At 43.7% G+C, this 118,866-nt stretch overlaps 2 protein-coding genes across 5 annotated transcripts; one reads left to right on the forward strand and one right to left on the reverse strand.

Moving 5' to 3' along the window:
• Positions 1 to 3,384: 3,384 nt before the first annotated feature.
• On the forward strand, positions 3,385 to 83,579 carry NIM1K (NIM1 serine/threonine protein kinase). Its single transcript, XM_055422101.2, has 4 exons — positions 3,385 to 3,479; positions 56,243 to 57,251; positions 79,428 to 79,696; positions 82,760 to 83,579. The coding sequence occupies exons 2-4, from the start codon at positions 56,960 to 56,962 to the stop codon at positions 83,507 to 83,509; spliced, it is 1,311 nt and encodes a 436-aa protein (XP_055278076.2). The 5' UTR covers positions 3,385 to 3,479; positions 56,243 to 56,959; the 3' UTR covers positions 83,510 to 83,579.
• A 9,362-nt stretch (positions 83,580 to 92,941) lies between these two features.
• HMGCS1 (3-hydroxy-3-methylglutaryl-CoA synthase 1) lies at positions 92,942 to 112,303 on the reverse strand. Of its 4 annotated transcripts, XM_088827673.1 has the most exons (12): positions 112,165 to 112,303; positions 107,165 to 107,225; positions 106,131 to 106,197; positions 101,687 to 102,144; positions 101,267 to 101,392; positions 100,589 to 100,753; positions 99,035 to 99,200; positions 98,054 to 98,224; positions 97,184 to 97,290; positions 95,966 to 96,091; positions 95,690 to 95,853; positions 92,942 to 94,751 (listed from the first exon to the last, which is right to left on the reverse strand). In XM_088827673.1, the coding sequence occupies exons 4-12, from the start codon at positions 102,132 to 102,134 to the stop codon at positions 94,662 to 94,664; spliced, it is 1,563 nt and encodes a 520-aa protein (XP_088683799.1). In that variant the 5' UTR covers positions 102,135 to 102,144; positions 106,131 to 106,197; positions 107,165 to 107,225; positions 112,165 to 112,303; the 3' UTR covers positions 92,942 to 94,661. The 4 variants fall into 4 exon arrangements, with proteins under 4 accessions (XP_088683799.1, XP_055278073.1, XP_055278074.1 ...); XM_055422098.2 differs by lacking the exon at positions 106,131 to 106,197; XM_055422099.2 differs by lacking the exons at positions 106,131 to 106,197; positions 107,165 to 107,225 and having other exon boundaries at positions 112,165 to 112,294.
• Positions 112,304 to 118,866: the final 6,563 nt, after the last annotated feature.

Consider the following 118,866-nt stretch of genomic DNA (forward strand, 5'->3'; position numbering starts at 1 on the left):
CAGCAGTGGCCACAGGACTGGAAAAGGTCAGTCTTCATTCCAATGCCAAAGAATGCTCAAACTACCGCACAATTGCACTCATCTCACACGCTAGTAAAGTCATGCTCAAAATTCTCCAAGCCAGGCTTCAGCAGTATGTAAACCGTGAACTCCCAGCTGTTCAAGCAGGTTTTAGAAAAGGCAGAGGCACCAGAGATCAAATTGCCAACATCCACTGGATCATGGAGAAAGCAAGAGAGTTCCAGAAAAACATCTATTTCTGCTTCATTGACTATGCTAAGGCCTTTGACTGTGTGGATCACAATAAACTGTGGAACATTCTGAAAGAGATGGGAATACCAGACCACCTGACCTGCCTCTTGAGAAACCTGTATGCAGGTCAGGAAGCAACAGTCAGAACTGTACATGGAACAACAGACTGGTTCCAAATAGGAAAAGGAGTACGTCAAGGCTGTGTATTGTCATCTTGCTTATTTAACTTATATTCAGAGTACATCATGAGGAACGCTGGTCTGGAAGAAGCACAAGCTGGAATCAAGATTGCTGGGAGAAATATCAATAACCTCAGATGACACCACCCTTATGGCAGAAAGTGAAGAGGAACTCAAAAGCCTCTTGATGAAAGTGAAAGAGGAGAGTGAAAAGGTTGGCTTGAAGCTCAACATTCAGAAAACAAAGATCATGGCATCTGGTCCCATCACTTCATGGGAAATAGATGGGAAAACAGTGGAAACAGTGTCAGACTTTATTTTTGGGGGGCTCCAAAATCACTGCAGATGCTGATTGCAGCCAGGAAATTAAAAGACGCTTACTCCTTGGAAGGAAAGTTATGACCAACCTAGATAGCATATTAAAAAGCAGAGACATTACTTTGCCAACCAAGGTCCATCTAGTCAAGGCTATGGTTTTTCCAGTGGTCATGTATGGATGTGAGAGTTGGACTGTGAAGAAAGCTGATCGCCGAAGAATTGATGCTTTTGAACTGTGGTGCTGGAGAAGACTCTTGAGAGTCCCTTGTACTGCAAGGAGATCCAACCAGTCCATTCTAAAGGAGATCAATCCTGGGTGTTCATTGGAAGGACTGATGCTAAAGCTGAAACTCCAATACTTCGGCCACCTCATGCGACGAGTTGACTCACTGGAAAAGACTCCGATGCTGGGAGGGATTGGGGGTGGGAGGAGAAGGGGACGACAGAGAATGAGATGGCTGGATGGCATCACCGACTCAATGGACATGAGTTTGAGTGAGCTCCGGGAGTTGGTGATGGACAGGGAGGCCTGGCGTGCTGTGATTCATGGGGTCTCAAAGAGTCGGACACGACTGAGTGACTGAACTGAACTGAGTGGACTTTAAAAGTGGTTTTTGAAGCTGAGTTTTAAGTTTTCCTTTTCTACAGTAGCCTAAAGTTTTCAGTAACCTCTTAATTCTCTAGAATCCAGGATTGGCTTTGCCAAGTCAATGGGATGACCTATGTCAGAGTTTGTGTCACCTGGGAAGTTGAGGCTCTTGGTTTCTAGGCTCTTTCTTTAGGAATTCTTGTTCTGTGTATTGTCATGTTGTAGAATTCAAGGAGTCTTTTGTATTTAAAATATGCAATGATTTATCCTTTATTTCATTGTAAGACTGATTGCACGTACTATTTTAAGATTCAGTTCAGTTCAGTCTCTCAGTTGTGTCCGACTCTTCTCAACCCCATGAATCACAGCACGCCAGGCCTCCTTGTCCATCACCAACTCCCGGAGTTCACTCAAACTTATGTCCATTGAGTCGGTGATGCCATCCAGCCATCTCATTCTCTGTCGTCCCCTTCTCCTCCCGCCCCCAATCCCTCCCAGCATCAGAGTCTTTTCCAGTGAGTCAACTCGTCTCATGAGGTGGCCAAAGTATTGCAGTTTCAGTTTTAGCATCAGTCCTTCCAATGAACACCCAGGATTGATTAGTCCTTTTAAAAAAAAAGTCCTTTTGTCTTTGAGAAGAAGGCCTCCCTTTAAAGACACACTTTTCTCACAGAGAACCTTTATAACCACTCTTATAAAACAAGAAAACACTTTTTCCAGGTTCTGTTGGTTTTGCTGCCAATCCCAATGGTCAGTCTGTGGAGCTGTCCAAGGTTTTATTTCTTGCCCTTCCTGTTCTGGCCCCTTAAATCATACAAAGAGGCAGCACAGGCTACTGAGGAAGAGCACCAGACTTGAGTCAGACCCTCAGGTTGGAGTCCCAGCATCAATACTGGACAGCTGTGTGACCTTGAGGAAATCAAGTAAATTTCTGGGCCTCAGTTTCCTCATCTGTCAAAACAGGGGTGGTAATCAGAGCACCTAACTGTAAAGGTTATTGTGAGGATTTAATCAGTCACTCTGTGAAACTATAACAGTTGCTGGCAAGTAGCAAAATAAAGAATCTTTGGATTTCCTAATTTCTACCATAAAAGGGCTTTAAACTCAGTTTATTTTTCCCCTTAGCTCTTTCGCTTTTGTAAATACACCCTAGCAATTATGGAGGATCCAGCCACATGAGGAGGTGGAAAGATTGTTCACAGAGCTGTGACTTAGGGCCCCCAGTCACGGCTTTGCCATTAACCAGCCCTGTGGCCCTTGTTAACTGACTTCTCCGACTTCAATTTCTTCCTCTGTAAAATGAAGGACGTGAACTTCAATAAGTCATCTCTATTCTTTAGCATTCGGTGAATCGCATTCTTTCCTTGTTTGTAGACTGGAAAAACATTTGGCACCTACCATGAACCGGAGAGTCATAGCCGGGGAGTACACAGGACATTGGGGATCCACTGTCCAAGGGGCACCCAAGGAACCAGGCCTAATGTATTCGAGGAATCCGGGCTGAGGGTGGCGTTAGCACTTCTTTCTGCAAAGCTTAAATGCTCCGAGACTCACCTGAAGGAGCTGTCACGGTGGTTTGCTAGAAAACCCCGTTCTGTTAGGAAGATTACTGGGTCTCCCAAGGACACGGAAACCCTTTTTATCAAGAGGCTGGAGCGACTCAGCACGCAGCGGGAGTTGACGGGAGCCGTGTCGCCTCTTGCCATCCATGCTCCAGGAGCGCTCCTCTCTGCGGCAGGGCCAACCCCCTGCTCCAGTATGTACGATGGGTGTCCCCGCGCCGCGCGCCGCCCCCGCCAACACCTTTCAGCCCCTCCCTCCCGGCTGCCATAGAAACCGGCCTACAAGGTCCAGGCCCGCGTCCCGGTACCCCTCCTGCCTCCCGTTTTCCCCCTCCCCCGGGCCAGCCCCCCGCTCCGGATTGGTCCTTCGGGAAACGCTGCGGGGCGCCTGAGTCCCGGCTGCAGAGCCCGGGCCGGGCCGGTGGGCGGGGTCTGCCACGGCCGCCCCTGACAGCTCCCGAGCCTTTGGCCCGGCCACTGCGCTCTGACACCCACGCAGCGCCCGCGCCCGAGCCCACCACCCGGAGAGCCCGGCCGGGCGCCGCGCAGCCGAGCCCGCGAGCGGAGCTCGCCACCAAGGTAAGCGAGGCCCGCGGGGCTCGCAGCCGGCACCCCACCCGGCCGCCCCTTCCTCCGCCAGGCTGCCGACTTGGGTGTTGAGCAGGGACGCCTCTCCTCCCCGGAACCCCAGGGCAAAGAGAGACCCAACTCCCGGCGGGGGTGGGCGAATTGGGGTCAGAAGAGGATTAGCGCTCTTTAGGGGCGCCCCCTCCGAGGCCCATCGCGCCTGGGAGGCGAGCGCGTTGGAGGCGGAGGCCGGGGTGCGCCGGCGAGAGCAGCCTGCCCGTGCGTGGGGGCGTGAGCCCGGGGTGTGCGCGCCTGTGTCCCCGGCTCCCGGCTGGGTGCGGACGCCCAGGTCTGTGCGCGCACCCCCAGCCTCACCCCGCGCACCCCAGCTGCGCGCCACCAGCGCCCCCGGGCGCGAGCCCGGAGCCGCAGAGTTTGAATTGAGTGCCGGGGACCTGCGTGACCCCGGAGGGCGGTGGGCAGTGAAGGGCACTGACAGCTAACGGCGGTGGTCCAGAGGAGTGGACCCTCCATCACACTCACGCTACGACGCGCCCCTAAAGAAAGACGCTCCTTTGGAAAGACTGTACAAGTAAAGAAGAGCCTGTCTCTTCTTCCCTGAGGTCCCTTCAGGAATATTAGAAGCCCTAGGATTCGGCGACCCGACTCGGAAAGGATCGCAACAGGGTTTTTAAAATACTGTTTCCGATCAGCTCTGTGTGCCTGACCCAGTATCTGAGCAGATGGAGAGGTCAAGGCACCCGATAAAGGTGCTCTTAGCCCCAGTAAGGGCAGCGGAGATTCAGCCATCTGCACTTTTTCCTTCCGTTTCTCTCCCTCCTCCTCCGTCCCTTGCCGGCTCTTCTCCCCACCCCCTCCCGGTTTTCCGTCCTCCCGACTTTATTAGACAAGAGGGCTCTCTGTTAGACCCACCCTCCCCCACCCTCTTCCTCACCCCATTTCAAACCCAGAGCGAAGGAACCACATTTTAAGCTCTCACCCGTGCAATTCAGACAAGTTTGGAAGTTAAACAAATCGCCTTTGCACTCGAGGCCGCGGGAATCCAGAAGGGAAACAAACAAAACCAGACCGAAGGATCGATTCCAAGGTTAAAATCAAAAGATTGCAAAGGGGACTTTTAAACGAGTATTTGTTTATGGCAATATGATTTTTTAAAATGTTTGTAAAATATGTATCACTCAAGCTTGCATCATCAGTATTCAATGTGATTCACAGAAGAGCTTCAAAAGATGGTTTCTGTTAGTGTTGCAAAAGCACTTCTAATTTTGGTTGCCCTGGTAACTGGAGAAGTCGCCCGGCACTGTTGAGAGACTGCCTGGATGGAACCGGGAACCGTTCTTGAGGAGACCTCCCCAAGCCCCCTCATGTTACCATGGTAATAATAATTGAGCCCAGAAGATACTTGTTTCTTTAGGGTACTGAAGGCCCGAGGCATGTTGTTGTTGTTTAATTTTACCTTTGCAGAGTTTGCAGTTTGTGAGACAGATCTTCCCTCGCAGACAACTGATGGTAAACACTGCCCTCAGCCAATTGGTCCTGCTGGCCCAGCACTCTTCCCACAGTTCAGCTGCCCTAAGGAAGGGAGACGAGAACAGTGTTTGATGTGAAAGGAATCCTGGCCTGTGACCAGATTTCTCTGCCCATTTAGCATTAAATTTGGACTTCTAATTAGCTTTCTAATTAGGAGGTGGAGGAATTCGAGAGGAAAGCCCGAAAAGAGGCTAATAGGGAAAAAGTCCAACTCTCCACGGACTGGTGCTTTGTATGCTGTTGAATTTGCCTAGTAAAGTCCTCATAGGTTTATTTTTGGCTTGACCACTGTTAAGTGGTAAGCCTGGAAAAACCTTCAGAGAGGTCTCCTTCTGTGCTAGGGGAAAACGTGGATTGATATTTAGTTTGAGGTGTGTGCTCTTTTCTAATAACAACTGCATTTAGAATAAAGGCAGTTTTGTGTGAAACCTAAATTTCCCAGTAATAACTACAGATAGACCATAGAGCCCTTTATGCTGTTGGTTTGGCCTTAGATATTCAGTTAAAGAGGTTTAATTTGGGCAGAGTAATGGTCCCATTCAAATACTTTTATTAGTACATGTTGATGTCTTTAAAGGACCCTAATTCTTTACACATTCACAAGAACTAAGCATTGAAACCTATACATTTAATTTACATATTGATAGCATATGATTGGAAAAGTTGAAAGCCAGTCCTTAGACTTAAACAATTTTTTTAAAAAAAGAACATGGTGCTTCCCTGGTGGTCCAGTGGCTAAGACTCTGTAAAGTAGGGATCTGAGGTTTGATCCCTGGTCAGGGAACTAGATCCCACATATCCCAACTAAGAGCCCATGCAGCCAAATAAATATTAAAATTTTTTTTAATTAAAAAAAGAACTTGTTTTAATAGGTTAATGTTTTCAGCCAAATATCTAATTCCATTTTTAGAAACTTAAAAATTAAAATATAATGTGAAAATCCAACTGCATTCTTTGAATCTCATGATATATTACTCTAAGGACTAAAGACTGTTAATTCATTTGCTGATTTTCTTTCAGTTGTTGAAATGACAACTAAAATTAGTTTATAAAATGAGTCTCATTCTATGTTTTCACTTTCCATGGTCATTCTAGAAAAAGTTCTCTATAATTGAAGTTATAAATTTCAAGAAAAGAAGAAAATAGTCAAAGTTCTTATGATGACAGTGTCTATAATTTGAATTAGGCAGATCACAGTTCTTAAATTACTTTTTCTCAAGAACTTCAAAGATAGCTCAACCATTGTCATATAGCATCCTGAGGAATATTAACCAGTTTTATGGATAGGCAAGTTGTGTTCAAAAGACTCAAGTCATTTCAGGTAACTACTTGGAAAATTAAGAAATGAAAACTAAAACCACCTGGCATGTCTAGGAATATGAGTATCAGGTAGAACTCAGAGAAAATCTAGGTGAGAAGAGAGACAAGGTACAGTGGCAGGAATAATTTGGGATTAAGAGAAAAATAAAACAGTAGGGGAAAAAGAGTCTTAAATGAGAAGAAAACTCACAGATTAAAGGGAAGGAAGTAAAAAGAAAAATAGTGTAATGGGAGCTATACAGAAAAACAAAAAACACAAGTTGGGGAACAGGAAGCTAAAACAAACTCTATTTTTCACCTTTCATGGAGAACAGAGAACCTGATGCTTTTCAAGAAAGCTCTTGCTGTCCTATTTAGCCAAATTCTCCAATTTAGAGGCTCTCTGGGAGGACTGAGAGTGGACCAAAACTCACTTCCAGTGGTATGGCCTTCCCATCTGCTGGCCAGACCTGCTTCTTCTCAACCCTTCAGCCTCCAAGAAAGCTTTCTACTCTGCGATGGCTGGATCATTTAGTTGGGTGGTTCTTAACTTTAAGTTGCAAGCTTCACTTTTAAAAACTGCTCAAGTTGTTATCAGCTGAGTGCATTCATCTATAATTTTATGTATTATAGCATGTTAAAAGATTCTAACAAAAAACAGTCCCTCTCTTGGGTTATGATTGCTCTGCTCTTTCTTAGCTGTTTGATCATCCTTCCCTAGTTGGAAATAATTCTCTTATGTGGCTGGTCCTTGAGTTATCAATTTTAGACAGAATCTGTACACTTTCTTTTATTACAAGGGAGGATATAGCTCTCTTACTCCTCCCCTCCAACTTCCTCTTCCTCCATTTTTGCAACACAGTTGGTGGGAAAAAATCAGCCAGAGCACCATTAGTATAAGCCTTTATTTGCAAACGCCAGGCAGGGGAATGCTCCAGAGAGGGAAGAAAGACTGTACGTTTCCTAGGACTCTAGCCAGAGCAGCCAAAGTTCAGTTAATTTCAGAAATAGGGAATTTGGGATCGACATGTACACACTGCTATATTTGAAATGGATAACCAACAAGGACCTACTGTATAGCGCAGGGAACTCTACTCAGTGTTATGTGGCAGCCTGGGTGGGAGGTGAGTTTAGGGGAGAATGAATACATGTGTGTGTATGGCTGAGTCCCTTTGCTCTTCACCTGAAACTATCACTGTTAACTGGCTGTACTCCAATATAAAATTAAAAAGTTAAAAAAAAAAAAGGAAATAGTTGGTCAAGGATAGAAAATGGAGGAATTGCTCTTTCAAATTGGTAGCCATTATTTGAGTAAAATGGATTTTCTACAGCGGAGTGGGAAGGAAGAGTCAGGGCCTAATATCTTGTGCTAGGATGGTGAGAAGGGAGGGTGCAGGAGGAAAGAACTTGCACACGTCTCCGTGCAAAGCTCTGCCCTATTAGGGCTTCTCACAAGTGACATCACAATGTTAATTACATCAACATTGCATCTGCATGACAATGACTGTGCAATTATTTTTCACTGCAGCCGAGTTGTGGACTGTGGATGTATTTCTTTTTCTGTGCAACTATTTTGGGGAAAATAAATAGTCTTTCGTTTGTTTGCTTTTTAGAACCTATCACCATTTATTCTAGTGGCTCTTTAAAATGCCTCTCCTTGGTTTTTTTTCACACAATGAAATGCATCTGCCAATCTTCTTCCTTCTGGGCCCCACCCCAGCCCTCTGAATGGACCCCCCAGTTCTCCAGTCTGAACCAGTTTTCTGATGGCCGGGACATATAGGGGCCTTCCGAGATTTCTCTTCACCCTGCTTCTGTGTTGATAACCTGTTCTCCCTGTTCTCTTGTCTTCTTTCTTGGTTTATGCTTTTCATTTTATAAAGCATCTGTTTTGCTATAAATAGCTTCTTAAAGGGGAGTATAGGAAGTAAATTTGGGGGACTTTGCATGTCTAGAAAAGTCCGTTTCACTCTTACACTTAATTGATGATTTGCCTGCGTTTAGGATTCTCGGCTGGAAATTCATTCTTGCAAATTTCCAAAGGCATTGATTTATCCTTTTCCAGCTTCCAGTGTTTCTGAAAGTTCAGTGACATTATGGTGCTAGATTCTTGGCATGAGTTCTATTTTTTCTATCTGGAACCTTGTGGGGTTCTCTCATTTTTTAAATGAAATTTCCCTGAGTATAGATTCACTTTCTCTGGGTTATGTTCATCTACCTGGTGGAGCCAGAAAACACGTCCTGCACTTTCAGGGAAGTAATGATGTAGACGTACTTGGAAAATTACTCCATTTTATTGGGTTTTTTCCCTTGTCATGTGTTGATTATTGTTAATTGTATCAATCCAGGGTTTTTAGCTTTGAATAAATTGGTTGCTGTCCTTTGGAATCATGCATGCTGCCAGACCAGTTTCTCTGTTCTCACCACTTTTTGTCTTTCAGAAACTGATCTCTAGTGTCAATCACATAGGATCATATCCTTAACTTTACTAATAATTTTGGTGCTTTTTGGGCATTTGCTTTATGTACATATTGGTTTAAAGATGTTAATCTAAGCACAAAGATGGAAAATTTGTTATAGGATGTGAAGGCCAAGTCTAAAATGCTGGTACAGCTTTCAAACCTTTCATGTCAATTATTGTTAATTTGCAGAGTAGGTATCTCTCTGGAATGTAGACTTGCACACCCTCACATTTTATAGTGGAGGAAACCAATCCAGAGATGTTTAGCGTGGAGTCATTTCTCCTGACTCATTGCTAAACCCTTATTCTTTCACCCTGTCTCCTCTCGCTCCCTGGTTACTTTGGCTTATGTTTCTTTTTCTTTTCATTTCTTAATCTTTTTTAAAAAATAATAATTAATTTACTTTTGGCTGTGCTGGGTCTTTGTTGCTGCGTGGGCTTTTCTCTAGTTGCGGCAAGTGGGGGCTCGTTTTCCTCGTTTCTCTAGTTGCAGCTGTCTAGTTGCTGTGTGTGGGCTTCTCATTGTGGTGGCTTGGCTTGTTGAGCATGGGCTCTAGGTGTGCGGGCTTTAGTAGTTGCGGCACGTGGGCTCAATAGTTGCAGCTCCCCAGCTCTAGAGCACAGGCTCGATAGTTGTGGCAGTCAGGCTTAATTGCTCCACAGCGTGTGGGGTCATCCCAGACCAGGGATTGAACCTGCACTGGCAGGAGGGTTCTTTACTGCTGAGCCACCAGGGAGGCCCTTCATTTCTTAATCTTATTTCCTTAGTTTTAAAGAAACATAATTCCTTACTATCCGTTCAGTTCAGTCGCTCAGTCGTGTCCGACTCTTTGCGACCCCATGAATCACAGCACGCCAAGCCTCCCTGTCCATCACAAACTCATATCGAGTCAGTGATGCCATCCAGCCATCTCATTCTGTCGTCCCCGTCTCCTCCCACCCACAATCCCTCCCAGCATCAGACTCTTTTCCAGTGAGTCAACTGTTTGCATGAGCTGGCCAAAGTATTAGAGTTTCAGCTTTAGCATCAGTCCCTCCAATGAACACCCAGGGCTGATTTCCTTCAGGATGGACTGGTTGGATCTCCTTGCAGTCCAAGGGACTCTCAAGAGTCCTCTCCAACACCACAGTTCAAAAGTATCAATTCTTCAGCGATTAGCTTTCTTCACAGTCCAACTCTCACATCCATACATGACCACGGGAAAAACCATAGCCTTGACTAGACGGACCTTTGTTGGCAAAGTAATGTCTCTGCTTTTTAATATGCTGTCTAGGTTGGTCATAACTTTCCTTCCAAGGAGTAAGACATTATAAAATATGTATTCGAAAGTAGTACATGTTACAGAAGCAGCAAGTAACAGTGGTTAAGTCTAATTCTGGAACCAGCCTACTGGGTTTGAATCCTGTCTCTGTGACTTACTGTGTGACCTTGGGCACATTGTTTGACCAATTTGTGCCTCAGTTTGGGGGCCCATAGTAATGTACCGACCTCCTCACATAGTTGTGAGAATTAAATAGTTGATTCATGTGAAGTCCTTAGAGTGGTGCCTGGCATACAGTGAATGTCAATGTCGCTAGTATTATTGTCAAAAGTACAGAAATAAATGTTAAAAGAAATAATCTATTATTATGTCTCTACTACCATCGATAATTCCAACTAGAGAGATGACGGTGGTTAACATTTCAGAAGGTTGCTTTTTGGTAGTTAAAAAAAAAAAAGGAATGTTGTACATGCAATTTTATTGTTTATTTTTCCACTTGATAGTTTGAGCTTTTTCCCCATATCATTGATTATTTGGTATTCTTCTGGGTGATATTGATATATTGGCTTCCTGTATTCATCATAACACAGAGCCTTACAAATTAGGTTCTTCATAAGAACCACCTGACTGGGAAGCCAGTTCTTCTTTCTGGACCCCTTCGGGTTTAGAACAGGTATACAGAGGGGTCCTCCCATCATGAATTTGAGAAGACCATGTTACAGTGATGACAGGTCTTCTCTTTCTGTACACAATGAAAGTATTCTGGAGATGGCACCTGAAATGTGTGCATTAGAACAGTGATGGGGGTGCTCATATGAAAAGATTATGGAGGAGGAGGGGGAAGAATGGGGGAGAACCAGATGGCCTTGGTGGTGGGGTGGCACTCAGTGGGGCCATCACCCGTGGACGTGTGGGTCTCCCCACCCACACAGCAAGACCACATGGAATGTGGATCTGATATTTTGAATTTTCCTTGGAACCTCAGCAATTCTGTGAGGCTGGGAAGCCAATGAAAAGGCTTCTGTGTGCAGACACATCCTGAAAGCTGGAGCTGCTTTGATCTCCTGGGAGAGCTGACGTGACTTGGCCTCTCCCCAGGACATGATAGTCACCAGCCTGCTGCACTCACACAGGACCTGTGTGGCCAGAAACAGCCAATCTAGCAATGTCTCCAGAATTTTGGAATTGAGCCTTGAGCAGCCCAGTGAAGACCCATGCCTCTTGAGAGCACTCCTTCTAACACTGAGATGAATGGATGTTAGTGGGTTTGTGTTCTGTCACGTCACATGTACTAGATAGAGAGTTACTGTCTTCCCAGGAGGAGGCAGAGAGGTTCTTCAGAGGATTGTGGGCTGGATATCCGACTTTGGATGGCGAGATGTAGAAGGTGATACAGAAGGTGAGGAGGGAAGCTTCTGTCTTGCCTAAACTCAAGCTTCCTTAAGAGTCACCCTCTCTGTATAGGACATCATATGCATGTGAGAACCAGTCTGTGTGCTTTGGTGACTACTCTTTGCCAAGAAAAGTAAAGAAGATTTACCAAAACCACAAAAAGAGTGACATGGTTAATATCTGTAGGAAATGGGATGCAACGAGTTTTAAAGGTTAGTATATCGCAGTGCAAAGACTCTTGGCGTAAAGCTGTTTGTCTCATTGCTGAAATGTTCAGCGAGAGTTGAAAATTAGTGACTTTTTGTTCAATGCTAGATTGTTTGGTTGGAAGTGGCCCATCAGAACAGAGACTAAAATTCACATACAGACTATTACTCCCATTCTTGGGTAGCAAGATATGTTTTGATCATATTTAACTATGGAAAAAAATTTAAAACCTTTTAAACTTTTCTGAACTTCTAGTTCAGATAAATACGTCATGGACACAGTCAAACAGCACTAGTTCTTGTAGCAGACAATGAGGTACAGATTTTCCCACCCTTTACATTGCCTCAAGTTCAAGTACATTTACAAACAATAAAACATACTCACTTTCTACTTCCCTGACCTACACTTCCTTATTTTAGCACTTGCTGAATCACAGGGGCAGATTCTTTCAGGCCAAATCTTCTTCAGGTTTTCCCTGAACATGGCCCATACCGCCTGTGCTCTCTGGGTCCCATCCTTTCTGTACAAATGTCTAGCCCAGTGCTTTGAACGTTGTATTTAGTTATCTACTTATGTATTCACCTTGCCCCCCTAGCTGATGATTTAACCACATCCATGTGACTCTTGGGGAGGGACCTCATACCATTGGTTTAAAGTAGGCAGACCCTTAAAAACAGTCTGCTGAACTGGACACTTCAATTCAATAACAGGATTGTTATTGGAGGAATATTCCCCAGTGGAGTAAGAGTGTAGCAACCTCACATTGCTTAGGTGAGAGCAAGAAAAGGGCTTCCCAGGTGGTTCTAGTGGTGAAGAATCTGCCTGCCAGTGCAGGAAACATGGGTTGGGTCCCCAGGTTGGGAAGGAAACAGTAACCCACTCCGGTATTCTTGCCTGGGAAGTCCCCATGGACAGAGGAGCCTGGCGGGCTGCAGTCCATGGGATCAAAAAGAGTCAGACAGGACTGAGCACGAGTGAGAGAGCAAGGAAGAGGGGGCGAATGATCTCTTGTTCAACCTCATCCTTTCCTGCAGCATCTGTTCTGGGAGGGCACCCTGTGACACACACAGCTCCTGCTCCCAAGACCAGGGGAAGCCGGAGCACCTGTGCACCTGTGGTATGCACAGTTGAAGCACAGGGTCTGAGGTCAGAAAAGCCTGGACTCTGATGCTTATTGCCTGGATGACTTTAGAAAAGTGACCACGTTCTTTTGAAGTTCCTGGAAAATGAGGAAAATTGCAGGCACCTTTCAGGGCTGCTGTGAGGATGGAAGAAAGTATACACAAGACTGCTTCTGACTTAGGATTTTTCAACTTTATGATGGTGTGAAAGTGACACACGTTCAGTAGAAACCAGACCTCCAGTTTTGAATTTTAATCTTTTCACAGGCCAGCGATACTCTCTCATGATGCCAGGCAGGGGCAGCCAGCTGCAGCTCCCAGTCAGGCACACAATCACAAGGGCAAACCACTGAAATCCTTACAGCCAATCTCTGCACAGACCACCTTCTGTTTTTCACTTTCGGTACAGTGGTCAATCAGTTGCCTAGGATATTCAACACTTTATTATAAAAAAGGCTTCGTATTAAATGATCTTGCTGACTGTAGGTTCCCAGGTGGTGCTAGCAGTAAGGAACCTGCCTGCCAATGCAGGAGATGTAAGAGATGCCAGTTTGATCCCTGGGTCGGGAAGATCCCCTGGAGGAGGGCATAGCAACCCACTCCAGTATTCTTGCCTGGAGAATCCCATGGATAATGGAGCCTGGCAGGCTACAATCCGTAGGGTTGCAGAGTTGGACACGACTAAAGCATCTGAGCAGGTATGCACAAACAGGTTAATGTAAGTGATTAGAACATGTTTAAGGTAGGTGAGGCTAAGCTATTATTTCAGCTAAAAGAAGTTTATTTTTCTTGCAGAAGAGCAGTTCTAGATGGATGTATGTGTCTATTCAGGCTGTCATAACAAAATGCCATAGACTTGGGGACTTAAGTGCCAGAAATGAATTTTCTCACGGTTCTGGAGCCTGAAGTCTGAGATCAAGGTGGCAAGCTGGTTAGGTTCTGCTGAAAATGCCCTTCTTGGCTTCTTGCTGTCACATGGGAGGGAGGGAGAGAAAAAGGCTCTTATTAGTATTGGACACTAAACCCATCATGAGGGCCCCACCCTTATGACCTCATCTAAACCTAATTGTGGGCTTCCCAGGTGGCTCAGTGGTAAAGAATCTGCCTGCAGTGCAGGAGATGTGGGTTTGATCCCTGGGTGGGGAAGATCCCTGGAGAAGGGAAAGGCAGCCCACTCCAGTATTCTTGCTTGAAGAATCCCGTAGATGGAGAACCTCGGTGGGCTACGGTCCATGGGGCTACAAAAGAGTTGGACACAACTTAGAGACTAAACAACAACAGATGGTTGGATGGTATCACCGACTCAAGGGATACGAGTTTGAGCAAACTCCCAGAGACGGTGAAGGACAGGGAACCTGGCGTGCTGCAGTCCATGGGGTCACAGAGTCAGACACAACTTAGCACCTGAAAAACAGCAACTCCAGGGGATCTTCCCAGCCCAGGGATCAAACCCGCATCCCTTGCATCTCCTGTACTGGCAGGTGGATTCTTTACCGCTGAGCCAGCAGGGAAGCCCTCATCACTGACTGACAGGGCAACCATATGTCCCAGCTGGTCATGGAAAGCCCTGATTTACACCTGTTCCCCAGAGTGATTGTTACTATCACCCCCTTCAGCTCTCCAAGTGTCTTGATTTGAATGACAAATTCTGTGTCTCCCTATTTATTGAGCACTTGTTATTTATTATAGACGCTCATTAAACAGTAGTTATTAATAAGGGGGATAGACTACAACTATAGATAAATTACACGCCAAGATTTCACATGATGTTCTAACTGCAGTTCACTGGTCTTATCGTTTTGACAGTCTGTGGCTGGCTGTTCTTCAGCTCCACGCCTCCATGTTTGCTATGACTTCCTTTTTTAAAGGCATCCCTTAGGTTTTGCAACCATACTTGACTATCACTTTGAATTTTGAAAGGAAAGACTTAGAGTCGAGATAATTTGCATGTTCAAACATCCTGACTAATTTTTGTTTATGTTTTCCCTTGGGAAATATTATGTTACCAAGTAGATTACTATATTAGTATCCCAATATCCGGAGAAGGCAATGGCAAGCCACTCCAGTACTATTGCCTAGAAAATCCCATGGATGGAGGAGCCTGGTAGGCTGCAGTCCGTGGGGTCGCTAAGGGTCGGACACGACTGAGCGACTTCACTTTCACTTTTCACTTTCCACTGTCACACATTGGAGAAGGAAATGGCAACCCACTCCAGTGTTCTTGCCTGGAGAATCCCAGGGACGGGGGAGCCTGGTGGGCTTCCGTCTATGGGGTCACACAGAGTCGGACACGACTGAAGTGACTTAGCAGCAGCAGCAGCAGCAGCATCCCAATATCACACTGCTACTTTAAGGAGTAACCATGTCATAGATTTTGATAGTTAAGTTGCCTATTGAAGTGGTAATGCTGGACTGATGTCTTCAAGGTACCAAGGACTCCTATTCCTGACCCATTCCATGCTCCCATCCCTGACCACCCTTAATGTGGTTTGGAATTATTTTTAGGAATTTTTCTTCCCTGGAAGTTATCATCTCTACCTTCTCTGCTAACCTCTCTTCCCCATTCATGAAAACTCATTTATTTTTATGAAATCTTTCTCAGGTAAGATTTTTGTTTCCTCAGCTTTTAACTTATCAGAAGATAGTATCATCTGCTGAGTACTTCCTAATTGAGCAAACTGATAGAAATACTGAGAAAGATTTCCTCCCCGTTTCATGCCCAGGACAACTCATTGCCTTTTTGGAAAGTTACATAAAACTCTGCACTTCTGTGGCTGTTCTGAATGACTCATATGTAACAGTTTTGCAGATACCTCTTTTAGAAGGTACAAAAGATGTTTGCTCACCTGAAATTTGGAGATAAGAGCAAGTGTACCAATCTACAGCATGAAAATGAAACAAGTGTGTTTGTATGTATGTGTTACTGAATACGATTCAATACACCGTTTTAAACATACTCATACAGAAAACCAAAAAATTGAACTTTGCTAAATTTATAGATTCATTTGGGGATGAGTTTACATGTTTTTGATAGTGAGTATTTGCTTATTAATGTGGTATTTTTTCCCATTTGTTAGGTATTTTGTAATATTCTCCAATAAATTTCCATAATTTTCTTAATTTATGTCCTTTGTTCGGAGAAGGCAATGACAAGCCACTCCAGTACTCTTGCCTAGAAAATCCCATGGACAGAGAAGCCTGGTGGGCTACAGTCCATGGGGTCGCTACTAGTCGGACATGACTGAGCAGACTTCACTTTCACTTTTCACTTTCATGAAATTGGGGAAGGAAATGACAACCCACTCCAGTGTTCTTGCCTGGAGAATCCCAGGGACGGGGGAGCCTGGTGGGTTGCCATCTATGGGGTCGCACAGAGTCGGACATGACTGAAGTGACTTAGCAGTAGCAGCAGCAGCAACCTCCTTTGTTAGATTGATTCTTAGGTATCTCACAAATTTTACTGCTACTCATACGAATGGAACATGTTTTATTATACTTCCTTATTATTACAAGATTATTATTGGTGAATTCAAATGTTATTGAATTTCCAGCAATATTGTCTCCTACAACGCTGTTAAACTTACTTATTAGTTTTAATAGCTTATGAATAGAGTCTCTAGTATTTTCAGTGTTTAAAATCTTTGTATAGAGAACAGACTTGTGGACACAGTGGGGGAAGGAGAGGGCGGGACAAGTTGAGAGAGTAGCGTGGAAACAGTTACATCACCATCTGTCACGCAGATAGCCAGTGGAAATTCACTGTAATATGCAGGGAACTCAGACTGATACTCTGTGACAGCCTAGAAGGGTGGGATGGGGTAGGAAGTGGGAGGGAGGTTCAAGAGGGAGGAGACATATGTATACCTACGGCTGATTCAAGTTGATGTATGTCAGAAACCAACACGATATTGTAAGGCAGTTATCCTCCAATTAAACATAAATAAAAGTTTTAAAAAAGAACAGCAAGAGAGAAGGTCTAATAAAAGGTCTTAAAAGGTCTAAAAAGAAAAGCCTTTGCAAATCAAAAGTTTTGTTTATTTTCAGTATTTAGTTCTTGTCTTCTTTCATTGGCTAGATGCTTCAATAAATATTGAATAGAAGCAGTGTTAGCAGGCAGTTTTGTCTTCTTTCTGATTTTGTAGGGAATGCTTCTAATATTTCTTCATTTAAAAAGATGTTTGCTATAGGGTTTTGGTAGATAGCCTTAACTTGGTTGAGCAAGTTCCCCTCTGTACCTAGTTTGCTAACAATTTTATTGATCATGAGTGTACATTTTTGTAGAAAGCTTTTTCTGCACCTGCTGAGATTTTTTTTTCTCATTTAATTGATTCATGTGTTAAATATACACATCTTCTATAATTAAGCCATGCTCACATTCTTGGGGGAAGTTTTAGTCAATCATATTTTTATAAATACACTGCCAGATTTGATTTAGTACTATGAGTTTTACAGTTTTGATATTTACGTTTGGGAGTGAAACTGGCTTGTAATTTTGCTTTTTTGTTCAGTCTGCTAAACTTACAACCGATATTCTATTCCAAGATGGCCTGAGCTGTGATCTAACTTAAAGTATAGCTTGTTTCTTCTCTGGTGTATACATATACAGCAAATATTGCTATGTGTTCTTATTTATTTATAGCTTTCTTTGAGGCACTCGGACTTGTTCAGCAATAATAATAATCATTATAAATTATTATTTGCTTTTTTTCTTGGTAGGTTGTCATCCAATAGCATAAGGCTATCTAGAGTTTCATCAAGTCAGTTTAGATCCTTATGTCGTTGGGAACAAAGGATATTTTCATTTGTGTTTGTACTGTCACTGATATTCATCAGGGCCAATGGTTCATTAAAAAGGAAAGCACTTTGAAGACTCTTCCTTAGGGAGGGAAGCTCAAGAGGGAGGATATACATATATATAATTATGACTGATTTGCGTTGATACAAGGCAGAGACCACCACAACATTGTAAAGCAATCACCCTCCAATAAAAAAGAAAGACTCTTCCTTTCCGATTCTCCTGCCTGACTTGCTGCTGTCTCTGACCCAGACCCAAGCTTGGACCTCAGGGCAGGGGCCTGTTCCTCTGTAGTGACCCTGCATGGGGGCAGCCAATGGAATCAGGAGGGCCTGGGGCCCAGGCTGGCCCTGACACTCACTTGCTCTCTGAGTTTGGACAAATTGCACAACCTGTGTGTGTGTGTGCTCAGTCGCTCAGTCATGTGCAACTCTTTTCGACCCCTTGGACTAGACTGCAGACTGCCAGGCTCCTCTGTCAGTAGAATTTTCCAGGCAAGAATACTGTAGTGGATTGCTATTTCCTCTTCCAGGGGATCTTCCCGACCCAGGGATCGAACCTGCTTCTCCTGTGTCTCCTGCATCAGCATGTGGTTTCTTTACTACTGAGCCACCTGGGAAGTTCCACTCAACCTCTGTAAACCTTAATTATTTCATCAATGCAATGAGAATTTTAGTATCTGTCTTACAGTGTTAGTCATAATGACTAATCAATAATATAAGCAACACGGTGTTGGTATATAGTAAATGCTTAATAAAAGTAGCTTTTAGTATACCTTCTCTGTTGTATTGAATAAAATGCTAGTAAGACTGTGAAGAAAGCTGATCGCCGAAGAATCGATGCTTTTGAACTGTGGTGTTGGAGAAGACTCTTGAGAGTCCCTTATACTGCAAGGAGATCCAACCAGTCCATTCTAAAGGAGATCAATCCTGGATGTTCATTGGAGGGACTGATGCTATAGCTGAAACTGCAATACTTTGGCCACCTCATGCGACGAGTTGACTCACTGGAAAAGACTCTGATGCTGGGAAAGGTTGGGGGCGGGAGGAGAAGGGGACGACGGAGAATGAGATGGCTGGATGGCATCACCGACTCTGTGGACATGAGTTTGAGTGTACTCCGGGAGTTGGTGGTGGACAGGGAGGCCTGGCGTGCTGTAGTTCATGGGGTCGCGGAGAGTCGGACACGACTGAGCGACTGAACTGAACTGAACTGAAGACTGTTCTAACACCAACTAAAAGTATGACTGCTTCCAAATGACCTTCCAAAAGTACCATTAGTTTATTGTTTATAGGTTTATATTAAATACATCACCTTTTATATATATTATGTTTTAAGTCTTTATTTTTAAAACAAATATTTATTTGGTGCCTACCACATCCTAGGACTGGATGCTGGGGAATATTGAGGATACAAGGTAAACAAGCAGCAAAGGTCAGTCTAGAAAGGCCAAACATAATTAGAATATGAGTTGATAAGGGATCAGATATGAGATATTAAGATAGAATATCAGGATGAGATCTGAAAAATCAAGAAATGAATTTCAGGGACTTCCCTGGTGGTCCAGTGGTTAAGAATCCACCTTCCAATGCAGGGGACCCAGATTCAATCGCTGGTTGGGGAGCTAAGATCCCATGTGCCAATGGACAACTAAGCCCGTATGCCACGACTACTGAGCCAGTGCTTGCTCTTGAGTAACTAAGAACCAGCACATGGTGGGACACATGTACACCCATGGCTGATTCAAGTCGATGTATGGCAGAAACCACCACGATATTGTAAAGTAGTTAGCCTCCAATTAAAATAAATTAATTAATTAAAAAAAAAGAACCAACACAGCCAAATAAGTCAATATTAGAATAATTATTTGGGCCTCCCTGGTGGTTCAGTTGGTAAAGGATCTGTCTGCAATGCAGGAGACCACCTACAATATAGTTGACCTGGGTTTGATCCCTGGGTGGGGAAGATCCTCTTGAGAAGGAAAATATGTAATAATACTAAATGAATATTTTTTTATAAATAAATGAATTTCAGAGGGCAGAACAGCTACTTCTGTCTGGTCTAACACCGAGAAGGTGGGATTTCATCAGGGTCCTGAAGACAGTGAGACAACGAGCAAGTGTGCTCCAGTCAGGGCAGCTGGGTTTGTCAGGCTTCCTGGGCATGAAAGGATGTTTTCCCATAGGAAAGGTAAAGATGTAGGAATAAAGTGCGTGATAGATTCAGATTTCAGAACTCCCTTCCGGGCTGCATGATTAACTGTGAGTCTTCGGGCTTAGGGCGAGGGAGGAGGACTGCCTTGGAATGCTGGGAAAACACTGACCCTCCAGTGTCCCAGCAGTGGGATTTAATTCACTGCTAATTAGTGTTGGTGTTGGCTTCCCCAGGGAAGAGTAAACACAGAGAAGGCAAGGAATAGGGAGAAGGGCAGAAGCAAGTGCATGGGTGTGTGTGTTTGCAGAACCATTTTGGAGGAACTGAGGAATGCAGAGGAGGTCTTGAAAATAGAGCAGGGATTAGTCCTCATGCTTTAAAAGACAACACAATCTGCTGGAGGCTACTAACGTGTCACAGTCTTAAAATAAAAATGAAGGGAGATGGAGTCTTCTTGTTCCGTGATACTTTGTAACCTCAGTAGCCTTCCAAAGGGAAGCCATAATCAGGTTGTTTTTATTGTCTGTGGGCAGGAGCAAGCCTTGGTCTGTAAACATTGGATGCTTCCAACTCAAATAGCCTTCTTAGGAATGTCTACCTACATTCGAGGTGTGCTTCACTGGGAACCTTAGAACACTGTACAGAAGCAATGGGGCATCTCGTCAAACCCACAAGGTTTCAGAAATTTTCCAGCCAGAGGTGCTCGGGTTAGGGGCACTTGTAACAAACCTGCTCTTGTTTTAGGAGACAGCCTTGAGAGAGTTTTGGTTTTTTTGTTTGGTTGTCTTTTTGAATTTTTACCATATTTTTCTTCACGATACAACAGTTGTTTGTGGTGAGGTTTTTGTTTTTTAGCCAGAGAGGGATGTCTATGAGATAAATATCTATTTTTGTATCTTCCAGGACCTTTAAAAGTATTTGTATGAGTCAAGTCAATTCAGCTAGCATTTATGGACACCTCCTGGGTACTGGGTGCCCAGAACTTTGAAATTGATAAGAATGATGACCTACTCCATAGAAACCCAGATTCTGGTTGGGAGGACAAATTTGTACCCAAGGTAACTCAAACATCAGGATTTGAAGATGTTGAGAATGTTGGAGTTCATGGGGAAAACCAGAGAAGGAGCTAAGTTCTTGCTTGGAGTATCAGAAGGAGAAGAGAAGGAAAAGAATGGGAAGAAAATGGAATTTAATCTAGATTTGAATGTGTAGAATTTCAGGTATTAGGTGACTGAAATAAGAAAAGCAGTGATATTAATCTCTTGTAAAACGAGAATTTAAAATAATTTTCTACTTATCAACAAAAGAAACCTGTTTTAATTCATTGACTCATGTTTACTCCACAAACATGCATTGAGTACCTATGCTGTCCCAGCCCCTCTTTAGAGACATAGATGAGATAGACCATCTCTGCTCTCAGCTCCTTCATAGTCTGAAGGTGGGCAGAGATGTGTGCACAGTGATGCCACAGATATACACGGAGGAATGCATGAGATACTCTGAGAGCACTGTGGGTATAAGGGATCCCAGGATGGGCTTCCCTGGGTGTACAGTGGTTAAGACTCCATGCTCCCGATACAGAGGGCCTGGATTCAATCCCTGGTCAGGGAACTAGATCCCACACGTTGTAACTAAGAGTTCACATGATACAACTAAGACCCATGCAGCCAAATAAGTACATTATTTTTAAAAAGAAACTCAAGGAAGACTTCAAGGAAGGAGAGTGTTTTGCAGGTTTGATGGTGAGTGGGTCATGGAAACAGTCCATGTAGAGGGCTTGTCATGTGCAAAGGCAGAGGAGCACAAAGCAGCCTGGGATGTTTATGGGATCTTGGGTATTTTGGTATGTCTCAGGCTGCGGGCTTCCCAGGGGGCTCAGATGGTAAAGAATCTGCCTGCACTGCAGGAGACCCAGGTTCAATCCCTGAGTTGGGAAGATCCCCTGGAGGAGGAAATGGCAACCCACTCTAGTATTCTTGTCTGGAAAATCCCATGGATGGAGGAGCCTGGCAGGCTATGGTCCATGGGGTCATAAAGAGTCAGACATGACTGAGCGACTAACACACACAAGGGAGGAAAAGTTTAGCTGGATCTGGGAATTAAATGATAAAAGCAGATTAACAGGAAAAAAGATACACGTTTATTTACTATATATTTTATGTGACATGGGAGCCTTGATAAGGAAATGAAGACCGGAAGAAACAGATCTAAGTGTTTTACGCTGGATTTGATAACAAGTGGACAGTCATGGAGGAATGTGATAGGCTGAGGAGTTGAGTTGAGTGTAGTCAACTTAGCAAGACCTGTTTGTTAGGATTCTTCTTTAAGTCCCTTTGTCTTCAGAGATAAGGCTGCTCCTTTCCCTCCAGATATAGGGAGGTCTGTCTCACCTGAGGGTTGTCTAACATGTTTCAGGGAAGAAAGCTAGAGTGACCCTCCTTCTGAAAATACTAGGGTGCCATATTTTGGGGTAGCTTGTCCTGAACCCCATCAGGGTATATGGAGGGGGACAAATGGGAGGGAGCCTGGGAGAAGAGAAATGAGGCTGGAAATAAAATCAAGACCCAGACTTTGCAGAGTTTTCTGTACCATGCAATGGAGATTGAATTTTGTCCTATAGTCATTTTAATAAAGGACTTTAAGTGGAAAAGTAATGTCTGCATTTTAGAAAGATCCTGCAAGTGGTTTGTTGCAGAATAAAGTTGAACTGGGCAAGACAGGAAGTAGAAAAGCCTGCTAGAAGACTGTTTCGGCCAAGTAGCTACTAGGGGGATTAAGACCTGTAAAGGCTATCACCCTCATCATCTACATGCAATTCAAAATTTAAGCAGAGACTCAGCAGTGAAGAGTCTGCCTGCAGTGCAGGAGACCCAAGTTCAATCCCTGGATCAGGAAGATCCCCTGGAGAAGGGCATGGCAACCCATTCCAGTATTCTAGCCTGGAGAATTCCATGGAAAGAGGAGCCGGGCGTGCTACAGTCCATGGGGTCACGAAGAGTTGGATATGACTGAGTGACTAACAGTTTCAATTTCAACCGTAAAATAAGAAAACCCAAGTTCCGATTTTTCTTATGACGATTGTTTAGCTGCATTGAAAAAGTTATATCAAATATAAAAATATCTTAAGACTTCTATTGCATCTTCAGTGCCCTAGTCTGCTGATGCCCTAAAGCATGTGCATCTCTATGAATTGTGAGATCCAGCTCTGCCCTGTAGAAGTGGTGGTCAGGATGATAGATAAAAGGATTGGGGTGGTTTAAAGTGGGAGGATGAACTGGATTGTGTGAGTGGGTTCAGGGAAGAGAGAAGCCAGGGATGGCGCTGAGATTTCTTTTATACACAGACACACTCACATATGTAATTTTATTTATTATTTGATATTTTTGGCTGTGCTGGGTCTTTGTTGCTGCACAGGCTCTTTTCTAACTTCTGTACACAGGCTGCTTATTGCAGTGACTTCTCTTGTGGAGTACGGGCTTTAGGTGCGTGATCTTCAGTATTTGCAGCACTGGCTCAGTAGTTGCCGCTTCTAGTATCCAGAGCACAGGCTCAGTAGTTGTGACACACGGGCTTAGTCCATGGCAAGTGGGATCTTCCCGAATTAGGGATGGAACCTGTGTCTTCTGCACTGGCAGGTAGATTCTGGATTCTTTACCACTGAGCCACCAGGGAAGCCCGGTGCTGAGATGTCTGACCTGGTTGGCAGAGTGGTGACCATGGATATCTACCATTCATCACTCCTGACATTTGGCAGAGGACCCTCCCAGCAGGCACACCTCCAGCATCTGTTCCCTCTGCAGAGTTCCTCCATCCTTTGCGCTTAGTCCAGACTCCCATGGGTATTTTACAGTGCCCTCTTCTGAGGGCCCCCAATAAATTCTTCACAAACTTTAAAACCCTCAGGGTCAGATTTAGCCTCTGACATAACCACTGTCTCAGCACAGCTCTGTCATGAGGCTCCTAACTCAACCTTGGCTCAGACAGGAGGGCTCAGCAGGGACCGCATTTCTTTCTCCCATCTCTTGTCCTCTCCTTGTAGGTGGCTCCTCTGAGCAAAGGTAACCCTGTTTGCTTGTTCACTCCGGGACTGTGGCCCAGTGACCAAAGGAGAAGATGTAGCCTGATGGAGACATAGTCACGCATAATGAATCCACCACCGGCCCCCAATTTGTCAGGAAACAAGGTCCCAGACAGCAGCTAAATATATCTCTGGGATTGTTCTTGAATATTCCGAAATATCAAGAACTCAATTGGGAAGATTATTCCCCCCATGATCCTGGGCCTTACTGTTCATTGCTCTGTTTTCTTAGGGATTCCCTAAGCCATAACTTCTAGAGAAACAAACAAAAACAAGCGCACACCAGCACATATTCTCCATGAGAGCTTGAACTCCCTCTCCAGGCCCAGTGTCCAGATGCTGGCCCCGTAGTGCCGTGTGTTGTTCTCCATCACCAATATTGGAGCACCCTGTTCTGCCTGGGGGGTGTATTCTACAGTCAGTTGGTAATTATGTCACCATTTCAACCATGCCAGGTGGGTGGGCTAATTTACTGTATCAGAGATGAGTTACTTTAATATACACAGTCATCAGAGAGAGGCCACATTCCCCCTGACATCAGTGGAGATGAACGTATATTTTTAGTCCTTAAGAAAATCACTATCACAATCAATCATAAATAGTCCAAATAGCAACAACCACAGAAGTAAGCAGGATGAAATGTGGAAGAGCTTCTTTATTCTCCGAATCTACCCCTATTGCATTGCCCTCCTCCCTGGCAACAGTTGGGTACTGCACATCCAGAGCTTTTCCTGGACTTTGTAGATATCTTTCCATATATGTGCATAGATTACACATATAAGGAAATGAATAGTGACTCTTATCATGAAGCTCCCAAAGATGTGCCCATTTCCTGAGCCTCACGGCTATTCCCCAGTACACCCCTTATCTTTACAATGATAAATAATTCATAAAACTCCAACTAGAAGGTCGTACAGGGCAGGGAGGAGGGGGAGTGTGGGCTGAGAATCACAGCAGAAAACTTCCTGGTGCATAATGCAGAATCTTTCCATGTTCAGTCTGTGATCTTTTCACAGTTTTATACATTTGAATAATACCTGGGTCTCTAGAGCTCACGCTCTACTCATGGGCTGCCCTGTGAGATGAGAGCTCTTTGTTATATACTTTCACTCATCTCCTTGGGGAACTTTTTTTCAGCTAGAAATACCAGGTCAATTAGCTGAAGCACGGTGGAATGGAATGTAATTCTCAGAACTGACTCTGAAAGCCTCCTGCTCCCTGGTGGGCACCACTTAAACTGCCTCCCAACACTGAGTAATCACTCCTTCTTCGGTCAGCCCCAGATTGGTCCTGCTCTGGGAAAGGCAGCATCTCTAATTACATTTGTCTTTCTCCTCCTCAATCGCCATGGTCCTCTGTGCAGACACTGCTGCCCAGCAGTTCCTGGAGCAGCAAAGGCACAGCCAGATATGATAAGGCCCTTCCTCTCCGTTTAGAGAGCAGTGAGTTTTGCTTTTCTAAGCCAAGTATCCTGCGTGGCCTTTGACTTCTTGACTCATGTTCTTTAATGGGTTTGCCTTATTATTTACTACCTTACTCCCTTCACATGGAAGGCCAGTTTGGTTTTAATGTATTTTCTCTTCATATAAAATCCAGAATGACTGCTTGTACCTATATGATTGATGAATTTCTTGCCTTTCTCCTGCAAGACCGGAGGCTGGGGTTTGATCCCTGGGTCGGGAAGATCCCCTGGAGAAGGGCATGGCAACCCACTCTAGTCTTCTTGCCTAGAGAATCCCCATGGACAGAGGAGCCTGGTGGGCTACAGTCCATGGGGTCGCAAAGAGCAGGGCACAACTGAGTGACTAACACTTTAGAGGATTTTCTGTTTCTCATCAAGATAAATATTTATTTTATTTTAAAAAAGCAACTTAATCTTTGATCCTGGTATACCTATGGGTATCAACCTATAAGGACATGTAAAGAAATACCTTTTGTTACCATGTTCTTTCCCGAGGGCATATAAAAATGTGGAGATGTGGTATTTTGTATGGACTAAATTGCTCTTTACTGAAAACCTCAGGAATGGTTTTCTGTGAAGTGAGTTGAGGGAATGTCCTTTATGGAAACCGGGTAAGGAGTTTGTCCCTGAGTTTGCTCCTGGCTGGTCCAAGGCCAGCTTCCTGTGAAATTTGAATTGTTCATGACAACTGAAGAAGGGAAAGCTGCAGCAGCTGAGATGTCAGATACAGTGGCCATGGAGATAAAAGGGCTGCTTTTTTCTCTCTGGGCTGCAAAATTTTAGTTTAAATGTGAATGATGTCTTAAGATCAATGCATTTAATACCATTCAGTAGTGCAATAAAGAACGGTGTCACAGATTGGGTAGAAAGGTAAGGAAGTGTTCACTTAATGAATGAAGGCTTTTTGGAAGAGGTGAGCCAAAGGAAAAGTTTGAGTTTGCCAACAAGTTCGTTTGGGGTTTTCTGCAAGGTGTTACAGAAAAACCTCTACGAACTTGTTGACCAACCCAATATTTTGGGAACCAGGGATACATCATGTAACCTCTCTGGGCCTTTGTCTCCTAAGCCCTAAAGTGAAGGGTTGGGAGGGGGTCTTATGTTTCTAAAGAAATGGAATATGAATATATTCCAGGATCGAGTAATTCTTCGTTCCAGCCATTTTGGACAGTGTGGGTAAAGGACCGTAGGCAAGACCTAAATAAAAGTGTGAGAGGGGAGATAGCTATTAAGACTGTGAGCTGGAATGGAAGATATGGGCAAGATGTGAGTGGCAAAAAGAGATCATGGATGGTTTGGAATAAGAAGATTGTATTTAATATAAATATATGGTCAAGGTAGGGAAAAGATTTGAAGGCAGCTGGCTGGGTAGTTTGCGTTAAATGAAAATTTTGTAGTGTAAGATTTTAATTCCCTTAATTGTTTCAAATATAGTTTGACAGCTTTGTCAAGATGTAATTCAAATAGTATACAGTTCACTCATTTGAAGTATATGATTTAAGGACTTTTAGTATATTCACAGAGATATGTATATTTGCATCACCACAGTCACCACAATCAACTTTATTTTCATTACTCTAAAAAGAAATGCTGCTCTGCGTAGCCACATTCCCCACAAACCCTAACCAATCATTAATCTCCTTTCTGTTTCTATAGACTTGCCTATTCTCTCATCATTTCATGCAAATGTATGAAGTTTCCAATTCCTCCACATCCTCTCTAATACTTGTTATCACCTACTTTTTTTTATTCTACCATCCTCTAATGGCTGAGGATGTTGAGCATCTTTATATGTGCTTCCTGGCTTCCTGTACATCTTCTTTGGAGAAATGTCTATTTAGATCCATTTTTAATTGGGTTATATTACTTTTTATTCAGCTATTTTTTGATTTACCTTTTATTTTTTAGTTATTTTATATTTATTTCTAGATACAAATCCCTTATCAAAAACGTGACTTGCAAAACAGTCTTTCTTATCCTGTCGGTTGTCTTTTCACTTTCTCAATGGTGTCCTTTGAAGCATAAAAGTTTTTAATTGATGATATCCAGTCTATCTGCCTTTTCTTTGTTTCTCATTTTTTTTGTGTCACATCTAAGAAATTGTTGCCTACTCCAAGATTGTGAAGATTCATGCCTATGTTTTCTTTTAGGAGCTTCGTAGTTTTAGCTCTTACATTTGGATCTTTGATGTAGGTTGAGTTAACTTTGGTTTATGGTGTGAGGTAGGGGCCTAACGTCATTCTTCTGCATGTGGATAGCCCTTTAATTATTTTTTGACTATATATTTCTACTTATTTTCCAAGTCATTGCTATAGGGCTTAAAATACACATTTTAATTTATCATAGCCTAGTTTATTTATTTATTTATGACTGCACAGTGAGGCTTGTAGGATCTCAGTTCCCCTCAGTTCAGTTCAGTTCAGTCGCTCAGTCGTTTCCGACTCTCCGCGACCCCATGAATCACAGCACGCCAGGCCTCCCTGTCCATCACCAACTCCCGGAGTACACTCAAACTCATGTCCACAGAGTCGGTGATGCCATCCAGCCATCTCATTCTCCGTCGTCCCCTTCTCCTCCCGCCCCCAACCTTTCCCAGCATCAGAGTCTTTTCCAGTGAGTCAACTCGTCTCATGAGGTGGCCAAAGTATTGGAGTTTCAGCTTTAGCATCAGTCCCTCCAATGAACATCCAGGATTGATCTCCTTTAGAATGGACTGGTTGGATCTCCTTGCAGTATAAGGGACTCTCAAGAGTCTTCTCCAACACCACAGTTCAAAAGCATCGATTCTTCGGCGATCAGCTTTCTTCACAGTCCAACTCTCACATCCATACATGACCACGGGAAAAACCATTGCCTTGACTAGACGGACCTTGGTCGGCAAAGTAATGTCTCTGCTTTTTAATATACTATCAAGGTTGGTCATAACTTTCCTTCCAAGGAGCAAGCGTCTTTTAATTTCATGGCTGCAATCAGCATCTGCAGTGATTTTGGAGCCCAAAAAAACAAAGTCTGACACTGTTTCCACTGTTTTTCCATCTATTTCCCATGAAGTGATGGGACCAGATGCCATGATCTTTGTTTTCTGAATGTTGAGCTTCAAGCCAACCTTTTCACTCTCCTCTTTCACTTTCATCAAGAGGCTTTTGAGTTCCTCTTCACTTTCTGCCATAAGGGTAGTGTCATCTGCATATCTGAGGTTATTGATATTTCTCCCAGCAATCTTGATTCCAGCTTGTGCTTCTTCCAGCCCAGCGTTCCTCATGATGTACTCTGCATATAAGTTAAATAAGCAAGGTGACAATATACAACCTTGACGCACTCCTTTTCCTATTTGGAACCAGTCTGTTGTTCCATGACCGGTTCTAACTGTTGCTTCCTGACCTGCATACAGGTTTCTCAAGAGGCAGGTCAGGTGGTCTGGGATTCCCATCTCTCAGAATGTTCCACAGTTTATTGTGATCCACACAGTCAAAGGCTTTGGCATAGTCAATGAAGCAGAAATAGATGTTTTTCTGAAACTCTCTTGCTTTCTCCATGATCCAGCGGATGTTGGCAATTTGATCTCTGGTGCCTCTGCCTTTTCTAAAACCTGCTTGAACATCTGGGAGTTCACGGTTTACATACTGCTGAAGCCTGGCTTGGAGAATTTTGAGCATGACTTTACTAGCGTGTGAGATGAGTGCAATTGTGCGGTAGTTTGAGCATTCTTTGGCATTGCCTTTCTTTGGGATTGGAATGAAGACTGACCTCTTCCAGTTCTGTGGCCACTGCTGAGTTTTCCAAATCTGCTGGCATATTGAGTGCAGCACTTTCACAGCATCATCTTTCAAGACTTGAAATAGCTCAACTGGAATTCCATCACCACCACTAGCTTTGTTCGTAGTGATGCTTTCTAAGGCCCACTTGACTTCACATTCCAAGATGTCTGGCTCTAGGTCAGTGATCACATTATCGTGACTATCTTGGTCGTGAAGATCTTTTTTGTACAGTTCTTCTGTGTATTCCTGCCACCTCTTCTTAATATCTTCTGCTTCTGTTAGGTCCATACCATTTCTGTCCTTTATCGAGCCCATCTTTGCATGAAAAGTTCCCTTGGAATCTCTAATTTTCTTGAAGAGGTCTCTTGTTTTTCCTATTCTGTTGTTTTCCTCTATTTCTTTGCATTGATCACTGAGGAAGGCTTTCTTATCTCTCCTTGCTATTCTTTGGAACTCTGCATTCAGATGCTTATATCTTTCCTTTTCTCCTTTGCTTTTCGCCTCTCTTCTTTTTACAGCTATTTGTAAGGCCTCCTCAGACAGCCATTTCGCTCTTTTGCATTTCTTTTCCATGGGGATGGTCTTGGTCCCTGTCTCCTGTACAATGTCACGAACCTCCGTCCAGAGTTCATCAGGAACTCTATCAATCAGATCTAGTCCCTTAAATCTATTTCTCACTTCCACTGCATAATCATAAGGGATTTGATTGAGGTCATATCTGAATGGTCTAGTGGTTTTCCCTACTTTCTTCAATTTAAGTCTGAACTTCGCAATAAGGAGTTCATGATCTGAGCCACAGTCAGCTCCTGGTCTTGTTTTCGCTAACTGTATACAGCTTCTCCATCTTTGGTTGCAAAGAATATAATCAATCTGATTTCGGTGTTGACCATCTGGTGATGTCCATGTGTAGAGTCTTCTCTTGTGTTGTTGGAAGAGGGTGTTTGCTATCACCAGTGCATTCTCTTGACAAAACTCTATTAGCCTTTGCCCTGCTTCATTCCGTGCTCCAAGGCCAAATTTGCCAGTTACTCCAGGTGTTTCTTGACTTCCTACTTTTGCATTCCAGTCCCCTATAATGAAAAGGACATCTTTTTTGGGTGTTAGTTCTAAAAGGTCTTGTAGGTCTTCATAGAACCGATTAACTTCGGCTTCTTCAGCATTACTGGTTGGGGCATAGGCCTGGATTACTGTAATATTGAATGGTTTGCCTTGGAAACGAACAGAAATCATCCTGTCATTTTTAAGATTGCATCCAAGTACTGCATTTCGGACTCTTTTGTTTACCATGATGGCTACTCCATTTCTTCTAAGGGATTCCTGCCCACAGTAGTAGATATAATGGTCATCCGAGTTAAATTCACCCATTCCAGTCCATTTTAGGGTTAGGGGATTGAACCCAGGCCATGAGAGTGAAAGCACTGAATCCTAACCAATAGACCACTGGGGAACTCCCAGAACCTAGTTTAAATTTACACAAACTCAATTTTAGTGAAACCAAAAAATTTTATTCCTTTATAGCTCCATTCCCACCTCCCCTTTGCTGTACTATTATCATTATAATTATGGTATCTATGTTAAAAATAAAACAACATATTGTTATAATTATTAGTTTATATAATTTAATGTCTTTTAGAGAAGCTGAGAAAAGAAAGGAAAACAAGTGTAAATAGAGTTGGGGGTTATTACAAATCCCTCCAATGAAGAAATGCTCTCTTCTTGGCTTCACTATCTTAACCCCTGCACCTGGAACAGTGTTTGTCACATAGTAGGTGCTCATTAAATATATAAGTGAATGAATAATGATCTCCATACAGATAATAAATGAACTCCTAGAGAAAGAGAGTCCCAATAAGATGTAGCAATGAATAACAAAGACATTTAGAGAGCAAGGGTGTGTGAGTTGTGTTTTTTGGGGGAGAGGTAATAATCATACTGAGAAGAAAGAAGAGAATATCTTTCTCGTTCAATTTCATATGTAACTGAGGCTTAACAGTGTTGGCACATAGCAGATGCTCAATAAATGTTGAATGAATGAGTGAAGCATCCTATGGCTGGTGCACATCTTGGAGAATGAGGCAAGAGAACATCAGTCTTGTAAGTCCTTGTGTTCCCCAAATGGATACAATCTCTCTCTCAGTGCCTGTGGGTCTAAACTGGCGCTTCTTCTGAGCTGGCCTCGCCTTGTGTCCCAATTCCCCACTGGACCACCTGCTCCCTTAGTGGGTCCTAAGCAGGATGCCCAATTATTGAAGGATGAGACATGCAAGCCTGTTGGTTAGGTCTGAGCAGAGGGGAGACAAAATCCATTTATCATCAACCAACTTGGTAGAGTGAGGGGTGGGCAGTGAGAAGGGGAAGAAGAAAGCTATTGGTGATAGATGGAAGCAACAGAGAGAAAACCGTGATCCACATCTGGTACTCACTCATTCACCCACAACATTTTGTTGAAAGCTTGCTTTGTACCAGGTTAGAGATGCATAGAACAAAGTGTCAGCTTTCCCTGTGCCAAATATTAAATACTAGACATAAAAAACTACTGTATTATAAGAGCATTTTGGAAATAACTATGTAGTCCACTGTAGTGGTTAAGATGAGTCCTGAGAATGGAATTTCCCTGCCTAGGCTTGAATCCTGGATGGATAGAGTCGCCTGACCTCCCTTTTCTGTAAAATTGAGATGCATGGAAGGATTAAATGGTTAATACACATAAAGCTGCTAGAATAGTGCCTACCACATAATATGTAATATATAAGAGCTAGCTCTTATTACTGATATAATAACTGATATTAAACAAAGACTAGAATAGTTAGTTGAGATTATCAGTAAATTTCAACACAATTTTAGACTTCTCATTTTCATACTACCTAGCTACCTAGGCATCTTCTTGTGTGTGTGTGTTAGTTGTTAAGTCGTGTCCAAATTTTTGTGACCCCATGGACTGTAGTCCACCAGGCTCCTCTGTCCATGGGATTCTTCAGGCAAGAATACTGGAGTGGGTGGCCATGCCCTTATCCAGGGGATCTTCTCAACTCAGGGATCAAACCCAGGTCTTCTGCATTGCAGGCAGATTATTTATTGTCTGAGCCACCAGTAAAGCCAGGCATCTTCTTAGTAGCAGTCAATCATGTAAATATGGATTTATCATTTTACAGCTTGAGTCCTTATGAAGCAACGCTCTTCTTAACATTCGCTTATTTCGATTTGTTAAGCAATTAGTATGACAAAGAGCTGTTTTCTCCCTTTGAAAAACCAAGAGTAATCTTTACTCTTAAGATTACCAGAACAGAGAGGAGCCCCCTGGACAGCTAATTCAGAGGGCAAGAAAGCAGTTGTTTTTCTTTCAAATTAGGTTGCTTTTAATGAATTCCTGCCAGAGATTTCAAAGCTGTGTCAAATCAATGAACTCAGGAATCAGAGGCTCCACAGGTGATGTTCCTAATGTAAATGTATGAGCCATTCGCAACACTAATTAATGACTCTTGCTAGCTGGTTTTCGGAGAAGGCAATGGCAAGCCACTCCAGTACTATTGCCTAGAAAATCCCATGGATGGAGGAGCCTGGTAGGCTGCAGTCCGTGGGGTCGCTAAGGGTCGGACACGACTGAGCGACTTCACTTTCACTTTTCACTTTCCACTTTCACACATTGGAGAGGGAAATGGCAACCCACTCCAGTGTTCTTGCCTGGAGAATCCCAGGGACGGGGGAGCCTGGTGGGCTTCCGTCTATGGGGTCACACAGAGTCGGACACGACTGAAGTGACTTAGCAGCAGCAGCAGCAGCTAGCTGGTTTTATCTTGGAAGACAGCAGCACCATGAAAGTTTCTTTTTTTAAGGCTTAAAAAAATTCTTTAGGAAGATACAGTAGAAAGGTTGGATATTTATTTCCATTACTGAATGCAAGAACCCTCCCCTTCCCCTACTCCAACACTCCCCATCAGTGTTCTATAACCCACTTGTATTCCTTGGACCTTTAAAGTACCATTCACTTTACAATCAAGATTTGTCTTACTGTAGAACAGCACACAGAACACACTTCAAACCCCAAACATTGGTACCCAGTGTGCTTATCTGAGCTGCAGATAGCCTATTTTAAGCCATGCATGCTCCATGAGTATCTAGGTCATTGGATCCTTAGTAAACGTATCATGTGGAAAGGGGATTTTTGACACATAACAGGTGTTTAATAAATGTTTGTTAAATGAATGATGGTGGTGATGGTGAGCTGAAAATAAATTTATTATAAATGGGAATCTCATCTAGATTTTTACCCTGAACGATCCCAGACAAGTCATTTAACCAGATCATTCTCTGCCTCAGTTTACATGTCTTTAAAAGAAAGTATTGATTAGAATATAATTAGTGGTTTTAGGAGCAGAATAGAACTATGTTCATTCAAAATTGATTACACTGAAGACTTCTACTGCTCAATTCACCTGATTACAGCAAGGAGCAGGGAAGCAATCTAAACATCAGGTTATACACTTGGCAGTAGCCTTACACTGGTCGTTAGGACAGTGAGCACTCACTCTTATTTGGCCTGGAAGGGATCTCTCCTTCCAGGAATGGATGCTAATAAGTAGAAGTAGTGCAGTGAATACGCAACTACATCAGAAGTCTCCAACTTTTTGGTACCAGGGACTGTGGAAGACAATTTCTCCATGGGTGGGGGTGGGGGGTGAGGGATGCTTCGCGCGAATGGGAGCCACAGATGCAGCTTCACTCGCTCACCTGCCACTCCCCTCCTGATGTGTGGACTGGTTTCTAACAGGCCATGGACCAGTACAAGTCTGTGGCTCAGGTACTGAGGACCCCTGAGCTACATGATTATCTATCCTCACTGAGTATTCAAACTAAGAGATAGAAATCACATATACAAGTAAAATAATCACGATATATATCATCCAAACAAGGACACTTTAGTGAATAAAGAGCTGATAATTAATCGCATTGGGAAACACTTGGACATCTTAAGCAAACCAGAATGTACAGTCAGCCTGGGTCTACGCCATCCACAGAAGCAGTCTCAAGTGTTCAGGATCAATTTTGCCCTTTTTTACCTAACTGGAAATTTTCCCTTCCCGACTCTACCCTTTGCCTGTGATAGAACTCTCAAGATCTCAGATCGAATACTCTTAATATTTAAGGTAGATCTCCTGTGCGTGTGTGCTCAGTCGCTCAGTCATGTCCAACTCTGAGACTCTATGGACTATAGCCTGCCAGGTTCCTCTGTACATGGGATTTACCAGGCAAGAATACTGGGGTGGGTTGCCATTTCCTCTTCCGGGGGATCTTTCTGACCCAGGGATTGAACCAATGCCTCCTGCATCTTCCTGAATTGGCAAGTGGATTCTTTATCACCAAACCACCTGGGAAACTCCAGATCTCTTGTAGCTTCACCTTTATTGGCTAGTTGCAGCATCTGTGTTTCTCGTTATCAAATCATTAGCATTACCGAGGCAACTAAGAGTGAGGCATATGCCTTTTGCTCCACTTGGTGAAATTCTTCCTGTGTTTTTAGCTAATTTCCTGAAGTGAGTGTTCTACTGTTACTCAAGCCTCATTTTGTCTGATTTTCTACAGGTCTTGGTGACCTGCTCACATTTTCCTGAATTTACTCACAACCCATTGCATTACTACTAGTGAATCATGATCACTTTCCTTCCTCCAGTATGGTAGATATCCCCTCTAACTAGCACTGCCCACTCAATAGTCATAGGATATTGACACCTCAGCTGTCTGTGCAAAGTGAAAGTGTTAGTCGCTGAGTCATGTCCGACTCTTTGAGACCACATGGACTGTAGCCTACCAGGCTCCTCTGTCAATGGGATTCTCCAGGCAAGAATGCTGGAGTGGGTTGCCATTCTCTTCTCCAGAGAATCTTCCCAACCCAAGGATTGAAACTGGGTCTCCTGCACTGCAGGCAGATTCTTTACCATCTGAACCACCAGGGAAACCCCGGACTGCTAGAATATCCATGTATTTTGGTGGAAAAGAGTCAGGTGTTTTGTATATTAGCTCAACAAATATTTAATTGAGCTCTTACTGTGTGCCAGATACTGTTTAGAGTCTGGATATATAATCTAGCCTCTGATTTGTCTGTTGGTTTTCTCTCTCTCTTTTTTTTTAATGCTTTTTAAAAGTGTGTTTTCTTCTAAAGACCTAAGCAATTTTTTAAAAATTATTTATTTATTTATGGCTAAGCAGGTCTTTGTTTCTGCTCTAGGGTTTTCTCTAGTTGCAGCCAGTGGAGGCTACTTTCTAGTTGCCATGTGCGGGCTTCTCATTTCAGTGGCTTCTTTTGTTGTGGAGCACAGGCTCTAGGGTAGGTGGGCCTCGGTACTTGGGGCACATGGATTAGTTGTGGGACACAGGCTTAGTTGCCCCATGGCATGTGGGATCGTCTCAGATCAGGGGTCAGACCTGTACCCTTTGTTACGGGCAGGTGGATTTTCAACCACTGCACTTTGAGGGAAACCCCTATTGGTTTTCTTCATGGTATCTTTTGATATCAAGAAATGTTAAATGCCAATGAAGTTAAACTTAATTTTTTTTCCCCTTTTAAGGTTTATGCTTTTTGTATCCCATTCAAAAATCTTGTCCTACTTCAGTTCAGTTCAGTTCAGTCACTCAGTCATATCTGACTCTTTGTGACCCCATGGACTGCAGCATCCCACACTTTCCTGTCCATCATCAACTCCTGGAGCTTGCTCAAACTCATGTCCATCAAGTCAGTGATGCCATCCAACCATCTCATCCTCTATCGTCCCCTTCTCCTCCTGCTTTCACTCTTTCCCAGCATCAAGGTCTTTTCCAATGAGTCAATTCTTCGAATCAGGTGGCCAAAGTATTGGAGCTTCAACTTTAGCATCCATCTCTCCAATGAATATTCAGGAGTGATTTCCTTTAGGATTGATTGGTTTGATCTCCTTGTAGTTCAAGGGACTCTCAAGAGTCTTCTCCAACACCACAGTTCAAAAACATCAATTCTTTGGCACTCAACTTTCTTTATGGTCCAACTCTCAAATCCATACATGACTACTGGAAAAACCCTAGCTTTGACTAGGCGGACCTTTGTTGGCAAAGTAATGTCTCTGCTTTTTAATATGCTGTCTGTGGGACATAGCTTTTCTTCCAAGGAGCAAGTGTCTTTTAATTTCATGGCTGCAGTCACCATCTGCTGTGATTTTGAAGCCCAAGAAAATAAAGTCTGTCACTATTTCCATTGTTTCCCCATCTGTTTGTCATGAAGTGATGATGGATGCCATGATTTTAATTTTTTGAATGTTGAGTTTTGAAGGTTGAGAGAAAAGGCCAGTTTTTCACTCTCTTCTTTCACCTTCATCAAGAGACTCTTTAGTTCTTCACTTTCTACCATAAGGGTGGTATCATCTGCATATCTGAGGTTATTGATATTTCTCCTGGAAATCTTGATTTCAGCTTGTGCTTCATCCAGCCCAGCATTTCTCATGATGTACTCTGCATAGAAGTTAAATAAGCAGGGTGACAATATACAGCCTTGATGTACTCCTTTCTCAGTTTGGAATCAGCCCATTGTTCCATGTCTGGTTCTAACTGTTGCTTCTTGACCAGCATACAGATTTCTCAGGAAGCAGATAAGGTGGTCTGTCATTCCCATCTCTTTAAGAATTTTCCAGGTCCTGGAGATATTCTCCTATGTATACTTCTAGAAGCTTTATGGTGCTAGGTTTTATGTTTAAGTCAATGATCTATCTCAGATTAATTTTTATGTATGGTGTTCAGTTCAGTTCAGTTCAGTTCAGTCGCTCAGTCGTGTCCGACTCTCCGCGACCCCATGAATCACAGCACGCCAGGCCTCCCTGTCCATCACCAACTCCCGGAGTACACTCAAACTCATGTCCACAGAGTCGGTGATGCCATCCAGCCATCTCATTCTCCGTCGTCCCCTTCTCCTCCCGCCCCCAACCTTTCCCAGCATCAGAATCTTTTCCAGTGAGTCAACTCGTCGCATGAGGTGGCCAAAGTATTGCAGTTTCAGCTTTAGCATCAGTCCCTCCAATGAACATCCAGGATTGATCTCCTTTAGAATGGACTGGTTGGATCTCCTTGCAGTATAAGGGACTCTCAAGAGTCTTCTCCAACACCACAGTTCAAAAGCATCGATTCTACGGCGATCAGCTTTCTTCACAGTCCAACTCTCACATCCATACATGACCACGGGAAAAACCATTGCCTTGACTAGACGGACCTTGGTTGGCAAAGTAATGTCTCTGCTTTTTAATATACTATCAAGGTTGGTCATAACTTTCCTTCCAAGGAGCAAGCGTCTTTTAATTTCATGGCTGCAATCAGCATCTGCAGTGATTTTGGAGCCCAAAAAAACAAAGTCTGACACTGTTTCCACTGTTTTTCCATCTATTTCCCAAGAAGTGATGGGACCAGATGCCATGATCTTTGTTTTCTGAATGTTGAGCTTCAAGCCAACCTTTTCATTCTCCTCTTTCACTTTCATCAAGAGGCCTTTGAGTTCCTCTTCACTTTCTGCCATAAGGGTGGTGTCATCTGCATATCTGAGGTTATTGATATTTCTCCCGGCAATCTTGATTCCAGCTTGTGCTTCTTCCAGCCCAGCGTTCCTCATGATGTACTCTGCATATAAGTTAAATAAGCAAGGTGACAATATACAACCTTGACGTACACCTTTTCTTATTTGGAACCAGTCGGTTGTTCCATGTCCAGTTCTGACTGTTGCTTCCTGACCTGCATACAGGTTTCTCAAGAGGCAGGTCAGGTGGTCTGGGATTCCCATCTCTTTCAGAATGTTCCACAGTTTATTGTGATCCACACAGTCAAAGGCTTTGGCATAGTCAATGAAGCAGAAATAGATGTTTTTCTGGAACTCTCTTGCTTTCTCCATGATCCAGCGGATGTTGGCAATTTGATCTCTGGTGCCTCTGCCTTTTCTAAAACCTGCTTGAACATCTGGGAGTTCACGGTTTACATACTGCTGAAGCCTGGCTTGGAGAATTTTGAGCATGACTTTACTAGCGTGTGAGATGAGTGCAATTGTGCGGTAGTTTGAACATTCTTTGGCATTGCCTTTCTTTGGGATTGGAATGAAGACTGACCTCTTCCAGTCCTGTGGCCACTGCTGAGTTTTCCAAATTTGCTGGCATATTGAGTGCAGCACTTTCACAGCATCATCTTTCAAGTGTAGGATAAGGTTAAGGTTCAACTTTTATTTACACAGACATCCAGTATATCCAGCACCATTTGTTAAAAAAAGACTTTTCTTTCCCCACTGAATTGGCTTGATGCCCTGGTGGAAAATCAATAATTGACCATATGTGTGGGTCAGTTCCTGGACTCTTTTTGATCTTTTGGTCTATCCTTCCACACTGTCCCAATTACTGTAGCTCTTATAGAAATAGTCCAAATAAGAGAGTATGATCACCACCCTGAAGGAGCTTACAATCTGATTTATGAGAGAGACAGACAACATAGAAGTCATAACTGTACAAAGAGATGGAGAAATTCACCATGCTAGCTACAGATGTTGGAAGTACAAAAAGAGAACTGTGCCTGGTTTAAGTGGGTGGGTGCACAGGCATCCTGAAGCAATCCTGAAGGAGGCTGGTGCCCTCAAGGAAGAGAGAGGAAGCCAGTGTGGCAGGGGTGGCATGAGTGAGGTGGAGATTGGAAGAGATGACATCAAAGGGGAACCGGACTGTACTGGGAAGAGCCTTGAAGGTCATTTTAAGGGCCTCGGCTTTTACTCCGAATGAGAACAGAAGGCATCCTAGGGTTCTGAATAGAGAAGTGATGCGATCTGACATCTTTCAGAAGGATCCTCCTGGATGCTCTGTTTGAAAGAGACCATGTCTGAGCTGGTTTCAGAGCTTCTGACTTACCTGGCCTGTGGGCGCCAAATAAAACAGAAGCTCTGAGACAACCTAAAGAGACTAACTATAATTTTTTAAAAAATCTGATGGTGGGACTTCCCTGGTGATCCAGTGGTTAATAATCCACCTGCCAATGTGGGGGACATGGGTTCAAACCATAGTCTGGGAAGATTCCGCATACCGAGTGGCAACAAAGCCCACTCGGTCACAACTGTTGAGCCAGCACTCTAGAACCTGTGAACTACAACTACTGAGCCCATGTGCCGCAACTACCAAAGCCTACTCACCTAGAGCCTGCGAACCGCAACTAGAGTAGCCCTTGCTGTCCTCAACTAGAGAAAGCCTGTGGGCAACAATGAAGACCCAGTGCAGCCAAAAATAAATAAATAAAAAAGCTGAAGGTGTCTTGGACTCAGTGATAATAATAAGACGACTTGGGTGTGAATAATATTGGGCTTCCCTGGTGGCTCAGAGGTTAAAGCGTCTGCCTCCAATGCGGGAGACCCGGGTTCGATCCCTGGGTCGGGAAGATCCCCTGGAGAAGGAAACGGTAACCCACTCCAGTATTCTTGCCTGGAGAATCCCATGGACGGAGAAGCCTGGTAGGCTACAGTCCACGGGGTCGAATAGAGTCGGACACGACTGAGCGACGGAATGGAACAGAACGAAATATTGGGGTGAGGACTTCCTAGGTGGCACTAGTGGTAAAGAACCTGCCTGCCAAGGCAGGAGACATAAGAGACACAGGTTCGATCCCCAGATTGAAAAGATTCCCTGGAGGACGGCACAGCAACCCACTCTAGTATTCTTGCCTGGAGAATCCCATGGACAGAGGAGCCTGGCAGGCTACAGTCCATAGGGTTGCAAAGAGTTAGACATGACTGAGCACAGCACATAGTTGCTGCTGCTGCTAAGTCGCTTCAGCCGTGTCCGACTCTGCGACCCCAGAGACTGCAGCCCGCCAGGCTCCCCCGTCTCTGGGATTCTCCAGGCAAGAACACTGGGGTGGGTTGCCATTTCCTTCTCCAATGCATGGAAGTGAAAGGTGAAAGTGAAGTTGCTCAGTCGTGTCTAACTCTTAGTGACCCCATGAACTGCAGCCTCCCAGGCTCCTCCGTCCGTGGCGTTTTCCAGGCAAGAGTACTGGAGTGGGGTGCCATTGCCTTCTCCAACAGCACATAGGAGACACCTGAGAAGCGATAGCCAGTAGTAGGTGTTCTATGGGGGGAATAATGACAAAATTGTGAGTCAGACACTCTTGATTCCACCCCACTCCCATGTCAACACCTACTCCTTCGGCGGCTTTTGCCCTTTCTTCTTTCCTGGGTTGTCTTCTAATTAATGCTTCTATAAGAAAACTTCAAATCTGGCTTTCTAAATTGTTTATGAGCGGAAAAGGGACTCCTATTTCAGCATGTCCATGCATGCTTCTGGATTTTTTTTATCATCTCACTCATGTGAAGACTACAAAGGTCCAGAAGGGGGCGATGTGACACTTGGACTTCAGGAGGGCCTTTTTCCCCCCGTAAATACTTTGGAGTTCATCCTCCATTGTTAAAATCAACAGTATCAGGTCAGGGCTGGAATGATCTATCGCTGTCATGGGGTCCAATATTCTCACTTGCCAGTAAAGACGCTAAAGCTCAGAGAGGGGAAGGGACTTGCTTAACGCCCCACAGACTTTAGTGGGAGTTGAGACTTGAACCTCATTCTGACCTGAGTCAGCGCTAATTCCACAACCCCATCTGGTCCTTTGATTTCGGAGAATCACTGTCAGAAGCCAAGTTTCTCAAACTTGTATCATGTAAAAATTACTTTTAAAGGAATAAAACAACTCCTTGGACTTAAATTATTTAGATAACTATAAGTAAAAATTCTACTTTAAAGACACCAAAAAATGTATGAATATGAAACTCCATTTATATTCTTTTTCCTTGTAGTTTATAAACAGCTATAAAGCAAAACAAAGTTTACCAAGTTAAATGTAAACAGAAATTCAATGAAATTTAGATTAACAATGTTACCTGAAAATTATGGATGAAATTCTTTTGACGAAGTTGGTTTGTTCCTCATAAATTAAGTAAATATGGTACTTTTAAAAACAACGATGCACTTTTTCATATCACCTTATTTTCTTTCATATGACCAGTCCTCAGTAAGTATTTGTGACTTTGTATACATGATGCTTTTGAACTGTGATGCTGGAGAAGCCTCTTGAGAGTCCCTTGTACTGCAAGGAGATCCAACCAGTCCATTCTAAAGGAGATCAATCCTGGGTGTTCATTGGAAGGACTGATGCTAAAGCTGAAACGCCAATACTTTGGCCACCTCATGCGACGAGTTGACTCACTGGAAAAGAGTCTGATGCTGGGAAGGATTGGGGGCGGGAGGAGACGGGGACGACAGAGGATGAGATGGCTGGATGGCATCACCGACTCGATGGACATGAGTTTGAGTGAACTCCGGGAGTTGGTGATGGACAGGGAGGCCTGGCGTGCTGTGATTCATGGGGTCGCAAAGAGTCGGACACGACTGAGGGACTGAACTGAACTGAACTGATACATGATTTGAACTCTTTTGAGATACCAGAAAACCAAAATCTGAAGTCTCTGCAGTTGCTATTTCTATCAATGACCCATATATTTTCTATTTATCTATCTATCTATATATATATATATAAACTTCTAATTTGGGAATTAATTATATATTTTATAAAAGATTCAAACAATACAGAAATACATGAAGAAATCAAACAAGTTCATTCTGTAAACATCATAAAAGTTGTATAACATTAGGTGAGACTGATAGTTGAATAGTAATGTGTCCATATTAAAAAAAAATTTTTTTTGGCCATGAGATGCAGCATAAATAATAAAATAGAAATATTTAGTCCCCTCACCAGGAATGGAGCCCATGCTCCCTGCACTGGAAGCACAGAATCCTAACCACTGGACTACCAGGGAAGTCCCTAGATAAAACTTTAATGTGGTAGAATAGTGGTTTTCAAATCTGGCTACGCAACACAATCACTTGGGAAACTGAAAAACAGATAAAAAAGCATGCCTTCCTCCAAGACCAATTAAATCAGAGTCTTTGGGACAGAGCCTGGGCTTCTGCATTTTTTAAAAGCTCTGAGGTGATTTTGATGCAGTCAAGGCTGAAAGCCACTGTAAGAGAAGAAAGAAAGAACAGGTAGAATGGGGATAACCAGATTCCTCCACCACACTCCTTTTCACTGCCCCCAGTTCTGTACCACCCACTTCCCTGCCCCTTCCCAGTTGTCATCCACTAGTTCCAAATGTATTCTTCCAGACCTTTTTTCCATGAATACCCAGATCTACATATATATGTGGTTTGTCCCAGCACCAAATAGTGACTCCTGAATTTGTGTATAGTTGGGTCTTGGGTTAGTAATATTACTGGAAGAGGTGTGTTTGCATGGCCCTTTACATTCATTTAAGAAAATAAGAATAATCTATATCAAAAAATGGGAGAATCTGATGGAGAATTTAGGTGGTAGGAGAGCTAAAGTCTACACAAGTTGCCTCTCGGTTCTGTCCCTATGAGCATCATAAACTGAGTCATCTTTTGCCAGTGGTTTGAAATGTCATCTCTAGCACACGTTAAGTTTGCATATCTATGAAGATTTTTTAAAATTCTCTATTCTATTAGTGCAAATCCCTATTGCATGCTGAGATTTGTTCACTTTTTTATATTTAGTAACTTCTCTCTTGTCCCCTGCCACCAACACCCCTTGCTCGCTTACCTCCACTGCTGGGTAAATATTTAAGAATGCTGAGATGTGTTGCTTATTATACTGTGTAAAGGGATCACTTATGAGAGATGTGAGGATCTTAATAAAGATTTCAAATCCACCTGAAATTTTTATGATGATGAAAGTAAAAGCTTTGTTCTCCTGTATGACTGTAGCCTTCCAGCCCCTCCTGCCATGTTAGACTTTCTGGAGTTCAGCTCAAACAGAAAAAAACGTTTTCTCTAACATCCCCTAGGGCCATCCCTCATAGTTTATTCTTGCTTCTTAGTGAACACACTACATTAGAGTTGAAGAAAGTTATAAGGCAGGAAAAGAGCAGTTTCTGCTTTGACTTGCAAGTATTTTTAATCCCCTAAAAATAAGCCATGAGCAGCAAATAGGCAAGAATGTTCCTGTACTGCATTTCCTAAATTAGTTATTTCTGAGGAGATGTAGAATACATTTTGTTTTTTCAGCTCAGGGCCACCTGCTTGTGATTCAACCGATGATTTCATTCTGTATCTTAATGCCTTTCCTTATTTGTTTGGAGGCAGGCATGCTCTCTCAGAAAAGCTGGGAAGACCTGTGTTTTGGAAATGAATTATAACTGAGGTTTATATCTTTATGGGGAAGGGCTTGAGTTTCTGCCATGTCGCTACTGGAACAGTAGCGAATAATGTCCCCATTCTCTGGCTCATGTGTTTAAAATCCCTGGTTTCACATGTGGTAAGGGTAACTTAAATATGCAGTCTTCACTCCCTTTGAGTAAACTGTCAAGACATCAAGGACAACTTCCTTAATTTCAGATAGCCTTGGTTTCATTGTTTTAATCGGTGGAAAGGAAGTGACAGTACCTCACCTCACAGGGTTGTCATGTCATTCACCCATTCACGCAGTCATCACTGCACTGTTGCATGTTGTAAAATACTGTAAATATTATATTTTTTGACCTAGTAGATTTTAATGATTTTTAAAACTGCATTATATAAAAATTTAATACAGATACAAAAATGATGTATTTTTTGTATAGATACAAAATGGATTTGTATCTATACAAAATGTACAGGTACAAAATAAGTTTAAATGCAGATACGAAAATTTTTTTTTGTACAGATACAGAAATGGTATATTCCTAAGGTTAAAAGATACTTAATCACTAAGAAACTACGTCATCCTACACCTCACAGAGGTGGGCTGCTCCCACCCAGTTAGCTACATTTGTGGATTAAACTAGCTAATCTATTTTCTCTTTCATTTTATAGTGAATAGGTTTCATAATCTTCCTCTTGGGACCCAAATTCTTACAGCTGTCTTCAGTTCAGTTCAGTTGCTCAGTCGTGTCCGACTCTTTGTGACCCCATGAATCACAGCACGCCAGGCCTCCCTGTCCATCACCAACTCCAGAGTTCACTCAAACTCATGTCCATCGAGTTGGTGATGCCATCCAGCCATCTCATTTTCCATCATCCCCTTCTCCTCCTGCCCCCAATCCCTCCCAGCATCAGAGTCTTTTCCAGTGAGTCAACTCTTCGCATGAGGTGGCCAAAGTATTGGAGTTTCAGCTTCAACATCAGTCCTTCCAATGAACACCCAGGACTGAACTCCTTTAGGATGGACTGGTTGGCTCTCCTTGCAGTCCAAGGGACTCTTGAGAGTCTTCTCCAACACCACAGTTCAAAAGCATCAATTCTTCGGCGCTCACCTTTCTTCACAGTCCAACTCTCACATCCATACATGACCACTGGAAAAACCATAGCCTTGACTAGACAGACCTTTGTTGGCAAAGTAATGTCTCTGCTTTTTAATATGCTATAGTTAATTGAGGATTTTAGAACTTTGTCTAACTCTGAAATCAGAGTTGTAAGAAAATGCCAATGAGATAAAGGTATTCTGTAAGAATGAATTCCACGGTCAAATAAACTCAGAGAACACTGAAGTAAACGAACAAACAAAAACATTTTATTTGTGTATGTGTTTTAAATACCGCAAGATAGTGAGGTACTAACGCGGAAATCTAAGAAGGGTGAACATGCACCATTCCCAGGTATATTTGACTATGGACCTATTGACTGCCCTTGCCTTTTTCTCTGATGATGTTTCTATAAAACCTAGAGCAGAATTGGTAAATTAGCAACCTGACAGTCAAATCTGGCTGGAGGGTTCTGTTTCAGTGTTTTTAAAATATTTGAACCACCATTTAAAGATTGAGAGAGTTGAGTAAAAATTTATTGACTTCCAGTTGCCTTTAAAGGATTAAAAGGCTTAGGAAAAGCAAGCTTGCCTTCCAGCATGGCTGCCCATGTTGTTGCTGGGCCTGGCTGCCTTATCATGCTGGGGTTGGGGGCTGCACTATGCCCGCTGAACACCTGCAGAGCCCTCCTGGGCATTGAAATCTGTGACTGTGATGGTCAAGAGCACCTCAACAGTGGCAGAGCTTAGTGTGGAAAAAGTCAATTGATGTAAGCCCATCAGTCCAGGTGGATGGCCATGGTCATGAGTGTAAGGGCAATGGGGAAACCCAGCCTGGAGGCTGGGAAAGTAGCCTGTGAATGTGTCAAGGAGCCACGTTGCTGTTCATCTCTAGGGCAGAGTCAATATGTTCACTTTCCATTCGCTTTACAGTTTCCCAACTGCCGGCATCCCTCCCATGGGGATCTTGAGGGGTGTGTTGGGGAATACAAAGCTGGGGCCAAAAGCTAATAAGGTGCAAATAATTTTTAAATGTTAAAATAGATTTTCAAATGGAGCGTGTTAATGATCTCCCCTGAGGGTCCACCGCATCTCAGGAGGATTACAGGAGCTTTGGCTGTCCTCCCATCCTGTCACCACATGGAGAGAAAACCCAGCTTTTTTTTCTAAGCAAACCCATGCCTGGCCTTGCCAACCAAGGAAGAGGTTGTCTGTGAGCCTTGCCCAGAAGTTTTATAATTTAAACTCAGACAAAGAGAACAAAGACGAAATGGTTTTCTTTGATATTATTTTCACAGTGGGTTGCAAGTCAAGAAAATAAATGACCGAGTAAGCTCCATTTTCTTTAATCTTATTTAATGCATTGCTATGCAGCCACAGCAAGCTAATAATTAAGAACCATTCTGCCTCCTCCAGAAGCTTTGATCTACAGTGACGCGACTCTTGTATTTTTGGCTGGTTGGGTTTCTAAGCTCTCATTAATGTCCATAAAAACTGGTCAAAATCAAAAGGGCAGCGAGTAAAACAACAACAAACCCTGCTAGCATCTAAGAAAAGGGAGGATTTTGTCTGCAATTATGTATGTCATAATTTCCATTATTTGCTCATTTTCAACTTGATATAGCATGATATTTTAGGACACTACTAGAAAGCAGTCCAAATATAAACTATTTATAGTAATCTCACAACCTCTAATCAGGATTTCTGCTTCCAGATATCTAAGAGAAGTCTTCAGGAAAAAAAATCCTTCAAAATAAAAATGAATATTCATCACCAAATAGGATGTATCTTTCTAGTCAGATATTTTTTTCTATTTTTATACTCTGTTGGAATTTGTGAGAATCTGGAGTTTTTCCCCATTCATCACTGATTTTGAAATTTCTGAGATTTGTAGGCAATTCAAGTACAGTAGAAACAGTGTGTCTTTATTGGGAACCCAATATTGTGAGTCTGGGAATTCTGGTAATTAGATGTTGGACTTCGTGAATGGATGGTCCTCTGTTTTTCGGTCTCTTTAAACAGCTCTTCAATTTAATTCCTTAATTTCAGTTTCCCAGAGCTCTCTTTCTTGTTCTTTGAGGGTTTTTGTTTTGTTTTGGTTTTAGCATTTTGTTCTGGTTTTATGGATGCAGTATTTTATCTTCTGTTCTGTGTTGCTTTCTGTTTTCTTCAAGTTCCTTTCAGTCGCTCCTATTTGGGTTGGGTTTGCTTTCTTTCTTTCTTTTGGGAGCCTTTCCTCAGGTGTCTGGTGCCTCTTGACTGGACATTCATTCTAAGCAGAAGGAACTCAGATCTGATTGGAAGTTCCTTGCCTGCAAGTGAAACTGGCACCTGGCGGACTGCATGGTTGGTGGTCAGGCGGGTTGGAGAACTTCCAAGGATGGGTTTCAGGAGGTCTTTTCTCTTTAACCAAAAGAGAAATCCCCTGCCTGGCTGCTTTTGTACCTGTTTCCCTTTATTCCGGAAACTCAGAGCATAGGGCTGCAGAGAGAAGAGGGGAACGAGAGATTCCATATCTGAGTCTGAGCTGAGGGACGGTGCTGTGCCTTGTGTTCCTGAGCTGCTCTGTGTGAGCAGAGAGAGCAGCCCTGCTCTGAGGAGAGAGGGGTGGGCTCCCACTGCTCTGCGTTCAGACAACCCCTGTGGTTTTGGTCTTTTTCAGTCCTCCAGACCCTGAGGTAGTTGGTCTCTTACAGTTTGAAGTCTCTCGAGTGTTCAGAAAGGTGCATCTCATTGGTGTGTCCTGATATGGAATTCCAACCAGTTCATCGTAAAAAAATCTGCTGCTGCTGCTAAGTTGCTTTGGTAGTGTCCAACTCTGTGCGACCCTATAGATGGCAGCCCACCAGGCTCCCCTGTCCCTGGGATTCTCCAGGCAAGAACACTGGAGTGGGTTGCCATTTCCTTCTCCAATGCATGAAAGTGAAGAGTGAAATTGAAGTCGCTCAGTCGTGTCAGACTCTTAGCAACCCCATGGACTACAGCCTACCAGGCTTCTCCGTCCATGGGATTTTCCAGCAAGGGTACTGGAGTGGGGTGCCATTGCCTTCTCTGAAAGAAATCTAGTCCTGAATATTCATTGGAAGGACTGATGCTGAAGCTGAAACTCCAATTCTTTGGCCACCTGATGTGAAGAACTGACTCATTGGGAAAGACCCTAATGCTGGGAAAGATTGAAGGCAGGAGGAGAGGGGGACGACAGGATGAGATGGTTGGATGGCATCACCGACTCATTGGACATGAGTTTGAGTAAGCTCTGGGAGTTGGTGATGGACAGGGAGGCCTGGCGTGCTGCAGTCCATGGGGTTGCAAGAGTTGGACACGATTGAGTGACTGAACTAAACTGATGTGGAATTTTAGGTTGCAGTTTTCTCTACCTTCTTTGCAGTCATTAACAACTCTTCAGTTTACTTTCCATCTCCCCAAAACATGTGGATACCTTGCAACTGCTATTACTTCTCTTACACTGTTTATCCTTATGGGTTTATGCCTTTTCCCCTTCCTATTCCTATTGTGGAGTTTCAGGAGGAACTAGAGATAAATGACGGCCTTCCCTGGTAGCTCAGATGGTAGAAAAGTCTGTACAATACAGGAAGCCCAGGTTTGATCCCTGGGTCAGGAAGATCCCCTGGAAAATGGAATGCGACCCACTTCAGTATTCTTGCCTGGAGAATTCCATGGAGAGAGGAGCCTGGTGGGTTACACTTCATGAGGTCACAAAGAGTCAGACACAACTGAGCAACTAGGTGCTCAAAGATAAATAAAAGTGTAAAATTCTGTATTTAACTGGACAAGTTCAAGTTCAGTCGCTCAGTCATGTCGGATTCTTTGCAACCCCATGGACCTCAGCACGCCACACTTTCCTTGTCCATCATCAGTTCCCGGAGCTTGCTCAAACTCATGTCCATCGAGTCGGTGTTGCCATCCAACCATCTCATCCTGTCTTCCCCTTCTCCTTCTGCTTTCAATCTTTCCCAGCGTTAGGGTCTTTTCCAATGAGTCAGTTCTTCGAATCAGGTGACCAAAGTATTGGAGCTTCAGCATCAGTCCTTCCAATAAATATTCAGGACTGATTTCCTTTAGGATTGACAGATTTGATCTCCTTGCAGTCTCAAGAATCTTTTCCAACACCACAGTTCAAAAGCATCAATTCTTCAGTGCTCAACTTTCTTTATAGTAAAACTCACATTCATACATGACTACTGGAAAAACCCTAGCTTTGACTAGATGGATCTTTGTGGGCAAAGTAATGTCTCTGCTTTTTAATATGCTGTCTAGGTTGGACATAGCTTTTCTTCCAAGGAGCAAGAGTCTTTTAATTTCATGGCTGCAATCACCGTCTGCAGTGATTTTTGAAGCCCAAGAAAATAAAGTCTGTCACTGTTTCCATTATTTCCCCATCTATTTGCCATGAAGTGATGGGACCGGATGCCATGATCTTTGTTTTTTGAATGTTGAGTTTCAAGCCAACTTTTTCACTCTCCTCTTTCACTTTCATCAAGAAGCTCTTTAGTTCTTCGCTTTCTGCCATAAGGGTAGTGTCATCTGCATATCTGAGGTTATTGATATTTCTCCCGGCAATCTTCATTCCAGCTTGTGCTTCTTCCAGCCCAACATTTTGCATGATGTACTCTGCATATAAGTTAAATAAGCAGGGCGATAATATACAGCCTTGATGTAGTCCTTTTTCAATTTGGAACCAGTCTGTTGTTCCATGTCCAGTTCTAACTGTTGCTTCCTGATCTGCATACATATTTTTCAGGAGGCAAGTCAGGTGGTCTGGTGTTCCCATCTCTTTAAGAATTTTCCACAGTTTATTGTGATCCACACAGTCAAAGGCTTTAGTGTGGTCAATGAAACAGAAATAGATGTTTTCTTGGAATTCTCTTGCTTTTTCTATGATCTAGCAGTTGTTGGCAACTTGATCTCTAGTTCCTCTGCCTTTTCTAAATCCATCTTGAACATCTGGGAGTTCTCAGTTCACGTACTGTTGAAGCCTCACTTGGAGAATTTTGAGCATTACTTTGCTAGCCTGTGAAATGAGTCCAATTGTGTGGTAGTTTGAACATTATTTGGCATTGCCTTTTCTTTGGAAATGGAATTAAAACTGATCTTTTCCAGTCCTGTTTTCCAGCCACTGCTGAGTTTTCCAAATTTGCTGGCATATTGAGTGCAGCACTTTCATAGCATCATCTTTTAGGATTTGAAATAGCTCAACTGGAATTCTGTCACCTCCACTAGCTTTGTTTGTAGTGATGCTTCCTAAGGCCCACCTGCCTTCCCATTCCAGGATGTCTGGCTCTAGCTGAGTGATCACACACACCATTGTGGTTATCTGGATCATTCAGATCTTTTTTGCGTAATTCTTCTGTGTATTCTTGCTCTCTTTTCTTAATATCTTCTGCTTCTGTTAGGTCCATACCATTTCTGTCCTTTATTGAGCCCATCTTGCATGAAATGTTCCCTTGGTATCTCTAATTTTCTTGAAGAGATCTCTAGTCTTTCCCATTCTATTATTTTCCCGTATTTCTTTGCATTGATCACTGAGAAAGGCTTTCTTCTCTCTCCTTGCTATTCTTTGGAACTGTGCTTTCAGATGGGTATATCTTTCCTTTTCTCCTTTGCCTTTAGCTTCTCTTCTTTTCTAAGCTATTTTTAAGGCCTCCTCAGACAACCTTTTTGCCTTTTTGCATTTCTTTTTCTTGGGGATGGTCTCGATCACTGCCTCCTCTACAATGTCACGAACCTCCATCCATAGTTCTTCAGGCACTCTGTCTATCAGATCTAATCCTTTGAATCTATTTGTCACTTCCCCTATATAATCATAAGGATTTGATTTAGGTCATACCTGAATGGTCTAGTGGTTTTCCCTACTTTCTTCAATTTAAGTCTGAATTTTGCAATAAAGAGTTCGTGATCTGAGCCACAGTCAGCCCCTGGTCTTGTTTCTGCTGTGTAGAGCTTCTCCATCTTTGGCTGCAAAGAATATAATCAATCTGATTTCGGTTTTGGCCATCTGGGTGATGTCCATGTGTAGAGCTGTCGCCTCTTGTGTTGTTGGAAGAAGCTGTTTGCTATGACTAGTGCGTTCTCTTGGCAAAACTCTGTTAGCCTTTGTCTTGCTTCATTTTGTACTCCAAGGCCAAACCTGCCTGTTACTCCAGGTATTTCTTGACTTCCTACTTTTGCATTCCAGTCCCCTATGATGAAAAGGACATCTGTTTTTTTGGTGTTAGTCCTCGAAGGTCTTGAAGGTCATCATTCAGCTTCTTTGGCATTAGTGGTTGGGGCATAGACTTGGATTACTGTGATATTGAATGTTTTGCCTTGGAAATGAACAGAGATCATTCTGTCATTTTTGAAATTGCACCCAAATACTGTAATTCAGACTCTTTTGTTGACAATGAGAGCTACTCCTCATTTAATGGGAAGCTCCTTATTTTCTTTTGATTTTAAAAGCAACCCATTAGTATTAGAGAATCAAGTGTGCCAGTGCAGGAGATATAAGAAAAGCAGGTTTGATCCCTGGGTCAGGAAGATCCCCTGGAGGAGGGCATGGCAAGCCACTCCAGTATTCTTGCCTAGGGAATCCCATGGACAGAGGAGCCTGGTGGGCTACAGCCCATAGGGTCACAAAGAGTCAGACACAACTGAAGAGACTTAGCATGCATGCACAGATGGCAGTTTCCCTATATAACCAAAAGTAAAGCAAAATTGTTGTACACCAGTTGTGTAAGATGGCAACACATTTCATATTTTTATTTCTTTTTTAAAAAAATTATTTTAACTGGAGGCTAATTACTTTACAATATTGTAGTGGTTTTGCCAAACATTGACATGAATCAGCCATGGGTGTACATGTGTTCCCCAACCTGAACCCCCCTCCCACTTCCCTCCCTATCCCATCCCTCTGGGTCATCCCAGTGCACAAGCCCCAAGCACCCTGTCTCATGCATTGAACCTGGACTGGGGATCTATTTCACATATGATAATATACATTTTTCGATGCTATTCTCTCAAATCATCCTACCCTCGCCTTCTCCCACAGAGTCCAAAGTCTGTTCTTTACATCTGTGTCTCTTTTGCTGTCTTGGATAGGGTCATTGTTACCATCTTTCTAAATTTCATGTATATGTGTTAATATACTGTATTGGTGTTTTTCTTTCTGACTTACTTCGCTCTGTATAATAGGCTCCAGTTTCATCCACGTCACTAGAACTGATTCAAATGCATTCTTTTTAATAGCTGAGTGATATTTCATTGTGTATATGTACCACAGCTTTCTTATCCATTAGTCTGCTAATGGACATCTAGGTTGCTTCCATGTCCTGGCTACTGTAAACAGTGCTGCGATGAACATTGGGGTACATGTGTCTCTTTCAATTTTGGTTTCCTCAGTGTGTTTGCCCAGCAGTGGGATTGCTGGGTCATATGGCAGTTCTATTTCCAGATTTTTAAGGAATCTCCACACTGTTCTCCATAGTAGCTGTAGTAGTTTGCATTCCCACCAACAGTGTAAGAAGGTTCCCTTTTCTCTGCACCTTCTCCAGCATTTATTGTTTATAGACTTTTTGATGGCAGCCATTCTGACCGGCGTGAGATGGTACCTCACTGTGGTTTTGACTTGCATTTCTCTGATGAGTGATGTTGAGCATCTTTTCATGTGTTTGTTAGCCATCTGTATGTCTTCTTTGGAGAAATGTCTGTTTAGTTTTTTGGCCTATTTTTTGATTGGGTCGCTTATTTTTCTGGAACCGAGCTGCAGGAGTTGCTTATATATTTTTGAGATTAATTCTTTGTCAGTTGCTTCATTTGCTATTATTTTCTCCCATTCTGAAGGCTGTCTTTTCACCTTGCTTATAGTTTCCTTCATTGTGCAAAAGCTTTTAATTTTAATTAGATCCCATTTGTTTATTTTTGCTTTTATTTCCAGTACTCTGGGGGGTGAGTCATAGAGGATCCTGCTATGATTTACATCAGAGAGTGTTTTGCCTATGTTTTCCTCTAGGAGTTTTATAGTTTCTAGTCTTACATTTAAATCTTTATTCCATTTTGAGTTTATTTTTGTGTATGGTGTTAGAAAGAGTTTCATTCTTTTACAAGTGGTTGACTAAAGATTTTCAATTTCTCAACAGTCCTGTAGCAATTCTCAGTTGTATGGGGGAATTCAAATTAAGCTTTTCCCTACAAAAGAAGGCAGGACCAGGAATCCTATTACCCACTAAAAGGTAGCTCAGGTCTTGAAAATGTGAAGCAAAATAAGCTTTCTGGATAACTCAGGTAAATGTTGCAAAAGTGTTGTGTGTGTGCTAAGTCACTTCACTTATGTCTGACTCTTTGCAACCCTCTGGTCTGTAACCAGCCAGGCTCCTCTGTCCATGGGATTCTCCAGGCAAGAATACTGGAGTGGGTTGCCATGCTCTCCGCCAGGGGATCTTCCTGATGTAGGAATTGAACCTGTGTCTCTTAAATCTCCTACACTGGCAGGTGGGTTATTTACCACTAGCATCACCTGGGAAGCCCCATTCAGTTCAGTTCAGTCGCTCAGTCATGTCCGACTCTTTGCGACCCCATGAATCACAGCACATCAGGCCTCCCTGTCCATCACCAACTCCCAGAGTTCACCCAAACTCATGTGCATCGAGTTGGTGATGCCATCCAGCCATCTCATCCTCTGTTGTCCCCTTCTCCTCCTGCCCCCAATCCCTCCCAGCATCAGGGTCTTTTCCAATGAGTCAACTCTTCGCATGAGGTGGCCAGAGTATTGGAGTTTCAATCTCAGCATCAGTCCTTCCAATGAACACACAGGACTGATCTCTTTTAGGATGGACTGGTTGGATCTCCTTGCAGTCCACAGGACTCTCAAGAGTCTTCTCCAATACCACAGTTCAAAAGCATCAATTCTTTGGTGTTCAGTTTTCTTCACAGTCCAACTCTCACATCCATACATGACCACTGGAAAAACCATAGCCTTGAGTAGAAGGACCTTTGTTGGCAAAGTAATATCTCTGCTTTTTAATATGCTTTCTATTTTGGCCATAACTTATCTTCCATTTAATTTTCCTTCCTTTTAATTCCATTATCTGTCTATAAATAAAAATATTTACCTGTACTAGATAGATCATACCTGAATATAGGGATTGATGACTGGGTAAGTTAATTCATTCCTTCTTCAAATGTGTATCATACAAATGCCAAGCACTGGACTGAACCCTGGGAGCTGGAAGAATAAGGTGTATGTTCCTGCCTCCAGGTGCTTATCCAGTTGGGGTACAAGTAGGTCGGCAACAGTGACAGCACAGTGGTGAAGTGCTCGGAGAGAGGCAGGCCTGGCGTCCTGAAGAAGGCCCAGGAAGGGCATAGAGCCAACCTGCAGGAACACCAGGTGATCAAGCACTGCATGCTGTAGGAAGGCCGTACTCTCTTTGTGAAGGCGAAACTAAAGTTTCTTCCAGAATTATTGGGTTGATCAAAGAGTTCGTTTGGGTTGACCAAATGTTCATTCCATAACATCTTATGGAAAAGCCAGAATGAACCTTTTGGCCAACCCAATATGCTGGGAGGGATTGGGGGCAGGAGGAGAAGCGGACGGCAGAGGATGAGATGGCTGGATGGCATCACCGACTTGATGGACATGAGTTTGAGTGAACTCCAGGAGTTGGTGATGGACAGGGAGGCCTGGCGTGCTGTGATTCATGGGGTCGCAAAGAGTCGGCCACGACTGAGCGACTGAACTGAATTGAATACAATTGTTACCCCATTTCTCGTTTGTGTGGTCTCGCTCTGCCAGGAATCTGAGGAGATCATCATGGAACGTCTTAATCTGAAGTACAGGGATGTTCTCAGAGGGTCTGTGAACCCTGAAAGCTGGATGCAGACTTTGTGTGGGTGCTTCTTCCTGGAGGTAGGGTCACAGACTTTGTTACAATCTCCAAGGAGTGTGAAACTTCAGAAGGCTTAAGAACAAGTGACTTAGATTTTCCTCAAGCTTATCAAGGCTCTTTTTATCTTAAAAAAATATCTTTTAAAAAACTCTAATCAGTCTCTTGGGCCTTCCCAGGTAGCAATAGTGGTAAAGAACCCTCCTGCCAACGCAGAACACATAAGAGATTCGGGTTCAATCCCTGAATGGAAAGATCCCCTGGAGGAGGGCATGGCACCCCACTCCAGTATTCTTGCCTGGAGAATCCCACGGACAGATGAGCTGGGTGGGCTACAGTCCACGGGGTCGCAAAGAGTCAGACATGGCTGAAGTGACTTTGCATACACGCAACCAGACTCTAGCCCAGAGATGTGTGTGGTTAGTGATGCCTGGCCCTTTTAGCCTTTGTCCAGCCTCTCCTCCCCCGTGTAGGAACAGGCACAGCGCTGGCAGCAGCCTTCTCTTTCTTGTCCTTGTTTCTGTCTATTCAGCAACCCCATACTTAAACACAATAGCAGTGTAAGCCATTCTGTACCTAATTGTAATAACTCGGTATCATCAAACAGAATTGGGAATTCCCATTTCCAAGGCAGTTTCTCATGTTTTCCCTCAGGTTTTGGTTCAGAATGCTTAAGTCCAAGAATCAAGTTCAACACACATTTAGTGAACACTTTCTTTGTATAGGACATCATGCTCCATGCTGAGAGAGACAGAAGAGGAGCAGGATACACGGGGGAATTAACCCCATTCCCACCTTCGGGGAAAGGAGACCTGTTGGAAACTGTACAAAGTGCTGTGGGGATCCAGAGAGGAAGCGATTTTTTCTTGCTGGAGGCTACATAGAAGAAAGCGTGAAGATACCCCAGTTGGCCAATATTGCTCATCATGGAGGATGCCATGGACAATTGCCCTCCAGTGACCTTACCCTGTTTCTGAACTTTTAATATAAGCTGCTGGGCCTGGAGACTCACAGCTGAGAGAAATACCTAGAAAATTAGCTTCAGATAAAAATTAACCTGCGTTATAGAATACCTGTCTTCCAGGATGGTCCAGTGGTAAAGAACCTGCCTGCCAATACAGGAGGCAGAGATTCAGGTCCCATCCCTGGGCCGGGAAGATCCCCTGGAGCAGGAAACAGCAACGTACTCCAGTATTCTTGCCTAGAGAATCCCGTGGACAGAGGAGCCTGGTGGGACACAGTCCATGGGATTGCAAAGAGTCAGACACAACTGAGCGACTAAGCACGCCCATGCATGCACAAAGAATCCTACAGAAAGAAAGAGCAGGAGCAGCCTCTATAGGAAAAGTCCTGTGAGAACATACAGGATAAAGGAAATATTTGTTGTTATTCAGTTGTTAAGTTGTGTCCGACTCTTTGCGACCCCATGGACTGCAGCACGCCAGGCTTCCCTGTCCTTCACTGTCTCCTGGAGTTTCCTCAAACTCATGTCCATTGAGTTGGTGATGCCATCCAACTATCGCATCCTCTGTTGCCTGTTTCTCCTCCTGCCCTCAAACTTTCCCAGCATCAGGCTCTTTTCCAGTGAGTTGTCTCTTTGCATCAGGAAATATACTGTTATTTGAATCAATGTAAGAACTTTTGAAAACTAATATTAATAGGAAACCTTTATCATCATGACTATTGTATACTTTTAAAAGTCTCGCTTTAAAGCAAGTCAAGGCAACCTGCTTGTTTCCCTAAACATCAATAAAAAGAAAAATTGTTTTGCTAGAAACAAAAATAGAGATGTCATTTTGCTAGAAATATTACAGCCTGTGAGGGATTTTCTGAAATGTTGACAGGTGTGTTTGTGTGCATGTACATTTTCGTCTGACTAAATCGTATGTGATCAAGCATTTACTATGCTATGAGTCAGAACCGAATGTGTAAATGCTTTTCTATTGTTGCTTCCCCAGCAGTTCTGCATTCATTATCAATGCTGTCCAGTGTGTTAACACAGGCTAATGTATTTTCTTATTCTCTATTCTTAGGATGAATCAGCACCCACCAAATTTTTGAGACTGCTCACGGCTTAGAGGCAAGCTCGTCTAAATTAAGGCCGGCTAAGGTGGCATTGCAGGGATTTAATCCTCCTCTAGCTGCCCGTGTGACCGGAAGGCTGATTTGCAAGTTTCTTCTTTCCTGGGGTCTGGATTGTCAGGTCTCCAGGGACTTGCGACTTGACAGCAAAAGTGAAAAATGAAGAAGATCAGAGATAAGCACCAGCAGCGGGGACCTGGGGGCCTCCTGGGGGCTTTTACACACCAGGGCAGAAGATTTTCTGATCATCAAAGGAAATAGCAAACTGGAGCCTTTGTTTCGGGACAGAGCCACCTACCACAGAGCATCAGCACGGCCAGCCAGAAAGTTCTTGGAGCCTGATCAAGGCTAGGGTACCTGGATGTGTGCCTGATGGTCCAGTTAGAGCGGGGAAGTTCACTGTGAAGGAGGGTGTGAAATGTCTCGAGTGAGGAGGGCAGCTTTGGGCTTGGCTGGGTAGGCAGTGCTGGGTTGGTCTCTGCCTTCAGCTGACTGAAGTCCAGAAGGGGGTTTGCGCATCCAGGAGTCTTTGCCCAGCTCTCAAGGATACAGGGCTCTTACAGCCTTTAAGTCCCATCTCCCATCCCCCTTGGGCCCCTTCCGCTCTTCCCCATCCTGCCCCTGCTCGGTGCCTCTGCTGAGATGGAGAGGTGAGCCTGCTGTGGACGATGACTGCTGTGTATGTGAATGGAGGCGGCCTGGTGAACCCCCACTGTGCCAGGTGGGGTCGGCAGGAGAGCGAGGAGAGTGGCTGTCAGACGGAGTGCACCAAGGAGGACGAGGAGGGAGAGCCTCGCCAGCTGACGCCCTTTGAGAAGCTGACCCAGGACATGTCCCAGGATGAGAAGGTGGTGAGGGAGATCACTCTGGGCAAGCGGATCGGTTTCTATCGCATCCGAGGGGAGATCGGAAGTGGGAACTTCTCTCAAGTCAAGCTGGGGATTCACTCCCTAACCAAAGGTAGGAACTGACCTCTGCAGATGATGTCCAGGGTGTGGGGACCTGGTTTGGGGGGCGGGTTAGGAGTCTGGGGCCAGGGAAGCCAGTGAGGCAACATCACTGAGTCCCTGCTAAGGGCAAGCATTAGGGCAGCTGCTGTCTGTCATTATTGCAGTTCATTTTCACAGTGATGATGTGAGCTCAGTGTTTTTATTTTCACTTTGTAGATAAGGAAACTAAGATTCAAAGAAGTCCACTGTGGCTTTAGCAGTTTCATCTTTAGTTCAGTTCGATTCAGTTCAGTCACAGTCGTGTCCGACTCTTTGCGACCCCATGAATCACAGCACGCCAGGCCTCCCTGTCCATCACCAACTCCCGGAGTTCACTCAAACTCATGTCCATCGAGTCGGTGATGCCATCCAGCCATCTCATTCTGTGTCGTCCCCTTCTCCTCCCGCCCCCAATCCTTCCCAGCATCAGACTCTTTTCCAGTGAGTCAGCTCGTCACATGAGGTGGCCAAAGTATTGGAGTTTCAGCTTTAGCATCAGTCCTTTCAATGAACACCCAGGATTAATCTCCTTTAGAATGGACTGGTTTCATCTTAGGTGATTTTGACTCCAAAAACTCTTCTGCTATACCGTGCAGGTGAACTCAAACACTGAGGGGGTTCTTTCCAGTTATGCCTTGGAGAAGTCGAGTAGAGTGTGGCTTGGTTCCAAGGCCACTCATGTTCCAAGTCCTTATTTGTAACCTCTGTCTATATTTGTGTGTCAATACCAATGGCACAGGGACCCTCCCGGGTGATCAGTGGATAGCGGGATCCAGCCTCTCCTCCTTACCTGAGGCTGCTGCACCTGTGAGGTTTGGGGAAAAGGGACTTGAACTCAGGATCTTCTCTGCTTCGTCTGCCCTGCACCAATTCTCACTGTTGTTAGCTCCTTGCTTTCTACCACAGACCCACACTTGCTTGATTGCTGGCCCCTCTGAACTCTAAACCAGCAGTGCCCACTGCCCTGGCCTCAGGAGCTGTGAGAAGAACCCATGTGGGCACTTCTCCAAGTTACCTGGAATTTAGCTAAGCTTGGAGAGTGACATAATGGAGTTACAAGACAGAAAAAGAACACCTGCAATTCAGTATCATCTATCGACTTTCTAAAGCCCATGGGCTCTGCTCTCTCCCTGCATGTCCCATACTGACATTTATTCTCCTTGGACTCAGGCTGCCACCACGTCTTCAAGGGTGTTCTTTCTTATGTTAGGATTTTCTTTTCTCTTCTTCCCTAACCTCCAATCCCATTCCACCCTCATCCCTGTTGGATCCCTATAGAGAAAGCATCACACACACACCCTTCCCCCCAACAATCCCCCCCACACCCAAGTCACTGCAGCTTTAGCTCCCCTTGCTCTGAGCCCGAGTGTCTGAGTTCATGCCTTCACCTCTTGCATACTCATCTTACCTACCTGGGTGCATGACAGCACTGCTGTGAGCCTTGGGTTCCTCACTGACAGAATGCAGCCAGGATTATTGATTATATGAAAGTAAATTTAGCGTGTGTGTGTGTGTGTGTTAGTTAGTCATGTCTGACTCTTTGCAACCCCATGGACTATAGCCGTCCAGGCTCCTCTGTCCATGGAATTCTCTAGGCAAGAATACTGGAAGGGGTTGCCATTTCCTTCTCCAGGGCATCTGATCTTCCCGACCCAGGGATCAAACTTGGGTCTCCCACATTCAGGCAGATTCTTTACCATCTGAACCACCAGGGAAACCTATAGGATTTAAATCTAAATTAGGACAGATGTTGCTTTTCAATGGTCTAGAGCAAGAGTGAGGGGCAAAAGGTAAAACACATAGGGAGAGATGAGAGATTGGAGATTGAGACAGCAGTTGGAAGACTTGATCAGGAAGGGGAGACAAGAAATTAGATAAAGGTAAACCAGGAGAGGAGTTCAGAAAGGAGAGAGTACCCAAAGTGGCAGAGAGGGCACAGGGGCTGATGTCTGAGCAAAGCCTACTGGATGTGGCCAACTTGGAACTCTTTCCTGAATGTGGGTTCAGATATTCGATTCTAGTGGAGAGGAAGCAAGAGAGAGTGGAAAGAACGTGGGCTTCAGAAACAGACAAATCTGAAAACATGGACTTCAGAGCATGGGCTTCAAATCCTTGTTCATTCACTTGCTAGGTATCTGACTTTGTGCATATTATACTCATTCTTTTGGTCCTCAGTTGCCTTAACTGCAAAACAGAGATAATTATTCTTAGAATTGTAGGGAAAATTAGGAATAACATAAACTACATGGTACATAGGAGCCACTCAATAAGTGGTAGCTATCACTGTGCACGTCTATTTTTTACTTAAACTTATTTCAGATGGAAATTTGATATTAAGGTCTTGAAAACCTGGGAATAGAAGATAGTGGTAAAAGTAATACAAGGGCAAACAAATTTCAAAGTTGTATTTATTTTTCCAGCTTTTTTGAGATGTAATTGATGTACAAAATAGTTTAAGACTACAACGTTCTGATTTTATATATGTATATCCTGCAAACTGATCACCTGGATAAGGTTATTTAACACATTCTTCCCCTCACATACTTACAATTGTGTGTATGTGTGTATAGTGAGAACTTTCAAAATCTATTCTCTTAACAACTTTCCAAAAATTTTAATGGGGGGATTCTCTGGCAATCCATTTGTTAAGACTCCACACTTCCACTGCAGGGGGCACAAGTTCAATCCGTGCTGAGGGAACTGAGATCCCACAAGTCACCCAGGGCAGCCCAATTTTTTTAAATTTTAACAATATTTTATTTAATACCTTATGTCCAAACTATTGTCATTTCAACATGTATCCAATATAAGAAATTACTGATGTGATACCTTACATTAAAAAATTTTTTTAAAGGAAATTTAACAAGTGACTGAAAGTGATTTAAAACATGCCAAAAACCCATCTGAGTTTCTCTTTACCTTACTTAGGAGAGTTAAGGGAGAACTCTTAACTGATACTCTTAACTCTTAAATGATATGCAAATAATATTTTAATACTATGGTTCGGTGCTATTTAAGGTTGTTTCCTTGCACTAAATCACTGCATGCCCCACGAGTGTTCAAGGTTCTGCTTTGGGAAACACTGACCTCATCTCGTTCTCCTGCATTTTACAAGTGGGAGTAACAGAGGTTCAGGAGTGGCTGTCCTAAGGTCACGGGCAGAGGCAGGGTTAGAACTCAGCTTCCTTTCTGCTGCACCCAAGCTGCCTCGGGATTTTGGTGCAGTGATGGAGTGACTCGTGTGCAGGGGAACTTTGTGGCCCCACAGCAGGGTGGTGGAGCCAGGTTTCAGGGATGGAGGTTACCCTCTCCACCTCCCCTTTCTCTGGGGCCACATGGTTTCTCCTTCTACTTTATACTTCTTTCTGCAGAGTGGTCTTCTTGCACAAAAGAAGCACATCACCAACCATGACTGTTGCCCATATCTATGTAATCTCTCAGCTTTATTGCCCATCTCCATGTGACCAGTCTCATCCTATTGGAGGTCAGATTTTAAAAAGAGAGAATGTAAGTACTCACTGGCCAGCCGGTGATGGGCCGCCGCTGAGTCAAGAGCCTGCCTGTGTCAAGTCAGTGGCAGCCCCTTGGGTCACATGGCCCACCTCACTGTCAGAAAAGCCCAAGGTCCAAAGTAGCATCTCTGAGAAGGGAGAGTGGAGAGCACAGCGAAATGATGACACACATCACAGAGACTGTGAACAGCTAAGCAGGGAACTGCCACTAGCCAGTGGCAGCAGAGCATCTAATTCTGTAGACAGCGTTATGTGAGTAGGACAGGAGAAAGAGGACCAACAATTGGCATTTACATAGTGACTGTCTTCTCGCATGCCAAGGGCTACTTGCCTGTTGTGTTACAGAATTAACTTGACTCTAGCCCCTTGGGTTTCAGAGAGCATGACTTTTCCTGCTTGCGTGGACGATGCCTCCGTGGCCTCACTGTCATGCTCTCCTCACTCTTAACCCTCCACAGAGGAACCTTGTTATCAAAGGTCCAGTGTCACCCTCTGCTTATGGAATGCTATGGGGGCAAAGGAGGGAAAGACGGCTAAAAGCACAGGCAGAGGGAAAATCAGTGCAACAAGTTCAACGTATAAACAAAAGGCAGAAATTGTAATGGCAGGTCCCTGCACATGCTGTACGGATGCAACAGGAAAATGACTCCTGGACTTCACCTCCTGACTTACGGACTTGTCCCCTCATGGCCTCATCCTGGTCCCATGCTCATTTCTCCTCTGGTTCTCCCGGAAGTGAGCCCAGGAAAGAACAGGAAGGTGAGAACAAAAGGAACTGAGAGCGTGAAGAAGGGGGACCCAGATGCAAATTGATGTGAGGATGAAGAAAGAGCCGGGCAGTTCAGGTACTGCTGCTGCTAAGTCGCTTCAGTCGTGTCTGACTCTGTGTGACCCCATAGACGGCAGCCCACCAGGCTCCCCTGTCCCTGGGATTCTCCAGGCAAGAACACTGGAGTGGGTTGCCATTTCCTTCTCCAATGCATGAAAGTGAAAAGTGAAAGTGAAGTCTCTCAGTCGTTTCCGACTCATAGCGACCCCATGGACTGCAGCCTACCAGGCCCCTCCATCCATGGATTGTCCAGGCAGGAGTACTGGAGTGGGGTGCCATTGCTTTCTCCAAGTTCATGTGTTAGGAAGCAAGAACTCAGGGAAGATGACAGAATACTGTGGGACTTCCCTGGTGGTCCAGTGGCTAAAACATCCCACTCCCAATGCAGGGGGCTCGGGTTCTATCCCTGGTCAGGAAACTAAGGTCCTAAATGTTGAAACTAAGAGTTCACATGATGTAACTAAAGATTCTGCAAGATTGAGGGCAGGAGGAGAAGGGGGTGACAGAGGATGAAATGGTTGGATGGCATCATCAACTCAATGGATGTGAGTTTGAGCAAATTCCAGGAGATAATGAAGGACAGGGAAGCCTGGATTTCTGCAGTCCATGAGTTGGCAACAAGTAGGACATGACTGAGTGACTGAACAACAATGCTGCAGTTAAGACCTGGTGCGGAGCCAAATAAATAATGTTTTTTTTTAAAGGACTGTGACTTGTGACAAGAGGGAGGACATTAGCCTACCTGGAGGGGACTGGGATAGAAAGACAGAAGGACAGTCCTCTTAAATCTTCACCTCTACAATGGGGGAAGATTTATCAGGGAGTGGTTTAACCTTGTTGGGAATTCCAAATACCCTCTCCCGTTACCAAGCCGTGTCAGATGACGTCGTCTGAAGAGTGATTTGTTTAAATGTGGTTCCCATACAAAGCCAGCTAGCCCAGAATTGTCATCAGGTTTTCTAGGAAACATGGGCAATCTGAATAAGATCATGGAGGAGATTCCCAGGGAAATGGAAGTTTTCAGTGCCAGGGGTAGCTCCCAGGACAGTAGTTTATAAAAAGACGCCCGCTGCTCATGATCCCTAGGGAGAAGGCTCCATACAGGCCCCCCGCTGGCGGGAGTTTATTTTTATAGCTAATGGTTCAGATTCCCTTGGGCCTTGCAAGCAGATAGTGCAGGCTGAAACCACCATGAGTTCCATTTTAGCTGATGAGAAATTTCTCAGAAGAGATGAAACACTCAGCTTCTGAATATTTTATGTCCCATCTGTTGCCTCAAACAAAAGCAAAAGCGGCCACAGTGCCTGGCCCTTCCTCTGATGCTGCCCTTCCTGACCCCTTCTTCCCTGTCTTCTGTGTCACTCTAGTCTCATGTTTCTAGAACCCTTTCTCCTTCTCTCTCGATTTATTTATTCATCGGTTCATTCATTCTTTTTTTAAAAAAAGTATAATTAACTCTCCTGTGCCTTGCAGAGGTGAACAAGATACAGTTCTTGCTTGACAGGAACTCTCAGTAAGTAATGGAGATAGACAGGAAACATTTGATAAGTGCTGTCACAGGGTAAGGGACAAAGGGTGTGCTCGACTGTTCCTGAGATCAGAAAGGGTCAGTTGACCAGGAAAGGCTTGTGTTATGTCTTGAGGTTTGCGGGGAAATGATACAAGGGGAAGGGGGATGGCAGGCAGAGAGAGATGTAAAGTGAATGGAGTGAGCCAGGGTGAGGAGTGTTTGGAGATTTAAAAGTAATTCAGTGAGGGGGACTTCCCTGGTGGTCCCATGGCTAAGATTTTGCATTCTCAATGCAGGAGCCCAGGTTCAATCCTTAGTCAGGGAACTAGATCCCATCCGCTGCAACTAAAGACCCTGCTTACTGACAAAAATCAAAGATTGCGGGTGCCACAACTGAGACCCAACACAGCCAAATAAATGAATGAAAAGTGAAAGTGTTAGTTGCTCAGTCATGTTTGACTGTGACCTCATGGACTGTAGTCCACCAGGCTCCTCTGTCCATGGAATTCCCCAGGCAAGAATACTGGAATGGGTTGCCATTCCCTTCTCCAGGGGCTCTTCCTGACCCAGGGATCGAATCCGAATCTCTTGTATCTTCTGCACTGGCAGGTGGATTCTCTTATCACTGTGCCCCCTGGGAAGCCTCAAAAGTGATTAATTATTAATTATTTTAGTGAGGAAAGTGAACTGAAGTTGAGGCCTGCCAAGAGTCAGGGATGTCAGAATAAAATATTAGTCTAATGGTCCAGATGAATGACGATGTCCATCTCAACTAAGGAAGTGACAGTGAGGATGGAGAGAAGAGGATGCATTTGAAGACTATTTCAGAATATTGGAAAACCTGTGGTCGATCGCATGGGGGAGAAGCGGGAGGGGACAGGGAGGGGAAGAATTAAAAATGTCTCCCAGGTTTCCAGCTTCAGTGACTTATACTGAATAGCAACTACTGGAGAAGAAATGGATTTGAGAGTGCAGATTTAGAAGCCCTGACTTGGAGATACACAGAGGTCATGAAGTAGAGGGGCTAAATGACCATCTTGGAGTCCAAGAGAAAGTATGAATGAATAACAAAGGTTTGGAGCCTAACAAATCCAGACAGAGCGAAGGTCTTGTGTGTCCTGGTCACAGGCTCCTTGGTGTCAGACACTGTGTCTTATAGATCCTCAGACTTCCCCACATGCACTATAAGTAATAAACATTCAAACAATACTTGGCGAATTAAGTCAGTATAACAAAGTCCTCTGAAAATCCAGTAGTAATGAGAAGAGATGTGGGAGGGAGCCATGCCTGGCAGTTCTCTGGTAATCTCCCAGCAGAACATAGCTGGAAGACTCACACAGGCTCTAGTAAAGCTTAACCAATAAGGCCTGCTGGTGTTTACTTTTTTATTGTATTTTTAAATATTTATTTTTATATATTCGGCTGCATCAAGTCTTAGCTGCTGCACTCAGAATCTTTAGTTGCAGCACGTGGGATCTAGTTCTCCAACAAGCTTGAACCCTGGCCCCCTGCAGTGGCAGCACAGGATCTTAGCCACTGGACCACCAAGGAAGTCCCCCCACCTATTTTCAAAGGCAATCTCTCCTCTTGGGTACATTCATTAAAACAGCGATTTAAAATGATGTTTGCTGGATGCAACTAGAGATTATTGTACTAACTGAAGTACATCAGAAAAAAGAAAGACAAATAATGTATGATATCACTTTTATGTGGAATCTAAAATATGATGCAAATGAACCTATCTACAAAGCAGAAACAGACTCACAGACATAGAGAATAGACTTGTGGTTACCAAAGGGGTGGGGTAGGGGAGGAATGGACTGGGAGTTTGGGATTACACATAGAGTGGATAAACAAGGTTCTACTGTATACCACAGGGGACTACATTCAGTGTTCTATGATAAACCATAATGGAAAAGAATATTAAAAATAATGAAAATATGTGTATAAGTCATTCTGCTGTACAACAAAAATTAACACAATATGGTAAATCAACTTTGCTTCAACTAAAAAATAAATTAAAGGGACTTCTCTGGTGGTCCAGTGGTTAAGACTCTGCCTGCCAATGCAGGCGATGTCCCTTGCAGCAACTAAACCCCAGCACCACAACTACTGAGCCCGTGCACTCTAGAACTCTCGAGCTGGGACATGAGAAGTCACCATAATAAGAAGCTCACACACCAAATCAAAGACCAGCCCCCCACTCCCCACAACTAGAGAAAGCCGTAGTGCAGCAACCAAGATCCAGTGCAGCCAAATAAATAAATAAATAAAGTAAAAATAGATAAAATTATTTTTTCTTGCTTTAAAAATAGTTAGTGGCTTTGGTAAATCTATCCTAAAAGTCCAGAATTATTATAACAAAAGAAAGTTCTATATTTATAATGCAAAAGACTAAAAATAATTTATATGATCCAATGACACAGGCATGCTCAAGGACATTAAAGCATATATACTGGATGGAAGTCACACAGCTATTAAAAAATCACGATTATGGGGAGTCTGTAGTAACATGGAGGATGCTTGGGACACGATAGTAAACGAAAAAGCAAAATTGAGTTTATACGTCAATGGGGATACTTGTGAGCATTAAATGAGATCATTTATTCAACAAATATTTGTTGATTACCTCCCATGTAACAGGCACTTTTCTAGGGACTGGAAATACAGCAGTGAACAAAATAGACAACGGTCTGTCCTGTGGAGCTTATGCTTCAGTGGAGAGAGACAGACGGATGTAAGCCAGGAAAATATTCATTATGTTATGTAGTGATAAGAGATAAGAAGGAAGATAGAGTGGAGGGAAGGAGGTGGAGCCTTGGGGACTGCAGTTTTAGACAAGATGCCCAGGGACAGCCTTCCTGAGGAGGTGATCACTGAATGGAAGAGAATGAGGAAACTGGCCACGGGGTCCATGGGGGAATGTGGTCAGGCAGAGGGGTCAGTCACAGAAGAGCATCAAGGTGGGAGAGTGCCTGTAATACTCCAGAAATGGCCAAGGCGGGTGACAGCAGAGAGCAATGGAGGGCTAATGTGCAATACTGCATTGTCAGGACTTTGGCTTTTCCTACAAGGGAAATGCCAACCCACTCCAGGACTCTTGCCTGGAAAATTCCATGGATGGAGGAGCCTGGTAGGCTACAGTCCATGGGATTTCTAAGAGTCAGACACGACTGAGTAACTTCACTGACAAGGGAAACCAGAGCCCTTGAAGGGAGCAGAGAAATGATGCGACCTGGCTTATGCCTAATAGGATCACCCTGGCTGCTCTGTTGAAAATAGGCTGCAAGGGGTCAGAGGCAGAAAAGGAGAGATCAGCTGGGAGCCTATTGGAATAATCCAGGCAGGAGAGAATGGTGGCTTGGGCCAGGAAGCGGGCAGTGAGGGGCTGAGAAGGGGCTGGCTTCTGGCTATATTTAGAAGTAGAGATAATAGGATTTGCTGTCAGATTGAAAGTGGAGTGTAAAAGAGCCAAGTACTCAAGGTTTTTGACTGCAAGCATAGTTTCCACGTACCAAAACTGGGAAGACTGTAGGAGGAATGGGTTTGGGGTGGAAGCGATCAGTGTTGAATGTCCACGTTGGACGTGCCTGTTACACAAGCACAGCAGAGGCTGTTGGTGCCTCACCTATGCCTCTTTGGGTCTTACCATCTCAGTGCATGCAAGCTGGACCTTCGTCTCCCATGTCTTTGCCTCTGGGCTTGCTCTAGCTGCTGGAGCTGCTTTTCCTGCATGCAAGGGAGGCCAAAAATACAGGGGAATTAACATCTGTCAAGAGTATCCAACAACCGGTTACTGGCAGTAGTTGATGTACCCCCGCTCTCTCACTCTTCTCACGCTGCTGCTGCTGCTGAGTCACTTCAGTCGTGTCCCACTCTGTGCGACCCCATAGACGGAAGCCCACCAGGCTCCCCCGTCCCTGGGATTCTCCAGGCAAGAACACTGGAGTGGGTTGCCATTTCCTTCTCCAATGTGTGAAAGTGAAAAGTGAAAGTGAAGTTGCTCAGTCATGTCTGACCCTCAGTAAGACTCAAATGATAACTCGCGGCAGGAGTTTTGGAGGATGGAGGAAACAACAACAACAACAAAATCCACTGAAAAATGAAGCAGTCAGGTCCATAAACCTCGTGGATCAGTTTATTAAAGGGTAACTTACTCACAAGGTGGCATCAGGATTGGACAGACAATGATCTGAAAGCATTTGTAGGGTGTACTCTGTACTGCCAACCAGCCACTGGGACAATTTTAGAGCTAACCTAGGATATGGGGGTATGTGAAGAGGAACTAAAAAGCCTCTTGAGGAAAGTGAAAGAGGAGAGTGAAAAGGTTGGCCTGAAGCTCAACATTCAGAAAACAAAGATCATGGCATCTGGTCCCATCACTTCATGGGAAATAGATGGGAAAACAGTGGAAACAGTGTCAGACTTTATTATTTTTTTTTTTTTCTGGCTCCAAAATCACTGCAGATGCTGATTGCAGCCATGAAATTAAAAGACGCTTACTCCTTGGAAGGAAAGTTATGACTAACCTAGATAATATATTAAAAGGCAGAGACATTACTTTGCCAACAAAGGTCCGTCTAGTCAAGGCTATGGTTTTTTCAGTGGTCATGTATGGATGTGAGAGTTGGACTGTGAAGAAAGCTGATCGCCGAAGAATTGATGCTTTTGAACTGTGGTGCTGGAGAAGACACTTGAGAGTCCCTTGGACTGCAAGGAGATCCAACCAGTCCATTCTAAAGGAGATCAATCCTGGGTGTTCATTGGAAGGACTGATGCTAAAGCTGAAACTCCAATACTTTGGCCACCTCATGTGACGAGTTGACTCACTGGAAAAGACTGATGCTGGGAAGGATTGGGGGCGGGAGGAGAAGGGGACAACAGAGAATGAGATGGCTGGATGGCATCACTGACTCGATGGACATGAGTTTGAGTGAACTCCGGGAGTTGGTGATGGACAGGGAGGCCTGGCGTGCTGTGATTCATGGGGTTGCAAAGAGTCGGACACGACTGAGTGACTGAATTGAACTGAACTGATGTGCTTAAAACAGGAAGTGTATTCCTAAGTCAGGATGATTGAATGGGTAACAAGTCTTGTGGGTACCGGGAATATGTCAGCAAAAGTCTTCATCATTATTTGGGAACTAACAGAGCGTAGAGGCCACCTGGACTTAACAATCCTTAAACAATATCTATGGGGTAAAAAAATCTGCCTGCCAATGCCTGCCAATGCAGGAGACCTGGGTTTGATCCGTGTGTTGGGAAGATCCCCTAGAAAAGGAAATGGCAACCCACTCTATTATTCTTGCCTGGAAAATCCCATTGACAGAGTAGCCTGGCAGGCTACAGTCCATGGGACACAAAGAGTCAAACACAACTTAGCGACTAAACAACAATATTAACTACAAAGCTCTTGACAACAGAAAAGTGATTTACTGCATGGTGCCGTCCTGGATAGGGTCAGTGGAAGGGCAGGAGGAATTATACAGGTCCAGGATGGTGTCAGTTATGCTGAGTCACACAGAATTAACTGGTGACTTGCTTAGTAACACACCCTTCATTGGCTGCCTTTCCTGTCCTCTCTCACTTCCTCGTTCTTCGACCACTGTTTGCGGGTACAGTTGTACCATTCCTCATCAACTGTTTGCAGTTGAATTATTACCTCGTGATCTGCTTTGGAACCCAAACTGAGACAGCCACATGGAGAGAGATCTTGTGGGCAGGTGTATATATGAACCTGGGATCGCCAAGGAAATGATTGTGGAGATGGCCAAGGACTAAGCCTTCAGGTGTCCAACACTTAGAGGCTGGGCAGATGAAAAGAACACAGCAAAAGAGCTTTAGAAGAAGTGGCAAGAGGTAGGAGGAAAACCAAGAGTGTGTGTTTTCTCAGAAACTAAGTGCAAAGATGTTTCTAGGAGGAAGGATGAAGCCTGAGAACTGGCCATTGTTTTTAGCAACTTGGAGGTCATCGGTGACCCTGAGAAGAGCATTTTTTAGTAGTATTATCTCTTAGGTTCAAGATATAACGAGGGTGGGACTTCCCTGGTGGTTGAGAATCTGCCTTGTCATACAGTGACACGAGTTTGGTCCTGGTTGGGGAACTAAGATCCCACGTGCTGAGGGGCACCTAGGGCAGTGCATGCCCTGTGCTACCAACTAGAGAAGCACATGCCCTGCAAAGAAGAGCCCAACTCCCGCAACTAAGATTTATTTGGCAACTCAGCCTGATAAATAGATAAATTAAAAAATATAGATAGTGGGAGAACCAGGGACAGTGACATAGAACCAACTCTTTACGGGAGCTTTTCTACACAGAGAATGAGAAAAAGAGGTCTAATGCTGAGGGCGGAAATGAGGTCAAGAGAGGTTTTTCTGTGACTTCTCAAAAACGTTTAAAGATGTTCAATGTACGTAAATACAGAAACGAAGTTTTTAAATCTGAAATACTCAGTTAAATGAATTTTCCAAGCTAAAAAAGACCTATATAACCACCACCAAGTTCAAGAGAAAACGTCCCCAGTGCTTCAGAGGTGCCCCATCGCCACTTCTATTTACTACATCCCCATATATAACTGGGCTTTCCTGGTGGTTCAGTGATAAAGAATCCACCTGCTAGTGCAGGAGGCCTGGGTTCGATCCCTGGGTCGGGAAGATCCCCTGGGGAAGGAAATGGCAACCTACTCCAGTATGCCTCCCTGGGAAAGCCTATGGACAGAGGAACCTGGTGGGCTATAGTCCATGGGGTCTCAAAAGAGTAGGACACGACTTAGTGACTAAACCACAAGTGTAACCACTATCCTGACTTTTAACGTCACAGTACCCGTAACACTTTATGTAAATGACCTCATACCGTGTGTCTTCTTTTTTGTCTTATTTCATGTGCTCAATATTAAATTTGTGAAAATCCAGGGACTTCCCTGGTGGTCCAGTGGTTAGAATCCAGCACCCTCACTGCCAGGGCCCCTAGTTCAATCCATGGCGCAAATCACACAGCACAGCCAAAAAAAAAAAAAATTGGGGAAAACCATTTGTATTATTTTGTGTAGTTTAGATGCTTCATTCTTATGCTATACAGCAGCTCATTGTACGAATATATTATAATTTATGCAATCTACTGTTGAACATGAGGATAGTTTCCAATTTGGGGTTACTATGAATAACGTTACTATGAATATTTTAGTACAGTCTTTTGCTAGCATGTATGTATTTTTGTTGGGAAGGTTTTTCATTTTTTTTTAGATGGGTAAATAGCATGAATGTATGCAGATGGAAAAGATTAAGTAGAAAGGTTAAAATTGATGATGCAGGAGAGAAGGAAGAAATTTTGGCTGTCTATTCTTGAGTAGATGGAATCTATTCAACACACAGAGGCGACTTAGCCAGGCCTTTGATGGGAGCAGGGACCATTTATCCAGAGGAACAAAAAGGAAGACAGAGTTTATGAGCACAGATTCAGGTAGGTTGGAAGATTTGAGGAAATTCTCTTCTATTGCTTTCTTTACTCAATAAAATAGAAAGCAAAGTCATTCAGCTATGAGCAAGGAGAGAAAGTATTAAAGAACTGATGGGAGAAAAGAAGCCATGAAAGTATCATCTAAAAGTGTAGGAATGTTATTGGACCAGACAAATAAAGTGTTTGCCAGGAGCATTAAAGACACACCCAAGGTTATAAATCATGAATTCAAGGTGAGATAAGTCATCCTCGTCCCTGTAGGGCACAGGCAGAGAGTGGTGAGAGGCTGGGTGTAGCCAGGTGTGTTTTAGCTGAGCGAACAGGATGAGAGAGAGAGCAGGGATGCTGAGAGGGCACACAAACCCACGGCAACAACCATAAAGATGCTTCTCCAACACATACCATCATCCTCCCAGGTTCTCAACCCAGAAACCTTGACCTCTTCTTCAACCCTAAACCTGAGCTGAACCCCCAGTCCTACTGGCTCCACCTTCTAAATATCTCACCCTTTCCTAGTTGATTAAGCTGTTGTAATCTGTCTCCCTCATCCGTGTTTATCCACACTGCAGCCAGAAGTGATCTTTTAGAAAATGCAAGCCTAGTCATGTAAGCTAGCTTTCTGCCTGAAACTTTCTAGTGGTTTCTTTTGGTTACCAGAGGGGAAGGGTGGGAGGCAGAGGGGACAGTTAGGGAGTCTGGGATTGACACTGCTATATTTAAAATGGGTAAGTAACAAGGCCTTACTGTGTAGCACAGAGAACTCTGCTCAATATTATGTAACAACCTAAATGGGAAAAGAATTTGAAAAAGAATGAATATATGTATAACTGAAATCACTTTGCTGTTCAGCTGAAACTAACACAACATTGTTGTTGTTTATCAACTATGTGCTGTGCTGTGCTTAGTCGCTCAGTTATGTCTGAATTTTTGCAACCCCATGGACTGTAGCCTGCCAGGCTCCTCTGTCCATGATGATTCTCCAGGCAAGAGTACTGGAGTGGGTTGCCATGCCCTTCTCCAGGGGATCTTCCCAACCCAGGGATCGAACCCAGGTCTCCCCGGATTCTTTACCGTCTGATCAACTATACTCCAATATAAAATAAAATAAAGAAGAAAAGGAACTTTCCCGTGGTTTCTCAATGTCCTTAATCTGAGGTCCAGAATATGACTCGGGGACTTTGGTCCTGACTGACTCTCTGGCTTCATCCTGGCTTATCTTTTCCTTCATTCCCCATGTGCCAGCTCCACTCTCTTCTTTCAGTTCCTCAAAGGCAGTGGTCTCCAAAGTAGTGTTCATGTACCCCTGGAGGTGCCTAAGTGGGGGTGCCAACTGGGATGAGGGAGGAAAATATTAAAGTCTTTTTCATATTTGTAATTGCATGGTTTTTAATATCTATGATTACATATACTAACAGTGTGTATATTTATAGTTACAGTTCAGTTACAGTTTAGTCACTCAGTCATGTCCAATTCTTTGCTACCCCATGGACTGCAGCACGCCAGGCCTCCCTGTCCATCACCAACTCCCGGAGTTTACCCAAACTCATGTCCATTCAGTCAGTGATGCCATCCAACCATCTCATCCTCTGTCATGCCCTTCTCCTCTGACAACACGTGGTCCACTGGAGAAGGGAATGGCAAACCTCTTCAGTATTTTTGCCTTGAGAACCCCATGAACAGTATGAAAAGGCAGAAAGATATTAATAGTGCATGCATCTAATTTGTAAATATACATATATTAGAGTGGTGCTTAAAAATGTTTTATTAGTAAGGGAAGCTGATCAAAAAAGTGTATAGACCAGTCCCCTAAGGTGTCAAGGGCTTTCCTGTCTCAAGGTCTTTTTTCCTATACATCCCTGCTGCTGCTGCTGCTGCTAAGTCGCTCCAGTCGTGTCCGACTCTGTGACCCCATAGACGGCAGCCCACCAGGCTCCCCCGTCCCTAGGATTCTCCAGACAAGAACACTGGAGTGGGTTGCCATTTCCTTCTCCAATGTGTGAAAGTGAAAAGTGAAAGTGAAGTCGCTCAGTCGTGTCCGACTCTGTGCGGCCCCAAGGACTGCAGCCTACCAGGCTCCTCCATCCATGGGATTTTCCAGGCAAGAGTACTGGAGTGGGGTGCCATTGCCTTCTCCATACATCCCTATGCACCCCTATATATATATCCACCTCCGTGTATATATCTCCTTATTGCTTCTTCCCTACTTGCCTCTAGTTAACACTTAGACTCCAGGGAAAGTGTTAAAAAAGTCTTCCCTGTCTGCATGACTCGGGGTCCATCCCCTTGTTTGTCACTCTACTGCATCCTGCTCTCTCGCCCTCCAAGCCTGCTGTGCTGGGCATCTCCCATCTGCTTCCCCAGGTCCGTTTTCCACCCTTTGTTTTCCTCTCTGTCCCAGACTATACAGTCCTCTAGGTTCCAGCTGGGTTTGGTTTGTAGGGAGATCTGGCAGGGGATCAATGGAAGGAAAGCGAGAGTCTGAGCTCTGGCCCCCAGCCTGACTGTGAGGTTGACTCGGGCCAGCCGAACTCTGGAAGAATGGTGTCGGCTCCTCTCAAGGCAGCTGTCTCTACCCAGCACTCTCTAGGTTCTAGTGTCCTTTCCTTCCCCTCATCTCCTTGGTCCTAAAGACAGATTTTCAGTTGATCCACTCTAGGACTGAAAATTCTGAAGTAGTTGTTGACACTTAATGATTAGAATGATTGCATTGCAATTCCCATGTCTCTTGAGAAACATTAGATGTGACAACACTGAGTCTACATTCCCAACAGTAACAACTGTCTGAAGTTGAGTAGCAGCTGCCTCTTTGCTCTGAGGCATGTATTCCTCCGGATGCCACAGTCCCCACTACTCCCTGTTGCCTTACAGTAAGCTTGCCACCTTATTTCCACCCTAGCCTCTAGAGACATTTGAGTTTGCAAGTCCTGGTTTAAAGAATGTGCCAGTCTTTTCACTAAATTTGGAGAAAGGGGAGGTTTACCTTTCAAATTTCTCTGCTTCTTTCTTTCTCCTCTCTGCCACTACCCAGGGAGTCCTCTCTCTGCCATTGCTATCATCACCTCCAAAAACACTGCCCTGCTCTTAGGCATCCTTTGCTCCTATCCATTCCCCACACTGCAGCCTGAGTACCCGTTCTAAAATGGAACTCAGGGACTTCCCTGATGGTCTAATGATTAAGAATCCACCTTGCAGTTCAGGGGACATGGGTTTGATTCCTGGTCAGGGAACTAAGATCCCACACGCCTCGGAGCAGCTAAGCCCTCACACCACAACTAGAGAGTCTGCACATTCTAGAGCTTGCGCTCCACAACAAGAGAAGCCTTCAAGCTGCAACTGGAGAAATCCCACTCACCGTAAGGAAGGCCCAGAGGAGCCAAAAAAATTTTTAAAAGAATAAAATGGAAATCAGATTATGACAATCCCTTAAAACCTTAAAATGTCTTCCCATATTTTAAGAATAAATGTTAAGAACAAAATGTTTTATTTTTCTCTAAAAATAAAGGCAATGTAAAAAAAATTTGAAGTTCAATTAACTTAAAATATTATAATGGGCTTCCCTGATAAAAGAAATTATATTACCTTCAGGTATACAACATAGTGATCCAATATTTTTGTACAATACAAAGTGATGACCATAAGCCATCTGTTACCATATAGAGTTATTATAATATTATTGACTATATTCCCTAACCAAAAGACTCTGATGCTGGGAGGGATTGGGGGTGGGAGGAGAAGGGGACGACAGAGAATGAGATGGCTGGATGGCACCACCAACTCAATGGACATGAGTTTGAGTGAAATCCGGGAGCTGGTGATGGACAGGGAGGCCTGGCGTGCTGTGATTCATGGGGTCGCAAAGAGTCGGACACGACTGAGTGACTGAACTGACCTGATATATTACATCCCTGTGACTTTTATTTTATAACTGGAAGTTTGTACCTCTTAATCTATCCTTGTCAACTGAAAATGAAAAGCACAGCCTAAATGTTGAGAATTATCTTTTATTCAGCAGACAAAACTGAGGACTTAAGCGGGGAACACAGTCTTTCAGATATCTCAGACAGATTGCTCTGAAGAGGTAGAGGAGGAGCCAGAATATATAGGAGTTCTTGCAACAAAGACCAGGTGGTCAGAAGTTCAAAAGATTACTGTTAAAGAAAACCAGATATCCCAAGTTAAGGAATTCAGCGCTTTTCTATGTCTGGGAAGATTCAAGAGTCTGGACTTATTGAAACCATTCCTCGGATATGCACCTCAGCTAATGGAGCCAGTATCCCATGCTTTCTCATCCTGAGTCTCCTCGGGTGCAGGGGGTGGGGTTGCGGATGGGGGTGACTGCAGGGCTGACTGCTTGAGGGCTGGCATCCCATTTCCAACCTCAGTTCCCTCAGGGCTGTAATGTGAAGGCTTGATGGCTGCAACATTCTTTGTTTACTGATAGGTCAGGCAAGATTTTTTTTTCACATATAACCTATTTCTTCATTTCCTTCCTCCAAAGCTACATTTCTTTCTTTCTTTTTAAAAACTATTTCTTTATTTGGCTGCATCAGGTTTTAGTTGCAACATGTGGGATCTTCCGTTGAAGTGCACAGGCTTCTCTCTAGCAGTCGTAACAGGGCGTGGGGCGGGCTGGCTTAGTTGCCCTGAGGCACGTGGGGGCCTTAGTTCCCCACCGGGTACTCGAATTTCCCCTGCATTGGGAGGCAGATTCTTAACCCCTGGACCACCAGGGAAGACCCAAGGCTACACTTCTTGAAATAACTTCTAAGGCTCTGGGTCATGTGACATCTTCCTACTGCTCTGGGCTGGTTAGTGACTCCTTTCCCTCCACCCCACCCCTTCAGTTCTCAACGTCCAAGATGGTGGGATCCTCAAGCACAAACAGGACGTCTTGCTGAGACCTGGCACACTGTCCGCTTCCCACGGCCAGGTATTGGGCCTCCTTCCTCACCTCCTGGGCTCAGGGCGTGTCACTTCTTCATGGGGAGCTCCCTGTTCTCCCATCTGCACCCTTTCCTAACAGGTGCCACAGTGTAACGAGGTTTTTCTCAAAGTCCCTCTGTCTCACACGTCCATCTTCTTCACCATCTGGAACACAATAGGTACCACCTGAACATTTGTTGAAGGGGTGGACTTGGAGACCTATAGTTCTTCATGGAACTGCATCTCTGCCACTTAGTGGCAATCCAGAACACCAGGACTTTTTACACGTTTCCTGTGATTATGCATTGACGTTAGAGGAGGCATGGCTAGAATCTGATTTAACACAAAGTGGAGGAAGCAGGGTGGGACTAGAGTGAGCCAGCAGAGGTGTAGAATTTCAGGAAGAGCTTCCCCTCACAGCTCCTTGCTTGCCTCACTTGGACCCCGGCCCTGGGAGGGCAGCCTCTCCTCACAACCACTCACGTATACAATTGAAAAACCAAAACCAGGGTGGTGTTAGGAGAAGGCAATGACACCCCACTCCAGTACTCTTGCCTGGAAAATCCCATGGACGGAGGAGCCTGGTAGGCTACAGTCCATGGGATGGCGAGAGTCAGACAGGACTGAGCGACTTCACTTTCACTTTTCACTTCCATGCATTGGAGAAGGAAATGGCAACCCACTCCAGTGTTCTTGTCTGGAGAATCCCAGGGATGGGGGAGCCTGGTGGGCTGCCGTCTATGGGGTCGCACAGAGTCGGACACGACTGACGCGATTTAGCAGCAGCAGCAGCAGGATGGTGTTAAAGGGCAGTTTGAGACAGCCGCCTGACCTGCTCCAGTGCGAGGAGCCAGCTTGCAGCTCCCGGGCGGGAGGGGGCGGCAGAGAAGGACCCCCACCTGAACTGAAGCCGGGCCGGCGCTGGGAGGATCGGGCGGAGAGGCGGCCTCTCCTACCGGCAAGCTGCCAGACTGAAGGACGGAATTCACTACTCTAGCCCTTAAAAAGAACAGCTCGCGCCCTACCTCCAGGTGATCTTCCCGACCCAGGGATCACACCCAGGTCTCCTGCATTGTGGGGATGGCTTTACAATTTCAAGTGTACTAAAAAAAACCATGGAATTGCACACTATGGGTGGATTGTGTGCTGTGCGAATTATAAAAAAATAAAATAAGAGCTCGCCTAACGGGCTACGCAAAACCAGTTTCTGTTTCAGGTGAACAGCTGCCCGGATTCTTAATCACAAAGACTGAAGAGTAGGAAAGCCACGATGAGGGAGGGGACCCCTAACCCTCCATCTCCCCCAACCCCGGGGGCTGGCCGTGGCGGTCGGTCCCTCTGCCTGGAGGATGGCCTGCGGAGGGAGGGCGAGGGAGCCCCCAGGGTTCCGCTCAGTAGAGCCTCCCCTAAGATATTGCGATATTGCGTACACCCTGAGCCAGCGTGGGCACATCAGGCACCAGGAAGTCCTGCTGCTGTCTTCTGGGAGACCTATGACCTACTTTAACAAAACCACTGACACTCTTACTTTAAGCTGCTGCTGCTGCTGCGTCACTTCAGTCGTGTCCGACTCTGTGTGACCCCATAGACAGAAGCCCACAAGGGTCCCCCATCCCTGGGATTTTCCAGGCAAGAACACTGGAGTGGGTTGCCATTTCCTTCTCCAATGTGTGAAAGTGAAAAGTGAAAGTGAAGTCGCTCAGTCGTGTCCGACCCTTAGCGACCCCACAGACTGCAGCCTACCAGGCTCCTCCATCCATGGGATTTTCTAGGCAATAGTACTGGAGTGGCTTGCCATTGCCTTCTCCGCTAGCGGCTTCTATTTTCACTCCTGTAAGATAGAAGTTCAGCTGGTAAAGAATCCTCCTGCAGAGCAGGAGACCGCGGTTTGATTCCTGGGTTGGGAAGATCCCCTGGAGAAGGGATAAGCTACCCACTCCAGTATTCTTGGGCTTCCCTAGTGGCTCAGAGTCCACCTGCAATGCAGGAGACCTGGGTTCGTTACCTGGGTTGGGACGATCCCCTGGAGAAGGAAATGGCAACCCACTCCAGTACTCTTGCCTGGAGAATCCCACGGACAGAGGAGCCTGGCGGGCTACAGTCCACGGGGTCACAAAGAGTCAGACATAACTGAGCGACCGAGCACAACCACTGTGCCAAAGTTCTTCAAAGCAGCTGTTTTTCAAGTAGGTCAAACAGGAGCCTTGCCATCCTGTGTTCTCTGAAGTTTTCTTGCCTGGAAAATTCTTATCAAAGTCTGGTCCAGTCTGAGCAAAAAAAATGAAGTGTCAGTTTTTAGTAGAGATTCATTCATTTTCAAACATTAACCGTTTTTAATACGTAATTCATTGATGTTAATTGTATAATTAATTGTAGGAAAATTAAAAAAGGAAAACCATCCATGATCATCCTCTTAATAATATAACTATTCTAAGCATTTTGATGTATTATCTTGCCAGACTTTTTTTCCTATGCAAATACATATTTGTGTTTTTCCTTAAGTTCTTTGCTTTTAATGTTTATTTATTTATTGGTTGTGCTGAGTCTTTGTTGCTTCATGCAGGTTTTCTTTAGCCACACTGCATGGGCATCTCATTGCAGTGGCTTCCCTTGTTGCGGAGCACAGGCTCTAGAGTACGGGGTTCAGTAGTTTGGCTCATGGGTCTGGTTGTCCTGCAGCATGTGGGATCTTCCAGGACCAGGGATCCTACCCACGTACCCTGCATTGGCAGGCGGACTCTTAGCCACTGAACCACCAGGGAAGTCCCCTCACATGTTCTATATTGAATATCTTTCCATATCCATCAATAAAGATCAACATCATTATTTTAATCACTGCACATACCATTTTGATAGCTCTGTACCATTGTGGAGATAGGTGAACCACACTTTAACTATATCTCTTGCTGCTAGACTCCTAAGCTGTTCTCTGGATCACTGAAGTCTTCTTACACAAGCAATCTTGTATATGCATCAGATTATTTAAGATTAACTGCCAAAATGGAAAAAGTCTGGGTAAAGTGTTCGACCATTTTTAAGGCTCTCAAGATGTAAAACCAAACTACAATCCAGAACCATCTTACCAACTAGTCCTCCCACCAGTGGTACCTTGCAGTGCCGATCTCCTCATGGCTCTCTAACACTTCACCCACACTGAGCACTGATGTCTTCCATGCTGGTACACGGTGTGCCAGGCACTGACAAAGTCAAATCAGAATACAGCCCAGGCAGGGAAGCGGGTAGGAGGAAAAAACGAGTAAGGAGTCATAATTTTCAGGGCAGGGTGCTGAGATTATCGTACAGAGAATACACAGAAATCAGATGTCATCATCCAGGGACAGGTGTCATAGAAGGCTTCCTGGAAGAGGTTGTTTCTGAGGCTGGCCTTGAAGAATCGTCTGTCATTAACCGAATAAAGATAGGGAAGGAGTGATGAGCCAGATAGAGAAATAGTCCTGGTAGATGCAGGTAGAGAAGAGATCCCAGGTGTGAATGTACAAGAAGACCTTTCCGGTGAACTGCAAAACATTCTGTGACAGACTGAAGGGTACATGGGGAGGTGGGGACCACGGACAGGAATGATGGACAGTGAGGCTGAAGGGGTGGCTTGGACCTGATCAAGAGAGTCTCTGTTGGCTCTGTAGAAGTGCTTTATCCAGAAAACTGGATAAACCTCACCAAACGGAAACCTCCTTGGGGGGCAGAAGTTGGCATTAAAACCTATACATGGCAGAGTCACACTGATCTCAGGGACCAGCACTGATGTTGAACTCGAAAATTGCTAGGAGCTCTCTGAGCTAGAAACAGCCACTTAACCTCTGTGTCTATTAAAATAAAAATAAAGGGACTACGTTTCTTCCAGTTCTAAGCAGCTATGAACTCAGGCACATCCTTTTACTTTTTTTCCCTTTTTCCAGAAAAGGTGGCCATTAAGATCCTGGATAAGACCAAGTTGGACCAGAAAACCCAAAGGCTGCTATCCCGTGAAATCTCCAGCATGGAAAAACTGCACCATCCCAACATCATCCGCCTTTATGAGGTCGTGGAGACTCTATCCAAGCTCCACCTGGTGATGGAGTATGCAGGGGGAGGGGAGCTCTTTGGGAAGATCAGCACAGAAGGGAAGTTCTCAGAACCAGAAAGCAAGCTCATCTTTTCCCAGATTGTGTCTGCCGTGAAGCACATGGTGAGCGGGGTGAGGAGGGAGGATCTAGCTCCCATTCCCCTCAGGATGGAAGCACGGGGCTTTAGTTTACCTTTGTCTAACCCATCAGTCTCCAAATTTCTTGGCACCGGGGACCAGTTTTGTGAAAGATAAGTTTTCCATGGACCAGGGGGCAGGGGTTGGTTTCAGGATGATTCTCATAAGGAGCTTGCAACCTAGATCCCTCCCATGCACCGATCACAGTAGGGTTTGAACTCTTTTGAGTATCTAATGCCCTTGGCAGAGCTCAGGCAGTAACGCGAGTGATGGGGAGCAGCTGTAAACACGGGCGAAGCTTCACTCACTTCCTGCTGTGCAGCCTGGTTCCTAACAGGCCAAGAGCCAATCCTGGGGGTCGGGGCCTGCTGATCTAAGCATCCCTGAGGGCTTCAGTCCTTTATAAGGGCATATAGCAGTCCCTTCTGTGAGAGTCAGATGTTTGGGTGGGATTGTGCTCCTGACCTCCAAAGTGACACCCAGGAGTCTCAGTTACACGGCAGCCTCCTGGCTTCTGCGGAAGTTGGCAGGAGTCACTCTGAGCAGCCAGATGACCGACACCCATTCCCTGGCCACACCCATTCCTCCAAGCCCATCTTCTGGTACTCAGAGAGCTGGCTTCTCGCTGCTTCTTGGCCTTGCCTTCCTTCTGTGTTTAGGATGCCCTCTCACCTCTTATCACACCTCACATTCCCGATCTCATCCACACTTCGTGGCCCAGCTCAGCTTGCCTCTCTCTCTGAAGCTGTCTTCAGTCTGGGCTCAGCCCGCACTGATCTTCATGCCTTTGGTGAACTCTTCTAGCTCTTCTGCCTCTGTGCTCAGCACACGAACACTTGCTTGTGTCTTTCTGATTTTAGTTCTCTGATTATTTCTTTAGATAAATCTGGACTCCTTAAGCACACTCCCCAGACCCTCCATGAACTGATTCTCCTGTGTCCTCTCTATCACAGCCACATTACTGGGCACACAGGAGGAATCGGACTCACAGTCCTGACCGCCACTTGTACCTCTCTGTTAGTGCAGAAGTTTGGGCTGCCCTCTTTGCCTAGCTCTCAGTGTAACTGGCAGGAAGAGACACTTTTCTGGGATCTGTGTTAGCTAAGAAGCCGTATCTAGTTTGCTCCTCTGCTTGGATGTCGGGAGATAAGAACTGGGATCAGTGAACTCCTGGCCAAATTACTAGAAGGTTATTAGTGACCTAGGGACCCCAAGGTCACATTTGGGAGGGAGAGGGGGAAGAAAAAGAAGTGAGCAAGGGAGAACCTAAGCCTGATAGTGGTGGCTGTTTCAGACCTGTGGTACCACCGATTGTCACCTAAGTGACTCTGTGCTGGGGTGGACTTTCCCCAGGCCGAGAACTAAGCCAGATCTATACCATGCATAATGCTGAAGCTGAAGCTCCAATACTTTGGCCACCTGATGCGAACAGCCAACTCACTGGAAAAGACCCTAATGCTGGGAAAGTCTGAGGGCAGGAGAAGGGGACGACGGGGGATGAAATGGTTGGATGGCATCACCGACTCAATGGACATGAGTTTGAACAAACTCTGGGAGATGGTGAAGGACAGGGAAGCCTGGCGTGCTGCAGTCCATGGGGTCACAAAGAGTTGGATAACTGAGTGACTGAACAACAAATCCCAAGCAGTGGAGCAGATGGTCAGAGTCTTCCACATTCTACTCAGAAGAGAGATGTGGCAGGAGAGCAGAGAGGATCCAGCAGTCGAGAATGCAGACTGAGTCCTCTGAGGCTCTACACCATGACTTTCTCCAGCTCTTGGGTCTCCAAGAGACATGATGACAGGCATAGATCTGGATTTTATTGGGTTTGCTTGCTGTATGCCAGGACCATGCTGAACACTGCAGATACAGCATCACGTTCAGTTCTCACAAGAGCTTTGGGTGTGTGTTAGTCGCTCAGTCTTATATGACTCTTTGCCACCTCATGGGGTGTAACCCACCAGGTTCCTCAGTCCATGGGATTTTCCAGACAAGAATACCAGAGTGGGTTGCCATTTCCTTCTCCAGGGGACCTTCCCGACCCAGGGATTGAACCTGGGTCTCCTGCACTGCTGGCAGACTCTACCATTCGAGCTACCAGGGAAGCCCATACAAGAGCCTTAGGAGGTGGTTCTCAGTGTTCTGTTTTACACAGAAGGAAGCTGACACTCACATACACAACTGGTATAGTTGAACCTAGAACTGATAAAAATGCCAGGCTCCGAAGCTTGGATTCTTACCCTAGAAGGTCCATCTGGAAAAGTAGCATTAAACCATTTCCCAAGTGCCCTTGGCATTAAACTGGTCAAGAGTCTTCAAGGTTGTCTGGATTCAGAATGCAAGGGTGGGATGGGATCTGCTGCCAGAAAGTTGTCCACTATAAATTGCTCCCTTCTTTTGAATTGTATGAAGTTAGAGGAGCCCATCCAAAGGAGTAGGGGTAGGACTCTTTTTCTTCTTGAGGTTGGCCCTAGTCAAGAGACTGCTCAGCCAGGAAAACCCACATATGGTCTCAGAAGTGAAGGATTACTGTTTCAGTGTGTTTCACAAGATCTAGGTCTTTCTCTTTCTCTCTCTTTAGTCACTAAGTCTTGTCTGACTCTTGCAACCCCATGGACTGTAGCCTGCTAGACTCCTCTGTCCATGGGACTCTTCAGGCAAGAATACTGAAGTGGGTTGCCATTTCCTTCTCTGGGGGATCTTCCTGACCCAGGAATTGAACCTGGGTCTCCTGCATCACAGGCAGATTCTTTACCAACTGAGCTATGAGGGAAACACATCTAGGGCTTACTTTTGGCACTAATTCCTAAGTCCACGTGTGTGGGACAGACTCCAGCCTTGACTCCACAGAACAGAACCTTTGGTCTGCTTGGAGGGTACAGGTGTTACATTTGGCTAAAGGTTATACCGGGGCAACTTAAGTTGATCTCCATTGAATTTCTGTTGTTACGCCAACATCACCTCACTGTTTCAGAGCAACTACTGCATCTTTAATGTTGGTTTTTACGTTGAGAATGATGACTTTCCCTCCTCTGTCTTTTTCCACAGCATGAAAACCAAATTATTCACAGAGATCTGAAAGCAGAAAATGTGTTCTATACCAATAATACTTGTGTGAAGGTGGGAGACTTTGGATTCAGTACAGTCAGTAAAAAAGGTGAAATGTTGAACACTTTCTGTGGGTCTCCACCCTACGCGGCGCCTGAACTTTTTCGAGATGAGCACTATGTTGGCGTTTATGTGGACATCTGGGCCTTGGGGGTGCTTCTCTACTTCATGGTGACTGGTACCATGCCATTTCGGGCAGAGACCGTGGCCAAACTGAAGAAGAGCATCCTGGAAGGCACCTACAGCGTGCCTCCGCACGTTTCCGAGCCCTGCCTCCGCCTCATCCGGGGAGTCCTCCAGCCAGTACCCACGGAGAGGTACGGAATCGACTCAATCATGAACAACGAGTGGATGCAAGGGGTGCCATACCCCACCCCTTTGGAGCCTTTCCAGCTAGATCCCAAACATTTGTCAGAGACCAGCAGCCTCAAAGAAGAAGAAAATGAGGTCAAAAGCACTTTAGAACACTTGGGCATTACAGAAGAGCACATTCGCAATAACCAAGGGAGGGATGCCCGAAGCTCCATCACGGGGGTCTATCGAATTATTCTGCATAGAGTCCAAAAGAAAAAGGCTTTGGAAAGTGTTCCAATAATGATACTACCAGACCCTAAAGACAAGGACCTAAAGAAAGGATCCCGTGTCTATAGAGGCATAAGACACACATCCAAATTTTGTTCAATTTTATAAATTGCATTAGATTGCTGGTAATTAACTAAGATCGTTGTTGCTGCTTTTAAATTTTTTTCACCAACTTGAATGGAGACTTTTTGTAATTTTTAAATAAATTTAAATTTAAGATATGCAGTTCCCTCTGCCCCTCCCAAATGTCTGTTAGGTCAGATTCTAGCTTGGTTTGCAGTCTTGTCTTGTTCTCAAACTCTAGCCTTCATTCAGTTAATCAAGGAATATTTACACAGTGCCAACCATGTGCTATACATGATTTAAGGTGCTGCAAAATAGGATGGCCAAGCAGTCCAGGGTACTGTGTTCAGACTGCACTCTCCCCTAGAGGCGTTGGTTTGAATCCTACTACTGAAAGAATTTCCCAGCTAGCTCAATGGTAAAGAATCTGTCAATGCAGGAAACACGAGAGACATGGGCTCAATCCCTGGGTTGGGAAGATCCTCTGGAGGAGGAAATGGGCAACCCATTTCAGTATTCTTGCCCGGAGGATCCCCACAGACAGAGGAGCCTGGCGGGCTGCAGTCCATGGGACCACAAAGAGTCAGACAGGACTGAGCGACACATTGCGTTACATTACCATATACCAGGCATTGTTTGCTGCTGCTGCTAAGTCACTTCAGTCGTGTCCAACTCTGTGTGACCCCATAGACGGCAGCCCACCAGGCTCCCCCGTCCCTGGGATTCTCCAGGCAAGAACACTGGAGTGGGTTGCCATTTCCTTCTCCAAAGCATGAACGTGAAAAGTGAAAGTGAAGTCGCTCAGTTGTGTCCGACTCTTCACAACCCAATGGACTGCAGCCTACCAGGCTCCTCCGTCCATGGGATTTTCCAGGCAAGAGTACTGGAGTGGGGTGCCGTTGCCTTCTCCAGGCATTGTTTAAGAGCCTGCAAAATCAAAAATAGGCCAAGTCCTCCCTCTCCTGTGTGGGATAGTCTTGTGCTGAACAAAGGTACTAACAACAGGGACAACATTTTCTCAAATATCAGATAGTAATAGATGCTACGCAGATAATTCAAATACAGTAATCTGATATTAGAGGCTTGCCACTTTGTATGTTGGGGAAGGCCTGTTTGAGTAGCTGATGATCTGAGATCTGAATGAGAGCAGGAGCAACTCTTGGAAAGCCAGCCGTGAGCATTCCAAGCAATGAAGGGTTTGAGACGGGGTTCCTTCCGAACAGAGCCTAGGACAGAGGCTCCATGTAGAGTGATTGATTTGGGAAGTGATCCTAGAGAGCAGGAGAGAGGGTAGAGGCAAGAAGCAGGGAGGATCATTACAGGGTGGCCCATGCTCCAGGTGACTGTCACCCAGTCCTGTAGGATGCTCTGAGGAGCCTTATGAAACACACCTGAGGAGTCTGCCCAGGGTACTCAAAGGGAAAGTGTCTATCCTGCAGCTCCTGGGGCCCCACGATGCCACTTGCACCTCCAGATTGTGATGAGTGAGGGCCACGGAGGTTCCCCATGCTTCTCATGCCTTAGAGCCAGGGCAACCCCAGGGTAGGAAGTAAGAGGTACACACAGTTGGCCCTGGGACAAGACGCAGTCAGGTAGGGCCTGCGTGAAGCCACCCAGCTTACCCCAGTGGTTGCTGCATCAGTGGCTGGAGAAGGAAGTGTAGCTGAAAGGATCTGAAACCTGTGATCAGACACAGCCCACACCCAGCCCTCCTCATATTCTTCCTCCATTAAGTCTGATCCACTGCTGTCAGTCTCCTTCATGGGGTGAGAGCTGGAAGAACTTAATGCAGTAGGATTTGTCAAATAAGTCCCAGGGGTGATTCTCAAGTTCCAGGTCACCAGAATCACCCAGAAGGCATGTTAAAACCGACTATGAGGCCCTGTCCCCAGTTTGGAGTCAGAAGTGAAAGTGTCAGTTGCTCAGTGAGTTCAGTCGTTCAGTCGTGTCCGACTCTTTGTGACCCCATGGGCTGCAGCACGCCAGGCCTCCCTGTCCATCACCAGCTCCCGGAGCTTGCTCAAACTCATGTCCATCAAGTCGGTGATGCCATCCAACCATCTCATCCTCTGTCTTCCCCTTCTCCTCCTGCCTTCAATCTTCCCAGCATCACAGTCTTTTCCAATGAGTCAGTTCTTCTCATCAGGTGGCCAAAGTATTGGAGCTTCAGCTTTAGCACCCATCTCTCCAATGAATATTCAGGACTGATTTCCTTTAGGATTGACTGATTTGATCTCCTATAGTTCAAGGAACTCTCAAGAGTCTTCTCCAACACCACAGAAATACAAATTCTTCGAGGGTCCTTGACTGTCATCGTGAGTGAGTGAGTGAAAGTCGCTCAGTCATTTCTGACTCTTTGCGACCCCTATACAGTCCATGCAATTCTCCAGGCCAGAATACTGGAGTGGGTAGCCTTTCCCTTCTCCAGGGGACCTTCCGAACCCAGGGATTGAACCCAGGTCTCCAACATTACAGGTGGATTTTTTACCAGCTGAGTCACAAGGGAAACCCAAGAATACTGGAGTGGGTAGCCTATCCCTTCTCCAGGGGATCTTTCTGAGCCAGGAATCTAACCAGGGTCTCCTGCATTGCAGGCAGATTCTTTACTAACTGAGCTATCAGAGACTGTCATGGTAAGAAAAATCAATTCTGCTTCCACCCATTGGTGCCCAGACTTGTATATTTTAACAGCAAGGAACATATATTTATGAGCCAGTGTTAAAGCATGTATACTGAATCCTGGGGTCAGCATCCCAGCCCTGCAGGATGTCGTCCTATGGCCGGTGTCTTAATTGAGCTGCTCCAACGCTTTGTCTCTGCTGGCTGCTTCTGCTGCTGAGTTACTTAGTAAAAGTACATCCCGTGGTCATGTGCCAGTTGCCCCCATTGCTTTTACCAAAGATGTGGTATTTGAGGCAATGGTATGTAATATACATGACAATGGATCAGGAATTGTCTAGGACCTCACATGATGGTCTTGGGGGATTCACTGAAGACAGGAAAGGTGAACCTATATCCTGTGTAGATGTCAGCTCTGTGAGGGTAAATTGCTGCTTTCTGTCTGAATGTATGATTCTGTGGATCTGATAATGCTCAGCTCGTGAGGAGATCTGCTTGGTCCCTTGGTGACCCGCAATCAGGTGCTCAGACTCTCCTGGGGCCCAGAAACGCTGAGAGCGTGAGGAGTTCTCTGTTGCAGAAAGCGTGGCCTCACTCCCGGATCCTGCAGGGCTGTGCTATAACCTTCTGCAGGGGTGGCCAGAGAACACACCGTGTTCTTAAGCATCACTTAGTCAGAGTAGCAATGCAGTTTGTACTGAAGTCCGAAACTACTGTAGGTCTTTTTTCTGTGGCATCCACTTGAAACCAGCAGCCCTGATAAATGGGTTGGAGAAATATACCAGGTGCAACATGTGTTTCCAAAACCCAGAGAGGCCTACTAAACCCCATGTCTCTATCTCAGTGATGAAGGGTACAGGTGCAACATACAGAGACGTGCCTCATCACTGGTCCTCTACACACTTCCTCAGTGTGGCCTGGGCCCTGAGTTTTCATAGAACTTATCACCCACACAAGTCTTAGTACCGCCTCTGGAGGACTCGCTACTTTCTGATGCCACATCCACCGAGAAGAGTGCTGCAGAGCGTCAAGATGATTAAGGTCCTTTTAGACTATCTTGTGACACAGAGCAGATTTCACGTTGCCTGGCAGGGCAATAGAATAAGTGAGAATTTCTGTCTATCCCAGAAAAGTGTGAACTGCTTTTTATTTTAATTTTAAAATTATTTTTTAATTGAAGGCTAATTGCTTTACAGAATTGTGTTGGTTTCTTCCAAATATCAACATAAATCAGACTTAGGAATACACATGTCCCTTCCTCTTGAACTTCCTTCCCACCTTCCTCCCCATCCCACCCCTCTAGGTTGTTACAGAGCTCCGGTTTGAGTTCCCTGAGTCATACAGCAAATTCCCATTTTCTATCTATTTTACACATGGTAAAGTAAGTTTCCATGTTACTGTCTCCATATGTCCTAACCTCTCCTTCTCCCCAATCTCTGCCCGTGGTGTCCATAAGTCTGTTCTGTATGTCTGTGAACTGCTTTCAATCCTCCCTTTTGATGTAAAATGAGAATGAAAATTTCCCCCCAAATAGCTGCATATCAATGCTAGAGTCTTTGTGTAAAATTCACATCCAAATGGCAGTGAAAGCTGAGACTAACAGTGGTCCACTGTCATCCTTCATTAGCCATCTGCTCTCTTTAGGAGCCTGATGAGTAAATTAAAGTAAGTTAACGAGGTTATGATAGAACCCATTACCTTTGGGTCCTTTATTCTCGGATGGTGACACTGATGGGTGCATTTCCTCATGTGGTTACTTACGAGTTATTAACATGGCTGGGGAGATGACATACTTTCAGAGGTCTCCATGTGATGCCTCCTCTCAAAATGGTTCTTACTTCACAGGTCAGGGGTCTAAATGTGTTTATCCCAAATAGGTACTTGGAGATGAAGGAAAGGACTCCAAGATGAGACCCCCAGTGTGAGATAGACTTTGGCCAGAACTCCAGCCACCACCTGGTTTCCACAGGTCTGCATCCCCTCTGTCTACACATAGGGCTGTAATGGTACTTGGGGTTCTCTGGTGTCCCCCTCAGTTCACACTTTTTATCCAACAAGCCTTGAACATTCCGGGTGCGCACATCATATGCACTTGTAGCAGGGCCTTTCTTCACGGAATCTTGGCTCTCCCTCACTGTGCACTGGATCTGTAAATTAACTCAGATCTGGAATCATAATTTTCTCATTGTGACAGGCTACACCAGCCTGCTGCTCACAGCTTGCCTCTTTTCTTTCCTTTTGGTTATACAAGTCAAGTAACACTCTACAAACTGTCACTCAGAACTCTGATCTGTTAGCCATTGTCCCAAAGCGCTGCAAACCCAGCACCCTGACTCCCACTCTAGCCTCACTGCCCATTTTCCTATGTCCACCTCGCCTCTGACATTTAAGTAATGATACATGGCCTCTGCCACTCTTGAATCCCATGCATGTCCTGTTTCACGACGGCACTTCCTACTGTCATCCCTGTCTGCAGGGTCTGATCGTCACTGAGCTTCTGGGAACTGGGGCAGTCTTTGTTGCCTGCGTGAAGGCAGTGTCCTGGGAACTTAGGTGGTTCTTCAGACTCACATAATGAATCCATTCTAACAGTCACACCTCGTGGAACTTTCTGAGCCTTTCCTTAATCATATAGCACAGCAGTTCCACCATCTCCACCTTGCTGGTATGCCAGACTCACACTTAAACCTCAGCAACCATCTCAGCAGTGGTATCAGGACCAGCTTCAGTTGTCCTTCACCTCACGGGGACAGGCTCCCATGATAGTAAACTCTCCGTCATCCTGCCTCAACCTCCATCCCCGGCTCGCTACCCTCAGGATCCATTCACACACATTCCCCTCTGGTTCCTCACAGCAGCGTATTAGCCAGGTTCTGTAATCCCCTCAGTGTCTGGGTACTTTCTCCCTGACAGAGGTTGTATTTCTCTGCTCAGACTATGGTGAGATGGGACCAGTTCCTTGTTTGGAGAATAAGGGTGTTGGAAGAACATCTTGAGGAGGTCAAGCATCCGCGGGTGTCGGTCTCACCAGAGGTCTTGACAGGCTTTTCAGGAAAGGAAGTACAAACTGCTCCTACCAGCTCCACACTCGCGGGATCCTGGTGTTCAGCATTTGCAGGCTCATCTACCCTGTCTTGTCCTACTCTTGCTATTGAGGCTGCGACTTTGATAAGGAATGCAAGACTGAGTATTTTATTTCCTTTGCAGCTCAGCCTGCCTTACAACAGACCTTGTGCCTGTTTTATGTAGTTTTCTCTCTGCTGCAGGAGCTCTCCTTAACTCTCACTTCAAAGGCCCGTGGGCTTTCAGTATACCTTGAGCTGATTGTTGTCGTTGAGTCTCTCAGTCATGTCTGACTCCTTGTGACCCCACGGACTGCAGCACGCCAGTCTTTCCTGTCCTTTACAATCTCCTGGAGCTTGCTCAAACTCGAGTCCATGGAGTCAATGATGCCATCCAACCATCTCATCCTGTCCCCGCTTTCCTCCTGCCCTCAACCTTGAGCTGACAGTAGACTTAAACCTGTCACTGCTCCCCCCACCCCCCACAGGTTTCCAAAACAGTTAACAAAAGCTAGCCAAATCCAGAGGCTTTATCATTGCCCCGCTCCATCAGGTGCCACGTGATCCAGTATTTCATCTTCCATCTTAACACCTACAGACCAGTCTCAGTGGTAATCGTGCTGCTCCTGCAAGCCAGGGTTGTCAGCACCCTGCTTACCAACAGCACGTTCGCATTCTATTGACAGTCCAGTGAGACAGAAGTCCATCGTGTGTCTCTTTGGGCTAAGATCCAGGTGGCACCAAGCCTGGTTCCTCATCAGGGGAGCACCCACTGTCTTGCTTTTACCTGCTCCTAGAGGTGGCCCATATGCCTTGGCTCGTGATCTCCTTTCCCCATCTTCAAAGTTAGCAATGGGCCATCTCTTTGGTCATCCTTTTATAGTCACATCTCACTCTGACTACAGCCCAGAAAGGTTCTCTGCTTTTAAGGGACGCTGTGATTATGTTGGGCCTATCGGGACAATCTAGGATATCTCCCCATTACAAGGTCCTCAACCTTGATCACTTCTGGTTTTGCCATGTAAGGTCACATATTCACAGGTACCCAGAGGCAGAGACCTTTGGCTGGGGGGCGGGAACCATTTTGCCTACTGCAAATAGCAGTGGGGTTTTTGCCATGACTGTTGGTAAACCAGCTCCAACCATCTATCCCAAGAGTCAGGCTGTTCTGGGTACCAACTGTATTAGCCTGGCTTCTCCGAAAGAACAGAGCCTGAGATAGAGGCTTCCATGTAAGTCATTTATTTGGGAAATGTTCCTACAATGCAGGAATGAAATATAAAGGAGGCAAGCCAATAAAAGGATGTATTGCCAAATTGGCTGAAGTGTTGCTCAGTCATGTCTGACTCTTTGCGACCCCATGGACTATACAGTCCATGGAATTCTCCAGGCCAGAATACTGGAGTGGGTAGCCTTTCCCTCCTCCAGGGGGTCTTTCCGACCCAGGATTGAACCAGGGTCTCCTGCATTGCAGACAGATTCTTTACCAACTGAGCTGTCAGGCAACTGGCATTTCAGCAGAGGAACTACCAGTCTGGAAGGCTTCCCTGCCCAGGTGAGGGAAAGGAGGAAGCATTTATTGACCAGCAAGTAAGGGTCCACTGTTGTCAAGAGTGGCCCTGTGGGAACTTAATTTCTCTATACTTCTGGGTCATGAAATTATGAGTTCCAATGACCTCTGTGTGGACATCGTATCACAGTGAGACCAAAATGAGGGGTGTGCAGCAGGAATCCCAAGAGAGGTACTATTATATCCTCTGAGATCCCAATCAGAGACCGCATGGACAGAGCTGTCACAAATGTGACTGCTGTAGAAGGCAGGTCAAAGGAGGCCTGAAGTGGGGCCCACAGATCGAAGGCTCTAAGGCTGCACTAAGTGCAGTGAAAGTGTTAGTCGCTCAGTCATGTCCAACTCTTTGCAACCCCTTGGACTGTAGCCTGCCAGGCTCCTCTGTCCATGGAATTCTCCAGGCAAGAATACTGAAGTGCGTAGCCCTTCCCATCTCCAGAGGATCTTCCTGACCCAGGGATCGAACCTGGGTCTCCTGCATTGCAGTTATATTCTTTACCATCTGAGCCATCAGGGACACCCAGGGTGAAATAAACTTGGCATATCTGAGGAGCAGAGAAGGCAGGGGCAATGAAAACATAGGAGGCCTTAGTGGTACTGAGTAGGCAGGGACCAGATGCCTCAGGACTCGGCAAGTTTGAATAAAGAAATCTGATATGTAGGGTGAGAAGTGCTTACTACTCAGGCAGTCCAGGCAGCCTTCAGGGAGGAAGCAGATCTTGAGTGGAGATCCCCAAAGGTCAAGAAGGCTTTGCTAAGATGAAGTGGAGGTGCTAGTTTAATAGCATGCAGAAACAGCTGGAGGCAAAAGGAAGCTTTAGTTTAAAACTTTCATTATTTTTTACTCTAGATGCCTGCACAGTAATGAAATAAGACAAAAAAAAAGGTGAATTCTTTGCTTTGCACTTCTAAACACTTAAAATGAAAAGTACATCTTTTGTTATAAGCTAGACCCCTGATAATATATAAACTTCCTGAAGCTTGGTATTCATAATCTTCAGCACCATAGTATTGACTTTGTACTAGTTTGAGGGGGAAAAAAGTTAAAAATCACAGGTCAATTATTTCTTTCTCCCACTAACTAGGAAAAAAATAGGAACTTCTAATTTAATTACGAGTGGTTGCTAGAAATTTTAAAGAAAGTGTTAGCTTTTATATGCAAATTACATAGCTCTAAATTATTTAAAGATCCTGTTACATTCCTTGGTCTCTCCACTTCTACTTTAGTGTGTCAGGACATTTCAAACAGCAAATGACATGAAGGGTTTCAACCAGGTCCCAGGAGGATCAGAAGTAGCTGTCTGCATCTGTTTGAGTTCTGTCTAGCATTCATCTTCAATGTACTCATCAGTGTTCATGAAATAAACAAAATCCAGAAGGTTAAAAAAAAAAAAAAAGGTTAATTGCAAAAACTCCAAAAAGGAGAAGGGGAAGGATAGAATTCTCAAAGTCATATTAATAGGATCTTAGACTTTGCAGAATTAGGATCTAGAATTCCTAGAACTGCAGGATTAGAGAACACAGACCTTATCTTCTAAATCACCCAGAGAAATTGGGAGACTGGCCCAGAAAATAAAATCATTACTAAGTATTGAATCTAGACATGACAGCATGATAAAATAACTGATCAGTACTAGAAAATATTCTGATTTAATTCCCGGTTCACAAAATCCTAAAAATTGATAGCGATTGAGGTTATCTCATCCAATATTACTGCCAATGTAACAATTCTCTCTATAAAACATCTGGGAGAACACCAGCAATCTGACACACTCAGGCTGGAGGCTCTGGTTGGTAGTAGGCAGTTCTATATTGGCTATAAAATCTGCTTTTAATGTTTAATTGCCAACCCTTAATCTTAAATTGCTGTTAGGAAAACATAGTAACTCTCTTCACAACTGTTTATGGCAAAATTTATACATGTTAATTTGGGAGTTAATTTCTTTGTTTGAAGTATAAGAATAATAAACTATCAGTATATGTTCCTCCATACTAGAAAAATAGCTCCTTGAAGGCAAAATCATGTATCTTGTAAATCTTTATTTCTGACTTAAGTGATGTAAGTAGAGTACCCTGCTTATCTCGGGTTTCCAAATTTTGGTGAAAGAGTTAGTGAATCAGTGAACTGAAATGATATGGATGCCTGCATTTAAAAATAGCCTATTAGCTGCTTTCTTGCCTAAACTGTTAGTTCAGGAGGGAAAAAAAAAAGAATATTCAAGTATCTAAAATATTTCTCTAAAACTTTATTCAAAGTTATCCACCTCACTGTTAATAAGGTGTACAATTAATGTTCTGTGCCAGTATTACTAGGCCTGCCCATTGCCGGCAATGGACTTTGAGAAAACCCATTTCCTGACACCCCAAAAGTTAAATTACTCTTTTCAAAACATACCGAACTCCCGATACTTGCAAAAAGTATTACATGCACCCATTTCCCCACCAATCTTTAAATCTGAACTTACATTATTAATCTACATCAGTGTATGTTAAAATGAAGTCATTTCAACAAGTCATGACTGTACAAATTAAAACACCACTAGTTAATATTAAGAGTATTTTACAAACACTACACTACATATTACCTTGCAATCTGAACCATTACATTTCATATTTGTGTAAGTTTATTTTAGATAACTGAAACTTCACAGAATTCAACGGCAAATAAAGTTTAAAAAATTTAGGTCTGTACATTAGCTCCAACTATCTCTATTTTACAGTCTGTAAGGCTCATGTCATAGTTCAGCACCAGAAAGATCGAAGAAACTGTGAACCAGTCTTCTTATTCAGTCCATGTGATAGCTTGTTACTGCTGTTATTTTTAAGGTGAAAGTCTGAGAAAACGCTTTATATATCCTACTTCCAGACCTTGAGAAGTGGAATACTTTTTGGGTGGTCATACTATGTAAAAAACTTTGAGTTTTATCTTTTAATTTTCACTGAACAAATACAAAAACAAAAAAGGAAAGGAATACTTACAACATGAATTTAGGCTGTCAGTCTTTAAGTTGAATTTATAATACTGAACCATCAGAAATAACTTCACAATTCCCTGTCCCTATCCTTCCTTGTTGTTTTAAATTTTTGAAAAGCAGCCAGAAAAATGTTTTATTTATTCCTCAAAATAAGGTACACGGGAAGGATCACAGCCACAAGCTTTCTCATACACAGCTCCAATAACATCTCAAGGCCCTTCCGCAAAATACACTTTGAACTGAGTCAGGAGCAGACCTAGGGAGCCGATCCATACATAGCCCCCAAAGGTACCATGTTTTCTACAGCAGAGTCTGCTCAGTGCTGGCATCCCTCTGTTCACAGAGGTCATGACAGTAACTCATCACTGCCGGCCTGGATTTAAAGCAAGTTTCCAGAACCAGTGTCACCATTCCCAACTCTTCTCTCTTTCTCTCTCTCTCGGATTCACAAATTCTAGAAAAAGAGTGTGTCTGCCTTGTCATTTTCAAACCAGGTTTGTGCATATTACATTAAAACCACATATTCCCTAAACTAAAAGCTTTTTTTTCAAAAACCACAGGAACCTTCAGTAATCTTGTTTGTTCAAAGTATAAAATTCTTACATGTTTAAAAAAATTAAAATCAGAGACTAGTACCACTGCTTTCCTTGCCAGAAGTACACGATTTCAGGCTACATTTAAAAACTAAGCTTCATGCATACACATGGCCAGAGAGGTATGAAGTCTTACAGAGCCCTTAACACCCATCATCTGAGTACAGTAAGCATTGGCTAGACCACAACAGGAAGCATGTTAGCAAATTGAGCAGAGACTTTCTCAAGGACACCATAGTTTTCCAGGCTCCATGTCAGTCACGTAAAAATTTAAACAACATGTAATCTTTTAAAATTGACCCCAGATGTCCCGTTCCCCCAACCGTTCCCATACACTCCCCCAATCCCCCCTGAAGTCCTCCACCTCACAGAAGTATCTTAATGCTCCCCATTACTGATGACAGCTGCTTCAGGTTCTGCTGCTGTTGCAGGGAGTCTTGGCACTTTCTTAGCAGGGCTTGGAATATGCTAAAAACAAAATAAACAAAAACTCCTCTTAGAGTTTTTTTCCGCAGGAAGAATCATGTTGCTAACCAAAGTTCTAATAGGAAAAGGGCAGCTCTGGAGAGAAAAAAATATATAAATATATATTCTGTAGAACTTTTCATGGAGGGAGCAAAAATGTCCATTCTTTACCTTATGGTGAATGTATCATATGATTACCCCTGCAGCAGGGGAGAGGAAGACCACGGAGATCTATCTACCATACCCAGTATTTCCCTTGTTATATCTTGACTTTGATTTCAAACACTCATGGCTTGATTTGCTTCCTCAAAGAGCAAGACTACGCATTCAGCATATTTGTGCTGAATGGATAAAATAAATAACTTCCAGTTTTTAAAGTCCTCAGTTTGAAGCCTGGCTCTGATCTTGGTTAAGTCATTTAACTTCTTTCAGCTTCATCTCTAAAATGGGCACAGTAGCATTTACCTCAAGGCGGTTTTTATAAGGGTTTATGTAGAAAACCTAAAAAGTGACTAGCATGTAATAGGAATTCCAGTCATAACAATTACTATTCCTTCTTGATACCTGGAGATAGATTAGACAATGGCCTGAGAGAAGGGATGTGAGGGGCTAACAGCCAGCCCCTGCTTCATCTCTCATCAAGATACAAACCACAAGTGAGCCTTCTCAGTTTTGCTTTAAGCTTTGGTATTGCTAAAAAAAAAACCTAGTACTTACTGTGCACTGAAAAATACTAATAACTGCAAATGCAGCACTGCATACAGCTGGAAAATGACACAGCTGGAACCCACTCCCAGAGCCCTGATTCTGAATCACCCTGCTTTATTGACATTCCTTTAAGTGGATAAATCTCAGTGAGGTCACCTGAGTCAGGAGATCTGGGAATGGAGATTTTCTTATCCAATCAAAGCCCAAGATCAAACACAATAAGCTTTACTCACCTCGGCTGTAGTGCTTGAGTTCACAAGGCCTACTCCCTCATCCAAAGTGTCGTCGTTTAGAGAGGGGCGCCGAGCGTAAGTTCTTCTGTGTTTTTCGTCTACTCGAACTAGGTACCATGTTCCTTCGAAGAGGGAATCTATGGAACTCTGGGGAATGTAGTTGGCTAAAGGAAAGGCAGAGGATATGAAAAATGAATTATAACGTATAACTCATCTGGTAATAAAACAGCCCTCCAGTAGGCTTCTGGGTGTATATTAACAATTTAATGTTTTTACCCAAATGATGAGTGTCCTCTCGGAGCTTCATGTTTTCAGCAAAAATATCTGGTGCCACACAAGTTCTTGAGTCAAGCCTTGACTTAAGATCACATATGCTTGCTACTATTTTATCAAGAGCAGACCCTAAAATAGCAAATAATTGCAACATTAAAACACAAAAAATAGCATACATATCCCAAAGTCTGAACAAAACACTGCCAAAAGGAAAAAACAACTTTTCATTTCTTTCAGAACTACAGGCTATTGTTTAGTTAAAAGATAAGATGTTATTTATTTGAGGTAGCTTCCTATGAGCCTTGACTAGACACTTGTTCAGCCTTGGCCAGTTGACAACTGAGGAAATAGGTGGGATGTGAAACTATAAATAACTTGTCTAAAGTCAACCAACAGTTTCAGAATAACGCCGAGTCTTCCATCCATTTTTCTCTGTATTTTTGCTCCTTCCTGCTCAGGGAGGACACAAAAGTCTCCTTAGATACAGCTAAGACCACATCTTATAAACATCAGACAATAAACTACCGAGCCTACAAGAAATGGCCTGGTATTATTCATTCCTATGATCACGCTCAGTCATTAGTGTGAAGACTGAAAAGCTGCCTGCCTTAAATAAGGACACTTCCTTTTCTCTACCCATGCTTTAAAAAAGCCATAAAAGGGACTTCCTGGGTGGTCCAGTGGTTAAGAAACTGCCTTGCATGCAGAGGAAGTGTTTGATCCCTAGTTGGACAACTAAGATGCCACACGCCTCAGAGCAACTAGGCGGGCCTGCTGCAACTACAAAGCCCAGGCACTTGAGAGCCCATGCACAACCTCTGAGCCTGAGCACCACAGCTGGAGAGTCTAAGCACTGCAACTGAGACCCCAGGAGGCCCAATAATCAATAAATATTTTTTAAAAATGAGATATAGATAAAAATAAAAGTACTTGCCAAAGAAGGAAAAGTCAAACACTATACCATTAAAAAAAAAAAAATGTTTAAGCTCATTATACAGTTTTTTTCCTGACTTGGAAAGAAGGTAAGATATTCTGACTCAGACATAATCCTGCCATTTACCCAGTTAAAGCAGAATTTTGGGGCAGAGTGTTGAAAGAATAAAGATTAAAATGTCATAAAGATCTATGGAAGAGAGTTAAGCATTCACGTGAGAAGCCTGCTGAGTCAGCCTTACCACAGTAGGTTCTCAATACATTGTCATTAAAAGGCTCAGCATTTACCTGGTGTGGCATCTTGTGTAACTTTGATGGAGTACAGAGTGGCAGCCAAACCAGAACCGTAAGAAAACACACCGATCCTCTTTCCTGCCAGCTGCTGAGGTGAGTACCTATGTAGGAGGGAAAAAAGCTTTTAAAGTTTAACTCATCCTACTACAGTGGGTAGAAAATCACAGCTGGAACAGACTTCATCCTAAGCCTAGGGATCTGACCTAAAGTTTTACTGTTTACAGTTAGCAGATTGAAAACAAGAGTTCTCATCTCTCTAGGAATGATGGAGTTGAGAAAAGTTATGCCCTAAAATAAACTACTTTGTCAACTGGGGATTTATGGTTCAATTATAGGTCAAGAATAAGAAGACCATGAGAACAGCAGCGGGGAAAGCTAGTGTGAAATTTAGTACTATGGGATAAATAACTATAGCCCATATCTCCTTCAAGTCAACAGTGAATAGGCTGCTGCTGCTGCTGCTGCTGCTAAGTCACTTCAGTCGTGTCCGACTCTGTGTGACCCCATAGACGGAAGCCCACAAGGCTCTCCCGTCCCTGAGATTCTCCAGGCAAGAACACTGGAGTGGGTTGCCATTTCCTTCTCCAATGTGTGAAAGTGAAAAGTGAAAGTGAAGTCGCTCAGTCGCATCCGACCCTTAGCGACCCCATGGACTTCAGCCCACCAGGCTCCTCCATCCATGGGATTTTCTAGGCAAGAGTACTGGAGTGGCTTGCCATTGCCTTCTCCGAGTGAATAGGCTAGAGAACCTAAAAGTAAATGACCCTTCTGTGACCTGCCATCAACATGCCTGATGCCAGGTCTGGTCTCAGAAATGTTACACCCCCAAACAAGGGGACTGAAGCAATGGAAATCTATACTTACTGTGCAAGAACAGAAGCCAGGGAGCCATACACCGAAGATGTGTACATATTTCCATTTTGATTTGACACAAGCAAAGATGCCTTTGTTTTCTGATTGAAAAGTTCTGAACTAGCTTTCATAAATGCCTTCTCCACGTCTCTGTCAAAGTAGGTATCTTCTAATTTAACATCCCTGAAAATTTTAGAAAAAAGATAATCTTATAGTGTCCAAAGACTATATTTTTATTATATTACTTACTGGACCTAACTACTATTCTAATAGAAGTATATGACGCTGATTTCCCACTTATTAAAAATCAAGTAGCAGTATGCTAATTGCTAGGTAAAATACAACAGTTGTACAAATACGGTCCTTTTTCTGAAAAGTGTTTTTTTTTTTAGTAATCAAGACAACATAATTCTGATGGGTTAATAACCCACTACAGCTCCATCATCACCAAACAGAATATACTCCTATTTCAAGTCCATAATATTGTCTATTTAGTTAGAAGAGTCACATTTATAGGAGCCAAGTCTTAAACAGTTAAAAAAAATTTATCAGACAGAGAAGGGACACAGGAGAAACAGCAAGAGTTTAACAGGCATAGCTTGCCAGGAGGCCCAAAAACTGGGGAAAATGGAAGGAGTATGAGAGCGGATATCAAGAGTGGCCAAGGGCAGAACGGATGTGGCAGAGGAGAGGCAGGGTGAAGAGTGAAGACGCTGCTGTATAAATACAGGCACTTGAGGGGCTATATTATCAAGGTGACAACAGGAACAGATCTAAAAGGAGGAAAGAAGAAAATCTGAGTAGAAAAAACTAAAGAATTAATATAAGTAAGCGACCACCTCTCTGGGACTCGGTTTCTTCACTGATTAAATAGGTTAGACAAGATGACTTCTTTTGACTCTAAAATTTTCATGTCTGTATAAACAGTGGTTTAACTGATATAAAAAAAAAATACTCTCACATAGAAGGGAGAAAAATCATAATTCCTCTTACCCAAAGGCTTCTAGGCCACTGTAGATACTATTTTTATCTCTGTTCTGGTCATTAAGGAAGTCATTCAGCAACATCCGAGCTAGAGATTTCTGAACCAGTTTACAATAGGGTGAGTGGAATATCATGAAACCAAAATCATTCAAGGTGAAATCTCTATCATTTCCCTCTGAAAGAGAAATCCAAAGAAATTATGAAATCCATTTAAGCCACTAACTTTTGAAGTCTGATCTTAGAACAGGGCTGGGATGCCTTTTTATATCTTTAAGTAGCAATAAAAAATATATACTATATAATGAAATACCTCTATGGTTTAAAATGTGTGTCAAAAAGACATCCAGAAATAGAACAATATACACTATTATTGGTTTTCAAACTAAACTGTCACAATCCATTAGTGGGCTGTGTAATCAGTTTAGTGGATCAAGGCCAGTATTTTTTTTAAATCTTAATAAATTAAGAGGTTGTCTTTTTATTTGAATGAAAAAAGGTAGAAAAGAGTAAACTGTATAACTTGCAGCATGAGCAAAAAAATTTGATGACATTCGTTTCCATTTAACTGCACATAACAATGCAAAGTCTATTTCTTACTGCAGATTCTAATAAATGTTAGAAAATCACGGTACTGTTAAATACTGGTAAACAGTATATATTATATACTTCAAGAATGCTTCTTATCTCAAGCCACTATGTTTCCTAATATCTGTTATTGAATCTTATTTTTAACCCTCTCTCACAAACCCTATAAAGCAAAGTTGGACTATGGAAAAAGCATACTTTATATAATATTGTGTGCTTTCATGGTTTTAATTCAAATACTGTCCTTCTCAGTATCTCAAGCACTTTCTCAGGGTTAAAGATAGAGATTGATGATGACACTAAAACAGCAAGTATGAATTCACAGAAGTGAAGTGAAAGTCACCCAGTTGTGTCCAACTCTTGACGACCCCATGGACTATACATACAGTCTGTACAGTATACATATACTGTACAGTCCATGGAGTTCTCCAGGCCAGAATACTGGAGTGGGTAGCCTTTCCCTTCTCCAAGGGATCTTCCCAACCCAGGGATAGAACCCAGGTCTCCTGCTTTGCAGGCGGATTCTTTACCAGCTGAGCCACAAGGGAAGCCCATGAATTCACAGGTCAAGTACAAAAAGACTATGTGGGGAGGTGGGGGTCACTTCGGTAATTTATTTTCATTAGTTTTCTCCGGATCACAGTTGCAAACTAAAATTTGTTTGCAACTGTCTACCTCTCTCAGAATATGTACCAAATTCGAGTTACTTTCTTTTACCTTACTTTTGATATTCTTACTGGGTTAAGTCATCCTAAGTATTTTTACAGAAATAAACTTCATTTGCAAAGTTTACCTGTTCTCTTAAATTATACATTACCAGAAACTGTGGGAAATCTATGCTATTTGGTGGGTGAGGAAGCAATGGTTAAAGAAAACACTAATGAAGGATGCCCATGAAGCAGTTTCCCACTAAAGACAGTGAGTACATTACACTGCCCTCGACAGAGAGCAAAACCAAGGAAAACTGATAAAGCCCACCTTTCTGCCACCGGGCACGGATCTTCTTGCGGTAGACAGAATAGCAGCGGTCTAATGCACTGAGGTAGCACTGTATGGACAGTTTTCCATCTACTATAGGATATTCAGAAAGCATATCAGGCTTGTAAAAGTCATAGGCATGTTGCATATGTGTCCCACGAAGTCCTATTAGAACAAAAAATGAAGAGGTTCATGTAACTCTGCTTCCTGATGTATGTTAGTAAGCAAATTGCATTATCTGGGAACTTTTCTTAAATCTAGTCAACTCATCACTTGCAGAATAGAAATCACAAGGTGAAACGAGTATGTAACTGAAGTGAAACATAACAATATCCATGGACAGGCCTAAGCCTCTTGATATACAACATTTTATGCAAGTTTCATACACCTAACTGGGAGATCACAATTGCTCTGAATTGAAAACAAATTACTATATGACTATGGGAAAGCTACTTCTCCCAGTTGTTAGCAACCCTACTAAAACCCATTTTATGCCTCTGTAAAAGGGGGATGACATCACTTATGTCATAGGATTGCTATGAGGACTAAATATGATAATACACATAAAGCTCTTAGCAGGTAGTGCCTGCATTTAATGAATACCAAGTACAAGCTTCTAATTTTTAAATTTCTCAGCATATTTTGCAAATAAAAAAAAAAAACTTCCCTAACACTCACCTCGTTCAAAAATTAAAGGTGCATTAGGCCCAATTAGCATAGCAACGGCTCCAACTCCACCTGTAGGTCTGGCATTTCCTGTGGCATATACAGCAATATCCCCTGCAACTACCAGGGCATACCGTCCTGAAAAATATTATTTGTTAGCATACGAGAAGGTGATTGACACCCTAACTGTCATACATACAAACTGAATGTATTGTATTTTCCCATCTTTGGTAAAGAAAAAAAAATATTCTGACTAAATTTTGATAGATAATTTTATCCTACATGATAAAGAGAACTTGTAAATCAAATAAGTTGAAAGTCATAGCTATCTTTCTGAACACAGTCAAACAGCATAACTGGTAAAAGTCTGCAAATGGTATGTGGGCCTATTCATCCTAAAGGAGAGTTTCTCTGGAAATATATGTAACATACCATCCCAAGAGCTGGACTCAATCCAGTTAACAGCATTGAAGACAGCAGCTGTGCCTCCATAGCATGCATTAGTTGTGTCTATTCCTTCTATATCCGTATTCCCAGACTCCTCAAAGAGCTGCATCAAATTCGTCTTCACTGACTTTGATTTGTCAATGATTGTCTCCGTTCCAACTTCTAGCCGCCCAATGCAGTCATAAGAAAGGCTATTTCTCTCCATAAGATTCTGGACCACAGTCATGCACAGAGAGTTGATATCTTCTCTATCTGTGCAGAAGCCCATCTTGGCCTGGCCCAAGCCAATAGTATACTTTCCAGCATCTACACCGTCGTATTTTTCCAACTCTGCTTGATCAACATATTGAGAAGGAAAATAGATCTCAAGGGCAACAATTCCCACATCTTTGGGCCAGCAGGCTTCTGCATTCAAAGGAAGTGACCCAGGCATGGTGAAAGAACTTTAGAAAGAAAAATAGAAAAAAACAAAACAAAACATTGTTTTAGATTATGGGTTGTAGACTGTCAAGTTCAAACTTGAGAAATCAACATTGATGTTAATTTCTAAATTTAGTATATTCTTAGGACAGTCAATTTTAATATGTGGAGGTAGCAATGATAGTATTAGCAGAGTTACTGACTCCACTATTATTTAAAGTTATCATCTTTTAGAAAGACTTACAGGTTATTCAAAACTAGGTATCTTTAGATTTAAAATATGATTATTAGAGGTAAAGAAAACTGAAATAAGACTCATCTGTGTTGTAAAGAACTATAAGATAAAATGAGAATTTAGTAACATGGCCCACAGATCAGAACTCAAGTATCTGGTCTATTCCTGGCCACTCAAAAAGTTTAAATCATTCATTCATTTCCATATATGGATTATTCATAGCCATTGACTTTATGGGGCTTTACATACTAACAGTTTTAGTTAAACTAAGATACTAAACTAAACCTGTTACATACTAACAGCTTTAATTAGATCAAACAGTATTGCATTCTTTATTGATCTAAACAATCCCAATTTGTAGAAGAGCCACACTGTCAAGTCTGCCATGGTACTCTATTCAAGGGCCCTGTTATTAAAATCTCAGCCTTCCAAAGTAACCCCCAGCCCCACCCCACCATCTAGAACCCAAATGATTACTATATAAAGCAAAGACAAGTTTCTGGACCCATAACAGATCATTTAGCTTCTATATCAGGCAAAAGAAAACAACTGATCCAAATCTGAAAACTGGTACCATAATCCACATATTATTTGTGTGGCATCTTAGACAACACCTCTTAAAATAATCCCTTTTTTTTTTTTTTAAAAAAAGGGCCTTTAAAAGTTGCACTGTTGCCACACCAACTTTCAGTAGTGTTTAGATTTATTTACCAACAGTGAAAAGAAAATATGCTAGCCACTCAAGAGTGTTGCTATGACCTATGGGCAAGTCACATAACCTATCAGAACCTCAATTTCTTTAGAGGTTATTTCAATCAGATAAAGAGAAATTACTCGAGATGTTTCTAACAAGGAGGAGGATTTTAATATAGAGAAATGGTTACCACTCCATTGGCCCAGCTATAGGAGCAAAAGGGAGGAAGATGGTTACTATTCAGACCCCATGAGCGCACACTCCTACTGAGGCTGCACCTTGGCTGCTGAGTGAGAGCCAAAGCCCCACACTCTCACTGCTGCTGCCGCCACTGACAAAAGGCAGATCCTGTATTTATGTCATTTTTCTTCTGCCAGTCTGCCAACACAGGTGGAGCACTGGCGATAATGAAATCACAGGCTACTGCCATAGTGAGTTGTTAATTATTGAAATCTTGAGAAAATATCTCAAGCAGAGAAGCTGTCCTTAAATCACGAGATCTACCCTTAGCCTGTAGGTTATCAAGATATGAGTGTATTAAAACCTGAAAAATAAGCACCTGGAAATATAGTCACAAAATCTTAGGTTAAAGGCCTTAAGGGACACCAGTTGACTCCTCCTTCTAAATATAAGAATCCTATTTATATTTTTTTCATCCATCCAAACAATGACAACATGTTAAATGCCAAACATTCGGGAAAAGTTTAATAGGAAGTAGCCCTTGCCCTTTCTAATATTCACTGCCTTGTGGGCTAGTAAGCTACAAATATAACAATAAGCAAGTGAAACAACAGAGACAGTCCAGTCTCATTCTGCTAGGACAGCGACCTAACCCACTGGGGAAGGGACGAGAAGAAAGGCTTCTTGGCCGAGTCTTAGGAATGAGCTGGAATAATCAGTAAAGCTCTGCAGAAGCAGATGGTAGTAGTTTTCACAGGATGGACAAGATAAGCAAAGGCACACCACTGGGAACCATGGAAAGTAATACTAATTTACTGAAGTGAAATGTGAGCCCAATGAGTAGATCAGGCAAGCGGTGGGTCAGGAGAGCTAGCCAAGGGTTGAGTCACAAAGGTTCTGGCATGTGATGTTAGTGAGCTTCAGCATAATCATGAAGGCAGTAAGAAGCCATCAATAGAGTTTTAAACAATATGGCTATATTAGTGTTCAGATCAGTCTTTTTCCAATTCTGGAATCAATTTAGTGAGTGTCAAATAGCATCTTTTAAAAACAAAATAGAAAAGAACAAAATATCAGATTGCATGCCACATGGTAAATGCCAAGAATTTTTCATGAAAATTTTGTTTTAATTATTCACACGTATCCTGGGTTGCAATACAACATGGATTCCTTACCGAGGGTCACAGCCAGAAAAGTGTGAGTCCCCATTTTACACAGTCACTGGTGCTATGTGGAGAATGGATCTGAGTTAGGAAGTTGATATGGAAGCCCAATGAGATATAGGTCATAAAACAGAGCAATAACTACATGAAGAGGAAAGGAGCAGCTTCAGAACATTTTGGAAGCAAAAAACTGGCAGAAATTGTGACTGACTAGATGGTAGGAAAAGGATGAAATATTTAGGGTAGATAACGCCCAGATTTCTAGCCTCCACTGTTGTATTTCTTGACAGAATCACTCACTGTCAAATACACTAAAGTGAGCAGAGAAGCACCTCTCCATTTTGGCTCATCTTTTCCCTCTTACAGGCAAACCCATCGATTTTATGATAATCTAGACTCGGCCACAGTGAGGTTGAAACGAAGACCTAAAGGGACTATCTGATGTGTCACAAGGCATATTCCAAGTTTATAATAAAATATGTTTAAGTCGTCTGCATAGTCCACAGAAAAGAACACTAAAACTAGTGTTAAAAACAAAAAGCAGTTCATATACTTATAAAAAGAACCCCTCCTATATGCTACCCTTTAAATCACCAAAACAGAGGCGGTAGGATTAACCACTTTTCCAGCCTTTCCCACAAAGTTACCCTTCACATTCTTTTCAGCTCTTCAAACTGCTCTAAACATGATGAGGATAGTATAATTTTCCCTGACTGGTCCAATAGCTTTCAGTGCTGTTGGAAATAAAGTGGAAAAATACATATAATCTTCTGAAGATATGAACCAGTATACACCATAAAGCAAAGCTCTAATTCCAGAATTAATCTATGTTTATCATAATCAAACCAGCTCTGATTAGTTCTTATTATATGGTACTTACTAAATAAGGTATAACTCTATTATTAAGCCTCCTAGAGTTAAACAAGTGACTTGTTTCACTTCGGGGAAAAAAAGATGTAGCTAAACTAAATTAACCCATACCCATCAAAGTGAATCATGAAGTAAATCACGACTCCGACTTTGGTGTGGAAAATTTTTTACATTGTCTACTTCAGTCAACATTGCTCATTCTCTGAGGATTTTTGATAGCCAAAGTATTTTCGTTATATCCTTGGTAAAAGTTAGTAAAGTGAAAGTCGCTCAGTTGTCTAACTCTTTGCAACCCCATGGACTATACAGTCCATGGAATTCTCCAGGCCAGAATACTGGAGTGGGTAGCCTTTCCCTTCTCCATGGGATCTTCCCAACACAGGGATCAAACCCAGGTCTCCCACATTGCAGGCGGATTCTTTACCAGCTAAGCCACAAGGGAAGCCTTGGTAAAACACCATCTAATTTGAAAATATTTACCTTTTGGTTGAAATTGAGGGAGAGTGAGAAAAGTGGAAAAAGAGAGGAATATTAATTCAGAAAGTAATTGGCTTCAGGGAATTTAAAACAACAAAAAGACTGATATAGTTTCTGGTCTAAAATCTTTACTTTATTCTATTAAATGTATCTCTTATGTCGTCTTCTCAAATGTCCTCTGATATAGGCCAGACATAAACTAGAGAAAGAAAAAAAGGCCAGCTAAAGATCTGAGATTTTTAATAAAAAGACGTAAATTTTCATTTAAAATTTCTTCTTTATAAAGGAGGAGAAAGACACACTTTTACCACAGAACTCTGTGAACCTTCCAAAGCTATCTTCCAACAAAGACCAAGAGAAGACTCAATCTGTCCTAAAGCGAAAGCTCACCCTCTCTGGTGGACAGGAGGAGCTCCAGGTGAACAATTTCTGTGAACAATTTCTGAATGCTTCCTGCCTAGGACGACATAAGATGGACCAATATGATCAGCTGAGAATCTTTTAAGTTTGTGAATGACAGACAGATGGGAAAAGAAAAAGGAGAAAATTTAAAAAAAGGCAAAAAAGCAGGGAAATCAGCTAAGGATGCTGATAAGGGCAGACCAAGGTCCTCGGGGCTCATCAGGGAGGACTTCGGCATCAGTTCCCAGCCTCCTAACTGAGCTTTCTGCCTCCATCCTTCGCCTGTCCTAGGATTACCCTTCTAAAATGCACATCTGACCTTTGATAAGATGCTATTTAAAACTATTCCAAGCCTCTTCCTTGCAATGCACAAGGAGCTTCAGGAAAGCAAGTGTTACCTTGTTCATCTTTGTGTCCCTAGTCTCCAGCCCAATGCTTGGCATAGGCTAGAAGCTGGATGTTGAATAAATGAAACCCTACTAGCCTTCTAATCTAAAATTAGTAACAACCATAAGAAATCATAAAGCTGAAGCATAAAAAAGCAGAATCATAAGAGGAGCTCCAAGGTTACAGAAGAAAGCAATAGCTGCAAATAATTAGATTATTGGCTCAAACACATTTATAAATACTGTCCAGTCTTACATAATTGTAAACGTCCATCTGTAGCCCAGATGGGTATCTTTTGAGGCTGTAATTCAACATGCACCACTGGGACACGTGCATACCCGTGATGTTTCTGATTAAGCAGTTTATAGGATTATATTTTATTACCTACATTTTTTTCCTCTTATAAGTGAACATTAATTTTGAAAATTAGTTTCTAGGTTTTAAACATCAGTCTAATAAACACAAAATTAGTCTTCTGAAGCGTTATGGCATTAATATTTAAAAGATAAAATTCTATAATGGGTTTTAAGAATGTGTAGTGCACACAATGGTTATTTGTCCGAGCATAAAAATTAAAACTCCCCCTTCCATTAAAGAGGAAAATTCTCCTTTAGCAGCATGACAGGATGCCATACCTGTGTGAGGGATAAAGAACTGCAGTCTCCAGGTCTGTCACTCTGTTTCCTCCTTCAGGCACTAGGAATTTCAAATAAGAACCTCTTTTAAAGTCATATATCAAATAATGACTCCAATTCAAAGTAAGTTAAAATAAACATTTCCTGATCCAATTACATTATATAGAACAGAATTTGACTTTGCTTAAGGAAAAAAAAAAAAAGGTACTTAAAGATTATAAAACTTTTTTCTCCTTATTTTATTAGCTCTTACAGTGGTAGTTTCAGTCCTGGTAATAAGTTGATACATGTAGTTCATATGACTGATTCAGGCTTTAAACCAAGTATGATGCTGGAAGAGCTGTAATCTTCTTTACTAAAGTAGGGTTTTCAAGAATTGGGGGAGAGGAATATAAGTTGTACTAGGCTAACAAATCTCTGGAGTAAAGAGACTTACACATTCAAGAGCTTGCTCTGCACTTAGGAGCTTGGGACTTTAATGATAAGCCTGTGCCTTTCTGAGCTTCAATTTCCTCATCTGTAAAATGGAGCTAATACCTGCCCTCTCGGTTCATTGTAAAGGATGCTTGAGAAGATAAAATATGTAAAAAATATAAAGCACCAATACACTATTATCTTCTTAGTATTTTTCAAACAAAAACAAATCTTTCTAGCAAGAGTTAATTACCTTCATTTATTTAATCTTATGCTCCTGGTTTTCAACATGGTCACTTTCACCTACCCCAACCTTTTAGAAAGTGATTTTCCTCTTAGAGCTTGGGTTAAAAAGGTAGATATTTGATATCAAGACCAAGGATCATTAAGCTTTATCATTATTTAAATAACGTGGAAACAAAATGAAGGTGACCTTGGAGCATTTCTTTCTGTCCGTTTACTTTGAAGGGTTGTTACTTGGAACAGTTCCTGTTGGATGCAAACACAATTACCTTTGGTCTCTATTTAATTGTTGGCAAATACAGCATCTGCCCTTGCCTGATTAACTAGAGAGCATCTAACTCTCAGATGTTATTCAGTAAAGCTTTACTGCTTTCACATAATTAGATCATTTAAGAGCTTATAGACTTCATTAATCTCCCCCCACCTTAAATAGATTCTGAGTTTTATCAGAAAAGATAAGACTACTGTATTCCAAAACACTGATGACAGAATAATATATACAATGAGAAAAGAACTAATTTTGTGTTCTTGATTACTTCAAATTATGCTTTTGTAATCTGCAAATAAGGCATTTCATGGGGAGACCAGTCGGGAGGGGCATGATTCCCTCTTCTCTGAAAAATGTTGAAACTATTTAAATAACTTAAAATTTCTTCTTGAAACCACGTATGTATATGCATTTGACACGATTTTAATCAAGGGAATTTCTCCTGAACTGCCAATATTCCTTCTTTCAAGTTTGATTATTTACATCAGGGAGGGAGCTTAGGCAGGAAGGCGTAGAGTGAGCAGCAGGGAGAAGGGAGGGAGTGAACTCGGTGTACAGGAGCAAGCGAGGAAAGACACAGTAGAGAAAAGATCTGCTGCCAAGCTACTCGAGCTCTCAGGGGAGAGAGGCCTGGAGTCCCAGGAAATGGAGGCCACAAAGGCCGCTTTGGGAGAGAATCAATCCGAAAAGGACCTCCCCCCAACCCTGCAGCTTTCCATTCTCTTCTGCAGCTGCTAGGAGGCTTCTCTACGTGGACAAAAACAGCAATGCCAAAGGCTCAAGCAGGTCATCAGCTTATCTCTAACAGGTCTTTTCAGAGCAAGTGATAGAGGCAAGCGGTATGGCTCAGGAGGCAGTTAATATAGGCATTTTGAGTTTGGCAGAGATTAAACCTGAAGATGGAGAAGGAACTGGCAACCCACTCCAGTATTCTTGCCTGGGGAATCCTATGGACAGAAGGCCTGGAGGGCTGCATTCTATGCGTTCACAAAAAGTTGGACACAACTTGAGTGACTAACACACACACACACCCCTGAAGAATGATGAGACTGCCTAGGGCCAACCAACTTTCTCCTGGGGTTTATTCAGTGTTCTGAATTCCTCCTCTGGCTCCCTTGTTAGCACAGATTCAAAGAGGTGGTCAGAGAAGTTCACCCAGTACATATTCTGGTACACAATAAACCACATGCAGTTACCTGCTGATCCTTTTCACCATTACAGGAAAGAAATCCAGGAATCCTTCTTAATTGAGAATGAGCTGGCAACCTTTCCTCCTTAGGAGGGCCAGCAAGCAAAACTACTGTTAGGAAAGCCTTGCTCACATCTGTACAACTCTGGTCTAGTTCCCTAAGAAAAAAATACAGTCACCCTGCCTCCCCCCAGAGGTACTGGTCTGCTTATCAGATACTCTACTCATATTTCAAGGTCCTGTTCTAGGCTCCCTCTTCCAGGAAGGTTTCCTCGAGCTTTCTAATTAGGCCCTGCATTCACAATGACACTGAAGCCTTCATAGTCTACTGTCAGTGGAAAGCTAGTTTCTAGCAGTCTTCTTAAGCATACGGGTTACTTAGACTCCTGTTGGGAGAAGGGCTATATTTTGATTCTTTTAAAAATCCCTTTGAGACGCAGCAGTAAAGGGCACACAATTGCATTTTTTGATTGGCTGAATTTGGAGTTATAATAATTAGAGGAAAAATCTTTTAGATTCAAGTAGTTACAGCAGCAGCCCTCATTAGTGAATTCTTTTTCACTATCCCTTTAAGATGAGCTGCAGCCCCAAATAGTGTCCAGAAGCTTAAAAAAAAAAAAAAAAGGCCTTTTTTCTGCTGCTCTCCAAAGCAAATGGTAGGTTTCAATTATTCCCTGAAAAATGTAAGGAATTCATATGGAATCAGAAGAGAATACTTGTTGGCCTTATGTCATTCCCAAATGCACACCCCTCCAGGTCCATGCCTTCCAAAGATGAAGCCTGTAAGCTATGAAAGACTAGCTTCTTTACTGCTCTCACTACACTCGGTTAACAGGCAGCAGGCGGGCACTACCACAAGCCAAGCATTAGGATGGCTAGATTACTAAGGACTGAGTCCTATGGCCTTCCCATTAGATTGGGTAATACCACTGTCTTGAGAAACAAAATATCACATCCTATGATGCTTGGTTTTTTAATCAGTTCAGTTCTGTTGAGTCGCTCAGTCGTAACCCAACATAAAATTATGACTATTTTCTTTTCCAAATGAAACTAAATAGAGATTCTGATATATAGCCCATTAAACTCCTCCATCCACAGCCCCAGTGCATCTCCCCACATTCAGTTCTACTGGATTGCTATTTTAAATAATGCTAGGGTCCCCAGGAAACACATATTACACCAATATCAGGGTTTTGCATTTCCCGTGAGAAAAGCTATCTAAAACGTCAATTAAAAAAAAATAAATCTCAAAATCAATCCCTCAGTTAAGAGAAACAAGATGTAAAAGCACTCTGGAGAAATTTTTTTTTTTAAAAATGAAAAAAAACAAAGGCCCAGGATTAGTTCAACAAATGACATGGACCTCTATGGCCCCAAACATAATATCCGTAAAACTCGCCCCATCTGAAACACCTTCTGAGAACTGGGGTTATTTACTAAACTAGAATTGAACTGAACTACACTGGAACTGATTTACGTGCACATTTACAAACTTAGGAGAGAGACCTGCAAAGTTTAGACACACAGAGAATCAAGTCTTTCTCCTTTCCCATAAGATATGCTATCCTTGCCCTCATCATCCACACAAAAAACTAACTCAGATTTTAAAAATAAAAAACAACAAACTGGATATCTCAAGCTGCAAAGAACCATTTGGCCCAGATACAGGGTAAGGAGTTTCAGTTAGCCTTCTAACAGAAATCTGTGCAAAGAAGTCCAAACTCCACCTCAGAAGGAAAAATCTGCTTACAAGCCCTTCCTTGTGTCTTAATCTCATTTATCTTGCCATTGTTTTTCATAACTCATCCCTGAAATAGAGCAAATGTTCGTCAGCAGCGGCTAGAACATCTCAGGTGCAGCGGGTTGGCAAAAGCATCAGTCTGAGGGAAGAGTTGATGCCCTAAACAGGGGCCGCCGGGCAAGTGTAACCAACAGGAACAGCCTCACATTACCTGTTGTCCAAAACTCTCCTCCAGGGTGGGTCAGCATAATCCCTTCTCTACCACTGGTCAAGGCAGTTCATATGTTTTTCAAAGACTTCATATATCGAGTTTTGAAAAGTCCTTGGTTCAACCCAAAGCCTACTGTGTGTGAAGACCTACGCGTGCCTGCCCATTACATCATCATAACAAGTCTGGCTGGTTCTGAAGCTATTAATATTAGCAGGAGGGAGATACGGACTTTCAGAACACGGAGGAGACATAAATACAGGCTTAAAAAATATGGAGGCAGGAAGGTGGGAGGCAAGAACCTGTGATATTGGAAGCAAGCACAGACCGAAGCAGTCAACAGTCTGAAGTACTCAGCCGGGTTAAACCACGGTTGTGATGCTTTCTCGCACCTGAGCTAGGGAAGATGAGCAACGCTGCCCACCTCCCTTCCTCCCAGTCACTCTCTTTAAGTGGCAAGACGACACACCCCCTGCCAACCTACAAGGCTCCAAGTGTGATCCTCTGCATCCTTCGGCGTCCAGCCTGAAGCCAAGGCTCCGGGAACACCCTAACAGGCCAGCTCCTTTCTCGTCCCCCTCATGTACCCACCCCCACCCCCTCAAGGTGGTCACAGCCACTCCCCTGGCACCTCCAGCTACTGCCTATGGCATCAGAAGCCTAGCCCTCAATACCCTCTCTCCTTCTCCCCTCTGCGACTCGCCTGCCCGCAATAATGCCCCCATCTTCCAGGACCCACCGCGGTCGGCCCCAGGTCCCCGGCAGGGGAAGCCCCGCACGGCCCCCGCTCCCGACGCCCTATCCTTCAGGTCCAGGTCCAAACCGGGACGGAGCCGGGGCTCCTTCGGGCCTAGTCAAGGACACCAATCCGCCGTGCCCTCACTCTGCCCGCGAGGCCTCAGTAGCCCGGGCAGCTTCCTCCACTCGGGACACTCACCCAAATATGACAGGGCGGTGGCCGTAGAAAGTGAACGACCAACGAAGTGGTAGTGCGAGCCGCCCCCCCTCCGCCACTAGCTTTATAGCCGCGGACCCACCAGACTCCGGCAAGGCCGGGAGTCCGTGAGAGGCGGGACAGTGGCCCCAGCAGCCAATCGTGGCCGGCAGAGGAGCGCCGGAGCGCCCGCCCCCTAGCCCGGCTTCAACCAATCCTAAGGAAACTAGAGTCGGCACTAGCTGGGGGTTTTCCCTCGTGGCTGGAAGGGCGGGGGAAGGGGCGGGGACAAAGCCGGAGGGCCGAGAAAATGGGGTGAGAGAGTGACGTGTGGTGGCCCGAGAGCCGGCCTACCAATGACAGAGCGGCGAGACACGGCGAGAGCCAACGGGAGCGGAGTGAGAGGCTCTCCGGCCAATTGAAGCTCAGCGAGAGGAGATGAGAACCAATGAGGCCTCCGCGTCCCACCACTGGGGAGAGATGGTCTAGTGTGGGAGGCAAGTTGGTCCCTGCTGCAGAGTCCGTCAGGTTGCCTAGCAACCAGAGCTAGGCTTCACCTGTAAGATTTCTAAAATACATGATTTAAAATTCAATCTTACCGTTTTCTAGTTTCCTAGAGCAGCCAGGCGTGTCCGCATTACAAGCTGGAATTACAAGCTGGAGCAGAATACATCATCAAGAATTTGTAAACTTATTCTAAATACCAGATTTGTAAATAATATTGTAACCTCTATACAGACGAACTAAACCTAAAAGCATGTTGGTTTGGGATTAGACACCAATGGGAAGGGTAAGGGGCCTTGCCTAAGCAGGGAGTTTATCCTAATTCTTGGATTTTTGCTAGCCCATATCATATACTCTGAGGAAAGTGGCTCCACCTGGCCCATTCTCCACTGTATCTGCTGAGCTTGATATGTAGTAGTTGCCGAATAAAAGGTTGTTGAAAGAAGGGATCTCATAATTCTCAGTATAGCAAACCGACAGGATGAGCACCATCTAGTTCCCCCAGGAAAGGGAGAGGAGCAATTCAAGCTGGTGGAAAACACTGAAACATTGGGCGAATTCAAAGAAGGATAATTATGGTCTTAAGTAAGACTCTGCCTCATCTCCTCAGATAGAGAAACTGTAGTACTTTGGTGAGAAACCATGAGAATTTCTGAGTTGTTTGTGTCTCCCCTTCAGTTTCATTATGACACAGGAATGCTGCTGATAAGGTGTCACTGATGATTCTATACATCACACAATGTGAAATTTCTTATCCAGTAGAGATAATAACCTAGTAAGAGACATTCTTAGCAGGAGAGTGGCAATGGAATCCCTGTGGAGTGGTGGCGTAAGTTACTTGGGGGAGAGGACCACTCAATAATGGTTATACTCTATAAGTTTGCTCATGACATTCGTTCTGTTCCAGAACCAATGTCACTGATACCTTCATAAAGTAACTAGGTGATAGAGACACCACTCAATTGTGACCAATAGCAATTTGAGGATGGGATTTAAACATTTTAGACATGCTAAAATTCACTGAAAGACAGTAAGGACAGACACAAGAAAGAAGACAGCTTTGTCCTTAGAAAAACATTTTTAGCAGTAGAACAAATATTTCCAACTCCAGGAGTACACAATAGGAAATAATTAGCTAGATAGTCTTGAAGATTATTTTGCACAACAGGAAATTCCCACAAAGCCCAGACTGCCTTTTAGTTTGAATTAATCTCCAGTTAAGCAAAGTGAGCATGGTTGTTAATTATTGGGAAGTCAAGCAATAGACAATGAAACAGGTTAATAATTAAATATAGAACTTGTCAATTGAATTTTAAAACACAAGCCTCTGTGATTCTGTGAAATATAATGGTAGATTATACCAGGCTACACATGCATTAGCTATCCATGCAACTGAGGGCAAAATATACATACATTTATTTTGGTTGCAAGTGTAAGGATTTTTGAGCTACAATTTGACATAAGCATGTCATACTTGAATGTTCATTTTTAAGCTTGTTAATATATGTTTAATTATATTGTTTCTAAATTTAATGCCAAGTAATGTCAGTAAATCACCATAGATGATATCTATCAAAGGGAAAGTACACTTTATTGTTCTGCCCTACTTTGAAAGGAACAAGTTTAAGGTGCAAGAAATGAAATATTGCCTGCCATATCAGTAAACAAAGAATGTCGCAGTCATCCCTGATTGTCGCCAACTGCCATACATGAGCTGGTGAGCCCTGAGGGAACTCAGGAAGGAAAGAATACCTGCCAACTGTAGCCATGTGACTGCAGCCACTCCCCACGGTGAGCCCTGAGAAAACTCAGAATTTACAAATACAGAATACTGACCCCAGATAACTGAGCTTGCATATCAGAGGAATAATTTCAGTGAGTCCAGACTCTTGCATCCTCTCATACACAGAAAAGCCCTAACTTCCTTAACTTGGGATATCTGTTTTTCTTTAACAGTAAACTTTGGAAGTTCTAACTACATGGTCTTTGTTGCAAAACTTCTGTATAACCTGGCTCCCCCATCGATGCCTCAGCGTAGTTTTTTCAGGGTTTCTTAAGATGCTGCCTCCCAGGCTTAAAGTCCTAAAAATTCCTACCAAATAAAATATAACTCTCAACTTTAAGGGTGTTCCCAGGTAGCACTAGTGGTAAAGAACCTGTCTACCAATCCAGGAGACATAAGAGATGGGGGTTCGATCCCTGAGTCGGGAAGATTCCCTGGAGGAGGGCATGGCAATCCACTGCAGTATTCTTGCCTGGAGAATCCCATGGACAGAGGAGCCTGGAGAGCTACTATCCACTGGGTCGCAAAGGGTTGGACATGACTAAAGCGACTCAAAGGTTTGTGAATTTTTCTTTTAGTCAACAATGTAATGATAACATTTAGTATTATAAACTCATCTATTGAGCAAGCATTTACTTTTTACTCTGTGTCACGAATTGCGCTAGACCTATGCTGTCCAATAAGGCAAGTGCTACCTATCCATAGCTTGTGAGCACTTGAAGAATACTAGTCCAAAGTCAGCTAAGCTGTACTATAAGTGTGAAATAAACACAAAGTTTTAAAAACTTAGTACAAAAAAGGAACTCTTTCACTAATAATTTTTATATTGATTACTTGTTGTAATCATACTTTAGTTATATTGTGTTAAATAAAAGTTATTATTAAATTAACTTCACCTGTTTATTCTTAGTTTTTTGCATGGCTGCTAGAAAATGAAAAACTACATATGCAGCTCCATTGATGACTCCCAATGAGCTACAGTAGAAAGATACAATTGAAAGACAGACTCTGTCGTTAAACTGTTTATAGTCTAAAGAGGGAAGGAGAGAAAAATAAAGGGCTGGGTTTCCAGCCACTGTCTCACTAGATAAAGGGCAGGAGAGGACGGGATAGAAGGAATCCTTAGATTTTTCAGTTAAAGGTATCTCTGTCTCTTCAGCTCTAAGCAGCTTTATTTGGCTTAAATATTCTGTCAGTTCAAAAGTCAGTTCCCTATCAGGGCTCTATCTCTTGAAGCCCTTTTGCTTGGCAAGATGGCAATTGCCAGGGCTCACCAGGTTCTACATCAGAAGAGGGCTCAGTCCTAGCTGTGGGTTCTTGTACTGGCCTCCCTTTGATGAATAGTACTTGGCCTTGGTACTGTCTTGTTCTGCAAAATCCCAGAGCTCACTTTCATTTATACCCTACCCAGTAGTATGCACTCAGCAGCCCTACTAGGCTCATTCAGCCCCTTTTGCAGCAAAACTCCTCAACAGTGCCAGCCAGAGTTTCAGCTGTCTTCTTTCCTCTGCATGTCAGGAGGCACCCCTGTAGAAATAATCCTTCTACATGACTTAAGAAGCTGAGGGAGGCTTAGGGCCCAGTTCCTACCTGACTGCAGACTGACAGTCTGACAGACTGACAACAACAATTCTGCTGCTACAGCCAGAGATTCTTCTCTCGCCAGAACCACCTGACCACCCCTCATGAGAACTTGATTGAGAACCCTACTGATTTAGCATTCCCACCCCCAAAAGCCATTCCTGTTTCCAACACTACTCCCCTCCAGGGTTTTACCTCTTACTCTTCTCTCCTCTGAAAGGGTTACTACCATTTGAGGATCCTGAAAAATATTTTAAAATAGCATAATTAATAATTATAATACTACAGTTCAAGTGCTACATAAAGAAACATGCCCAAGGACTTCCCTGGCAGTCTGCAGGGGACATGGGTTTGATCCCTGGTTGGGGAACTAAAATCCTGCATGCTGTGCAGCATGGCCAAAAGAAGGCATGCCCAAACGACAATGGAGGTCCAGAGAAGTATCTAGTCAATCCCGGTGGTTAAGGCAGGCTTTCCAGAGCAGGTGATGTTCATTCATTTATCACATTCTCAGTCTTGACTGAGCACAACTGTGTGCCAGGTTCTGTTCTAGGCTCAGGGGATTCCGTGTGCTAAACGAGACAGACACAATATCTAACCCAGTCAAGTTTAGTTTGTGGAGACTAAACATTATGTAAGAAAATAAGTTGCAGTATCATCAGGTAATGATAATGAAGAAAATAATGCAGAGTAATGAGACAGACACTGGCTGTCGGATGGGAAAGCACTCAAAGTGGTGAGGAAAGATCTCTCTGAAACAGTGACAGCTGGAGGATGAGAAGGAGCCAATATATGAAGCTCTGGAGGCAGAGTGATGCACAGGGAGGAACTGGCCTCAAAATAGGAAACAAAAGGCCCATGTGTCCAAGCTGAGTTTTGAAGAACTAAGAGGTTATCTGGGTTGCAGACCAGAGGGCAGGAAGGAGAGGAGTGGGGAGGAGAGTCATTTCAGGAAAAGGGATCCATCAACTATATATGAAGGAGCTGCAGCTTTAATTAAGAATGATAAAAATAAGTGGAAATTATGGTAACAGTGAGATCTCCCTTGAGCTAGATTTTTCAGGTAAAAGGAGTGTTAATGGATCAAGGTTAAAATTTTTTCTCTGTGTTATTGGGAAGAAAAGGAGTGAGTTCAATGGAGCTTCCTTCCTTCACTCTGTGATCTGGAGGGCAGTCTGTAGCACCCTTGTCAACATTTGTAAAGAGAATTTACTGAGCATCTACTCTCCCTTCATTTAACCCCACTGAATAAACCCCAAATTACAAATTTGGAAATTGAGGCACTGAGTGGTAAGATTGCTTGTTGCAAGTTTATTACAAAGTAACAAGCTGGGATAAAAACCTAGGTCTAGCGACTTCCCTGGCGGTCCAGTGGTTAAGAATCCGCCTTGCAATTCAGGGGATGCAGGTTCAGTCCTTGGTTTGGGAACTAAGATCCCACATGCCTCGGAATAACTAAGCACGTGCACCTCAACTAAAGAGTCTGTGCACCACAATGAAAGATCCTGAGTGCTGTAACTAAAATGTAACACAGTCAAATAAACAAATACTAAAAAAAAAACTCTCAGGTCTTAGGATGCAAAACCCATACTCCTTCCACCATTCTATGTACAAAAACATAATTGTACTCAAAGTTAGAGTGAAGTGGTAGACATCAAATAAGGAAAGGTAGGTAAATTCTCCTAGGACAGCACTTATTACCCTTGGGGAATCTTACCATAGTACAGGTTTGGTGCTTGGTTCATGAGCTCAGCAGACCTTTTTTCAGCTTGCTAGAAGTAAGTCCTCTGAGGAGTGTAGCACATTAACCAAGTTGATAATGCATAAAATCAGAATGCCAGCCTATTAATTATAGTACAAAAGGGACCACAACCTTCAAAGTCTACATGACTCACCCTCTAGATTACACACAGGAAGTCAAGTCATCCTCAGATGATTGATTGGTAAACATGGAATTGGGAAGATGTTAGAAATCTCTTTCATGCTATTGGGTTAAGATAACATGAAGTATCCATTTCTCAATAGAATGGTCTTCCCAGTAGGAGGGGACTTATGCCAAGGCCATAAACCATCAATTGCCTTCACCTAGGCCCCTTTACAGAGAAGGCAATGGTAACCCACTCCAGTATTCTTGCCTAGAAAATCCCGTGGATGGAGGAGCCTTGTAGGCTGCAGTCCATGGGGTTGCTAGGAGTTGGACACGACTGAGCGACTTCACTTTCACTTTTCACTTTCCACTTTTACACATTGGAGAAGGAAATGACAACCCACTCCAGTGTTCTTGCCTGGAGAATCCCAGGGACAGGGGAGCCTGGTGGGCTGCCATCTATGGGGTCGGACACGACTGAAGCGACTTAGTAGCAGGAGCAGCAGCAGGCCCCTTTAAGACCTGCCTTGCTGATGAGTCTAGAATACTTGAAATTCACTCCTAAACTCTCTTCTTCTGTGGACTGTGCTTAATCCGACACTGTTTGCCTTTAAACCTATGGCTTCCCTTTTTACAAGCCCATGGCTGATCATCTCCTTCCAGAGTTCAGTTCTCTGAACAAGTCAGTATAATCAATCAGGTTAAAGTCAAGTCTTAATTGCCTTAATTCTTTCAACTAACTTTTTTTATCTCTGCTCTGGTATGTGTCAACTTTCTAAGGTTTATTCCCCTGCAGATACTCTTACCTCACAAGTATCTCACGGCGGACACACCTCCCTGGCCCACACACTGCCCTCATTCTCCCTCAAAGTGGGGTATGGAAGGTACATATTAACAGCATCCAGTCCACAAACAGCCTGAATTATGCAATGCGGTTACCAGTGAGTTACCAGGGGCTTCTAAACTGGTG

The sequence above is a fragment of the Moschus berezovskii genome, chromosome 18, assembly GCF_049115385.1.
Source record: "Moschus berezovskii isolate FMDL1 chromosome 18, NW_MosBer_1.0, whole genome shotgun sequence".
Classification (NCBI taxonomy): Eukaryota; Metazoa; Chordata; class Mammalia; order Artiodactyla; family Moschidae; genus Moschus; species Moschus berezovskii.

Coding starts and splice junctions, on each gene's coding strand:
- HMGCS1 (XM_055422098.2), bottom strand. CDS start 102,134: ATGCCTGGGTCACTTCCTTTGAATGCAGAAGCCTGCTGGCCCAAAGAT. Junction 96,092..97,183: donor TACACAAGATGCCACACCAG/GTAAATGCTGAG, acceptor TTGCTATTTTAG/GGTCTGCTCTTGATAAAATA. Junction 94,752..95,689: donor ACTCAAGCACTACAGCCGAG/GTGAGTAAAGCT, acceptor TTTTGTTTTTAG/CATATTCCAAGCCCTGCTAA.
- NIM1K (XM_055422101.2), top strand. CDS start 56,960: ATGACTGCTGTGTATGTGAATGGAGGCGGCCTGGTGAACCCCCACTGT. Junction 57,252..79,427: donor GATTCACTCCCTAACCAAAG/GTAGGAACTGAC, acceptor CCCTTTTTCCAG/AAAAGGTGGCCATTAAGATC. Junction 79,697..82,759: donor TGTCTGCCGTGAAGCACATG/GTGAGCGGGGTG, acceptor CTTTTTCCACAG/CATGAAAACCAAATTATTCA.